Here is a 144179-nt window from a genome sequence, read left to right on the forward strand (position 1 = left end):
TATCTTTAAAAATCTGATTCTTTTTAAATCAATTCACTTTCAAAATTTCTAAGCATAATCAATTTTATTCTATCGTAATGATGTTTTATAAAAATATTCTGTTAAAATGTTATTGGAGAATAATAAAAGTCTTTAACCCCCGGTTGAATAATAATAACATTTATATATATTTATAGACATCTGAAATTAAATGCAAATATAATTATACATATTCTAACAAACTATCATAAAAAATAAATGAAATTTTAAAAAAAAATAACATTCTTAAATATACAATACTTGAACAAATACACTTGATTTTCTTGGATTGTCAAAATAATCAACTTGATTCCAACTATTCTTATAAAAATCTGATCTATTATCGTAAAAATAAAATTCTTAGTATAATACATTTTGTAACGTCCGCAGATCCGGGCCAGTCAATTTAAAGGCAATAAGGGTCGAAAACGACTTTTCAACAAAAGATTATTTATAATAAATAATCTTAACCAAGTTGTACAATATGTAACAAGGTTTCCGTACATATAAAGACACCGAAATCCGAGTTATAACGAAGAAGTTATGGCCCGTCGAAGTTTTACGGCAAAACTGGCACGACGCCGGGAGACGTAAATAGTGAATCTAAGATAGAGGACTTTTTAGCCTTAGTGATCTAAACCAAACTTGTAGTATACGTTAAACCGAGAACATCCATAAAAAGAATGCCCAAATCTGACTTTGTATGAGGAAGTTATGATTTTTCTAAGATTCGGCTTAGCAGTCCACGGCCCGAAACTCGAATTTTAGTTCGAGCGGTTTTTGGCTTACGCGACCTAAATGAGAGTTGAAGATCTCATTAATAGGAAGTCAACGGTAAAAAGATAGACGAAAACGGAGTCCGTATGAAGAAGTTACGAATTCTCCGCGGTCATTTAACAGTCTAAACGCCTCCTTCTGTTAAATTTAAGATCGGTCGAGAATTAGACGACGGAGTCTAAATGAAAATTGTATATCTTGTTTTTACCTACGCGTGGATATAAAGAACGTCAAAAACGGAGCTCGTATGCGAGAGTTATGATTTTTCTAAGTTTGAAGGCTGATACGCGATAGGGGTGACGTGACACCACTAGAATTGGAAACGTGGCACCACCAGAAGGCTGCCACATGCCCCAACTCGGCGAGTAGGTCCTCCTACTCAATGAGTCCATCAGTCAGCACCCCTATAAATAGAGGTGTCGAGTCTTGCCATTTCTTCACACCTCCTAAACTCACTTTCTTTCTCTCTAATTTCTCTCTCGAGCCTCCCAAACCCCCCCCCCCCCCTAAAGCCTAGGTAAACCCCCTAGCACCCGAAGGAATCCCCGAGTATCCCGGAGTCCCGAGAAAAAAAGGCTTTTTGGCTCGGGAACGCTGCTCCAGCGAAGCCTGGTTTTTGAGAAAACCCGCTGTAAATGAGCTAAGCCTAACCTTTCTTTAATATAGCTTATGTTTTAATATAGTAATGTTATTAGGACCTTACAATAAGTATTTGGGCTATTATTATGAGTTATATTGAGTGTTATTTAACGCTTATATAATAATAATAATAGTTGGACTATTAATTAGTCGCGGTTAACGTCAGACTAAACCCTAGTCATATTGATACTAGGTTTTGTCGAGGAAATTGTTTTAAGAGTAACGAAGTGCTGTCCGAGTGACGAGTCACCGCCTAATCAGGTGAGTGCATAGTTACTTTCAGCTTACACATAGATATGAAGTATTTTATATAAATTACGTGCTATGTGTTCATATTATCTGTATACTTGCTATCTATGCTGGATGGACGATTTTGATACACGTTTTAAATGATTTAAACTGTATATGTATTTTATATCTACAAAATGTGTTGGGTAAAACATGGGTAGATGAAATAGTTTCTGTGTGACAAAAATAAAACGATGAAGATGTGATATAGACCATGAGGTAAGGGTGAGAGGAGAACCATGAGAGAATCCTTTTACCCAAGTGATGGCCCCGTCATCCAGCAGAGTATGGATGACAACCACAGACTATTCTAGACAGTCCAGTGGACATTAGCAGGTTCGCAACTTGTAGATGTTTTGAACTGTGTATTCACCAGGTGTACTCTAAAAACCCATCGACATGTATTGCGACTGGATTATTGGAAACGATACTGTTGATAAACGAGATAAAAACCCATTGATATATATATATTGCGAGTGGACTCTTGAAAACGATACTGTCAATAAAACCCTGACAGATGCGCCTAAAGGACTCTACCGGCAGGAGCGCCTAATAGAGAACCTCATAACCCCGACAGATGCGCCTAAAAGGACTATTCCGGCAGATGCACCCCATAGAGAATGTCACAGTTTTGGCAGCTGCGCCTAAGTGACAAAACTAGCAGTTGTGCTTGACAGATGTGTCATTTACAACGATTGAATTCGTACCTATTCCTTAGGATACTCCTTAGGAATGAATGAACAAGAAATAGATGATTCTTAGGGTAGATCCTTAAGAATAAAGAAGATAATGGGGATGGGTAATTGGGTTAACTGTTTTATGATTAAACATAATAACTATATTATTGTGGGTTGAAAACCCTATGTACTCACCAAGTTTCCCAACCTGACCCACTCAGTTTATTTATATCACAGGTGTCGATATGAAGTGACATTACACTGAGAGATTAAAGAGATGTAGATCACTCGTGTAAATAAATGTAAGTTCCGTTTATGCTTATGTTCCTGTATTGACGATGACATCCCAAATGTTTTAAAAGTGAATAAAAATATATTTCTTTAGAAATGCTTTGATAACGTGATTATCATGTTTTTCTGGGAACAAATTCCACAACACTTTTATTTAAAATGTTACTCTGATTTTTAAACAAAGCATAAACAAAATCGGTCTTTTCTGGCCGTGATTTTGGGGATGTCATAGTTGGTATCAGAGCATTAATTTAAGCGAACTAGGAATTTGTAGGAAATTTCTAGACTTAAACATAGAATGCTAAGCAATGATTGTGAGGTGTGAGCATTAGTTTATCTTAGGAAAGATGCCTAAAATGTTTTATGTGTTAAATGTTTTATGTTATAGCTATAAGTATGCCTTACATGCTATTATTTGTTCGGGTCTATGGTCTATTGCCGACCGGATCTGGAAATTTTATGTGTTCAGATTTCCAAACGTTTGATTACAGTATTAGAATTGACATATAACTTTTCGGTGTGACAAGGAGATCTATACGTCTATCGTAAATAAAATCTTTCCTATCTTAAAAATTCTCGCCTCGGTGCACCGAACGTCTGTTTGGGTGTACAAAACATCGTGGTGAAGACAGACTAGGAAATATCTGAGGAAGATGACAACTTGAGCCTAAGAATGTGATGGGTCATGCATCGGTCGTTGTGCTTGCACCCGAACCTATCACAATGGCAGAAGTTCAGGAATTGATGCAAACCATGATAGACTGAGAAAATAGAGGAAATTAGATGGCTTACGATAATGAATGATACCTATCGGAAGATATCATAAGAGGTATCTTTCCTTTAGAATACGTCTGATAAAATAGCAGTACGTCTAGAGAAGTACGGTACATCTGAATGTACACATTTGATTGGCGGGATGATAGAACGATTGGTGTAATTCCTAAAGTTTTCCTATCATCTGGAATTTCCACCACCAACCGAGTTGAAGCAGAATTGATGATTGAAGATATGCATGGAAGAAGTCCTAGTAGAGTCTAGGGAATTTTTTTTATGACTATTTGGACACACTCGTATGTGTTAAATTGTTTAGTGATTTTAGGACTTGGGGACTGTGAGACAATACTTGGCACGAGTAAGAGTAGGTGTGAAAGCTAGTAGATGCATATACTACCGGAAGCACATGAGTCATGCTTGGATCAGGGAAAGTCACAAGGTTACCAAGAAGCTAGTAAATGATTTCGTTTTATTCAAGCATGTCGTTACCATCGTTTCGGTAATGACTAAGAAGATTGTTGTTATTCCGACCCTAGTGGTCATATCAAATTGTGTCCGACTACGATGAGTATGATACGTGGTTCAGAGAACCAAGTTCGATGTAGCATCTAACTTAAACCAAAAGATTGAAATGAAATCTAACCCAGGGCGATCAGTAGAAGTATCGCGATGATTTTTAAAGAAGTTGGTAGCTAGAAATGCTACATATTGAAATGTGATTGTATCACATTAGAACATGAAGGAAGGTATACTCTGTTTTGGAATTTTACTCTAAGAGACCTAAGTCTAAAGCGTTGCAACATACAATGATAGGTCATTATAATATGACACATCGATCCATAGTAGTAATAAAAGAACTTATCACAAGTTCGTATCCAGTGAGGATCGATATTGTGACTTGAAGGTCATAATTTGGAGTCTAGCCTGAGGTAGAGAGCAGGTGCACGATCGAGTACTGCTTACAGTCAATAAGTCAAGAGATAGACTTGAAGGAATATAGAAGTTATAATTGTTACCTAGGATGAAGAGATGACGTATGGAGTCATTATACGAGCCCTGTTTCGTTGATGATTCTGGGACGTAATCATCCTAAGGGGGAGATAATTGTAACGTCCGCAGATCCGGGCTAGTCAATTTAGAGGCAATAGGGGTCGAAAACGAATTTTCGACAAAATATTATTTAGAATAAATAATCTTAACCAAGTTTTAGAATATGTCACAAGGTTTCCGTACATATAAAGAACGCCGAAATCCGAGTTATAACGAAGAAGTTATGGCTCGTCGAAGTTTTACGGCAAAACCGACACGACACCGGGAGACGTAAATAGTAAATTTAAGATAGAGAACTTTTTAGCCTTATTAATCTAAACCAAAGTTGTAGTATACGTTAAACCGAGAACATCCATAAAAAGAACGCCCAAATCTGACTTTGTATGAGGAAGTTATGATTTTTCTAAGATTCGGCTTAACAGTGCACGGCCCGAAACTCGAATTTTAGTTCGAGCGGTTTTTGGCTTACGCGACCTAAATGAGAGTTGAATATTTCATTAATATGAACTCAACGGTAAAAAGATAGAAGAAAACGGAGTCTGTATGAAGAAGTTATGAATTCTTCGCGGTCATTTAACACTCTAAATGCCTCCTACTGTTAAATTTGAGATCGGTGAAGAATTAGCCAATGGAGTCTAAATTAAAGTTGTAGATCTTGATTATACCTACGCGTTGAAAAAAAGAACGTCGAAAACGGAGCTTGTATGCGAGAGTTATGATTTTTCTAAGTTTGAAGGCCGATACGCGATAGGGGTGACGTGGCACCACCAGAATTGGAAACGTGGCACCACCAGAAGGCTGCCACATGCCCCAACACGAGGAGTATGTGCTCCTACTCGGCGAGTCCATCAGTCATCACCCCTATAAATAGAGGTGTCGGGTCTTGCCATTTCTTCACACCTCCCAAACTCACTTTCTCTCTCTAGTTTCTCTTTCTAGCCTCCCAAACCCCCCTAAAGCCTAGGTAAACCCCCTAGCACCCGAAGGAAGCCCCGAGGCTCCTGGAGTCCCGAGAAAAAGGGCTTTTCAGCTCGGGAACGCTGCTCAAGCGCAACCCGTTTTTTGAGAAAACCCGTTGTAAGTGAGCTACGCCTAACCTATCTTTAGTATAGCTTATGTTTTAATATAGTAATGTTATTGGGATCTTACAATAAGTATTTGGGCTATTATTATGAGGTATATTGAGTGTTATTTAACGCTTATATAATAATAATAATAGTTGGACTATCAATTAGTCGCGGTTAACGTCAGACTAAACCCTAGTCATATTGATACTAGGTTTTGTCGAGGAAATTGTTTTAAGAGTAACGAAGTGTTGTCCGAGTGACGAGTCACCGCGCTAATCAGGTGAGTGCATAGTTACTTTCAGCTTACACATAGATATGAAGTATTTTATATAAATTACGTGTTGTGTGTGCATATTATCTGTATACTTGCTATCTATGCTGGATTGACGATTTCATACATGTTTTAAATAATTTAAACTGTATATGTATTTTATATCTACAAAATGTGTTGGGTAAAACATGGGTAGATGAAATAGTTTCTGTGTGACAAAAATAAAATGATAAAGAAGTGATATAGACCATGAGGTAAAGGTGAGAGGAGAACCATGAGAGAATCCTTTTACCCAAGTGATGGCCCCGTCATCCAGCAGAGTATGGATGACAACCACGGACTATTCTAGACATTCCAGTCACGGTTCTAAATGGTGTGAGGCGTGGCGTGGCGGCAAGGCCAAGCCTCAAGGTTAACGAGCCATGGCGAGTTATGACGTTTTTCAAGGCGTGATGTAAGGCGGCGATTTTGTATTGATTTAAAATTATATTACCCCATAAATATAAATTTATATCAAAATATAACTACTTTTTAGAAGTGTTAGATCAATAACTAATAACAAAAAGTTAACAAAAACCACAATACTTATATATCCGATTTGAAAAGACATAACAAAGAGCAAAAACCTGTGTCTCAAACGAAAAAACACGCGCCATAACACGCCATAACGCGCCATATCACGCCTTGTCACGCGCCACGCCTAACAGCAACGTTATGAAGCTTTTCGTAACGACGAAGCCACGCCTCACGCCATGGCGCGCCTTGGCACGTGCCATGGCGCGCCTTTTAGAACACTGATTCCAGTGGACACTAGCAGACTCGCAACCTGTAGGTGTTTTGAACTGTGTATTCACCAGGTGTACTCTAAAAACCCATCGACATGTATTGCGACTGGATTCTCGGACACGATATTGTGGATAAACGAGATAAAAACCCATTGATATGTATTGCGAGTGGACTCTCGAAAACGATATTGTCAATAAAACCCTGGCAGATGCGCCTAAAGGACTCTACCGGCAGGAGCGCCTAATAGAGAACCTCATAACCCCGGCAGATGCACCTAAAAGGACTATTCCGGCAGATGCGCCCCATAGAGAATGTCACAATTTTGGCAGCCGCGCCTAAGTGACAGAACTAGCAGTCGTGCTTGACAGATGTGTCATTTACAACGATTGAATTCGTACTTATTCCTTAGGATACTCCTTAGGAATGAATGAACAAGAAATAGATGATTCTTAGGGTAGATCCTTAAGAATAAAGAAGATAAAGGGGATGGGTAATTGGGTTAACTGTTTGATGATTAAACATAATAATTATATTATTGTGGGCTGAAAACTCTATGTACTCACCAGGTTTCCCAACCTGACCCACTCAGTTTATTTATATCACAGGTGTCGATATGAAGTGACATTACACTGAGATATTAAAGAGATGTAGATCACTAGTATAAATAAATGTTTGTTCCGTTTATGCTTATGTTCCTGTATTGACGATGACATCCCAAATGTTTTAAAAGTGAATAAAAATATATTTCTTTAGAAATGCTTTGATAACGCGGTTATCATATTTTTCTGGGAACAAATTCTGCAACACTTTTATTTAAAATGTTACTCTGATTTTTAAATAAAGCATAAACAAAATCGGTCTTTTCTGACCATGATTTTGGAGATGTCATACATTTATTCTTGAATTCGATTCCAAGTCTCTCTCTTGTATGCATTTGTATGTTTTTGAACTCGATGCCACATCAATGACAATCTCTATAAAACTTAAACCCATAAAAAACTATGTAAGTAGAATACTACCATTAAAAATTTATCATCAACTTTAATTCTTTCAAAATTTTATAAATCTAACAAACAATACAGATAGCTCTATCTATAAGAATAATTATAATAGAACCAAAAAAAATTTAAATATCAACATACTTTTTAAGATTGATTTTATATATATTATAACATCAACTAAAATATTTATTAAAAACATAAACAAATATATCACAAAGAATGCATCAAAAAGCTCAATACGATCAACTTCTATCACCCATAGTGATGATTTTTGAGAATACCCTCCTAAAATGTGATGATTTTTAAGAATACCCCTATTTTCAACTTTCAATTATTGAAGGCGATATATAAGATTGAACATTTGTGACTAACAAACCAACCTCTATCACCCATCGCCTTTTTCCATAACTTTTGTTATGTTATCTTCGGGTAAAGTATTTACACATTATTTAAATATTATTTTCTTTTGTCTATGTCAAAACCCTAGTTTTTATTTTTATTTTTATTTTTTATAAATGTTGCTAAAACGTATATAACAAAAAATTTCTAAGAGGTATTTTAAATTCTGATGTATAAAAATGCATGTCACGAGTTTATATTTAAATAACGACTAGCACAAGTTAAATTGATATATTTAACTTTTTTTTTTGAACGGCAAATAAGTATAAATCTCCTCCGCTTGAGATTGAGAGTATATTTTGACTAATATAACGAATTGAGAGTGATTTTTTTTAGAGAAAGAAACAAAACGTGTTAATCTCATTTCTATTTTCTACAAAATAGTTAAAGATTAACCAAATCCCCAAAATAGTCACGGTTTTTGTGGAGGATATATACAAAATCAGTAAGTGGGCTGATAAATCTTCAAACTAAGTTATTTTTAAGTATAAAAAAAAAAAATAAAAAAAAAATAATAATAAAAAAAAAAAACATTCCACAGCGCAAGCTGCGAAATACAGGTTTTATTTGTAAAAATAATTTTTTTGAACTTTTTATGGTGACTAAAACCTTCAATGTCCATTTTCAATAACGAAAAAGGCTCTATATTATAGTTTTTACTTGTAAAAAAAACTTATATTTAACTCAAAGAATTCGGCATATTTGTCTACGATTTTTTTTAAAATTTCAACCTTTATAGTAAAATCTTAAAAAAAATATATATTTTCACAACAAAAGAGCTTTAAATAGTGTAAAATGACATTGTTTAGATAGTTTTCACCCAAAAAATTAATGTAAAAATGTAGAAAAAAACAATAATAAGAAAATAGGTATTATATACGTATGCCATTTTGCAGTCCATTTTGAAACCCAATAAGCTTTTTTTCATAACAAAGCGATTATTCTTTAGACCAGAGGTGAATAAAATTTGATTTTTGTTATGAATTATTATTTAGAGAATGAAATATTGCATTCACTTTATTTTCATATCACTCTTCATAATTAATGAGCATTATAAAAAATATTATTATGAGTTTTATAAGTATATAGTTATACACCACTATAATGAATATTCATAATATACCTTCTCTTTTATTTTCTTTGTCTAGTATAAATAATGAGTATAATGTATTTTAAAGTTTTGGTTGTTTTTACCATTAGTATTGAAATAAAGATATTTACAATATTATTTCCTAATTTGTTCTTTAACTTAACTTCATATTTTATAACAATTTTAATTGTTTGATCGGACATTTTCATGATTGGGCTCTATCCTTTTTGAAAAAAAAAATTATTTCAAATATGGATTCTTGAGACTTTTCCGGTGAAATTTTTATTATTTATTTGTATTTGCTAACATTCTAACTATTTTTCATTTATTTGTTTGCTAACATTTAGATATGGATTCTTGAGACTTTTCCGGCGAGCACTTTATTTGGTACCCGACAACAAAATATGATCCCTCGGGCTGTTGCATGGTTAAAACTTAGGTCGTTATAAAAGACTCACTGCAACCAGTTTTTACTAATAGACGTCGTATGGTTACTTTATTATTTAAATATTAATTTATTTTATAATTTATGTTTATTTATAATTTTATAATTTTGTTAGCAGGGTGACTCGTACGGAAGTTGGAGCCGACGAAAAATGATGTGTGCTGAATGGTGGGTTGTTAGCTCAGTGTGGATTTATTGCCTTGATTTTCCCGACCCTGAAGTTCACAGGGCACCTTCCCTAACATTGTCACCTAAAAACTCTCTTACCCATGAGCATCGAGAAAAGAAGGCACAAATAGATGATCCATCTCACCCGCCACCAGCGTCGTCGCCGCCTGTTGACCCATCAATTGACAATGACCAAATTATTAGTGACTTGCAGAACGAGGTCGGTCAATTGAAAAAAGAGGTATGTCAATGTCGCGAGCAGTTGTGTTCTTAGGAGAAGCGTTTAGCATAGCATGAGGCTACTTTAGCCATGGTTCTAAAATTATCAATAAGACTCCCTGAGACAATATCGGGGCTTCAAATGGGATGGAGGTACATTTTTAATTATTTTATCGTTTATGGTCGTTATGTTTTTGCATCGTTTACAAGTATACATTTTTAAACCGTAGAGGGATACTACAATGACAATGAGTTATGGGAGCATGATTATGTCTTAAGCAGCCCCAAAAATCCGCCGAATGTTGGCCCGGAACAACCGTTGAATGTGGCTAGGGTTGCAAACGAGTACGGGAATCCCACTACCCGTGGGGACCTGACTCGAACGAGTCGAGGATTCCTCGCCTTAGCGGGTAACGGGTCGGGGATGGGGATTAGATATCTTACCCGAAATAGGGACGGGGTGGGGATGGGTATAGTAGTATCCGCCCCGTTTAAAACCCGATATATATATATATATATATATATATATATATATATATATATATATATATATATATATATATATATTCGATTAATAACTTTAAATTTACAACAGATACAACACCATTTTCATCTCTTCGAGACTTTAGAGTCGTAGTCGACTCTTCGTTCTTCGTGTTTCATAGAATTATGATTCAAGGCTTTAATATACTCACTTTTCAAGAATCAAACTCGATATTTAGACAAAACTGTAAAATCGGTCCTTGTGGTTTGCGAAAAACTTTGGATAAAGTCCAAAAAGTTTTCAGCTTGCATGGAAGGTCTAAAATAAAAAACTTCGTGTGATTTTTGTCCAAAAAAACTTGAAAAGACAGTTATACCCTTTTGTTTTCTTTTTGTATTTTCTTTAATTGTTCTGATACTATTATAATACTTTTTTGTATTTTTTTACTTTAAAAATAAAAAGAAAAGAAAAAATTATCCCCCTACTCCCACCCACCCCACCGTTACCCCCTCCATCTCTCTCTCTCTCACACACACACACACATTCTTCTAACCCACCTTCGACATCATGGGGAGCTCGAACTCCACAATCCAAAACTACAGATCATGTGATAATTTTTATCTAAATTTGAAAACTTGTTATGGGTACCCATTGGGGATCAAATTTGGTGGTAATTTCGAGTTTAATTTTGGTTTCAGAATGAGGAATGGAGTTAGGGCATTGAAGAACGGTGATGATGGGAATTGGTGGAATTTTCCGACGGTGAATGTTGTGAATATTTCACCACCGGTGGCGACAACAATACTGGCTCTGAGAAAGGTAAAGAAAGCTCCGGTGGAAAAGAAGTAGAGGAAAATGGAGGAATTGATGAAGAGGTCGGAATCGGAATTAGAGCAGGGGAATTCGAATCAAGGAGAGGAGAATTAAAGTCTTGAAAATGGGTCCAGATTGCTATTGAAATTGAATTATGAAGAGATAATGAAACCTACAAATCATACCTGCAGATCGGTCCAGATTTCAAATCCATCTCCTCTAAAATCGGACAATGAAATTCCTAATATTGTTCTCCTCTAAGCGTGGACAAGGAGGAGGCGGAGAGGCTGCCACCGTTGACTGTGGTGGTTCTCTTCGCCGGTGGAGTGAGAAACGGTGGAGAGTGACGAGGGGAAAAAAGGAAGAACCAAGGTGGTTCCTGGTGGCTACACAGCAGCAACACCACCCTTGGCTTTGTCATTCCGGCAGCAGCACAAGCGAGTGAAGGACAGGGAAGTGCCAGGAGCAATAATGACACACTCGTGGGTGCTTGACTTGCTCCGATTATCAACAAAAGAGGGAGGAACATACGGTGGAGCAATGGTGGGTTTTATTTTTGGGTTTGTTGTGTTGTTTGAGAGAGAGAGAGAGAGAGTACAGTGGGGGTATGGGTAGGGGTGAAAAATTCTTTTTTTTCTTTTTGTTTAAATCAAAATAACATTAAAATACTTATAGAAAAAGGCAAAAAGAAATCAAAAGTGCATAACCGTATTTTTAAGTTTTTTTGGACCAAAAACCCAGAAAATTTTTGATTTTGGACCTTCTACGCAAGTTAAAAACTTTTTGGATCCTATCCAAAGGTTTTTGAATACCACAGGGACCAAATTTGTAGTTTTGTCCAATATTTAATCCACCATTGCCCATTTCTCCTTAACCGCTAGATATCGACACAACAATATCAAGATTCCTGAGAAAATATTAAGTCTTTAAGAACAATTTCAGGATTTCCATGGATGATATTCCTTTTCCATTACAAAATCTCAACCTCAGGTAAATGTTTTTGATCGATTGTCTTGCACCCGCACCTACTTATTGTCTTCTATCTATAACCAATTTCTCAAATCATGTCCAATTATTATTAATTGACTTCTCTCTATGAAAAATTTTGTAATTGATTTCTCAAGAATGCATGTGTAACTCGGATGGATTTATTCAGTTGTCTTTATGTCTTCTCTCTATAACCGATTTCTCAAATCATGTCGAATTAGTATTAATTGATTTCTCTCTATGACCAATTTTGTAATCGATTTTTCAAGAATGCATGTGTAACCTGAATGGATTTATTAAATTGTCTTTATGTATTTTGGTTGAAATCAGATTTCTTAGGTATGAGTTTTTATGCTTTTAATATGTCTGGTTTTCGTTAAAATTTCCATGTAATTTAGTTGAGACATGATTACGTGTCTTAAGGAACAATATGGCTATATTCAAGATTGATTGTCGAAGCCTGGATCGGTAGAAACTGGAATAGTATAACCTAATTGGCTTAATTTCTTAAAGTATGTATAATCAATAATCATTTGAATTCCAAAATTTAAACTTCTATGTAATCGATAATCATCTTATTTATTGTGTTCTTTACGAATGTCTGTAGAAACAGGTATATATGAATGGCTTAATGTGAATAGCATGAATTTTGGCTATATGTTGTACAATTGAATATCATATGAAATTTTAACTGTATAACTGGTTTTTTTCTCTTTATAATTCTTATTATGTGTAATTGTAGTTCTCTAATTTTAATAACTCTATGTAGTGACACTGAAGATTAACAACCCGGATAGCCAAAAAGAAGATATGCTTATGCGGTTTGGAGTCATTTTAAAAGGCAAAAGATTGATGAAGTTGATATGGTTGTATGAAACTATTGTAGGAAAATATTAGGAGGAAAAATCAAGAATGGAACGACACACTTACATTACCATTACAAGAATTGTGCATCCAAGTGTTCTAGATTTTGATATTAGTTTATAATGATGTTTTGAATAAGAACTTAAGAGTTTTTGATGATTTTATGATGTTGAAAATATCGAGATATTTTGTACTTTATCATCTATTATACTAAAGTATGAAGATTGGAATGTTTTAGTTGTCATGATTGTTGTTTATGTTTTTAGATTTAAAAAAATGTTTCACTATCATCTATTATAGTGAAAATATGAAAATTGGAATGTTTTAGTTGACATGATTGTTGTTTATGTTTTCTAGATTTAAAAACACTACACCTTTTTGCTAAACGGGTATATGAAGATAGTTACTGCAGTCTCCAGTTATTCACTCGTCGGATGTAACAGAGATTCTAAGGGATGATTACAAAACACAGATGCAAGCACCTCTTGCGCGCTCTAAACACCAAAAAGTTATGTCCATATGGTATAAGTCGTCATGGATACAAATGAAGAGGAAAGGTGTTACACGGCAACAACCAACACTATTGGACAATCTTGTTGATCCTACTATACATATTGAATATAAAAACGAGATGGTTTGTTGTTGTGTGATCACTATTTTTTGACCGGTTTTGTTACGCTTGAGTTTTGGACACGGTTATATGAAGATAGTCATAGAGGATGGTTGTCATGTGATGTAAGTAATATAATTATTTGATTATTACATACTACACTTCTAATAATAATAATACTTACTTTACTACCAAAAAAAACTAATTAGCAACACATCATGATGTGGATCTCATTGCTGCTAGAGCGTAGAACAGATGATTGTCGGTGAACGGTGGTGCAATCAGCTTATAACACCGATGCATATAACTGAAGTGACATGGTTGATGATCCGTTTACCCAGCTTGGACAGAGTGTAATACAATATAATTTTGTTTGGATTACATTATCTGAGTATTTATATACTAGTTAATTATTTCTAACCTTTTTGTAGTTTTACAAACATCCATTGTAATGTTTTTACTTGAAAATTACATAGACGTAGCGGGTAAACGAACAACAAGCTGTGCCGCAATCCCTTTTTGGATGACAAAACTAATTCTTTTAAAAACAACATCTATAGATATTGGAGTGATAACACTACAATGCATGACCCGTTGGACTCTATTGAGTAGCTCCACAGCTTCTGGCGCAAGGAAACCAAAAGTATCAAATGCAAAGGGTATAAACGTGTGTTGATTTTCCATGCACGCTTTCTCATGTTTTGTCACTTTGCTTGATGCAGCTTTTAAAGCAGTTTGCCCCACTGTGAAAACTCTACTCCCCAAGCCCACAAGAGGGGAGACCCATGTTAGATCCACGCATGCATGTTTTTCCTCCAGCCCATCCCAATCAACATACCACAAGCTCATTGGTATTCGGGTTCTTTGGATTTGAAGACATTCAAATTGCCTATATACAATAGTCGGTTGAAGGGCAGCTACTATTCAGAAAATGAGGATTGGTTTGTAGGTCTGAGAGCACGCATCCACAAACTTCTATTGGGAGCCAACTAGTGGGGTACCGTACCAACTGATTCAATCCCACTTGAGAGCTTCAAGATGACCCTGGAAAAGGACCCATACGTACCACAACAAATTGACAGCAGAGATGATTGTGGGGGTGTTTTTGTGTTGGTTCCTGGAGGCATTGTTCACCGGGAAATCGATTCTGTAGAGGGTAAAACCGGTCTATGGGCTTTGGGTTATCGAAAACGACTAGCGAAATTTTTTTAGGATACAATGACAAAGATAATTTAAACACATTATTTGTAATACCATCTACAAACACATCATTTATTTAGTTTATGTATTTATTAGTTGTTTATTAATTTTAATTGTATTTTATATTTGATAAAACCAAAACATATACATCTTATAAAAACAAAACTTACGCAAAATGAAAAACCACATGCTACAGCGATTTAACCCTTACTAACAAAAATATATTTTAAATAATTTGTTTAAAATGTAGATCTTGTTGGGCCGGGTGAGGTCGATATTTTATATAGAAAGTAGATTCTATTTTGTGTGAAATCCTTAGGGCTTATGGAATTATGGATATGCTCCAGGTGCGTGATGACTCAGCATCCTATATTTTCATGTTTTAATAATATCATTGTGGTCCCTGCCTTCTTATTTAAAAATAGGGACTTTTAATATTAGAAACTTATAGTGATCGTATATGCAATAAACTAATAACGAATGTTTACTAACATCTTATTAAAAAAAATATAGTAAAACAAATAAATCAATATGAAAACACAAATATTTTAGGGGTTAAATGTATATGAGATAGGGTAATAAACTATTATTTTTATACATATTTATTTATTTTATTATACACGATATATTATTAAATTCATATTTATTGTTTAAAAAAATAAAAAATACCATATGACATTTTATTGTAGGTTTAGTTCGGCAGTTCAAGAACATAATTCAACAAATCTTTTATGTTCAAAAACATCATTAAATTCATATTTTCGTACATAATTTATCATGAAACTAATTTTTATACACATTAACCATTTTTATCTTTTTTGGTTATCATTAATTTTTCAATCATCTATTCCAACCAACACAATCCAAAGAATAAAGATAACATCGTTTTATATGTACATATTGTAAAAACACTACAAAACGCATAGTCTTCTTATCTTCTTTGATGAAAACCCCTGTCCCCTCCCTTTATTATTGTTGACATCCCTCATGTCATTTTTAACGCTTTTATGTAAGATATATGTGGAATAAAAGATTATCTCTACAAAAGATCTTTTATGAAGAAATGGGAGACTCCATCATATATAGACATTTATATGATAGTGTCACACTAATGTTAGATACATTAACACTTTCCTTACCTACATCTCTTACTACTTTACAAAAACCACCTACACCTATAGTTATCTTTTGCCACTTTCTTTTTAAATCGCACTAGTACCCACCCCATTCAAGGATTTTAGATTAGTTGCATCGTGTTGGTGGTGAATGTTGGCGTTGGGTGGTTATGGTGACAAATAATGGTGATAGAAGGCGATTTTTGTTGTTGTAAGTGGATGATGTTAGTGGGAGTAGATGGTGTTGGTCATAGAAGATCATTGAGGCATTGTTTAATTGTAAATCATGTACAAAAAAACTTTTAATGGTAGATTGTGTTGGTAGAAAGAGATTGCAGTCTAGCGGTACCATATGTTGGTGGAAATATGCCCCTTCGCTGAAAGTTGAAGGTTTAAGTCTTGTTGTACACAAAAAAAAAAAAAAAGTAGTTTATGAGTAGTATAAGAGTGTTTGTGTTTATTGTTCAAAAAAATCCATGTAAAGAATGGTAAAAAATAGGGAATTGACTATATATATATATATATATATATATATATATATATATATATATATATATATATATATATATATATATATATATATAGGTTTAGGTTATTCTATTTACACTAATTATTGTGTTATTGTATGCATAAATGTGGGTCAATCATTTTACTTAATTTAAAAAAGTGATTAATATATATTATTAAATTAAAGATATTTGAAAAATACCATCTAATTTCATTCTAAGGGTATTTTAGACAATTGAGATAAATTTAAAAAAGGAAAATTCCATATTTTTGGGGATAATTAACTCTTGATTTTAAAATTTTAATTTTTTATAATTACTTTAATTTTAATTATAACGTAATTTTTATAATTAAACCCGATTTTATTCTGTTAGAATCAGATTCTCTAAAAATTTCAGGATACATGTTTCTATTAGAATTATATTGTGACAACCCAAAATTTATCCCGTCATTTTAACCTCTTCTTCCGTTAATAGAACCCGCTTTATTAAATTGTCCGTTAATCTTTTTGGATTAGGTTAATTAAATAGGGACTTTATTATGACTTCATAAGGGTTGGAGCAAATTAGAAACACCCTCAATAACCCCTTGAAAAGTTTTAGTTTCAACCAAGTCAAATTACGACCATTTAATCGGGTGCGACCAAAAGCCCCGTTTAACGATAATATCGGGTAGATTTCCTCCGAGCCACAAACTCAAACCCTATATAAGGGTGAGTGGACTCCATTTGGAACTTTTCCACCCTCTCTCTACTCTCTCTCTCTCTCTACAAGTTGCCTTCGATCCAAAAACACCCATTTCGAGCTCCAAAATCGTAGGTAATCTATCCTAACTTGTTGTTTAGCTCATTTAACATGCAAATTCGTGTTTAAGACATCCAATAGGGGTAAAATCATGTGTTTACGACCCAAGAACACTCTTGGACCGTAAACACCCATAAGTGGGGTTTTGAAGCCCCAAAACCCTTCTAAATCACTCCTAGGGCTTAGATATGACTTGTGGACTTACACATACGAGCTTAGAACACCAAAACCTTGCATTTTGAGGAGTAAACATGAGTTTACGGCCCAAGAACACTCTTGGACCATAAAACCCTCTTCATGGGCTGTGAACACCTTTTAAGGTGTTAAAATTTCCCTTAAACACCTCCTATGGCCTGGGAAAATGTCTAGAATCAACCACAATTGAAGTAGGGGCTTTAAACTTCAAAGAAACCAAGGACCTAGGAGTTTACGGTCGTAAACCACCCAAGGATTGGTCCATGGGTCGTAAACTCCTATAATGAGGCCAAATGATGCCCTAACTTCCCCATTTGACTTGGAAAAATGCATAGAACTTTATACCCTTTCATTTAAGACCTTAATTCATGAAGGAATTGACCAAGTGAGAGTTTACGGCCGTAAACTCTAGGTTTACAGCCGTGAACTCCCTTAAGTGGTCCATTTGGAGCCTTAAACCCTTCATATGCCCTAGATTTGAACGTAACCTAATTCTACGAGTGATATAAGACCTTAAAACATCCAAGAACACACCACCCATGAGTTTACGGCCGTAAACTCATGGGGATATGGTCTTAGGGCCGAAAACTCCATAAAGAGTTTACTCTTGAAGAGTAAACTCCCTAACTAGGCCATACACCCCCTTATTGCAACCCAATAGCCTCCTAGCACTTGACCAAAGTGTTTTCTGCGCATTAGGATGCTTATACGTGTCTAATTAGTATTATAATCATTAATTGTATGTAAACATATGTCATCATATGTTAATAGGTCACTAAGTGTGTTCAAGTCTTTACTTGGCATCGAGCACCCAACCGATACCTCCATCCGATCCACTTACAACAGGTGAGTTCATACTCCTGAATGAACCTTTTAATGATTATAACTGCTTTTATAGGGTGAATACAAGTTGATCTATACAGTTATTATATAAATCGCATGTGATTGATAACTGTATAGCAAAATGGATTTACGCATGTTATAATGTTTTATCCAGCTTAAGATTTTCCAATCTCGCTTTTAACTCTTGTTAAAGGTTTTCTTCACTTAATCTGTTTTATACAAATCATTTTCAAAGTTGTTATGAAAGGCTTTTCAAAGGATTCCAAAGATTTTCAAACTTGTTTTACCAACTGACATCAAGTCGTAAATTTTCTTATGTGTAAAGGTTTTCATCAGAGTTTTCTTCTCTGTTTTTATTTCGTTAAAATGCATGCATGTATTTGTATAATTATATAAATAATGTTTAAAAGACTTAGGAAGGCTAGTGCGCCCTATTTCCTTTTCCTCGTTGGGATGTGGTCTGGTGGGTATCGGTTATCCGTCCGAAGGTCGTTTAAACATTAGTTATATATCATGTATACATATATAGACATAAAGGTTTCCATCGACCAGTTCATTTCCCTTGGGCAACAAGGGCATCCTTCCATTCATCATTCATAGATCTTTCGTTAAATGCATGCCTGTATTTGTATAGTTATATAAATAATGTTTAAAAGATTTAGGAAGGCTAGTTCACCCTATTTCCTTTTCCTCTTGGGATGTGGTCTGGTGGGTATCGGCTATCCGTCCGAAGGTCGTTTAAACATTAGTTATATATTATGTATACATATATAGACATAAAGGTTTCCATCGACCAGTTCATTTCCCTTGGGTAGCAAGGGCATCCTTCCATTCGTCATTCATAGATCAGAGACACTAGTAACTATTATAGGAATAGTTAGGAGATTCTAACCACTCTTTCTAGTTCAGAGAATTCCAAAGGAGTCAGTTCATTCGTGAGTCTATATCTTTATTCCAGTACTTACAAAAGAATTCAAAATATGAGATGCATCTTCAAGACACGGATCTCCCCGTCGTCAAGTTGGTAACCAGAGTCTCCTGGAGGGAGAGCGGGCATTGTGTGTATAGATCTATACGGGATTGACACTCCCGCACCCTGATTGCTAGCTACAGTCCTTGGCCTACCAAGCCAAGGGGTGACAAATGTCACAATTATTCCGACGCTTGCAGGGCGTCAAGTACTCTAGTGTCAATCAGTATGGTTACGAGTATCTCCATGTTTACCTTATAATTCATGGCCTTGAGGTAACGAGAATTAACACGGTATTCTTGAAACAACCCACTTAGGATTACCATTTGTTTTAGACCTTGATAGCTGTATTGTTCATTTGATACTGCCAGGGCTCTGTGTTTCTTTGTTTTAGACCTTGCTAGCTGTATTGTTCATTTGATATTGTCTGGAGTCTGTGTTTCTTTGTTTTAGACCTTGCTAGTCGTATCGTTCATTTGATACTGTCTGGGGTCTGTGTTTCCTTTTGTTAGACTGAGCCAGGCGTATCATTCATTCGATACTCTCCTGGAGTCTATGATTTATTTTGCCTTAGTCAACAGTATTTCTGCTGAGGCATATGTTATTTTCCTCTAGTATTTTACTAGTGATATTCTTCTACTTTCTTTAAAGTCAAATACCGTATTTTGGTAATGGTAGTATTTAAGGGAAAATTACTCTTTAAAACATAACTCTGTCGAGTCTTGGTAGAAGATTACTTTTATTTAGAAAATATAGGATTTTCTGGAAAGGACGCTAATACACCGTAGATTCTAAACTACTATTTGTCATAAAGTTATTTTGAATAAAAATGCATATTTATACAAATGACACTAAATACTTATGGACTCACCAGCATCATAAAATGCTGATACCCGCTTTCAAAATAACTTGTATTCTCAGGTCAGCGATAGACAGGTACATCCCAGGAGCTTTTGTGTGAAGACAGTCTAGTACCGAGCTGCTTCTATGTTATGCTCTGTAATTACTTTCATATTACTATAACATGTAACCGATGTAAAATTATTACTATTAATGCAATGGTTGTTGTACTTTGATTACTATATCGCATACGTTGTGATACTTGACATGACGTCACCCACCCCATAACATTTCCGCCGTTTTCGGTTTTGGTGTGTGACAAATTGGTATCAGAGCATTGTTTATAGTGAGCTCAGTATATCAATTCATAAAAGATATACAGCCTATAAATACATAGGGATAAAACACTCTGAACAAGAATTATACTTTAAAATATAACCATATTTTACCAAAGTATAAGAACATCCAGAATCTAAACACTCGAACACAAGTATCACAAGAAGAACGAGAATAAAAGTCTTCGGATGTTGAGTGTTACCATCGAACCTGGGCAGTTATGTAATCGTAAGCTGGAATAAATGTAACCTGATCAACTACATTTATTCGATATGCGATGAACGTGTGCTTGGGAGTGATGGTGGTGTTGCAACAGGTCTGAAACTTACCAAATAGGAATGCTAGAGCCAAACATAAAGTTTAAAATACTATGGGAGTATTTTGGAATACTAAAAGACTCACATTAATCCCATAATCATATTCAGAAGTTAAGAATCAAACAAGAAATTAAAATACCATAGGGGTATTTTAGGATCCATAGATAACCTTGTGTGAAAAACTAAAAAGATCCTTATTGATATACCTACGATTATAGAGGGTGTACTCCCAAGGTTATATATAATAAGGATCTCATAGACTAAGAATGTGTGGTTTCGCTATACTTCCTTTTCCTCGTTGGGATGTGGATATAGAGTAGCATCACATATTCGTAGGCCTATCGGATCTAAGCTATATATAATTTATGTACCCTATGTAATTGTAGCAGGACTCGATATGGATCCCCCAGCGAAATGTTTTAATAATCTCTTGGGATTCTTTAGACATTTCCATTCTTGCACGAACCCTATAGAAAAGCCTATCCACTTCAGTGTTCGACAGAAGAGTTGATTCAGACCCAGAAGAAGTTCATTGAGAAGATTTCCAGTTTGGGAATAAATGAACTAGGACAAGACTATTGAAACCACCAAGTGCCTATACCTTTTTAGGGACATCGGTGGGAAATTCGCCTGAACTTCCGAGATTTCCAGTCATCCATCATGAAGTGATGACACCCAAAGTCAGAATCGGAAGTAAGACGGAGTAGAAATTCAATATGTCTATACGAGAAGAGAACCCTAGGTAACTACCCAAAGAAAACCAACGCCGGTCCCAGTCAAGGATATGAGGTAGACAGAGGGAGCCAGTACATGGAACCCGAGAAGTGTCTTTTCCTCGTTATTTTCGCGCTAATACACCTATAAAATAATACAATTTAGTGAGTTAGTGATTTCACTACTCACACTATGTGTTAGGTAAATCGCCTTTTCCCGTCGCAAGTAATACGATTAGATCGGATCCGAAAACCTCGATTGAGAATGTTTAGCCATAAACCTTCATGAGCCTTTTTCTTCTGTGATTTCATTCCAAATTTCCCTCAAATCTTTCCAAAGCCGGAGAGTGAACCTTTCCAGCATAAAGATAACTTAGTGGGAACGATTCCCATCTTATGGCTTTCCGATACTCTTACTCCTACCTTGAATACCCGGACTACATCATAGGGATGTAGGTCGACACTCAGACAACCAATATCCGAGGCGCGGGAAGAATTTATGCCTAATATAGTAAGGATAGATATGTCCAGGGTTAACCATCGTCTCTCATCAGCTTGTGTTCCTTTCCGTGTAGGAAAAACCATGCCTCCGAAGAAGCGTAACCAATCCACTGGCAAGAAACCGACTCTCCTATTCGATGAAGCTACGTTCCAAGCTACAGTCTCGGCAGCCGTAGCAGCTGTCATGGCTCATCTGAATGCTAACAACGCCAATGTTAGCAAGATCCCTATCAGGATTCCCGGTCCTAGCAATGGACGGCAGCAACCAACTTATGTGTACCCAGTCACCCAAGAACCTCAACCAAATCCACTGAAGAGAAAGTTCAAGAAATGAGGAGGGAAGTACCTCGGCTCAAGGACCTTCCGAAGGGAAACGAGTTGAGACAGTCAATACCCTTGTCAACCCTTACATCCTGACTTCAAGGAGACCATACCTAGGAAGCCTTCCCCACTGAAGCAAGTGTAGCTACCATCATCATGGTATCTGTCAGGAACTCTTTTGTGCAAGGTGCAACAGGGAGGGGCATACCTCTCGTACCTGCAGAACCCCGGTTGAGTTCATTACATCAACCACCAATGTAGCGACCAATCCAGTTTGCCATCTATGAGGTGAGATTGGACACCTCAAGTGGGACTGCCCAACTGAAAGGAACGACAAAGGTGTAGGAGGAGTCTAACTCTAAATGCCTAGGGAGAAGCATTAAGGAACCCGATAGATTTTGGTATGTCTCTCAATCTCAGATAACTAACCAAAAACATTAAAAGGCTAATTCTAAATGTAATTACTCCCCCGTTAAGGCGAAAGTCGCAGCACTGTTGTAAGAATTCAAAGTTTTCATCGGGTAAAGCTATAATGGCTCGGTATATACGTTAAAGCCATGTATAATTAAGATGGATAGACCTAGAGTGAGTGATGCTGCCTCATTTCCTGTTCCTCGTTTGGTTGTGGATTTAGGGCGGAGTCGCTCAGTCAACAGTCCTTCCCACCTTAATTATACATGACTAGTGTATACTAGGCGATTATAGAGAGGCCTCGTAAAAATCCATACAGGAAAAGTACCTCATTCCGAAACACTCAGGATCCTCTATAGTTCCGCATCGACTCTATCGGTCCAAGTATCTGCAGCAGTGATACACGGGACGAAACCCGAGACACCAAGAACTTGTGTGCCCGTTCAGCACATGGTCCTATCGACCCTCATTTTATATCATGTCGAGGTATGCCAACTTCGACGCCCCTATCAATCATGGTTCGACTTAGTGCAACCATGTGTACATCCCTAGTGCTGTGTAAAAAGAACTTTCACCATATCCATTTCGGCAAATAAAGGTTCTTCCGAACATAAAAATAATAAAACCTCATGCGATCCGTCAGTCGTCGCTCTTATCTAAAAACTTTCCGAAATACCCCTGAGTAGGGTATCGCACGTTGTTAACCAACCCCCCTTCTTAGACAGATAGGAACCGAAGCGAAAGACACTGCAGGCATTCCAGAAGACGATAACCACCCGAAAACCTACTCCGTGGATCCCCCAGAAAGACCCTTCACACCTCACAATCAGGTTCGTGAATCTAGAGGATATAACTCATGGGATTGACTATTATTAACTGAGTATATGCACAAGAGTGGTATATAATTGAGATCAAAAAGATTTCAGATGTGTGCTTCCTCCCTACTCCCTGTTCCTCGTTGGGTTGTGGGTCTGGGGTGGAGTCGCACAACTGAACATCCTGCCGACATCAATTATATACGGCTTGCATACACCAAGTATTAATGGTTAAGCCAAGTATGAGCTCTACCACAAACCTCATAGTAAAACCGTTCATCCTATCCCATGGAATGGGAACTAGAGTCAAGAGAACCACGGCGGGTTGAGCTACTATAATGATCACAAATCCGAAATTTGGTGTCATCCCGGTTAAGCCAACATAGTAGCTAACACCCTCAGTTGGTAAAGAAATATGAGTCGTAAGAGTTAAGTACATTGACTACGACCATCCATTCATGCTTAATCCCCCGAATTAAGCATCTCAGCGGATATCCCGGAAATCCGGAAGCTGCGATAAGTTAAACCTTGAGAAGAGTGGATGAGGAGATTAGACATTCCGAGTGACAGAACCCTTTACCTCTAGACTTAACCTAAATCAAGAAAACTTAGAACCCTCGGAATAGTAGTCGCAGGAAATGCTCGCACTACTCAGGCACTTCGTCCACCCCGTTACCGACGAGTAGTGCCCAGGACACTCCGCCCCCCTCACATGGAAGAAGTCACCGTCGCCCTGTAGACAATAGACTGCATTCTCCGAAGTGAATACTAGAATGCCAAGAACCACAGGATAACCTCCGCATCCAAGAATACTTGAATAAAGTGCGAAAGTAGGTTGCGTTAAGCCTTATAACCCAGATCTCGAAGAGATTATAGACTTGACGCCAGGCTAGGTGTTAGTCGATGGGTTATACAAGAGCACGCGCTTTCCACAACTAAAATAAATCGACGCCTTAGAGATAAGAGCATGTCTTAGAGATTCATTGGACTACTAGGTGTTCCAAGAATACTATCTCACGCAGAGATAGTAGAACCACCTCCCGAGGTAGTCCAACGCTTCAGAAAATTCTCTAAGGACTGTGTTAGCCCTAAGCAGGGAGTGTTATTCATGAAACAGCAAAGCGAGTAAAAGCATGATTCTTTCCCGTTAGGAATCATATTGTGAAAGCGTCTACTGGACGATGATGAAAAGTTTAAAAACTTTCTAAGCAATCGTCTGGTAAAACCCTATCTCACCGACTACGAGAGTTTTCGTTAGAAACATCTCAAGAATCAGAAGTGCAGGTTCATTTTGCACAGGATTGAGATAGTCACCCTGCAGCAAACAGATACCCGTAGACATCCAATTCATCCGATGACCCAGAAACCTCTGAAAGCCAATCGATAGGAAACATGAATCCAAGGACAACCCGAGCTTTCTAAGAACCAACCAGAAGGACTACACTTCCAGTATGAGAGAACGTTTGGAACTTCAGAATGGCGAACAGGCCAGTGATGATCTCATCATAGAAATACAATATGTTCTGAGAACGGAAAAGCTCTACCTTTCCGAGAGCTTAGGACCATCCGAGATTCTTTACAAAATTGGTCCAACCCTCGTCAGACCACGACTACTTTCGGAAATTCCATAAGTTTCACCCCAAATCAATCCACTTCTTAGACTTGAAAAGTGTTTTCCCGACGCCACTCTTTGTATCCCACTCATCTTGATAGAAACCATTGGGAACCCTAACTTCGTAGACGCACCTGTAGGAAACGCTAACTGAACGAAACAGAATCTGCATCCCGTGAGGGTTTGATTGAATGTCAAGCAAAGGCCAGAGTTCACTTAGAAGTGCCAGGACCAATCGAATAGGAAGTATCCTCATCTTTCTACTTGATTGTTCATGCCACTTCCTTGCCTAAATCCAAATTTCGGGACAAAATTCCCTCTAACGGGGGGATGATGTGACAACCCGAAATTTATCCCGTCATTTTAACCTCTTCTTCCGTTAATAGAACCCGCTTTATTAAATTGTCCGTTAACCTTTTTGGATTAGGTTAATTAAATAGGGACTTTATTATTACTTCATAAGGGTTGGAGCAAATTAGAAACACCCTCAATAACCCCTTGAAAAGTTTTAGTTTCAACCAAGTCAAATTACGACCATTTAATCGGGTGCGACCAAAAGCCCCGTTTAACGTCAGTATCGGGTAGATTTCCTCCGAGCCACAAACTCAAACCCTATATAAGGGTGAGTGGACTCCATTTGGAACTTTTCCACCCTCTCCCTACTCTCTCTCTCTCTCTCTACAAGTTGCCTTCGATCCAAAAACACCCATTTCGAGCTCCAAAATCGTAGGTAATCTATCATAACTTGTTGTTTAGCTCATTTAACATGCAAATTCGTGTTTAAGACATCCAATAGGGGTAAAATCATGTGTTTACGGCCCAAGAACACTCTTGGACCATAAACACCCATAAGTGGGGTTTTGAAGCCCCAAAACCCTTCTAAATCACTCTTAGGGCTTAGATATGACTTGTGGACTTACACATACGAGCTTAGAACACCAAAACCTTGCATTTTGAGGAGTAAACATGAGTTTACGGCCCAAGAACACTCTTGGACCGTAAAACCCTCTTCATGGGCTGTGAACACCTTTTAAGGTGTTAAAATTTCCCTTAAACACCTCCTATGGCCTGGGAAAATGTCTAGAATTAACCACAATTGAAGTAGGGGATTTAAACTTCAAAGAAACCAAGGACCTAGGAGTTTACGGCTGTAAACCCCCCAAGGATTGTTCCATGGGTCGTAAACTCCTATAATGAGGCCAAATGATGCCCTAACTTCCCCATTTGACTTGGAAAAATGCATAGAACTTTATACCCTTTCATTTAAGACCTTAATTCATGAAGGAATTGACCAAGTGAGAGTTTACGGCCGTAAACTCTAGGTTTACAGCCGTGAACTCCCTTAAGTGGTCCATTTGGAGCCTTAAACCCTTCATATGCCCTAGATTTGAACGTAACCTAATTCTACGAGTGATATAAGACCTTAAAACATCCAAGAACACACCACCCATGAGTTTACGGCCGTAAACTCATGGGGATATGGTCTTAGGGCCGAAAACTCCATAAAGAGTTTACTCTTGAAGAGTAAACTCCCTAACTAGGCCATACACCCCCTTATTGCAACCCAATAGCCTCCTAGCACTTGACCAAAGTGTTTTCTGCGCATTAGGATGCTTATACGTGTTTAATTAGTATTATAATCATTAATTGTATGTAAACATATGTCATCATATGTTAATAGGTCACTAAGTGTGTTCAAGTCTTTACTTGGCATCGAGCACCCAACCGACACCTCCATCCGATCCACTTACAACAGGTGAGTTCATACTCCTGAATGAACCTTTTAATGATTATAACTGCTTTTATAGGGTGAATACAAGTTGATCTATACAGTTATTATATAAATCGCATGTGATTGATAACTGTATAGCAAAATGGATTTACGCATGTTATAATGTTTTATCCAGCTTAAGATTTTCCAATCTCGCTTTTAACTCTTGTTAAAGGTTTTCTTCACTTAATCTGTTTTATACAAATCATTTTCAAAGTTGTTATGAAAGGCTTTTCAAAGGATTCCAAAGATTTTCAAACTTGTTTTACCAACTGACATCAAGTCGTAAATTTTCTTATGTGTAAAGGTTTTCATCAGAGTTTTCTTCTCTGTTTTTATTTCGTTAAAATGCATGCATGTATTTGTATAATTATATAAATAATGTTTAAAAGACTTAGGAAGGCTAGTGCGCCCTATTTTCTTTTCCTCGTTGGGATGTGGTCTGGTGGGTATCGGTTATCCGTCCGAAGGTCGTTTAAACATTAGTTATATATCATGTATACATATATAGACATAAAGGTTTCCATCGACCAGTTCATTTCCCTTGGGCAACAAGGGCATCCTTCCATTCATCATTCATAGATCTTTCGTTAAATGCATGCCTGTATTTGTATAGTTATATAAATAATGTTTAAAAGATTTAGGAAGGCTAGTTCACCCTATTTCCTTTTCCTCTTGGGATGTGGTCTGGTGGGTATCGGCTATCCGTCCGAAGGTCGTTTAAACATTAGTTATATATTATGTATACATATATAGACATAAAGGTTTCCATCGACCAGTTCATTTCCCTTGGGTAGCAAGGGCATCCTTCCATTCGTCATTCATAGATCAGAGACACTAGTAACTATTATAGGAATAGTTAGGAGATTCTAACCACTCTTTTTAGTTCAGAGAATTCCAAAGGATTCAGTTCATTCGTGAGTCTATATCGTTATTCCAGTACTTACAATAGAATTCAAAATACGAGATGCATCTTCAAGACACGGATCTCCCCGTCGTCAAGTTGGTAACCAGAGTCTCCTGGAGGGAGAGCGGGCATTGTGTGTATAGATCTATATGGGATTGACACTCCCGCACCCTGATTGCTAGCTACAGTCCTCGGCCTACCAAGCCAAGGGGTGACAAATGTCACAATTATTTCGACGCTTGCAGGGCGTCAAGTACTCTAGTGTCAATCAGTATGGTTACGAGTATCTCCATGTTTACCTTATAATTCATGGCCTTGAGGTAACGAGAATTAACACGGTATTCTTGAAACAACCCACTTAGGATTACCATTTGTTTTAGACCTTGCTAGCTGTATTGTTCATTTGATACTGTCTGGGCTCTGTGTTTCTTTGTTTTAGACCTTGCTAGCTGTATCGTTCATTTGATACTGTCTGGAGTCTGTGTTTCTTTGTTTTAGACCTTGCTAGTCGTATCGTTCATTTGATACTGTCTGGGGTCTGTGTTTCCTTTTGTTAGACTGAGTCAGGCGTATCATTCATTCGATACTCTCCTGGAGTCTATGATTTATTTTGCCTTAGTCAACAGTATTTCTGCTGAGGCATATGTTATTTTCCCCTAATATTTTACTAGTGATATTCTCCTACTTTCTTTAAAGTTAGATACCGTATTTTGGTAATGGTAGTATTTAAGGGAAAATTACTCTTTAAAACATAACTTTGTCGAGTCTTGGTAGAAGACTACTTTTATTTAGAAAATATAGGATTTTTTTGGAAAGGACGCTAATACACCGTAGATTCTAAACTACTATTTGTCATAAAGTTATTTTGAATAAAAATGCGTATTTATACAAATGACACTAAATACTTATGGACTCACCGGCATCATAAAATGCTGATACTCGCTTTCAAAATAACTTGTATTCTCAGGTCAGCGATAGACAGGTACATCCCAGGAGCTTTTGTGTGAAGACAGTCTAGTACCAAGCTGCTTCTATGTTATGCTCTGTAATTACTTTGATATTACTATAACATGTAACCGATGTAAAATTATTACTATTAATGCAATGGTTGTTGTACTTTGATTACTATACCGCATATGTTGTGATACTTGACATGACGTCATCCACCCCATAACGTTTCCGCCGTTTCGGTTTTGGGGTGTGACACATATTCTATGCGAATGCCAACACCGACTAATAAACATATTTTTGGATACAACTTCAAATTTTTCATTACATTCTTAAAAAAGCAAAAACTTTATATAATAGTCTATGACAATGAAATACTCACTAATAACAAATAAAATTATGTATATTATTCGACCTTAATATTCTAGCATAATATATTATTACATATACTTCTATCATTCTATTGTAGATTATTCAATCAGAAGAATAGCTCTTTCCTTGATCATCCATGAAATTATACATTTAACAAAAATAATTGTCATGAATCAAATCATGTAAGAATAATATTCTCTGAGAATGCTTAGAATCAGTTTCAAATTTGCGGTCTGTTCTTCAAGCATCAACTTCTGTAAAAAAAAACCAAATTGTAGTTTATATTCCAACAGAATTGGAATTCATGATTTCATTCCAACAGAATTGAAATTCATGATTCCATTTCAGAAACATTGACGAGCTCTTGAGAAAACAAAACAAAAATCTTTGCAACGCTTTTCATTTGTAGAAGAAAAATTGACACAACATTAACATGCAACATACAAAAAAATTATGAGTTTCTTACTATCTATACTTGGCTTGTGTTTCTGCTTTTGTGAGAAAGCCTTTTGAGCACTTTTCTGCCAATTCCATCTCTTTAGATCTCATATCAAAGTATAAAGATCCAATCTGATGTTTCCTCTTGTGCAACTTCGTTGGCTTCCCCTTCCCTGAAGAAGCCGACTGAAAATAATCTAGAATAGGAGACTATAAGTACAATTCTAGAACATCAAAAACATTTTCAATCTTACAAATTGAAACAGGGTTCTCACTTCTTACTATGAGACCAAGAAAATATAACTAACTACCTGATATGAGGGCCCAAAAGCTATTCCAGTTGATTTGACTTTGTCTTCTCGTGGTCGATTCTTCATCAGTTCATCCTGACTAACCTCAATTATCTCATGCGGAATCTCATTAGTACCTCTCTTGTTGGGAACCCACGTCATATTTTGTATAGTGGCTGCTTCTGAAATTTCTGGCTGCATATTTCTGTCAATCCAAATTTCTAAAAACCCTAATTCCCAAAATTCAATTGAATCCCCACCTGTCGTCGGTGTGACATCCCCAATTTCACGGCCAAAAAAGACCGATTTGTTTATGCTTTGTTTTATAACAAATACGAGATGCATCTCAAAGAGAATGTATTTTCATTAAATAACAAAATCTCGGGATGTCATGTTCAATACAGACCAAAAGCATAAACAGAACAAAATAGACCTTACAACAGTTATTCATAACTACTGGCCTATAATCCAAAATCTCTCGTTATGTCAGCCAAATTATGCTCTCGTTTAGATCACTAAGGATAGATATCTATCTACCTTAAATTCACTATTTACGTTCACACTGGGTCGTGTCGGTTCTGTCGCGAAACTTCAACAGGTCATAACTTCTTCGTTATAACTCGGATTTTGGCGTTCTTTATATGCACAAAAACCTTGTGACATATACTACAACTTGGTTAAGATTAATCCTTCTAAATAATCTTCCATCAAAAAGTCATTTTTGATGCTTATCGTCTCTAAATTAACTAGTCCGGATCTACGGGCGTTACAATTATCTCCCCCTTAGGATGATTACGTCCTGGAATCATCAACGAAATAGGGCTTGCATAATGATTCCACACGTTATCTCTTCATCCTAGGTAATAACCGTAACTTCTATGTTTCCTCGAAAGAGTATTTAACTCTATGGCTTTCTTGACCGCAGACGATGCCCAATCTTGCATCTGCTTATCGTACTATGCTGTACTTTCAATCATAACTTATGAGTTACAAAATAAATCCTTATTGAGGACTCCTTCTTCTTCTTAGGATAAGTACTTTCATTCATCTATTGCAATAGATCGATGGGTCGTGCTCTATTAACCTCTCATCGCATGATGTGACGCTTAGACTCGGTCGTTTAGAGTTAAATTCCAAAATGGAATATGCCTTCCTTCGTATTCTAATGTGATATAATCACATTTCAGCATGTAACACTTCTACCTGCAAACTCCTTTTAACAACGAGCACGATACTATCGATCACATTAATCTCAACCTTCTGACTTAAGTCGGATGTTACATCTAACTTGGTCCTCTAGACCACGTAACATACACATCGTAGTCGAACTCAAATTTATATGACCACTAGGGTCGGAATAACAACCATCTCACTAGTCATTACCGAAACAAGGGTAATGACATACTCAAATAAAACGAAATCAGTCACTAGCTTCTTGGTAACCTTGTGACTTTCCCTGATCAAAGTACGAGTCTTGTGCTTCCGGTAGTATATGCATCTACTACTTTTCACACCTACTCATACTCGTCCCAAGTATTGTCCTGCAGTCGACCAAGTCACCATACAAGAAAATCACACAAGAATTTAACACATACGAAAGTGTCCAAATAATCATAGAAATTTCCCTAGACTCTACTTGGATTTCTTCATTGCTCAATCTACAATCATCAATTCTACTTCAACTCGATTGGTGATGGAAATTCCAGACGATGGGACAACTTCAAGAATTACACCAACTGTTCCATCATCCTGCCAATCGAAGGTGTACTTCAGACGTGCCGTACTCCTCTAAACGTTCCGTTATTTTATCAGACATAAAATAAAGGCATGACACCACTCTTACGATATCTTCCGATAGGTGTCATTCACTATCATAATCCCATTTCATTTCCTTCATTTACTCAATTCTCTACAAGTCTTCACCATGACCTGTTGTACACCCAAGCAGACGTTCGGTGTACCGGCGAGAATTTAAGATAAGAAAACTTCATTTACGATAAACATATAAATCTCCTTATCCCTCCGAAACGTTTACATGCTAGTTCTAATATCGTAGTCATACGCTTAGAATCCTATACACATAAGGTTTCCAGATCCGGTCGGCAACAGACCATAGATCCGAACAAATAATAGCATCAATTTAGCTATCACACAAAACAATTAGCACATAAAAGCATTTTAGGTATCATTCCTAAAATAAACTAGTGCTTGTGTCAATTTAGGTGTACTACCTATCATATTTTAGACACACTCCTCACAATCATTACTTACCATTCTAAGTTTAAGTCTAGAAATTTCCTACAAATTCCTAGTTCGCTTAAACTAATGCTCTGATACCAACTGTGACATCCCCAATTTCACGGCCAAAAAAGACCGATTTGTTTATACTTTGTTTTATAAAATCAGAGTAATCCTTTGATTAAAAGAGTTGCAGAATTTGTTCCCAAAACAAAATATGATAATATTTATCAAAACATTTCTCAAAGAGAATGTATTTTCATTAAATAACAAAATCTCGGGATGTCATGTTCAATACAGACCAAAAGCATAAACAGAACAAAATAGACCTTACAACAGTTATTCATAACTACTGGCCTATAATCCAAAATCTCTCGTTATGTCAGCCAACTTATGCTCTTGTTTAGATCACTAACTATAGATATCTATCTACCTTAAATTCACTATTTACGTTGCACTGGGTCGTGCCGGTTCTGTCGCGAAACTTCGACAGGTCATAACTTCTTCGTTATAACTCGGATTTTGGCGTTATTTATATGCACGGAAACCTTGTGACATATACTACAACTTGGTTAAGATTAATCCTTCTAAATAATCTTCCTTCAAAAAGTCATTTTTTATGCTTATCATCTCTAAATTGACTAGCCCGGATCTACGGGCGTTACAGTCGGACCCTCTTCTAGTCTCACCCCTCGCTGTTAGAATTAGAAGAGAATAAGCGGAGAGTTGCTAATCAACCCTTGCTACCCTCGCTTCACCCTCCTCTCCATCAGATTATGTCGATTAAACCACCTAAAACACCCCCTTGGAGATTAGATCTTCTTTACCTTCCCCATTCGTGTGGCTGCTGATTGGGCCAGAAAGAAAAGAAAGAAAATGTCAATGATAGTCGGTTTTGTAGTCCATGATTTAAATTGGAGAGATTAGGTCAATACCATGATTATAGGAATTAATTTTGGAAGTTACTAAACAAATTACTAAACTATCCTTATTTATTTATTTAATTATTTAATTTTTTATTTAATTTTGATTGATCCACATTTATGCATACGATAACACAATACTTAGTTTAAACAAATGAACCTAGCTCTCTCTCTCTCTCTATATATATATATATATATATATATATATATATATATATATATATATAACCAGTGGGAACCACGTTTATAAAATTAATTAAACTTTTATAAAAAACATTTTTAATTATTAATCAATTATTTTAAATAAGTCATTTTAAATAAATTATTAGTTAAGAGATATATCAAAATTTTAAAGTTAGTATAACTTCAAATTTAATATATAATTAGAAAATGTAAATTTGAATTTTGAAATGAGTTGCCTAATATATCCACATGACACATCCTCTTTAATAAATGAAATTTTTTTTGCCACATGTCACACTTTCATTGATTTGGCCACATGTCATTTTATGGTTATTTTCAATTAAAATTTTTCCACTTGGCATTTTGTGGTTGTTTCATTTTTATTAAATTTCATATAATATTTAATTAAATTTATTTATTATAATAAATGTATATCAATTTCATTAATTGACTATCCTTCTAATTTCTAAATTTCTAAATTAAAACCCTATTAGTTCACTTTGTTTATTTATCTAAATTATTTATTTAAGTTTAAAAGAGAAAAAAAAACACTTTAATTTTAATAATTTAATATTTTTTAATTTTTCTTATAAATTCAAACTTCTTAAATGTTTAGAATTTTATATTTAATATCTTTTAAGTGAACCCATGTAATACATGAGTTTTACATCTTGTGACATAATATTAATGAGAAGTTGTATTAGTGTTACTTTGAGCTCATAATAACATAAAAACGAAATAATATGATTAAAGTGACGACATATATCGGTATAACTTTGAGCTCTTCAACTATATCAAATGATATTCTTGACAAAATTGTAATTTCGTAAGTACGAAATTTGTTATTATAGTCTGAAACATTTCGGACATTAAACAGTTCAAATAATAATATAAAAACGAAATAATATGATTAAAGTGACGACATATACCCACAAAACTTTGAGCTCTTCAACTCTATCAAGTGACATTCTTGACAAAATTGTAATTTCATAAGTACGAAATGTGTTATTATAGTCTGAAACGTTAAAAATAGAGACTTCAATGTGATTATGATGGACAGATTCTCCGAAATAGTATATAGAGACCATAATAAGAGTTTAATGAACCATATATGCCGATTTTGAATTATACTACGAAATACCTATAGAAATAATTGTTATTTAACAAAATAATAATAATAAGAATAAAATATATAATTATTTTTCAAAATTGTCATAAACATATAGTTAATTTAGTCGATTATCAAAAATAAAATTCTATCTAACATCATCTTCAATGGGGATTTAATAGGCAAAAAAGTGTAGAGATAACATTCGATGCATTAAACCGACTATTGTAGAGTTAATAAATGATAAACGGTGAATGTTTTTTTTCTTTACCCAATCTAAAATCTAAATAACCGATCTTGTATTTTTGTTATAAAGAAGACAACATCTAATTCTTTGTCATGGAGAAACTATATATCACTATTTTTTTAATTTATATTCTATTTAAAATACAATATGTAATAGAATTTATATTTTAGAGATCATATTTTTTTAGTTAATATATTATTCGTAATTTTTAATTTCTAAGACCATCTCCAACCCATCTCCATTTTCCCCCATAAATGGAGTAAAAAATGAAGTAATCAATGTTTCATCTCCAACCTTACTCCATTTTCTACCCCATTTTTTACCCAAAAAATATATTATTGGAATATTCCATTTTTATAACTTATATATATTGTCAAATACACCCCTCTACTAATTAAACTTTATATTTATGATTAATTAATATAAATTAGTATATAACATTATATTATAAATATTAAATATTGTATTTAAATTATTATTAGTAGATAAAATAAACTAGAAATATATAAAATAAAAATGAGAATGACTAAAATTGACAACCAAAATTCACCTTCATTTTTGGAGATATGAATAGTATTCCCCCATATATGTGGGAATACTATTGATATCTCCAAAAAAGGAGGTGAAAATGGGGTAGAGTTGGAGAAGAATAGGGAAATAAATGAAAGAAGAAATGGAGTTTGGGGGTGGGTTGGAGATGCCCTAACTGTAATTTTTAACTTGCAATTTTTTTAATTTTATTTCTAATTTCTAATTAAGGTAATAATCGAGTTTTATATATTAATATTATCTATAAAAAAATATTGATATAATAATTCATTAAATTTTTGATAGAGTTTAATGAAATTTAAAATTTAACGGATAAAATAATAGAGTTAATGAGATGATCTGTGGCTCTCCATTAATGAGATAAAATTCATTCTTTCGGAGATCGTCTAAATCTAAAATAATAAAGCGCTATCCTTTCATTTTAAGTGTATTTGAAGGTGAAGGTGCAGGTGCATGGAAATATATGTGCGGATAAGATGCAGGGTAACATAGCCTTGGCTTTTCTATAAAAACTACCAAATGGATAAACCTCAGGCTGCCTGAATAGATTCATTTAACTAAAACTCACCTTCTGCTTCTGCCCGTGAAAGTGTGGCCTCCACCTTCTTCTTTCACTACTCGAGTCTGTGTGCTACTGTGTGTCTCTGTGTGTGATCTTCTCCAATCAGGTATATCACTTCATCTTCTTCTGTAAATGCATACTACTTTACCGATCTTAATTTCTGCATCTCCTGATTCGCATATACGTAGTCCATTAATTTTAGGGTTGTATTTTAAGTATTTGTGAAACATAGATCTTCAAGAGCTGATGAATATCGATCTACCTTTCTCTGGCTTTATTTGATTGGATTAAATAAGATTAAGAAGATGTGTTTAGAAGAAGCTGAATCTAATTGGAAAATTTGAAAAGTAGTACAAAAAACGTATGGATGTATGATTAGCTAGCATCGTCAGAATGAGTAAATATAAATCCTTAGAAGTCGTACGATTTTTTCTTTCATTTCTTTGTTCTGAAAAGTATGCTTAATAAGCACTCTCTTTTTGTGCCATTAAAATCGCAACAAATTCCGTATGTATCTTAAAATAGTCAAATCTGAAGCGAAACTTGCTTCTCTGTTCATAATCATTATAGATTTGTTGATATAGCGTCAGTTTTGGTCAAACATATTCCTCTAATCCTCTTACTCTGTCGTGAAAGGTATTTGAGACATCACTTTGATAGTCAAAACTGTTTGGTCAAACATCGCAATACTCATGCGCATCTGGCATGGAATCATTTTAATTAGAAAGATTCAAAACAATTTGTTTATCGTTGAGGCTACTATCATCATACTGTTTGTTATTATTTAACTAGTGTTCAAATTGGGTGGAAGGACTATTGAAAGTGATTTGACCATCGGACTTTTCAAAACAAAATGACCATTCGAAGTGCACTTGAGCTCAGTTGTTTTAGTTTTCTTGGTCTATATATTAATGGGTATAGTGACACATCACAGATGTTGTAGCTAAAACATTTAATATCACATTTGACTTTTAGCTAAAAGATTTTTTTTTTAATCTTTTTGTGATGATAGTTAAAAAGAGGATATGCAAGGAGGAATCAGATCATTGGTGTCACATGGAAGCCTTGTGAAACAAGCAGTCCTCCAACATGTTCGTGTGATGAAGGTGAACCCCCTTCAATCACTTATGTTGTCACGCCATGAGTCAACTTCAGCTGCTCCTCGTATGGAAGAACATGGCTTTGAAAGCACCACCATTTCTGATATCTTGAAAGGAAAAGGAAAAGGTGCTGATGGCTCATGGCTCTGGTGCACCACTGATGATTCTGTTTATGATGCTGTCAAATCGGTATTCCACTCTTTCATTTCACACACACACACACACACAAAAATATCAATGGTTGAATTGAAAACATGTATATATTAATTGCAGATGACACAACACAATGTTGGTGCATTGGTTGTGGTCAAACCTGGGGAACAATCATCCATTGCTGGAATTATTACAGAAAGAGGTGACCCCAATTAATGTTATGATCACAACTTTACTACCTCTTTCTTGTTTTAGTTATAACAGTAACAGGTTTTATTTTCAGATTATCTGAGGAAAATCATTGTTCAGGGAAGATCTTCAAAGTCAACTAAGGTCGGAGATATCATGACTGAAGAGGTATATGTAGATATTAATTATTTTTCACACTACATATCCAATTAATCGGTTCATCCAGATTTATTAAAATATGTTTATGGTTGGCTGGTTGCAGAACAAACTTATCACAGTAACTCCAGATACCAAAGTTCTGAAAGCAATGCAGCTAATGACAGGTATATCTGTTATGTCTGTATGCATTAAGTCAAGAAAGATTAATGGATTTTTATTTTGGGTATTTGGCAGATAATCGTATCAGACACATTCCTGTGATTAGTGAGAAGGAGATGCTGGGGATGGTGTCGATTGGGGATGTGGTTCGTGCTGTGGTGAGTGAACACAGGGAGGAGCTCAACCGTCTGAATGCATTCATACAGGGTGGCTACTAAAGAAAGAAAATGCATATCATCATTTATTTATAAGAAGCTGCTGGAGTTGACCACATCAGATGGTTGCACCTTTTGTGTGTTTGTTTTTTAATAACATCTTAGGAGTCTGTAGATATTTTTAAAACGTTTTTTTTTATGGTTCTTGTACTGTTGTCGACGATGTTATGTTGCTCGATAGACTTGATAATAACAAAACTTTTGGATGCTTCAACCATTTTTATCTTTACTTTTATGTTTTATTTTGAAAAATAAAGGTTTTCTATTACTATTACGCTACTTTTTTATGACATAACTTACTATTAAACTTATATTTGTTAATAATTTTAATTGTTGTTATTGTAGGTCTAGCCGGTTTAGTTTAAGAAATACTATTAAGGGATAGAGACTTATGAGGGTAATTAGGTTTCCAGTTTGTCCGTATTAGGTCATTAAAGTTTTTTTTTGCGTATTAGACCAATATGGTTGTTATTACCGTTTAGAAATAATCAATTTTACCGGTTTCTTCCTGTTTAACCGGTAAAAAGGATTATTTTTATACGGTAATAACAATCATATTGGTCTAATACGTACAAAAAAAATTTTAATGACCTAATACGGACAAACTGAAAACCTAATTACCCTCCTAAGTCGTTAATCCTAATTTTAAAGACATTGAAAATATATGACCATCAAGTCATCAACAGTAAACTAGTTCGTTTAGAACTCGCGTCGTCCCATATCGACCAGAAGAAGAACCTGCTACTCCTCTATATGGCGAAGCTCTTCATCTATAGTCGTCCCTTCGGGGACATCTGATAAAATTGGAACGATACAAAGAAGATTAACATGGCCCCTGCACAAGGATGACACGCACAAATCGAGAAATGGTCCAATTTTTTTTAAACCCTTCGTCGTCTTCTCTGAAACCTTAATTCCCTTTTCAAATGCTAATAGAGTTCAATTGCAATTCTTACGTTTCACTAGATGAACTACTGAAGTCATGATCAGACAACATGTGGATTTCATGGTCAGATTGATCTTCTTGTTGATGTCTTCAACTATTTGTGGCAAGTAAGGGTGATATTTCTTTCTATAAAGTTTTCTTTAAGTTTTTTACTTTTCCTGTCATTAAGTTTCATGCTTTATAAACTTATGTTTATGTGTTGTATATAGTTTGTCTATGTTTGTTTATGTGCTGGTTTTTTATTCATTTTGCAACTTCAGTTTCTTAGTTCATGTTGTGGTTTTGCTGTTTATAAAATAATTGATAATAGGCATCTTTTGCAAGTCCCTGTCGGTTTTACATTTCCATTCGTTATCAAATGTAGACATTGATGAGAGGTATCAAAGTGAGATTGTTTTTGTACATATGGACGTGTTCATGTAAACATTTAAATGACAAAAAATAAGTTATTGATAAAATGTTACATATTTATGTAATGAAGATCATCAATCATATGAGTTTTTGGACTTGGAAATTCTGGAAGGGTTGTTTGGTAAGTTTAAATGGAAGCAACTATTTTCAGTCAAACAAGTCAGTCACATTGATTAGTAAACATGTTTTCTAAATAATTAGGGTTAATGACTTTGGAGGGTAATTAGGTTTCCAGTTTATCCATATTAGGTCACTAAGGTTTTTTTGTGCGTATTAGACAAATATTGTTGTTATTACCGTTTAGAAATAGTATTTTTTTTACCAGTTAAACAGGAAAAAACCGATAAAAAAGACTATTTTTAAACGGTAATAACAACCATATTATTTTAATACGCACAAAAAAAAACCCTTAGTGACCTAATACGGACAAAATGGAAACCTAATTACCCTCCTAGGTCATTATCCCATACTATTAAACTAACATTTGTTGTTCAAAAAACAACCATGACACCTCTAATCATTTTTCCAACCAATATCAAATTTTTGGTCATCTTTTCCAATCAATATAATTCCAGAGAAAGAAAGAAAACACCATTTCACTTGTTCATTTTTTTAAAAATAAAATAAAATATTACAAAACACATAGTCTCCTCTTTTTTTCCTTGGCAAAAATACTCGCCTCTGAACTTGAGATCCCTCCTACTGTAACTCACATATTTTCAGCTCTTTTGACGTATGTGTTTTGTAAAATGTAATATTTAATACTTATAATATTGTTTTATATATTAAATTATATTAATTAATTATAAATATAAAGTTTATTTTTTGTTTATCAAATTCATATTAAAATTTAAATACATATTGAAATTTTAAAACGCGATAACGTATTTTTTACAAAAGTTTATAGTTAAATGTTATAAATATAATCTTATTTATTTAATATTATTGTAATGAAAAATATAGATTATATATTTGTTAAAAGCAAATAAATAGAAGGGATGTGTTTGACAATTTATATAAGTTAGAAAAATTGAATATTTTTTTTGTGGATAAAATTGGGGTAAGAAATGAAGTATGGTTTGAGATGAAACACTATTTACCCTATTTCTTACTCAATTATTTTGGAAAAAAAATGGAAGTGGATTAAAGATGATCTTAAGGCATCTCCAACCCACCCCCAAACTCTATTTCTTCCCCCATTTCTTCTCCAACCCTACCTCATTTTCACCTCTATTTTTGAAGATATAAATAGTATGTCCCCATATATGGGGGCATACTACTTATATCTCCAAAAATGGAGGTGAAGTTTGGTTGTCAATTTTAGTCTCTCTCATTTTAATTTTATACATTTCTAGTTTATATTATCTACTAATTATAATTTAAATGTAATATTTGATATTTATAATATCATGTTATATACTAATTTATATTAATTAATCATAAATATATAGTTTAATTAGTAGAAGAGTGTATTTGACAATCTATATAAGTTATGAAATTGGAATATTCTAGGAATATATTTTTTAGGGTAAAAAATGGGGTAGAAAATGGAGTAGGGTTGGAGATGAAACACTATTTACTCTATTTTTTACTCCATTTATAGAGAAAAAAAATGGAGATGGGTTGGAGATGGTCTTATAACTCAAGAGGTTTTGTATTTATAATACTTAATTATATATTTATATAGTATTATAATATTTATATTGTTTTTAATAATATCATTTTAGACTTATATTACATTCAAACTTTTCTTAAATTAATAAACTAATAACATGATATGTGTATCTTTTCAATTTTTGCTTTATAGCTTCTTTTTGCATGCTTGTTTCAAAATAAAGCTTCGTGTTTTATGTAGGGATGTTCGTTTGAATGGATCAGTTTGATATGATCCACTTAAGTAAATCTAAATTGATTTTTGTTTTCAAAATATGAATCTGAATTGTCTAAACTAAATTCAAATCTTATCTGATCCGATCTAATCCAATTACAATTCGGTTGGATCGGTTTTTATAATTCGGTTTTCAAAAAGCATAACATTTTAAAACGACATATAGTTATAATATTATTTAATTTTTACAGGAGAAGCAAAAATAAATTGTTTAATTGTAATTTAAATTTTATAAACATCTACTAAGAAGGTATATTATAATTTAATATTTAATAGATAAAAATGTTTTGAGAGAAAATGCATATTGATTTTTTTTATTAGGCGAAATCTTTTGAATTTTTTTGAAAAAAATAAATTATAAAATTAATAAATAATTATAGATATATTAAAAAATAATAATAATAAATTGTTATTTGGTTTTTTTGGAATATTCGGTTCTTATTTTATAAACCAAAACCAATCCGAAATCCAAAATAATAATTTGGTTTTCGTGAAATCCAATCTAAAAGTCTTTATATTCAAACCAAATAGTCTAATCCAAATTGCCAATTGGACAATTCGGTTTTATATAAATAATGAACAACCCTAGTTTTATGTTTGTTCTAGAAAATGATTATTAGTGGATAATAAATTAATGACTATATAAAATTTGAGGGTGTTGGATCTTGGATATATTTTATTGTATAAAATAAGTATATATTTTATTAAATAGTATATAATAAATCAACTATTTAAAAAAATATTATATCATATAATTAAAATATCATGTTAAACCTGCAAATCTAATTTTAAAGATTTAATTATAAAGCGTCTATATTTTATGTGTATTATTGATTAAATTGAATTATATATGATTATAAGTTATTATAATTGTATATGACTATAAATCATTGCATAAATATGATTTTTTTAGTTTGTGTTGGTAAAAGGTGTGGTCCGACACATGAATTTTTGTTGTAGTTGCATCTTAGGTGTTGTTTGTTTTTCGTAAAAACCATTTTTCATGCATTTTATTGTTGCGCGGCACAGCACGCGCGCAACACTTTTTATTTTGTAACTGTTTGTTTTTTTGAAAGTCTTCAGAGTAAAAAACATATGCGCAGGTTCTATTTGGGGGCAACACTTGCATTGTCTCTTCCAACCTCTTTTTTTTTCTTGCTGAAATCTTGATAAACCTTGATTATATGTTGTTGAAATCTTATTGAATTCTTGTTTCACCTTCTTTTTTCCGTTTCTTTTTTTTTGTTTATTCTTGCTAAAAGATATTTTTCATTTTTTACTTGATAATTTCTTGCTGAAATATCATTATTTTTTTTGTTGAAATAACATTATTTTCTTAGTTGAAATATCATAATTTTTTACTGAAATATCATACATTATTAAATTTCGGTATTAAAAAACTATTTCGTTATATAAAATCAGTTTATTTTATTTTTTAAATATCTGCAGCAGCATGCAGATGTTAAAAAACAAATACACTTCTTATTACAGTGTGCAACCATTTAGTCCACCTCTTCTGCTACAGAGAATTATATAGATGGTCCACAGACTTCATGAATTTTTGTTCCGGAAAAACGAAAAACACTTTACATGTATATTTTCTTTAGTGGATACACCTTCATAGAAAAAAAATTATACTATGACAAAAAATCAAGTGGTGGCCCTGAAGACATCTAAACCCGCCGTTGGATAAAAAAAAAGTATTTAATATTTTATGATTTTTTTGATTTCTTTTCCATATTGTTTTCTTTATTTAGTTGTTATTAAATTGTTTAGTATTATTTAACGTTCACTTCAAATTATTGTAAATATGAATTTTGATTCAAAATAGTTTATGTGATTATAGAGTTTTATTTGGCATATCTTTTGATTTTTTTTTGTTTAATTCTAATTTTTACTTTTAGGAAAGAATATTATAACTTTTTAAAGATGCTCATGAATTGTTTTCTATAATGAAATTTAGTCATCGGTTCATTAACAACTTTTCTCCTAACTTGTTAACAATTAATTGTTAACAATTAATTCAGTTATTTTTAAAAGGAAAATTGAACTCGCAGTTATGTTGGTTATTCTCTAATCATTGCATCTATTCATGAAAAGTTGCAATTGTTTGGTATTTAATGCTAAAATACATGATGCTTGTCTTCATTTCACTTGAGAAAAAAGTTCTGTATTCTTCATATTGTCACATAAATGTTCAAAATCATATAAACGAGAAGAATGTGTAGGATCATCACCTACAATTTATAAGCACATCAACTAACTAGTGGGAGCTAATATTCTTTAAGGATAATGATTTTATCACGTCCTTTTTTATTTGGTTTCTGAATTTTCTTTTTAATATACTCTATTTCTAACATATAATTCAATACAAAATGCATCATATATTCATAACAACTTCACCTACTATTTTTAAAAGTTAAAAATATTTTAACAATATAAAATTAACTCATGATCTTTTGAAAGACACCTAATCTATAAAATATTCCTATACATGATCATTGAAGTGATAAAAAGAACAAAAAGGGAGATGAAATTAAACTAGTTGTCGGAGAATCTTCTTCTTTGCTTTTTATCTTTCAATCTCCAATCTTTCCAAAAACTTGTGTATAATGTAAATGCTTTCCTTGTTATCTTTACCCACTTGCTCCCCGATGCAAAAACTCCTTTCAAAATTTCCTTCTCTCCTTTTCTTTACCCTTTCGGCCTTTCAATACGGAGACCCATTACATAAATGATATCTCTTTAGTTTTTTCCTACAAAATATTTACAAGTTAAACATCAACCTTTCTAGCTTATTTTACAATAAATGCCAACGAATAATTCTAATAATAATAATAATAATAATAATAATAATAATAATAATAATCCTTAATAAATGAAAGCTTTTTTTGATACATGTAAATCTCTCATCAGTTTTGACACTTGTTATTTTATGGTATTTTTGAAATAAATATTATTTAATTGTAAATTTTTGGTTTGTTTCAATTTTTAAAATTAAAATCATATACTTATATATATAAAGTATTAAATATCATATATATGATATTAAATTGTAATAAATATGTTTCTTTCTTATTTTAAAGTTGTATATTAAAAATATTTTTTATTTACACTTTAATGTTTAATTCTTTTTTAAATCAACTCGTGTAATATACGGGTTTCACACCTAGTAATAATAATAATAATAGGACATAACACAGAAATATTTGAATTTTCAAATATTTGATCACTATATTTAGCATCAAAGTTCAACATTGAATTTTCTTTATGAGTATCTTATCAAGTAAATAACTTTATGCAACAATAATGGAGGAGTTTGATAACACGTGTTTAATAAGATGCCAAAACATAAAAATACATGATAGGTTGGGTTTTTATATGTATAGTCCCCCCTCCCCCACACACACACCAAATTCAAAACCGTATTAACTTAAAATACATTGTGGGTCACTATCAACTGATTTGGACCCAATTAAGATCACATATAATCCAAATTGACATTTTCATTAAAAAAAAAACATAAATTGCATCTACATATTCGTTTCGTAAGACAATGGAGACACAAACATACTAACAAACGTAATTACATTATTTTATTTTTGTTATTAGTAAGGTATTATAAGTTTTCAGTATAAGATCATAACATAAAGACAAAATTTCACGATTAGTACATGTTTGTGAACGATATCACTTTGAGGACAACTATTAAGTATGATATATCGTTGGTTCTCATGGTTTAATTTTATTGCGTGGATCTTTTGTTAAATTCATCGGAAATCTTGATGACCTTTGACCATTTATTGATCCAAAAACAAATCCGTACAAAAGCATTTTCGTGAAGACCGAGGCTAGGTGGGAGGATGGAAAAGGTTGTGCTTGCTAGAATATCTTCAATTTTGTTGTAGGTAATCCGAAGGGAACGAATAAAAACATCTTGTCAATCAAATGTCAAGTCATTTGTAAAACATGTCATCAAAAGCGTGATGATTGATGATGTGTGTAATAATGTGAGTAGGTTGTTAAAATGAGTATTTGTGATATAGTGTATGAATAGTAGTCTGTCAACCAATTATATATTCGTTCAATGTAGAATGTATATAGTCGTATAATGCAGAACGATAGTATGTAATTTATCCTATGTAAGTTTGTAATGTCTATATTTTCTATCCGAAGATATAAAGGATCTCAAGTTTATAAGTAAATACAAGTTTCTTTTCTATTGTATTTTTTGAAGTTTTTTAACTTTTCCAAATACCAAATAGCAGACCAAAAGCACCATACACACGTAACAATCATGCAACAAAAAATGAAACCAGGATGACCAGCGTGGTAAGGACAGTCGTTAAATTTTATCTAAAATAAACAACTTTGGCCCCCTAAAGAACAATAATATTAACAATTTGCACTCGTGGCCCCTTCCATACATTTTCTACTCGCGTTTCCACGTTTCACGTTTTAGATGATATGCAAACTAAACAAACATCCATTTATAGCAAAAACAAAATGAAACAAAAATTAAATAAACCACTAATAATTCAACATCATCCTCAAACTCCATACAATAATCCAAACAACACGTGTTCCCTAAAATTAAAACATCCTTTTTCAAACACAATTACCAAAACATTAAAAAACTTACCTGGGCCCACTGGTTTTCTGTTTGGCTTTTTCAATCAAAGGTCTCAACTGCTTCTTCTCCGCGAGAATCTTCAAAAAATTAAACAAAAACGGAATATAATTATGCTTCCTCCTTATATTCTCTGTCCTCCATTTCTTAAACTTCTCCTCCTCCACCAAAATCTTCTCAGTCGCACTTTCAATCCCAACATTCACTTCCAACAAAGACTTATTCAACGCCTCCACATTACCACCATCCACCACCCTCTCCGCCTGCAACGCCGCCAGCTGCTGCAACAACCGCTCCCTCCTCCTCTGCAACTCCTTCAACTCAACCGTATACATCTCCTTCCTGTTCTTTATAATCGCCATCAAATTAAACCGTATCTCACTCTGTGAATACCTCTCAATCCTTTCCTGGATCACGGGCTGCACCAGTTTCAGCCAGTCCATGTCACCTTGTCCACCCGAACACTGGCCCAAACTTATTGGGCCTTCTTTGAGCCCATCAAGCTCGTATAGAACCCCGTCCACGGGAATGTAGCTGATGAAATGGTACACGTCATCGTCTTTTCCCGCGGATTTTTGTTCGTCCGGGATGAACGGTTCGGGCCTCGCGAAACTGTTGTGCGCGGTTCGGATCGCGTCGCTGTTGTTGATCGCGAGCCCTTTGAGCTCCGGAGGAAAGTTTTTTGAAAAGTCTTTTAATGCGGATAATTCGGGCCCGATGTCGACATCTGGACAGTTCATCAGAATTGAAAGGATCGCTTGCGTGGCACATGCGTTGTTGATGACCTGGAAAATGTTGTTATTATATATATTTTTTTATCGATAATAGAAATTGTAAGTATGTTGATGTAGGTATGTTGCTATTGACCTGGCTGGCGAAAAACAAATTAGGGTTTGGATCTTTGATAACGAGACGTTCGTCTTTTTCACCAGCACGCCATTTAAATAGGAATATCAACCCGTAAACCGGCCTGTTGATTTAAGAAATATGATAGAAATATGAGATTTGAAGAAACGAATCAAAGAATATAACTAGGATGAATTTGAAAGATGTACCTAAGACTGTTTAGAGAATCAAGATCTAAAGAATATAACTCTTCAACCTGCATACACAATCCATTTAATTCGGTTTGTGTTTTTTTTGTTTATAGACATTTATAACTGCAAATATTACCTGCACGCCTTTTACTTGCATTTGTTGTATAAGTTCGGTAAAAACACCTATAAAAGAAGATGATGGTTTCGATTACAACCAACTAAATTTCAAAGCTTAAACTAATGGAACAGATACGTAATTTTGAGTATGAAACAAGTTCAGTCCATTATTTGCAAAATGTAAAGATTAATATGGTTCAAACATGTCTCTAGGTTTTCAAGGATTAGTGACAACAATTCTATTAAACAGCCTGCATTAATCTTGAAAGGCATATGCCTTGTTTATATGGAGAACAAGAATCCAGAAGAGCAACATACCAGGATCAGACTCAATGGTGCACCAAGACATGATGTCAAATAGAATCTGCAGCTACAGAAAAACACAAATCATCAATTAACTCGTTTAAGTAGTTAATATGGCATCAAAGTTTCTTATACTTCTACTTCTAATTGTTACGTGTATGCCCAATAAAAGTAACAAAGACTGTAAAACTCATGGAGCATATAAATAGAAGCAAACAAGGTTACCAGATGCAACTCTACGTTTAACTGCAAAAACAAGCTAAACGAAAAGTTGTTTACTATTTACCACTTCATAAATAAAGCCAAACCACTGATTACCCAATTTCCACGATACCTGACCTTACTCGCGTCAAAATTACATTGTTACATGAAGGACCAAACCCTAGAAACAAAATTATTGATTTCTATTTGAACATAATTGAATTAATCCAGCTTCAGTATGGCGTAGTAAGATTTAGATAATTAGAGCAAACTATTTATATATACAACGCAAATTAGATGCGATTACTGTCTTTGTGCTTACATACGGCAAATCTGTATAGAACTTTTTTTTAAAAATCAATCTTAACATATTATAAGTAAAAATAGAGAGATTATTAGTCAAAATATAGAGGCTTGTCGTGCATTAACGTATGAGAGTTTAGATACCTGTGTTTCTAATGGAGAACTGAGACGGCTATGGAGGATGCGTGTGGGGGAAGAATTAGCAGAAGATTAAAAGGGGGAAGAAAGAGTATGGATCCGAATATATCTTACGGGTTTTCTTGAAACGGGTCTATACTCTTCCCGATGGTTTAAACTTTAAAGGAGTATTCATTTTTTTTTCTTACCGTATAAGTATTTTGTACAGTTTAGCCACCAAAATTTGCAGAAAAAATTAAATATCCTAATACTTTTTACTTTTTTGTTCCTATAAATTTTTTTAACTAATTAAATAGTGACACGTTTAATATTTAATATTCATTTAATGGAATTTAATAATATTTTACTATATTAATATAATAAATGTCATCATTCAAATGGATAGAAACGATCTATAAAACAAAAAGTAAGATGATAATTAATTTCTCAAATTTTAATCATACTAATTAAGTTTTTAAACTATTAAATTTAAAGAAAAAATTAAAAATATAGGCTAATTCGTTACTTTATGGAAAATAACCGAAAAAACCCAAATAAATATAATCATGAAAATCGCAGATGGATTAAGCTAGGGGTGAGCATTTGGACCGGACCGGACCGGACCGGACCGTTTTTTTGGACCCCCGGGCCGGTTCTCGGTTCTAAGATTTCTTGCCGGTCCGGTCCGGTTTTTTTCCCGGTCCGGTCCGGTTTTTTTCCCGGTCCGGTCCGGTTTTTACCGGGTTTAGAACCGGTTGGACATGATTAAGATTTTTGTGACATTTTTTAAACGCACATAACTCATTCGTTTTAAGTCGGATTGACCTGCGGTTTTTTCCAACATTTAGTTTACAGTTTGTAGATGAATTTAGACTATAATTTTGTTTATTTTGGTATTATATTCACCGTGTTACAATCCTTCAAAGTAGAGCTATCAAAGCTGAAAAAATTCAGCTTTTCAGCAACATTTTGTAAGCTGTGACAGTTTTTAAACACCCATAACTCATTCGTTTTAAGTCGGATTGACCTCCGATTTTTTCCAACATTTAGTTTACAGTTTGTAGATGAATTTAGACTATAATTTTGTTTATTTTGGTATTATATTCACCGTGTTACAATCCTTCAAAGTAGAGCTATCAAAGCTGAAAAAATTCAGCTTTTCAGCAACATTTTGTAAGCTGTGACAGTTTTTAAACACCCATAACTCATTCGTTTTAAGTCGGATTGACCTCCGATTTTTTCCAACATTTAGTTTACAGTTTGTAGATGAGTTTAGACTATAATTTTGTTTATTTTGGTATTATATTCACTGAGCTACAATCCTTTAAAGTAGAGCTATCAAAGTTGAAAAAATTCAGCTTTTTAGCAAGATTTTATAATCTGTGACGTTTTTTAAACACCCATAACTCATTCGTTTTAAGTCGGATTGACCTACGGTTTTTTCCAACATTTAGTTTACAATTTGTAGATGAATTTAGACTATAATTTTGTTTATTTTGGTATTATATTCATTGAGTTACAATCCTTCAAAGTAGAGCTATCAAAGCTGAAATATTTCAGCTTTTTAGTATTATTTTATACTATAATTCCGAGTCCGCGTTTAGCACTTGTGGTAGAGTTGTAAGTGAGTATCAAACTAGTTTATCAACATTGATAGTTGAAGCTTTGTTATGCACCCATGATTGCGTGATAAAGTTTACAAATCCGATAGTTGACAACGTTGGTGACATCTTGAACGATGATGATATAGTTTTGGATAAAAAAAATTACAATATTTATTCTTTTTTTATACAATTATTACTTTTTATTAAATACTAACAACATTTTCATTTGTGTTTATTTAGAGATTGCACAAGCTTTAAATATGTTACATATTGATTTTAAAGTTTAAACTATGATTTTTGTTGTTACGGTAATACTTTTGTATGTTTGTCTTAAAATTGTTTAACTTTTGTTGGTGAACTTGATTTATATGTTAGTTGCTTTTATTTGGAAAATTAATTTTTGCAAATTGCAAGTTATAATATTATACATCAATGTAGATTAGTTAGGCATGAAACGGAAACATATTAATTTTGCAAGTTATAATATTATACATCAATGTAGATTACTTATTATACTCTATGCAATTAAAGTTGTACCGGTCCAAACGGGTCCAAAAACCGGAAAACCCGGACCTGGACCCGGACCCGGACACGGACACGGACACGACTCATCCGGTCCGGTCCATGGTCCACAAAATTCTCCATAACCGGTCCGGTCCAAAAGCTGGTCCGGTCCGGTCCAAATGCTCACCCCTAGATTAAGCCCATATGCGATTTTAGCATTCCGTCTGCGAATGTACAAGTCGCTATAATATAGTTGTGCTTTAGCGACTTGTACGTTCGCAGGTGGTTTTTTTTTTAGTTTTTTATTTTTTATGTATAAATACCTCCATCTCTGACTAAAATTGCAGATGATGTGCGTGGTCGTTATGTTAATGTTCCCCAACAAGAAATTAAAGTTATGAACAGGGGTGTAGTAGATAATAGTAAAAAGAAAAAAAAATATGATTAAGAAATATGAAAATGTACATGGTTACGAGGATTTTGCTGATGTTGTTGATGCAACTTTAGATATGACCGACTTAGAAAGCAATTCTGATGGAGATGAGTTGGGTGGTGAACGTAAAGCTAAGTTTCCCGATAATTTTTTTCACAATATGCCCCTCTACCAACATGTCCAATTGATGTTAATGAAGATATCACATCACAAATGATAGACATCAATCATCAAAAGATTGAATGTCTCTGTATATTTAAGAACAAAGACCTTATAAAACGGACAATTAGGAAAAAATGTTTTCAGGAATGTTTTCAAACGAGGACAAGTAGATTGACCAAATCAATATATGAGGTTGTGTGTGTTTAGGGGTGACAATTATGGACACGACACATCAAAAATACACGACACAAAAGGAAATTTGGACAAAACTGAAATTCGAATTTGTGTTCATGTCGTGTTCCTGTCAAGTGTAAAAAACACGATGTCGTGTCGTGTCGTGCTCGTGTTCAAAATTCGACACGATATTTACACGATTTATCATTTATTTGTTGTGTTTCTCGTGTTTGTCGTGTTATGTATTATTAAATATTAATTAAATACACTAATTGTTATATTGTGCTATTTTTTCATGTTGTGTCGTGTTTGTCGTTTTTTAATTGGTTCGTTTTCGTGTTAGTAAGAAAAAACACGACATCGTGTCGTGTCGTGTTCGTGTTACATAAAACATTGCTGTGTCGTGTCAGACAAAAACACGACACGATGGTCCGATTTGCCACCCCTATGTGTGTTGGGAAAAGTTGTTTTTGGTTACTAAGAGCAAAAGGAATTAAAAATTATGGCGGGCTTTTCCTAGTGAATAAATTTGTTGACGTACACACATGTTCTTTAACAAAGTTGCAACCTAATCGTCAATAGACAAACAAACATGTTTTGGGTGAATATATTGTTGATGTTTTGGCTGAAGATTATAGTAGAGTATATCAGGGACAATGTATTATTAATGATATGATGCTTAATTGAAAATCAATATATCATACCATTAGGTTTGACATGCGAAGCAATATGCATTGTTGTTGTTAAGGGGTACGAAAGAAGATTCTTTTACCAAACTTTCGGCTTATTTTCACAATTTGGTCAAACATAATTCGGCCACGGTGACACATATTCAAATAGATGGTGATGATCGGTTTGAGTCTTGTCTTTCGCACTTGGTTGCTCGGTTAGTATTACTATATTTTATTATTATTATTTTTTGTTTTGGTGTACCTAACTATAATCAGTGTATTTGAATAGATATACAATGTATTGTATGTACATGTTTTTGTCAATTGTTGTAAGCCGACCCTTGTAGCAAATGGAGCCCACCTAAAAGGCGAGTTCAAAGGTACCATGTTACTTGCAGTTACTAAGGACGGACAAAACCAAATATTACCGGTTGCATATGGTATATGCAAAAATGCGTGTACATATTCTTGGACACGGTTTTTTCAAAATTTACGTGAATGCATAGGCAATATGGAGGAGCCTACAATTATATTTGATAGGTCTCCGTCTATAGCGACATTTGTTGCCAAAATTTTCCTCATGCTCATCACGGAATATATTGCGTCCATTTGTATTTCAACATAGTAGCTAGATAAGGGAAGAGTAAGACGGTTAAAGGATTTTTTTTGGAGGCTTGTATGGCCTATATAGTTGATGGGTTTAATGTTGCCATGGACCTTATGAAAAAAGATAAAAGAACCACTATGAGAATACTTACGAAGTATAAATCCTGAAACTTGGTCTAGGGTACATTTTAGAGGCAAGCGATACAATATTATGTCGTCCAACGGTGCGGAGTCTATAAATGCATTATCTAGACATGCATATAAGGTGTTGATACTGATGTTGATCGACTTTTTCATGTAACAATGCAAAAGTGGTGGTTTCAAAGACATAACTTTGCAGGTAGTAAGTTGTAATATTAATGTTTGTGTTAAATGTTATTGATCTTAACTGTGTAATTTTCTTAAGTTTTTAGCGGAAGCAATAACAACACTCACCCATTGGGCCGATGATATTGTAAAACAAAATAAAAATACTTTTAATAAGTGGGATGTTCGCAAGATCTCAAGTAAGAAATGTGAGGTCAAAAGGGGACACAAAACGTCATTGTTGATTTCCATCAAATGACATGTACATGTAGGCATTGGTAACTTGACGACATACCTTGTGCTCATGTCATAAGAGCGCTAACACTCAACAATTACCAAGACTGCTTACCATAACGAAACATTAAGGAGAACATATAAGGAATCAATTTACTCTTTGCCAAAGTCATGGGAGATCCTCGATGATTTGATGATTTTTAGGCCATATATAATGGATAAACGCCAGGCAGGCAGGCCAAAAAACATAGAACGCATTTCATCCTAAGGCGAGGGTCTAATTAGAAAAGAATGTTCTACATGCGGTCAAGCAGGACACACGAGAAACAATTGTTCTGGAAGGGCGTCCGACAATGGAGCACATCGCACGAGATTTCTTACTATGGAGACGACATTTAATATTGGGGCTTCTGTGAGTTGTTCACAGACCTATAACGCCGATTATGATTTAAAACTACTTTAAACTGAAGAGTTGTTAATTTATTATGTATTGTAATGTTTTTATTAATTTTCTAAGATGTTGTTCTTATGCTTTTATATTTTAATTTAGTTTGAACATCATAAGAGAAAATGTAGTTTTTATACATGATTTTTAAAAATACTTGGAAATTAATGATAAACAAACATATTAATCTAAAAAAATCATATAGCAAACCCAAGACATGCTAATCTTACAACAAATTTTTAACTAATTATTAACCTCATGGAACTGCAATGAGTACTTCTCTTTCTCGATTGTTATATGGTTATCCCTAATTCTCATTTTATCTTCCAAACGATCATTTTGCACCCTAAGATGTATCATCTTTGTGTCCTTGTTAGCAAGCCATTTCTCAGTCATTTTAATAGTCTTCTTAGTCTTTTTTATCCATTTTTCATGCTCTTTGATTTTCTTTTTATTAAGGTTTATCCATTCTTAAGCTTGTTTGCATTCTGATGCAATAAGTTTACGACGTTGACTGAGAAGTCAAGACGACTCTTTATACTGTTTTTGTTGTTCGTTAGCCATTTTCAATTCTTGAAAACTTTCATCCGACATATATGAGCCTTCTGAAGAGGGTGCAACAAAGGGGTCGACTGGATCACAGTAGTAACAATCAACTTCGTCGTATGAGCAAATTTTGAACTTTGAGGATGAACTCATAATATAGTTGAGATTATATATAGTATTTTTAATAAGAAAACGATCGTATATGTCATATTTATACATCCTAGTAATCTGCAAATCATATTCCAAAAGCAACCATTTTGTAGTCAGAGTTGGAATTCATAGATGATAGTTTGACATGACAAGTCACTGTAGTAACCTGTAAATCGTAGTCAAACTTGGAAATGACTACACATAAATGATTATTTGACATTATAACTCACTATAGTACATAGAGATTCCACTACACTTGTAAAGTCCTTGTTAACTCTTTATTATTATTATTATTATTATTATTATAAATAGATGTTTAATCTATATGAAACGAACACCCATATCATCTATACGAAACGAACACCCATATTCATAAATGTCGTCCAATGTAGCAACTTCTTTGAATGCAGTATCTGGTTCCAATTCTCCACGACATGAATGAAAAGAGGGGTGTTGGTTGTAACACGGTGTTGGCTTATCATTAAGGAGGGTGTGACGCCACTGGCTCCCCCGCATTGCCTGGTAGGTGATGAATTGACCCGCATAACAACTGTGTTCAACCATGAGGGGGATGGAGTACACTTGGTGAACACGTAGTTCAAATAAACACCTATAGGTTGTGAGCATGCTAGCGTTCCACTGGACTGTCTAGAAAAGTCTGTGGTCATCATCCATACTCCGCTAGATAACTGGATCATCGGCAACATCGATGTCTCTCATCATTTTATCACACATCAACTATTTCATCTATCCATGTTTTACCCAGCATATTGGTAGATATAAAATACATATACAGTTTAGATTTGAAAAAAAATGTTTAAATCTTTCATCTAGCATAGATCTCAAGATATAAAATATATATACAGTTTAGATCTGAAAAAAATTTAAATCTTTCATCCAGCATAGATCTGAAGATATAAAATACATATACAATCTAGATTTGAAAAAAAAAAGTTTAAATCTTTCATCCAGCATAGATCTCAATATATAAAATACATATACAGTTTAGATCTGACAAAAAAAAGTTTAAATCTTGCATCCAACATAGATCTCAAGATATAAAATACATATACAGTTTAGATCTAAAAAAATTAATCTTTCATCCAACATAGATCTCAATATATAAAATACATATACAATTTAGATCTGAAAAAAAAAAGTTTAAATCTTTCATCCAGCATAGATCTCAAGATATAAAATACATATACAGTTTGGATCTGAAAAAAAAAAAAGTTTAAATCTTTAATCCAACATAGATCTCAAGATAAACAGATAATATGCACGCACGTCACGTAATTTATATAAACTACTTCATATCTATGTGTAGGATGAAAGTAACTATGCACTCACTTGATAAGGTGGTGATTCCAACTTGGATAGTGTTTCGCTTCGACGAAACCAGGAAGTTTGCTTGAAAATCGGGCTCTGCGGGGACAGATTTACGAGCCGTAAAACTCTTTTTCTCGGAGCCTTCGGGCGCTCCGAGGCTTTCTTCTAGTTCTAGGGAGGTTTCCTAGGCTTGGGGGGTGTTTGGGAACTTTAGAGAGAAAAATAATGGGTTTTTGGTGTGAAGAATGAAGCAAGCCTCACACCTCTATTTATAGCTCAACTTGACGAGTTTTGGGACTCCAACTCGTCGAGTAGCTACCAAGTGTCACCATTTTGGTGGAGGATAAGTAGTGGCCTATATTATGCCATGTCACCCCTTTTGCAGCAGCACTCTGCCGACTTCTAAACCCCATAACCTTCGCATACAGGCTCCGTTTTCGACGTTCTTTCTATTCACGTGCAAGTATTGACAAGATCTACAACTCTTCTTTTGACTCCATCGGCTAATTCTCGACCGATTTTAATTTAACAGTATGAGAAGATTACATTGTTAAACGACCGTGTAAAATTCATAACTTCTACATACGGACTATGTTTTCGTCTGTCTTTTTATTGTTGAGCTCCTATTGACGAGATCTTCGATTCTCGTTTAGGTTGTGTCGGCTAAAAATCGCTCGATCTAAAATACGAACTCCGGGCTGCACACTGCTATGCAAAATCTTAGAAAATCCATAACTTCCTCATTCAAAGTCATATTTGGACGTTCTTTTTATGCACACTCTCTGTTTTACGTATACTACAACTTTTGTTTAGATCGTGAAGGCTAAAAAGGTAATTTGTCAAAAATTCACTTTTTACGTTACGTGGTGTCGTGGCAGTTTAGTCGTAAAAATTCGACATGTCGTAACTTCTTCTTTGTAACTCGGATATTGATGTTCTTTATATCTCCAGAATCCTTATCACGACCACGACAATTTTATTCATAGGTATCGGGTCTATCTATATTTTTATTTTTGATGCTTATTTCATTCTTAATTTGTTATATCTTATAAATAAGTATAATGCATATAAAATCACATAATTCACATAATATTCAAGTAATTCCTCTTTATTACTTCAAAATAAGTTACATTTGTTGACCCTAACTATTAAATCGCCATACTAATGCTTAGCCTAGAAACGCGGGCGATACAATTCTCTCCCCCTTAGGATGATTCTGTCCCGGAATCATCAACAAAACAGGTATTGCAAAAATGACTCCATACGTTATCTCTTCATCCTAGGTAATAACTACAATTTATATGTTCCTTCGAATGAGTAACTAACTCTTGGACTTCTTGACTGCAGGCGGTGCTCGATCTTGCACCCGCTCTCTATCTCATGTTGGACTTTCAATCGTGACCTTTTTAGTCACAATCTCGATCCCTATTGGAGAATCCTTCTTCTTTTTAACAAACTTAAGATAAGTTATTTCCTTCAATTACCATAATAGACCGATGGGTCATATTCTAATGGCCTCTCATCATATGATGCAATGCTTAGACTCTGGGCCCTTAGAGTCAAATTCTAGAATAGAATATACCTTCCTTCATGTTCTAATGTGATATAATCACATTCTAGCATGCAACACTTCTAGCTACAAGCTTATTACTTTAACAATGATCGCGATACTTCTATTGATCGCTTTGATTATCTCTTACTTCAATCGTCCGGTTTAAGTCAGATGCCACATCGATCTTGGTTCCCTGAACCACGTAACATACTCATCTTAGTCGGACTCGATATGATATGACCTCTAGGGTCTAAATAACAATCATATTCTTAGTCATTACCGAAACGATGTTAATGATACGCTTGAACAAAACGGAATCAGTTACTAGCTTCTTGGTAACCTTGTGACTTTCCTTGATCCAAGTGCGAGTCATATGCTTCCAGTAGTATAAGCCTCTACTACCATTCACACCTACTCATACTCGTCCCAAGTATTGTCTCGCAGTTTTCCAAGTCATCATACAATAATTTCACATAGTTATTTAACACATTAGATAACATAACCAAGCTTTATATTATTTCTTGAAACGATTACATAGGTGTTTAAATTCACCTTACACTAGGCCTCTTATAATAGGCTATACCACGTGATACTATCTATATGGCTACTCCATATCCCGGTCTATGGATATACATAGAGCCTCACTCCCGATCTCTTGCATTGTCACCTGCTTCGTCGAGGATCATGTGGAATGCTCTTTCCTTTGGCTTTGGTGTAACGTTAGGCCTTGTTGCCTCCTTCTTATTCGGGTAGTCTTTCGAAATGTTCCCTTCTTCGTTACATCCATAGCACACCCTCTTGTTGGATGTGCACTCATTGGCCTAATGCCCAATCATTCGACACTTGTAGCAAGTTACTTCCTCGCTACATTTCCCAAAGTGTTTCTTTCTACACTTCTCACACCACTTAGATTTGCCTCCTTCTCCTTCAAATTTCCATGAACCAGACTTGCTATTCTTTTTGGACCTTGCAGATCCCTCAAACTTCCTCTTTTCACCAACCTCAACTTTCCCGACGGATCTTCCCTTGATCATCTCTTCAACAGACTTGGCAACCCAGATAGCTACCTCCAGAGTAGGTATCTGACGTGCTGGTACCGCATACTCCCATGGAAGTCCCTTGGCGTATTTGTCGATTTTTGTCAGCTCGTATGGGACAATGCGCAAAGCAAACTCCATTTTGTTTGTGAAGGTGTTGGTGTATTCATCAATAGGCATGCTTCCCTTCTTCAATGCCAGGAATTGGTTCTCCAACTCAAGCAGATTTTGGGTCGAGCAGTACTTGCGCTTAAAGTGCACCAAAACTCTGCCCATGTTAGCTTTATTGGCTCGTTGGGGCTTATGGTCTTCCCTAGAGTGTTCCACCAACAAACAACACCACATCTGAATTGACGTATTGCATATGTGTTTTGTAGCTAGCCCTTGCAACCACATGTTGTAACACCCCAATTCTGGTATGATATTTTTATATTTATTTCCTTCAAGCTTTAGGAGGAACTCGACGAGTCAGTAGCCAGACTCGTCGAGTAGAGTCGGGATTTTAAGCACGTTTAAGTTGGCGACTCGACGAGTCCATATTCCGGACTTGGCGAGTCCGCCAGTCTGGATGAAACCCTAATTTCAGGGGTTTACACCCTATTTAAACAACTTTTGGGGCCTCAAGTCAGCCCCCATCACCCCTCAGAGCATCATTCTCGAAACCCTAGATCCCTCTTAGCATTTTTGTGTGATTTGGTGTGTTTCTTTGAAGATCTTGAGAGAAAAAGGAAGATAGATCAAGAGGAGAAGAAGGGGATCCTAGATCCTTGTGGAATTTCAGAATATAGTAAGGTATATCTTGGCCCTTTTCTATTTCTATGCTTAAATCCCCTTTTGAAAGCAATTAAAGCTATTTTTGAACCATTTCTTGGCTTGGTAGTAGCATAGAGGACTGATTGAGATGATTAGCCTTCGGATCTAGCTAGGTTTGAGTTCTAGAAGCTTAGATCGAGTACCTTTATGGAGCCATTTTTCATGAAAGCTCTAGATCTACTCTTATAGTGTGCTTTGAACCCTAAAACCTTCATTTGATGTTAGTTACACGTAAAGTTGGAAACTTTACGTGTTAATCAAGCCCCAAGAACCCAGATCTATGAATGGAATGGACTGGTTCAAGCAGAATCGAGTATATAGTGTTTGCATGTATACGACTCGGCGAGTCGAGTCGCGAGTCCACTGTTTTCCCCTTTTCGAGTTATGCCGAGTGGAACCAGTGAGTGGGAGATGGACTCGGTGAGCTAGAGGGTTAGACTCATTCGTGGAAGAACTCAGCGAGTCAATGCCCTGACTCGGCGAGTCCAAGGCAATCTTCATACCTCAAGAACAGACTCGGCGAGTTGTTCATACAACTCCGACGAGTCACAGCTAAAGTGTTCATCTGATGAAGGAAAACTCGACGAGTTGTTCATACAACTCGGCGAGTCGGATGCAGATTGTCGGAGTGTTAGTAACAAAGAGGAACTCGCCGAGTTTGTGCCAAAACTTGACGAGTAGTAGCGAGTAGAAGCAAGAAAGTGAGAGTAAGGACTCGACGAGTTGGTGACCCAACTCGACGAGTCAGGTCAACTAAATGTTGACTTTGACCAGGGGTAAGAGAGTCATTTTACCCTCAATATTATTATCAGTATTTGATTGATGGTACTTATGGAAATTGTAGTCGGGGTGAAACCGGAGCTGCAGCAGACAGATTCCAGAGCAGTTCTTTCAGCAGCTAGGCTACGAGGTGAGTTTCCTTCCAGTAGGAACGGGTCTACGGCTACAATGTCGGCCCGGTTAGCTAGCAGTAGTTTCCGGACTTCGGTCCGATGCAGTAGTTAGGATGTTTGATGCCTTCGTGGCTCGGACATGATTTATGTGTTATGTGTTCCGGGCTACGGCCCGATGCAATATGCAATATATGTGTGTTCATGCTAGTTGATATGATTATGTTATGCTTTGTTTAGTTAGTTCCAGACTTAGGTCCGATGCAGGGGGCAAGGCCTCAGTTAGTTCGGACTTCGGTCCGATGCAGGGGACAAGGTCCCAGTCAGTTTCCGGACTTCGGTCCAATGCAGGGGCAAGGCCCAGTTAGTCCGGACTTCGGTCCGATGTAGGGGACAAGGTCCCAGTCAGTTTCCGGACTTCGGTCCGATACAGGGGGCAAGGCCCCAGTTAGTCCGGACCTCGGTCCGATGCAGTGGGCAAGGCCCAGTATGTGTTTTATATGTTATTGTATGGTATGTGGTAGATTTGAGGGGGGGGGATCACTAAGCTTTGTGCTTACAATTTTCAGTTTTGGTTTCAGGTACTTCCGCAAGTAAAGGGAGAGTTTGGGATGATGACATTGCACACACCACAACTTCAGTCTTATTCCTGGGAGTTTGTTTTGATTCATAGTTTGATTTGACACTAATGTTCATGACATTTTATTATGGGTTGAGATATTTGACACATGGTTTTATGATTTTTATTATTATTAAAACAAAAAATTTTGGGTCGTATTTTTGGATGTTACACATGTTATAAAGGTCAACTCCATCTCCGAGATCCAGACCATAACTCCAACTGGATCTTCTTTCTCAGTGAAATTCAATGTCTTGCAAGTTGTGAAGTCCTTATACTTGCATCCGTTCCTTTCAACACCTTCATCTTGGTTGTTCTTCCTAACCACTGGCGGTTCAACTTGACCAACGGTCCTACTGTAACCTCCTTCTTCTGACTGTCTATCATTCAGTTATGGTTGTTCAACAAGAATCGAAGGTTCATCCTGATTATTCAACAACATTTTCCTCATCTCTTCCACCTGTTCGACCATCATAGCCCGAATCATGGCTTGTACTCCAACCATCGTGACTGGCTCAGATGCAACTTCTACTATCGATACTTGCTCAATCCCTTGGGGTTGAAGTTGTTGATTCCTGTTTCCATTCACGTTTCCGACTCCACTTCAGGTTATTGCCATTTCGATCTATACACCAATGTAGGTGAATTTAGATCTTCATCTATGATAGATTTTTAAATTCTTCTGATCACTCTAAAACGTTACATGCTAGTTCTAATATCGTAGTCGAACGTTTAGAATCCTGAACACATAAGGTTTCTAGATCCAGTCGGCAATAGACCATAGATCCGATCAAATAATAGCATATAAGGCATCTTTATAGGTATAACACAAATCATTTAGCACATAAAAGCATTTTAGGCATCTTTCCTAAAGTAAGCTAGTGCTCGTGTCTAAAATATGGTAGACACTCATCTCACAATCATCGCTTAACATTCTAAGTTTAAGTCTAGAAATCCTACAAATTCTTAGTTCGCTTAAACTAATGCTCTGATACCAACTATGACATCCCTAAATTTCACGGCCAGAAAAGACCGATCTGTTTATGCTTTATTCGAAAATAAGAATGTACTTTTAAAGAAATATGTTGCAAAATTTGTTCCCAAAAATATGATAAAGAATTTATCAAACCATTTTCGAAGAAATGTATTTTCATTAAATTACAAATCTCGGGATGTCATTGTCAATACATATCAAAAGCGTAAACAAAAACAACATATGCATTATAAATATTCTATTTATTTCTACTGGCCTCTAATCCACAATCTCTCATCAGACCTTCGCATCTATACTTTTGTGTCAATACTTGTAATATAAGAAACTGAGTGGGTCAGGCTTAGGAGCTTGGTGAGCACATAGGGTTTTCAACCCACATTAAATAAGTTTATTATTTTCAACAATCATTCAACCCGATTATCCATTCCCATTATCCTCACTTTACGTCCATAAAGCATTTATTATAAGGGACTTAACCTAAGGATTTTTCATCGGGTGACAACACTGCTTAAGGGATTCCTCAGCAATACATGTCAAATAAGGCAACCATGAAGAGGATGAAGTACACCTGGTGAACACGTAGTTTAAATAAACATCTACAAGTTGCGAGCCTACTAGCGTTCCACTAGGCTGTCTAGAAAAGTCTATGGTCGTCATCCATACTCCTAGGCCTGGCAATGGAGCGGGTTTTGACCCTGATCCGATCCAAACCCTTAATAATTATATGGGTTTAGAGCATAGTTTTTAATCCGTTTACCCGTTAACGACCCGTACCCGCTAACCCTTTTATTAAAAGGGTCGGGTATGGATCATCACCGATCCGCTCCGTTTATAACCCGCCCCATATAAATTTTAGAAATATAAATTTATATTTTATATTGCCTAAAGTTTACATTAAATTTCAATCAGAAGTCCAAAGAGAAAAGGTCAAAGACTAAATTGTTTTTACATAGGTCTCCAGGACTCAACTTGTAGACTTCTAGCCTCCTCCCAAGAGTCATGATTTCATTTCATTTATATTTCATCATGTAATCACCAATTTCTTTTATAAATCAATAAGGTCATTTATCAACCGGAAAAAGTTTGTAATTGCTATTCTCTATCAATGCAATCAACGATCAAAAACCAATTGGGAGTAACTAAAATAATGATTTTAATTCCAATAGAAAGTCCTCGAGTACATAATGTGTTTTCTAAATCAAAATTTAGTTTTATTTAATAAATGTGATTTTATTATTTAAGTAAAATGTGTTTGATTATTCAAAAAACCTACGGGTTACGGGACGGGTTTGAATATTTGCTGATTCGGTGGATAGGGGTATGAGTTTGATTATTCAAAACCCTGCGGGTTACGAAGCGGGTTTGGATCGGATTTTGAAATTTGTTAAAAGGGTTTGGATCAAGGTCGATTCACTCCAAACCCGCCCCATTGCCAGGTCTACATACTCCGCTAGATGATTGGATCATCATCAACATCGAGGCCTCTCATCATTTTATCACAGATCAACCACTTCATCTATCCATGTCTTACCCAACATATTGGTAGATATAAAATACATATACAGTTTATATCTGAAAAAAAAAGTTTAAATATTTCATCCATCATATATCTCGAGATATAAAATACATATATTAGCTTAGATATGAAAATAAAAAGTTTAAATCTTTCATCCAGCATAGATCTCAAGATATAAAATACATATACAGTTTAGATCTGAAAAAAAAAGTTTAAATCTTTCATCCAACATAGATCTCAAGATATAAAATACATATACAATTTAGATCTGAAAAAAAATTTAAATCTTTCATCCAACATAGATCTCAACATATAGAATACATATACAGTTTAGATTTGAAAAAAAAAAAGTTTAAATCTTTCATCCAACACGAAGGGAGAGGAAGTTCTTGTTCGAGGTGAAGTTTAGAGGATGCTCAAGTCAAGGTGGAGATTGTTAAATGTGACTCGAGTATTTAGAGCATTTGGATCATGTTCTTGAAGCATTTGGAGCACTTGGACCTTAATGGACCTCAATGGAGCACTTGGGGTTCATGCAACATGTGACAAAGGAACAAATCTTCTAAGAGAGGAATGGATCATCAGACAAAGGAACTGATCAAGTTCCAAAGGAACGGATCGTGTACAAGGGGGGTTTGGAGCACTTGGAAGGGATATGGAGAAATAAGGGGTCCTTGTTGCGCCACATGATGAAGAGATGGGTCAAGAAGGATGCTCTTGCACCATCTTGTTCTCCTCTAGATCCATCTTGTTTCCTGTTGAGCCATGAATGGCCTTGTTGAGCCATGCATGTGCCTGTTGTTCATGGTGATGTTATTGCTCTAAGATTGATGTTATATGCCATACTTGATGCTCTTGCGCCATTTAGATCCCATGTTACGCCAACTAGGGTTGATGTTACGCCATGAAGAAGCTATTGCGCCATCATGGGGCATAGCGGTACATGATGCGCCATATTGATTCCTTTGTTGTGTCATGTTTATCCAAGTATGCCTAGAAGATGATAATGCTCAAGAATGTTTCAGAAGATGCTGCATAGCGGATTGTGATTGGTTGACACCCTTCATGGGCTTATGGGTCAATGGGCTTGGCCCATTAGGGTTTTAGGTCTGATCCCTCAAGTATAAATAAGAATGCATGCTAGGTTATCTAGTATCTTGAATTCTTGAGTGATAGGCGAATCTCTGTGTAATTGTACTTGTAACCTTTGTGTTGAGAGCTCTAAAATAAATAATATTCCCCTCTTGCCCGTGGATGTATGTCTCCTTGACTGAACCACGTAAATACTGTGTTTTGTGTGCTTTTGGTTTTGCTAGTTATCCGCTTTACTTCCTAACAAGCGCTATACGCTCACACACTAATACATGTGGTAGCATACTCAATCATAATCTTGACCTGATCCTAGTTGTGGACCCAAACTCGATTCAAGAAAATATATAAGAAATGTCCGCTTACAAGTTAAGTATGATAAGCAAAACTTGAGAATTTAATGATAATATTGATAGTCCATGACACAAAATCACTATTTATAAACAATTTGAAAAATAGAGAGCTTCTTTTAAGTTGTTAAGTGTTAATATTCAGAATTGAAAACAATAATAACAAATATGAAATGACCATATACAAAATGAGAATATACAAGCAAAAATTTATGATTTCAATGCTTAAAACATTATCATCCACTCCACATTCACCCTTAAATAATATCTTTAATATATATTTTTTTTATTTAAACGTGTTTATATGTATTATTAACAATATTAATAACAATGAATTTAAAAAATAGTATACTTATTTATATTTTTAATAATAATATATAATAAAGTTTTTGTTTACAGAAAAGTCATAATATTTTTGTTTGCAAAAAAGTCACAATATTTTGGGTCAGTTTACGAAATAGTCGGAAATTAATTTGTTACCGGTTCAGGGATCAAAATGCAAATTTTTGTCGGTTTTTAGGAATTTTTCATAAACAAAAATTAATGTAAGACTAAAATATAAAATAGATCAAAATTTTGGGACTTTATTTGAGATTTCTCACTTCACAATCAATAAAACATAATTAAATTTTCTTCCACATCACCACATATCACACGAAGAAACAACGACACACCACGAGTTAACAGATAAATTGTATATTGATTTCAAATTTAAATGTTCAAAAATAAGTGATTTGTTTAGAAAATAGAAGTTACAAAAAGTTAGGGAATATGACTTACGAAGGTAATTAACTTTTCGGTATGTTCACATCTGGGTAACTATCTTTTTTTTGTACAAATCTAGGTAACAAACTTGTTGGAAGTGTTCACATATAACCATTATGACCTGCTATAGCAGGTTAAATCCTAAATGTGAACAGTTTCAACAAGTTCGTTACCTAGATGTGTACAAAAAAAAATAGTTACTCAAATATGAACAAAACGAAAAGTAAAAATTAAATTACACGAATGGTCCCTGTGGTTTAGGGGAATTTGTGTTTTTGGTCCCTAACTTATTTTTTTTAACTTGGATAGTCCATACTGTTTATTTTTGTTGCGCGTTTGGTTCCTGTCTTACCTAATGAGACTATTGTGCCTTATTAATTTATTTTTTAATTAATTTTCTTATTTATGTATTTATTTTTTGTATATTTAAAAAAATTAATAGACCACCCTACTATTTATTTTTTAATTAATTTATTTTTTTTTAACTCGGATGGTCCCTACTGTTTATTTTTGTTACACGTTTGGTTCATGTCTTACCTAAAAAGACTATTTTGACCTTATTAATTGTTTTTAATTAATTTTCTTATTTATATATTTATTTTTTATATATTTACAAAAACTAATATACCCCATATATCTGTATCTCCTCACCGTAATCCTGAAACCACATTTGAGAAATTTAATTTGAGTCTTACCGGTCACCATCTCATCTCTCATCCTCCCAAACTTCTATTTCTTTTCCATCTTTAGTAACATCGACGTCTTCACCATCTTTCTTTTTTTGGTATTTCAACTCTAGCGAACCAACACCATAACCTACAGTCTCTTCATCTTTAGTGGGTTGCGGTATTGATTCGACAGAGTTGAAAGACCGAAAAAAGAAGTGATGATGAAGACGTCGATATCACTAAAAATGGAAAATAAATAGAAGTTGAGAATGATGAGAGACGGGATGGTGTGGAGATACATATATGCGGGGTCTACTAAATTTTCTTAAATACATAAAGCATAAGTACATAAACAAGAAAATTATTTAAAAAAATAAATTAATAAGGGCACAATAGTCTTTTTAGGTAAGACAGAGACCAAGCTCGTAACAAAATTAAACAGTAAGGACCATCCGAGTTAAAAAAATAAATTAATTAAAAAATAAATAGTAGGGATTATCCGAGGAGATACAAATATGTGTGGTCTATTAATTTTTTTAAATATGTAAAAAATAAATATGTAAATAAAAATAATTAATTAAAAAATAAATTAATAAGGGCACAATAGTCTTTTTAGGTAAGACAGGAACCAAACGCGCAACAAAAATAAACAGTAGGGACCATCCAAGTTAAAAAAAATAAGTTAGGGACCAAAAATACAAATTCCCCCAAACCACAGGGACCATTCGTGCAATTTAATTTTTACTTTTCGTTTTGTTCATATTTAGGTAACTATTTTTTTTTGTACACATCTAGGTAACGAACTTGTTGAAAGCGTTTACATCTAGGATTTAACCTGCTATAGCAGGTCATAATGGTTATATGTGAACACTTCCAACAAGTTTGTTACCTAAATGTGTAAAAAAAAATATAGTTACCCAGATGTGAACATTTCCAAAAAGTTAGTTACCTTCATAAGTCATATTCCCAAAAAGTTATAGATATAAACAAATATAAATATATAGATAATAGATAATAGATAATTATAATAATATTTTTTCAAACAACTATTTGAAAATATTGGGAAACAAAGTTGCGAGGATCATGTGAAGTGCTATCGAATTCGAAGGTCCGGTAATCACAACAGCACTTTCACTCCCGTATATATCTCCGGCTCCAAAACAATGGGCGACCCACCCTCACCCCTTCTCTCTGTCAACCCAGAGACCTTTATCCGCCATTGGTCATCGATCGCGGTATTAACACCATCGACGTTTCATCTTTTTTACAGCCCCCAATTCATCCATTTCAATACTCTTTCGTATATCATTCAATCATTCATAAAATTGACCAACATAAAACAATTCTGACAATCCCCTTTTCATAAATTCCTAAGACCCTCTCATCCAATCATTTTTATTATAAACAGAGGGATTCTTGCTCGATAGATTTTCTATTGGTTCACAAAACCCAGTAGGTTTATAGATTATTATCGCATGTTATGTTATAGCTCTTGACCTATGATACGTGCTTTATATCTCCACTTTTGGTTTTGTTTGTGTTGATTCGTATGTTATGTTTTCCTGACGTAGTTTATTGAGCTTTGAAACCGCATATACGGAAGAATCATGCTGGGTTCGAATCATACTTCCCAAGGTTTAAGCATTATCGCCGATTATCCTGGTTTAAGTACCGAAATTCGATGGTTGATATCGGCTTTTGGAGGCATCATCATGTGTAAAGTTGTAAGTATTTGTTGCTGATTTTGTCTTCTTTTACATATTTGAAGTGAATATGTGTTTTGATTGACTGATTTTATAAACAATAACTTGATTGTTGTATATAGCATTTAACTTCTAAGTTTGATTGTGAGTAAAGTAGTTCATACATGATACACACTAATGGGGTGTTTGGACTTGTGTCTTCAAAGCGATTATTAAAAGTCTAAATCAAATTAGATAATCATGATAATCAGTTGATAAAAGCTAGGATTAGTTTAGATAATCTGTATTTATGTCAACAATCGGTAAAATATCTGATACTAGATAATCAGAAAATCAAAACGATAATCAGTTTTTGTCAATTTAACAAAAAAAACATTATTGTGGGTTCAAGTGGCAATGGTATATAAAAAAGGAAATAACGAACAAGTTCCATCCATAATTGATACAGAACACCAAAGAAATATCAGTTTTATTTTCATCAATCAGTGTCATTACAATACATATTAATTCATAAAGAGCAGTTAAATTCTTTTTTTTATTCGTTTCTGCTTCATGTGCTTGTCTTTTCTTGAAGGTAGATGCCAATTCATTTGTCCTCTTCTTGTTATATTTGGAAAAGGACTAATACAATTACATTTCTTCTTTTGAAGGCTTATGAATTTACGGGAATATTTACACCCTTTGTCTTCGGAGGTTTTATCAAACTCAACAACGCACAAAAACTTGAATGGAAAAACCGGTTATTTACCTTTATCTTTGCATCTTGGGTCATATGCAATAAATAGCAATGTACACCCGTTCATTTGTTTATTATATTTGTTTCTTCCGTTATAGAATGTTATGATACACAAATACATGGAAGTACGCTGCTGTTTCTTGCATATAGCCTTATTTTTTTATTTTCAAATTTTATATTTTTATTACAATTCTGTTAGTTAATGTGGTATTAGCTTCTTTTTTCAGGGGTTTCTCAACCTTCCATGCACTTTTTGTGGCCATTGGTTCTGTTTACCTTTTACTTGTTTCAGATCTTTATGATGAAGAGTTGTTCATCAAGAGAAGGTCTACCTTATCAGACACCATACTCGGTGTACGTCCAATTTTCACATAATTTATTCATCTCAAAACAAATTGAATTCTTCCTCTGAAACCGATTAATTCATGTGCTTTTGCCAGATGTCTTGCGGTTATTTTTTGTCAGACGTGGCCATGATTATTTGGGCATATCCAACTTTAGGTGGTCTCGAATATGTAAGTAACTCTTGTTCACTTGATTACAGCTAGGGACAGTTTCGTAATTTTACATTTACCTCTCTTAGGTCTTGCACCATGGGCTCTCATTGTATTCAATCATGCAATCCGTTTTAACGGGTGAAGCCGAGTTTTACATCTTCATGGTTCTTTTCACAGAAATTACAACGCCCTTTGTGAACTTAAGATGGTAACCAAAGTGTATGGATATACTTACAATTTTCCTTTTTCTTTTTTGCTTTCATACTCCAGAAAAAAACTCATATTCACCACACAAATGCAGGCATCTTGATGTTGCAGGCATGAAGTCTTCAAAGCTTTACTTGTGGAACGGTATTGCAATGTTCGTAGGGTGGTTGGTACGTGTATAATACAACCAAAAAAAAAAAATCATCAATTTGTGTCGTTTTTACAGTAAAATGTTGATATGAAAAGCTTCCGATTCTTGCAGGTTGCAAGAATCGTGTTGTTTGTCTTCTTTTTCTACCACATCTACAACCACATTGATCAGGTAAATGATCTAATTGTGTGTAAAACTATGTTAATTTTACAAGAATCGTGTTGTGTTTGGCTTCTTTTGCCCTAAAAATTCGGGATCAGTTTTGGGAAATTGTTGTTGAGAAATGATATTTGCAGGTGAGGCAAATTAAAAACGCGGCGTTTTACAGCTTGCATACGATCCCACCAGTGTTGGCGGTGATGAATTTGTTCTGGTTCTTTAAAATTGCGAAAGGGATGATAAGAACTCTCAGGAAGAAGAAGGCGCAATAGTCCCATAGTTACACCAGCTAAAAGGAAAGGGTAATTATGTAATTATACATCTTGTGAATTCAAATCCTGTACAGTTCTATTTGTGTTATGCCTGCATTATAAATGTTGCAATGTTTATTTTAAAAAAAAAACATATTTAATTTTTTGTTTTGAATCAAAGGTATAAAAAAACATGTTTATGTGATGGTGGGTTTTATATTACGTTTGAAACATATATTCTTTAAATTATATAGAAAAAAACATGTCCATATGAGGGTAACTAGTGTTTCAAAACAGGAGCTGTATATAAACATCAAAATTCCGGGTTTCTTGGTTTAATCGGTTACGTCTGGACATCTTTGTAACTAAAATCCAAACTTGTAATTTGGATATTAGTTGATTTGGTTGAGATGTGTCCCTCATCCATAAGTTGAGTGTTCAAATATTGTTTGAGACAAAATAATTAGTTTATAAGTAGAAATAGAGTGTGTTTGTCATTTATATAAAAAAAAAAGTATTATAACAAGGTCTTTAAAATAAGAAGAAAAGAATAAATAAGTAATTTTGGTTGTTCCTAAGTAATTAAATTATTTTGTAACTTGTATGGTTTTGATTATCTAAAACAAACAATCTGAATCCATTATAACAATATAACCACCATCACTTTATTTATATACCAATTGAAATATCAATTGTTTAAGTGATTGACAAATTATAAATATCTTAAAATACTATTAGAAACGATAAAATTAAGTTCCTAGTATATATTTATTTATTAAAGCATTTAAAATGAGAATTGAAATAGATTCGTTTCATATTTATTTATTAACAAGCATGTTAAAGGATTTGTAGTTTAAAATCCTTATATTCCTTCTTTTAATAGAATCACTAACAATAAAGAATATGGATGGGAAATCTTTAAAATATGGGGGTCAATATTTGTCTTTTTTACATACTCGGTTTTCGGGTGCCTTACCAAAAAAAAATCTCGGTTTTATTATAATCAAATAAATCAAATATATTAGGATTATAAAATGATTAACTTAAGCATTAAATAGTGGAGTATTAAATAATAGTAACAATTTCCTTTTTAGGTCATAATATTTAGATAATCCAGCCGACTCAACTCGCAATATGATGCGGGAACCCGTGTAAACGGTCAAAACGGGAATTCTCACCCGTTCTTCTCTCGCACCCGCTGATACACACACGCTTTCTCTCTCTAAAATTGGCATGGATTCCAATGGCTTATCATTCTTCACTTCTTACCACTGCCATGGCTAAGCTCTTGTCGATTTAAAAGCCATTATAAGACGAGATCGGAATTGCCAGAAAAAATGTGGAGGTCGTCGTTTTCGCTATTGAAGCAGGGGGTGACGTCGGCGGTTGTTAGATCAAAGCCGGTGTCGTTCGGATGGAGAAAAACCGGTTTCGTTGAATCCAATAACAAGTTATGTTCTTGTTTGTTCTCAACTTCGGCCGCCGGCGGCTGCGGCGGGGTAGGGTTAGGGCAAGGGGAAAAGGGTAATGACAATAATGATAGTATAACGTTTGCAGAGGCGAAGAAGCTAATGCGATTGGTGAATGTTGAGTCCTTGAAGATGAAATTGACTACCGAAGGCAAGGAGACGATTTGTTATTCGGAGCTTTTGGAGGCGTGTGAGAGTATGGGCGTCACGAAATCCAACGAGGAAGCGAAGGCGTTCGTTAAAGTTCTTGATGAGGCTGGTGTTGTTCTTATTTTCAGAGATAAAGTTTATCTTCATCCAGACAAGGTATAATCTAACATCCATCCTTCTCTTCATATCTCTACATCTGTTTTGTCGGATTTTCTACCTGATTCTTTGCTTCAAGTAGACGATAAGTGTTGCATCCTTTTGGGGCATGAAAATTAGATCTATAATCTGTGAAGTGGTTATGGGATTGGTGATTAATGGCGTAGTTCTTTGTTTTCATTTGAGAAACAGTAGTTGTGCATGATTATTATTATATCACGATGGATCCTAATTAGATAATTAGATGCTTAAAGATAGAGACAGATAGCGAACCACTCTTGATAGCTATTTGGATAAAGGAGCTGTTCTAATAATGGATTTTAAGTATTGAGAGAAACATGATATTTTACTTTCATTACCAGTACAGAGAATGCACTTAATTTTTCACTCAAAATAGCACCATACTTGCATCTCATTATCGACAATAGCAATATGTAATCTGAAAATTGTGAAATGTTCTATATTTATTGCCCATAAGAGAAATGTACTTTGATTTCTTTATCCATAATGACAACATACTTACATTTTGTTACTTGTAAATTTGCAATAGGCTAATAGCAACGTACTTCAAATCCTTTATTATGGGTAAAGAAATGTAATGATTTTGCTCTTCTTGGCCTATATTTGATAGCAGGAGGAAAGTACATTGCCTACATTGCTATTTTTCTTGATTTTTGATTTAGGTTATTGTCTCTCATGGTATAACATATCTGCTTCAAGTGCTTAGAATATGAGTCAAATATAGAACCGGTGATTGCTTTTGCTTGGAGAGAGAAATTGTTTTATAGTGCAAGAAACACATGGTCTCTTTATGCATTATACTTGTACCATTTTTGAAGTAAAGTCTTATCTTTTGACCCTATTTGGAATTTATCTCAAAAGGGAATGATTACTTTTGTGTTTTGGGAAGTTGATACTTGATTCAAAGAGCAGAAAACACATGGGTCTCTTTAGACATTATGCTTGTACCATTTTTAAAGTGAAGCAACACCTTTAGTGTCAGTCTTGGATATACTGCTGCAACATCATTAACTGTTATCTCAGGTGGTGGATCTGGTAAGAAGGGCGGTGCCGCTAGCGCTGACACCAGAAGACGATCCAAGGAGGGAGGAGCTAAGAATCCTACAAGCAAAACAGGACGAAATCGACATGTTGGCTCATAAACAGGTGCGCCGGATCCTGTGGATGGGCCTTGGGCTTTCATTGGCCCAAATCAGCCTCTTTTTCCGTCTGACATTCTGGGACCTCTCATGGGACGTTATGGAACCAATCGCGTTTTTTACCACTGCATCTGGTCTAATCATCGGTTATGCCTACTTTCTGTTTACCTCGCGGGACCCGACTTACCAAGACCTGCTGAAAAGGCTCTTCCTTTCGCGTAGAAGAAAGCTCATGAAGAAGCATAACTTTGATATGGTCCGATTCATGGAATTACAGAAGAAATGCAAGTCGCCTTTAGATTCACATCCTGCAGCCAAACATGAGATAGCAGGGGTTGAACTTGAAACACAGGATCTCTTACATAGACATTAGAGTTTAGAGTTTAGACATTGACATAAAATAAAAACTTCTACATCATATGTTGCTTCTATGTTGGAAATTGGTGCCCCTTTTTGACATTAACATAGAAGCTTTGACTTTTTTTGGTTGACTCATGACTTGTTTTTCTTTGAGAATATAGGAGAAGAGAATCAAAACGGTATATTAATGGAAATTTCAGATATTAACTAGTAAATACTTGGTTGAATTGGCAATTTGCGTTTGTTTTTTTTTTTGGTCTGATATGAAGTTGAAGCAAAACAGTATAAAACTGTTTTGACTGTTTGTGCTTGTTCATCTCTTGTGCTGTGATTAAAATTTTAAGAGCCTGTTACAGAAATGGTCCCTAAGATTTGCTCAAAATTTCTTTTTTGGTGCACCTTTTGAATTTCTTATACAGACTACAGATGTACCATCCACATCTATTACAGTCTGTCTTGGGTTTCATCTGTGCAAATACGTTTTTTGGTTTAAAGATTTTGGTTGTGGATAAAATCGATTTAGATGCAAATGCAACTTTTCTATGAAATCCGTTTTGGATGCAACCAGAGAAGAAGATGACAGGTTAACCGTTAGTGTTGAGGAGGTAGTTGGGTTGATGGGCCTTGAGGAATACTAATAAAAAAAACATAAAAAAACAAAAATGAGAATAACTTGGTCATTTTATAAAGGCTTTGATGATTTATTTTTTACAGTGCTAGTCGCCAAAAGTGAGAAAATAACACCATGAGTATTGTCCATGCAAAAATTCAAAAGGTGGACCAAGAGTTACGTCCTCCTCTTGAGTTTAAAATTGAGAGGAAGAAAAGGGGAAAAAATATTTTCTTCTTATTTTCTTGCATTCATCTTTTCAAATAAATTTTGAGAACATACTTCATTGTCTTTCTTTGTCTTTTTATTTTTAAAAAACAACTCTAGAACACAACTTTCCTTCCCTTTCTTTTTCTTTCTCTTTAAAAAAAAGTCGAGAATAGTGTAAATGAAACTCAAGAACACACTTTATTGTGTTTTCTTTCATTTCCTTCTCCTTAAAAAAAATTCAAGAACAAGGTGTACAAGAGTGTTACTTTTTTAGATAAAGAATGGTTAAAATTTTATTAATAGAAAAATTAATACAATAATAGGGGCAACTTGTAAATGGTTCAAACTTTAATGTCTACCCGTTATATTAGGCTCTGAGGAGTGGTCATTACCAACCCATTAGAAAAATGGTGTCACATCTGCGCTACGTCATCTTCACCATCAACCCACTAGTAAGAAATGGTCACAACTCCATAATTACCTTTTTTTTTTAATTTTTTATGATTAAATTAGATAAAAACATAATTTAAAACATAATAAAATATTTTATATTAATTAAAACCACATTACATAATATAAAACATAAAAAATTAAACATAAAACATAAAAAAACATAAAAACACATAGAATCTAGTTGCGATATTGGTCGAGAACTTCTTGTTGAATTTTCAAAAACACCCTTAAAATTTTCGGATCGAGATTCGGTTGCGGCACCGTGTTTATAATTTGAAGATTGGTGAATGCCAATTGTCTCCGATTCTGTTTGTTACACCCCGAAACCGTGATGGCGGAATCATTCCGGGATGGAGGACGTCATGCGTAGTATCACAACAATCGTATAGCAAGCATGGTAAACACGACCAAACATTGAATACGATATGAAAAAGTGTTTACGTGTAACACCCAAAGTTTTGAAGGCCAAAAAAGGAAAGAAAACCCTAATTTTTAGGGGCGACTCGGCGAGTCCGAGCGGGATCCGGGTCGAGGTGTAAGTGACCAACTCGGCGAGTCGGCCAAGTGGACTCGGCGAGTCTGGTCTGTGCGAGGAAAACCCTAAATCCGGGACTTTGGGCGCTATTTAAGCTCCTTATTCTCTCCATTAGGGTTCCTTAGAGCCTCCCTCATTCAGAAAGCGAACCCTAAGCCTCCATTGTTGTGCATTCAAGCTTCCAAGCCATTTTTGGGTGGATTGAAGGAAGAAGAAAGAGGGGAATCAATGAAGCTTCAAGGATTGGCTTCGGATCTGGAGTTTGTGGAGCCTTTCTGAGATATTGAAGGTAATAAGTCGTTTCTCTCCTTTAGATCTTCCATGGTTGTGAGATTTGGGGCTTTTAAGCCATGGTTTGTCACCCATTTGAGTTAGAAGCCGGATCTGGAGTTGCTACTTCAGATCCAAGTGTGTTATGGTCTAGAGAAGCATAAAGTATCAGCTCTTGAGTCAATTTTTGAAGCCCCTTGGCCTTAAACCATAGTTTATGGTGTATTTTGCCTAGATCTCCATCTCTACATGTAAAGTTTGCAACTTTACGTGAGGAATAGGCATGGGAAGGGTGGATCTACAGTTTGGAGTCCATGCATGACTAAAAAGTCCTCTGCATGTTTGAAGATCTGAATGGACTCGGCGAGTCCTTTGAGTGGACTCGGCAAGTAGCATGAAGACGAGGAGGAACTCAACGAATGGGATGAACAACTCGTCGAGTCAGATGATGTTGGGCAGGAACTCGGCGAGTTGGATGAACAACTCGGCGAGTCTGTTGAAGGTTGTCCTGGACTCGGCGAGTCAGGTCGCGAAACCCCAAACCCTTCGAGTTGACACTCGAAACAGTGAGTCGAATGGAGACTCGGTGAGTTGGACAGGTCAGGACTCGGTAATCGGTAGACTCGGTGAGTCATGGACTAACTCGGTGAGTCGAGTCGCTAAGAGGAGGACTCTAAACATATGAACTCGGCGAGTCAATAGGGTGACTCGGCGAGTAGGGTTGACCTGGAAGGTTGAATTTGACCAGGACTTTGACCTTGACCAGAGTTGACTTAGTTGACTTTCGGGGGATAGTTAGACTAAGTGTTGCATTGATATTGGTAGCTCAGGGAGCTAGTGGAGCAGGAGTTCAGAGAGCTGTCGGTCAGCAGCCAGAGGATTATCAGCAGAGTTCAGCAGTGCGAGGTGAGTCTCCTCACTATTTGTATGGGTCTAAGGCACCAATGCCCGCCCATTTAGAATATGCATGAAAGACCAGGGGCGGCTCCTGGCACACAGTATGTTATTATGTATGGTAGGAAGACCCGGGGGTTAGCCCTAGGCAATATGCATGAAGACCAGGGGGCAGCTCCTGGTACACAGTATGTTATTATGGAAGATAGGAAGACCCGGGGATTAGCCCTAGGCAATATATATGAAAGACCAGGAGGTGGCTCCTGGCGCATTGTATGCTATTATATATGAAAGACCAGGAGGTGGCTTCTGGCACACTGTATGCTGTTTAGCTAAGTAGAGTAGTATGTACGGTTGTCTTTGTGATACTTGCATAAAAGACCAGGGGGTGGCCCTTGGCACATGTCTATAAGACCAGGGGGTGGCCCTTGGCACTTGTCTGTAAGACCCAGGGAGCGGACCAGGCTTGACCAGGAAGACCACACGCGGCCCATGACATAATGGCAAGGCTATGTTTGGCACATAGCACCTTACTTGATTATGGATAAGTCAGTTATGTATGGTTCTTGGCTATGAATGGTTTGTATGGTATGTGGTATCTGGGGAACTCACTAAGCTTCGTGCTAACGGTTTTCAGTTTTGGTTTCAGGTACTTCCGGTAGCGGAGGGGAGAGCTCGGGGTGATCGCATGGCACACACCATAGACTAGACAACCTGGGAATGTTTTACTCTGATAATGAACATGTGTTTTGGGAAGTAATACTCTGATTATGTTTTGGGATTTACGTTTTTGCTCTAAGTAATGTTTTATTAAAAGAAATTTTTTAGTCTTGAATTTTGGGTCGTTACATTACATCAGTTTAAAACCGGTTTTAAGTACATCAAAAGTATGTAGTCATATAAAAATATAACTCTTATTGCTCCGGCTCCTCAAAATCCAGCAGGTACCTGTCTACTGATTCCCTGAGAATAAAGAAGTTTTGAAAGAATATCAGCATAAAGCTGGTGAGTTCATATGCATTTAGTTTTTGTGGAAAATGTTTCTTCGAAATCCTTTTTGAAAAGTGTTGCTCAAGAAAATCCTATATTTTCTTACGAAAAGTAGTGTTAAAAGAGTATCAAGCGGTAGAATGCAAACCATCAGTTTTAGAAATGCTAGTGTTATCCTAGGAAAATCTTATATTTTCCCTAAAAACATGTTATTCGTCCTAGAGATAGAGATGACAGTTTAGAAATCCTTGATTGCTATCAGCATATATAAAAGTAGTTTCATTACTTAAAATAAAACAAATGAAGAATAGAGTCCGTAAACAAAGTTAGTTTATGCTTATTTTGTGAGTCATATAACCATACTTGATATGACCGAGAGACATTTATAACGTTCTTCAGGCGTTAAGCTAAATGACATTTGTTCACCCAGGTGTGGGATTGTCAGTCCCGAATAGATCTATTCACAAATCTCACGCTCTCCCTCTAGGAGACTCTGGTTATACTAAAATGATTTATCACTATATACCTAAGGGTATAGTATTGAAGTAGCGCCTCACAATTCTGTATAATCTAGTTTACTAGCGAGAAATCAGCATAAAACAATAATTATCCTTGAATAAATGTACTTTATACTTCTGAGAAAACATATAACATAAACTAAATCTGCCGTAGTTTATATATATTCATTTATGAAATCTGATTAAGTAGAGACTACCTTGAGGGTTATCCCAAACTATACCTATTATAGTTTATTAGAGTTGATATGGAAAATGCTTTGTAAAAACCTTTCTGAAAGCTATGAAGTTGTATTTCCCAAATAGAAGTTTCCCTTATGTTCAACATATTACAAAAAGAGATAAAATATCTGAATATGTTATTAAACGTGGAAATCGTTGGACTGCATTAATAAGTTTAAAACTTTAATAAAATACTTAGCGTTTGGCTTGTATTCCCCCCCCCCCCCCTGAAAACATTAAAAACACAGAAAATTTAGGGGTATGAACTCACTGTTTGACGGATAATTCGAGTGGATGATCGGTTACGAGTGTTGAGTGTCAATTGAGGTTTCGCACTCAAGTGGATCCTAGTAACATATAATAGCATATATATGTATTAGATTTAGGTATTCCATGAAAAAACATGACGGGAAACCACCCTAAAGACTTGGAAATGCTTTTCGGGACCTTATGTGATCAAACAAAGGAGGTGTATGGTCATTAGGGTGTGTGTGCGGCCAGGGTGTACGGCCAGGCTGTGTGTGCGGTTGCACACAGGAGTGTGCGGCTGTACAGAGGGTGTGTGCGGCCGTACACATGCTAATACCAAGTCCTATTAGTGAATGAAGGCCAAACTCTTCACTTTGGAGAGCTTTAAGGTGTGTACGGCCACCTTATGAAGGTGTGCGGCCGTACACCTTCATGTGATGAAGAACATGATGAACTTTGATGGTTAAGGGCTTAGATCAATGGGTCCTTCATGTATGATAAGCTAGGTGATGGAAAACTCACGTTTTTGAGGCTTTGAAAGCGTTCTTGGATGAAGTTTTTAGAGAGAGAAAGTAGAGTGCAGCCAAATGAAAGGAATGAATGAAGGGGTCACCCTATATAAATAGGGATGAGTGTGCGGATGGAGGATGGGTGTGCGGCCATACACTCGGGTGTGCGGCCACACACTCATGTGTGCGGTCACACACTCATGTGTGCGGCCACACACTCGTGTGTGTGGCCACACACTCCTTTTGATGGAGTGTTTGACCTATATGCAACCTTAAATCTTAAACCAACCCATCCCTAATTCAAACTTTGGTTGTACAAGGCTTTAGATCATCCAAACAGGCTCAAAACAATGCTAAAGATAGCTGAAACGAGTTTAACATTGATAGAATTTGACTAAGGTACAAGATAGAAGTTTCGGGTTGTCACACTGTTCCTCTGTTGAAACAATTTTTTTTCTAAAGAATTTAGAGTTTTGCTGATTTTCTCCACTAGTATGTCCTCGTTGGTTGATTTTCTACTAGAAGACGCCCCCTTTCTTGCTTTGTTCCTTCCCGATGGTCGACGAAGTTGGACGTCCGGTGGACCCTCCCCATCAGTGGCGTTGAACTCATCATTGAGATCAAGGTTCACACCGATGTCCGACTCGGATGTTCTCGGCCTTTTGTTGGAGCCGGTGGTAGATCCCGAATGCACCGTTTCCGGATAAAGGAACCATTTTGGACCATTACGACAATCTTCCCATGTTTTTTGGTTGGCAAACGATTTACCATTGTTGGTAATTTTGTATTGGTACAACGCGGTTGATAAAATGTTGAAATCGTTGCTACCACTTCGATGCATATTTTTAAGATTGTCAAATACGCCATTAAATTTGGTGCAAGCCGCTCGATGGTCACACCATTTTGCATTGACCGAGTCGTATGTCCGACTCGTTTGCCTTCCTAATAATGCGTGGAAGTGGTCTAAAACAAGATTTCAAAAGCTTTGACCCAATTGCGCGTTGCCGACATCCCCGTCTTGTGATATGAAAATCTAAGCTTTTAGCTAAAGTTGCCTCATCCTCCTCGGTCCATTGCGTATTTTTTCTTTTTTGTTGGATCTTTTGATTGTTTTTGCCTTCTACGACTTGGTTGTGTTTCTTGAACCCGTTCATCGTCGCCGTCATTGTCGAGGTTTACAGGTTGAAATTGAGATAATGGAACTTGAGATGGTTGTGAAGTTTGTTGATGTTAGGAAGTTTGGGGTTGAAATTGCGGAGAAGGTTGTTGTTGAAAGGCTTGAAATCCGAGTTGAACAAATTGTGGTGGTTATTGTTGTTGTTGGTGGTAGTGTGGGTGGTATGAAAGATCGGTGAATAGAGGTTGTTAAATGGGGGATGATAACAATTGCATGTAGCCAATATTTGCTAGCGGATTTGGAGTGTTTCGGGTGAGTGGGTTATTTTGGTTTGGATCCATGAGGAAAGAAATTTTTTTTGGGTGAAGTGTTTGTGTTGAAAATATGTTTGTGTGTTTGAAATGATAAAAAAGGTTGATATATATAGAGAAAGTGGGTATGGTAATTAATTAATTAATTAATTTTTTTACAAACGGTAACAATTCAACGGTCAAGAAAGGAATAACCAATCATCTCATGCGTCTTCTCTCGTATCCAGCTTCACGTCACGCCCAACCCACCGAAGGTTGGGACAGTGTTCACGTGTGAAGGGGGCTGACTCATCAGCTCCCACGCGTCTTTACCCCTACCACTCTGGGTAGCCTTAACCCTAGCAAAATAATGGGAGATTTTATTAGCATCCGAAATTTGTCATGATGATCTTATTTGAAATGACATGTATTTGAAATGATTCGAGACATTCAAATCGATTTTACCAATTTAAATTGTATCGTCTTATATTTTCATTTCCTTCCTTTTTACTTAATCTATTTTAATGATTCAGAGTGTAAGGTGTTATATTTTTACTTTTTACTTTTTTCCCTTTTATTTTATTGTAACTACGTATTATTATTATTTTTTCTGACAAATTATATTGTTTTCTAATATATGTGTTTAACAACACCCCAAATTAACATGTCAAAGCCAAACAATTGGATATGTCAAAACGGTTTAAGTTTTTAGTAGGGATGATGATCTATAAGCATTTTTTGTCCATTTTAAAATATTATATAAACAATTAATTTGTTAGATATTAGTTATGGTTACAAATATTTTAGAGACTATGGACTAGATGCAAAAATAATTATGAACGTGTTTGACAAAACTAATTGGTTGTTACAAGTTGTATGTTTTATTTGTTAAACAAGTGTTTTACAAAAATAAATTGTCAAACGAATGTTTTATAAAAATAACTGAAAGCTTTTAAAATGTATAAAATTACATAGAAAGATAATTGTTTAAAAAAATAAATATATAAATATACTTTTAAGGGCAATTTTGAAAATTGATTAAAATAGTTCAATAGTTTTTCTTAAACATTACATGAAGTATGCTTTAGATCTGGAGCTTTTAATTTACACTAAAAGCTAGATGTACTTTTTTTTGTTTAAACTTTAAATCGAGCTTTTTGTTAAAAGCTAAAAGGTGGAGGATGCCAAACACACATATATGTCTTTTTATTTAATACTGTACTTTAGCATAATACTTTCATTTATATATATTAGGTTATTGCCATTATAGCCCAACGATGTTTAGTATATTGGTTTAAAAGGTCCCTTGCGATTTTTTTTTTGCCTTTTAGGGGTACGAACTTGTGTTGTACCTACTAATAAAAGGATGGACCACATTTTAAGCCGGTTTTACTGGTTACAATAAGCTTATTTGACTTTTTTTTTTAAAAAAAACTAAAACTGAAAGAATAATCCATGTGAGTTTTTTTCTTCGATAAACCTCCTTCTTCTCTTATGAATCGATTTGTAGCTCACTAGCTCTGGGTTTTAACGATCGCAGGTTTCTTTTTTATCTCTTCCTCTCCAATCGATCTCACAACCTCCTCTCTCTTGTTCTCCTTCATGTCGTACTGCAGAAACATAGTTCACCCAACCTTCTTACCTTCGATCGAAATCGAGTTGCAGGTTTGATGGAGTGAGATGAAGATGAGTGTGTGGGTCCATCTCCACTCACTTCCTGCATCTGTTCAACTTCATCCACCATGTATACACAAAAATGGAAACCCTAACCCTAGCCCTAGCCCAAATCTTAAATCGCTAAACATATAAAATTGCAATTTAAGCCCTAGTTTCAATGTTCTCTAATGAGAAAAAAACGAAGAGAGTTGAACCTCAGGCACGAAAGAGGTGAACCTTCTAACTTTAGCTTTCTACAACAACGAAGTGAAGATATGAGCATAATAAATTGTATCTTTTTTACAAAGAGAATATGAATCGGAGGCCAAATCGGAAAACATCTCCGAAAAATCATCCAAATCTAACGCACCGAATCCACTTTTTTCTCTCTCCAGAACGTTCAACAACTCCTTGAAGAAAACGACGTCGCAGGGGAGGACGAATATGTCAGTGGTCTGGAATCCGAACTCCTCCTCCACTTTGTTGAGTAAGGAGACGAACACAAGTAGGTTGAGAAAGCGGGTGTAATGACGAAGCAGCGGTGTTCTTCACCAGCGTAAACGGCAAGAGATCCGACAAAGGGTATGCAGGGGATGCAACGACAGCCAACGTTGCACACTTGTTTGAGGTGGACGATCTGGCTAATTTTGTTGCCCCTCTTATTTGTTTGAACTTCAAATTGGTGATTATGTCAACGTCTACAACGTTTTCGGTTCTTCAATTTCATCACTGATATGTTCCATCCTCTAATTTCATTCGGAATTTCTTTGTACTTTTTAAATTTTGGTGAAAGATAAAGGAAAAATCATCGTGGATGACACATAGGCTCCATGTGGACCATTTAAGTTGAACAAATGTCATGTGGCATATCAAATTTGATGATTAGGAAGGGGTTCACCGGGTGACCCCTTCATATTTTTGATAATGGCTTTTTAAAACGGTAAAACACAAGTACGTACCCTAAAAGGCAAAAAAAAATCATGAGGGACTTTTTAAACCAATATACTAAACTTGGTTGGGCTACAATGACAATAACCCTATATATTACAACATTGTATTTTTTTTTTTCTTATTAAAATGTTGTATTTAAAAGTACGAACAAACTTCTTTGTTTGGACAAAAGAATATATCTCAAAATAGGGTTTAATTGCGAAAATTAACAACATACTTTACCAAACTTATCTTTCATTTGTTAGTTCCAGGAAATATAACTGTTTTGTTTGAAGGTGCAGCCAATGGCAGAATCAAATTTCCATATCCAATTTGTAAAATTTAAAATAAAAGATATTGAAAAAACCATTAGTTTAATCAGAAAATAAGCTTCCTGTATTCATCTGCCTCTTTAGCCATTTCCTCCATGCTTCTATCTTTTCTTTCCTTGTCCAAGTCAAGTGTCTTCTTCAGTTCCTTCTCCTTCTCATCAATCTACACATACACATAAATATTATAATAACAATCAGTAATTCAATTTCCAAACATAATCATATTCATATAAACCTTCTTCATTCTTGAAAATGAGCAAATAGAAAGTGGTTGCAGGTATGGACTTACAGCATCATAGATCTCATCATTGTTCTCAAAATCCCCACCTTTCCTAGGGACAATGTGGATGTGAACATGAGGAACTGTCTGTCCTGCTTGGGGCCCATCCTGAAATAACATGAAGCATGTCAACTTCAAGATCGCACACATATATAAAATGGAAGGAATCACATTCCATTCCATTCCTTCCCTGATTCCACCTATATATAATATAAGGCAGAAGCAAGAAATAACAAAATTGGGAATTGAAGCTTACTTGGATTGCAAATGTAAGTGAAGAAGCTTTGTGGTACTTCTCAAGCTGTCTCCCAATTTTTTGGGCCGAAATCCACAAGTCACTGGTCTCCTCTGTGGTGAGGTCAACAAATCGCTTTACTTCACGCTTTGGGCAAACAAGCACATGTGCTTTTATTGTTAAGTAAACCAAAGAGATCCAAATTTCAAAGAATAAATAGTGATGTGAATGGGCAACATGAAGAGCATATATATAACTCCATTTCTATAATGTATAAACTAACTAGCATGCTAAAAAAAATCGATCAAGTCTGCATCACCTTTTCTTGAATGCACAAACTGATCATGGGAGGCAACTACTAAGTGATTTATGCACCTAATCTGTATCTATGTTTGATTCAACTTCATTCGAGTGTACAAAATCAGTATCAGTTGACAAATAACAACATAGGGCAAAACTATAAGCAGGCATTCAAAGGGACTAAAAGATATATGAAGTACTACTACTACATATTCAAGCTGATTCCAGTGTAAACTTGTTCAAGGATATGACCTGTAAAAGAAAACGAGGAATAGTCAGAATTAACTATGGTGTAAAGCAACGGATTATGATTTTATGAGTAATAGATGATAATGGAAGTCACAGTTAACATTTCTGAATCCTATTGCGTGTTGGGACACAATCCTCTTACACCTAGGGTTTATACAACATTTTTTTTCTTTGAAATTAATCCACAACCATTAGGTCGAGGAGAATGAAAGGAACCTTCAATACCAGACGATGATTGGTAGTGTTTAAAGAACATCTAATCATGGATTAACAATTTAGCATCAATGCGGTAGCAGGTATAAAGATACTAGGGAGATCATACGAGATTCCGTCATCAAGTGCATGAAAACGAAAACAAAACCCTAAAACAACAAACCAAAATTAGCACTACAGGAACGAACAATTACCAGGAAGAAGAGGGCGGAGATTGACCAAAGCATATGAAAGATCAGTAGAATAAAATACTTCCTTTTGATCAATCTTGTAAGGTCCAAATTTATAATGTTCCGCCTCCATCTACACGCATCAATTTTCAATGATCGGTAAAAGAGCAAACTGGAATTTACAAAGAAAACAGAAAATGGAAAATTTTGATGTTACTAGCTGTGAATATATGTTGCCACTCACCTGAGTGGATGAAGCAAATGATGCTCTTGCGATATGGAAACGAGCAGCGGTGGCCGGTCGGAGTGCTACGGATGAACGGAAAGAGGAGAGTGGTGAAAGTAGCGATGGTAGCCTTTCCATTTGTACGTGAAAATGTCTAACGGAGAATTGATTTTTATTTTCCAATTTTACAAAAAATACATATTTTTGTTTAACTAAAAAGAAATCAGAACACATTTTCCAATTTATCAATTTTCTAATCCAATTACCCAAAATATCCAAAATACCATGTGATGAGCACAAAGCAACGGTGACTAACATTCTTATCAAATTCGTACGAGTAATGAGTCGAATCATTTTGAACCATAAAAGCGTCGACTCGGTAGTATGACTCGGCCAAAAATTGCGAGTCGTGCGTGACTCTGACCGAGTTGAGTCGATTCATGACTCGGTCGAGCCATATGTCAAGTGTGTAATCAAGCAGGTAATTTGGTTATTGAGTGGGTCCTAACATTTCTTTTAGACAAGCTATATATCCTAGGCAATGATAGACATTTTCTATTTAAAAATGAAAAACAAAAGAGAAACTTTCTTGGATGTAAGTTTTCTAAGCTTCCGACTGTGCGCAAATCATGAACATCATTCAACCCTTCTTCCAACCTAAGGGCTAAGGTTGAAGTAAGGAAGAAAGTGTTGGTTGTTCGGTGAGCAAAGTTGATGGTTAAATCTCAAGGAAATGTCCGGTAAATATTTTGGTAAATAAAAAGTCATGAGATTTTTTTAAAAAGTAAGAAAGGTCTTTACCTTAAGAAGTGAAAATACATCACACTTTATTTATTATTTTATAATGTTAGTAACGGTGAATAATTTTTGAAAAACATTATTCTTCTAATCCAATTTATCAATTTTCCAATCCACTTACCCAAAATACGATGTGATGAGCAACATGACAATGATGACTGACATAGTTGTCAAACTCATACAAGTCACAAGTTGATTCATTTTGAACCATAAAAGAGCTTACTTGATAGTGTAATTCTGTCAAAATCATGAGTTGATGCTTGACTCGTGACTCGGTCGAGAAATATGTCACATATGTAATCGATTTATCCAACATGTAATTTGGTTATTGAGTGGACTATAACCTATATTTTTTACAAGGAAGCACTGATAACATTTTCTATATAAAAATGAAAACAAAAGAGAAACATGTAAGCTTTCTAAGCCTCTATAAATCATGAATATCATTGACCTTTATTTCAACCCAAGGTTTGAAGTAAAGAATAGAGTGTTGGTTGTTAGGTAAGCAGAGTTGGTATCTTGATCTCGAGGAAATGGCTTGTAAATATAATATTAGTAACAGTGAATAATTTAAAAAAAACATTATTGTTATTTTAAGTTAACAAAAGATATATATATATATATATATATATATATATAATTTTTTTACTATCACGAAAATTACGAGTCAAGTCGTGAGTAAAAAAAATTGTATTTTCGAGTTAGGATTCGACAACTATAATGACTGATACCGTCAATCACATTACCAATACCAATACTTCTTGTATTTCAATTTCATTTTTTTTTTTTTGCCATTTCCATGAATCATGATGGACTTGTCGGGATGCATCGTGAAACCATCAGTCACATTACCAATACAAAATATTTCATGTACATAAGCATTTGATGTTACATACTTTGAACCAGAGAACCTTGATGTAGTATCAAAAAGTACCTTCAAAAAAGGCAACAAACTTTGCACATTCATCCAATCCATGTCTCCAATCAACCCCCCATCAATCTTTTTAGCTCCTTGACACAACTTGATGTTGGGAAAATTAGGTTTGCGGTGGAGATCTGGATACCAGCTTGGATCGTGATATCACTTTCCGAACTGATATTTCTACCCTATGTCTGGGTTACAAGAAATTCAGCCTAGGATAATCCAAGCGGACACCTACGTTTCTAGGCACAGAAAACGTAAGCTATTATGCTAAAAGGTTCTGTGAATGTGTGATGAAAAACGAGAGCTAAAACCGTCCGTCTTCTGGAAAGGAAGAGTTGTGTATATATACTAAACACGATAAGGGTTTCATTAGGGTTGGGCCGTCATTACTTGCTTAGGAAGCAAGTAATATTAATCCGGATTAGGGTTACCAAAAACTAACGAGTTTCATTAGTTTTACCATAATCACCCTCAAGAAATTGAATTTTCCATTATGTTCCCACATGCAAATCACCCCAGCCAGGGACTCTGCCCCTTGGACCCTGCTAGGGGCGCTGCCCCTAGACCCCGCCAAAGGGGCGCTGCCCCTTTGGAAACCCCGGACCCGGGGGTGCTGCCCCCGGACCCCCGACTAGTCGTCGAACCGGCTTCTGACTCGATCTTATACATGCGTGCACTCCACACAAACCCCATACATGTATTAGAGTACAAATCATGAAACCCCTTAGCTCACATGTTAGTTCTAGTTACTTAAAATGGCATGGTGACACTAAAATCACAAACACTTGAATCTTTCAAAATCAAGTTTGAGAACGCTTTCCTAAATTTAATTGCGCTCTCAAGCATCAGGTAAGTCGAATTCCACCGTGTTTCAACATCCATGGAAACCAAACTATTGCTTTCTATTTTTTCCTCTTGAATGCACTTTTTAAATCTTTGAAGCCTTGCAGGAGAAGCCCTCGTATATTTCACAAGTGCACATATTTTCTTTATAGATGAACGAATATCACTTAAAGCGTCCCTAACAACTAAATTTAATACATGAGCAACACATCTCATATGTAGAAAAGATCCTTTCAACACATCGCTTTCCCAATGGTTAAACACCTTTTTCAAATGGTTAATTGCTACATCATCTGAGCTAGCATTATCAACCGTTACAGTCAAGATGTTTTTCAATCCCCATTTAATCAATCATTGCTCAACAGATATGCCAATTAGTACCCTTGTATGACTAATGATTGGACAAAAATTGATAATTCTTTTATGTAAACTCTAATCGTTATCAATGAAATGTGTGGTCAAACACATATAACATAAGTTTTGTCCTGAAGTCCAAGTATCTGTGGTTAGGCAAACTCTGGAAGACAAAATTTTAAAAATTTATGTTAACTTTCTCCTTTCATCAATAAAAACAAGTGTAGCAATCATCAGTAGAGGTCGAACGTGAAGGAACAAGAAAATGAGGATTAACTACCTTCATAAATTCACGAAAACCCTCACGTTCCACAAAAGAAAATGGCAACTCATCAACGATTAACATTTTAGCTAAGGCTTTCCTAATTATGTTTTGGTTAAACTCCCACAACTTAAGTATTGTTACAGTTTCAACAGAACCATCATCGTTTGCATGTGTTTTGGACTCGAGATCGATAAGCTTTTGTTTCTTATCAATATTTGGTTGGTATTTTTTTCCAACTCAAGATATGATTTTTCAGAAGGGAAGTACCATATACAGTTGCACAACTGATCCTACGTTGACACTGTATACACTCTACAAGATCCGAAATGCTTGTATCTTAAAAGTGACCCCACCAAATAGATTTTCTTTGCTCACATGTATAGAAGGGGATTCACTTGTAGAAGGAGTACGAGGTGGTTTTTTAATCCTTTTTCGGGTTTGAGGTCTTTTTCTTTTGTTTCTTTTTCCCTTTGTCATTAGTCATCACCTCGTTTTCATATACAAATTCGTATTTTGAGCTAACTTCATCAACAATTCCCATTGTGAAAAAACTGAAATAATACATGTTATTGAAGTTGAAAACATAAACACTAAATATGGTCTAAAATGACAACTTTTGAAAAATGGAAACTGTTATGACTTTTTAGAATCTGTTGTTTAATAGTTGAAAGTAATACATGTGAAATTGTTGATATGTTGTGATGGCCTGATAGGTTATTAGAAAGTATCTATAAATAATATATTGTGGGAATTGAAAGTGGAGAATCACAATTTAAGTGTAATATTGTCTAGAATCACAAATTGAAAGTGGTAATTGAAAGTAATACATGTGATAAACAAATACGCATTCCATCCCACTTAAGTATAATATTATATAGCATTTCTTTCCAATACACATTCTATATTTCCCGACAAGGCTCAAATCCAAGAACCTAAGTGAAATCACAACATTTGATGATGTAATCGAGACCAATAGACAATAACATACTTACTAATTAGTGATTAGTAATTACCTTTAGGTTTTACCGGTCGGCACTCGGAGTCGACAGTAATTTGGAACGATGACGTGAAATCCTTAGGAACGATGACGTGAAATCTAGAGCGAGTGAATGGTGACCTTAATGGTGGCTGTTGGACTTGGGTGGACTTCGGTGAATGTCGTCAGTCGATGCTCGAGGCTTGAATCAATTGAGCAACTTAAGAGTTAAGAAGTGCAAGAACTTGATATTAGAATAGTGGAGACTGGAGAGTGCAGACTAAACCCTAAAACGTCGATAACTTTCTTTCATAACCCCATCGATCATCGTACCCCTTTTTAACTTTTGAGTTTTATTATTACTTTTTATGATGATATTTATCATTATTTATCCTATTTAAAACATAAAAATATCAAATTTGTATATATATACTTCGGATTATCCGAAAACCCAAAAATCCTCAATATCAATATTCGAATCCGTATCCGGAAAACCGGATATCCGAAAAATCAGGTATCCGGTTTTACGGATACTTTCAAATCGGGCTTTCGGTTTTCGGATCGGTTTTCCCGGATACGGATATTTTTTAGCACCCCTACTGATACGAGGAAGATTTACAATAAATTGTAGACAAAATTGCAAAAATGATAATTGTGGTTTCTCATTTTATATGGCTAAGATCCAAACTTTTAAAAAGTTGTATATTTGTTTTTTTAACATAGTTTAGTTTTGGATTTTGTCCCTATCCAAACTAAAAGACTATTTTACCATATTTATTTATTTTCTATGATTTTAAACATTTTTCTAAATATTTAATAATTACTAAAATAAAAAAAAATACCAACGCCCTCTCACTCTTTCTTCAAATCTCATTTCCCCCTCACCATTCTCTTTCCCTTAACCGGAGAATACCTCCCCATCATCACCTCCCGACCACACCGCCTTCACTAGCAGTCACCTTGCACCACCACCCTTGGGCCAACTCTGGTAAAACACCTTCCTTTTTTCCTCTCTCTATAATCACACAAATACATTGCGTGTATGGTTTTTTGCTTCCGCATCTCCTCCTCACCTTTCTATTTTCCTTCACCGGAGAGTACCTCCCCTTCATCAACAACCACTCTCGCCCTTCCCCCCAAATAACACAAAATCTACAGGCCCTAATTTCCAATATGCTTAATGTCTTTGGTGCTTTACAATTCCTTTTATCTAAATAAACAACACAAAATCCATCAACAGTCCAAAAGCCAACAAAAACGTTATCGGAAACCTACAAGTATTTTCCCCAAATTGATTTCTGAAACATGTAATTATCTCGAGACAAGGTTTTTTTTGTAGACATATCTGTGGTGGAGGAAGGCGTCGGTGATTGTAACATATGAAGCTTATATGGTTTTTCACAGCTTCGACGATGTCTGTCGCAACTCTATTAACATGTGAGCTTGTACAAGTCCGATGATGTCAAAGATTATGGGGTTGTTTGTTTTTTTAAGAAAAACCACTTCTAGCTACGCCGAGCAGCACTCACACAACACTTGACATTTCATAACTGTTTGTTTTTATAGAATATTTATGACTTAAAACTGTTGTGTGTGTTACGTGACGCAACACTGGACCCTCCTCTTCAAACCACTTCTCACCTTACTTTAAGTTATATTATTCAACATAAATTTGTTTTAATTTTTTTCAACAACATGATTATTATTTTAATAATGTTATGAAAGATATTATTAACAATTCGAGTATATTTTACATAATTTCAAAACCGTTGGGTAAATTTCATATCAATATTTCTTGTGTGTTACATTGTCTATAACCAAATATTAATAACTTATAAAGCTAATCATTAAAATTAAAAAATTTAATGAACTTAACCGGAAAAATAATTATTGTCTTCTAAAATTTATAAAATGAACATGTTGTTTGCTAAATTAACAATTTTATTTATTGTTATTAACAAATGTTATGTTTAATTATTTTATATAAACGTATTTAAAAGTCATATCATATCAATGGTCTTTATATTTGATTTGTATATGATTAAACTAAATATTCTTTTTTTCATTTAGAATTATTTTTAAATTGTTGTATGGTTATTTTCAGTTTATTGTAGTAGCATGCAGACATTAAAAAACAAACATATTTGTTATTATAAGTTGCAGTCGTTTGGTTCATATCTTCTGCTGCAGAGGGTTACAGATGTGGTTCGTAGATTTCATGCGTTTTCGGTTTAAAAAAACAAATACACATGTGTGGATTTGTGCGTCAAAGATTATGTGGGTGGTAGTGACCAATATGGGCATGGATTGTGATGAGGGAGAATGTCAACGATTTAGAGTGTGGGAGGGAAGGGAGATCGTGCCTCGTGGGACACGAAGAGGGTGGGGTGGGGTTTTTTTTGGTTTGTATTAATAAAATTTGGTAAAATGATAAAAATAATGGGAAAAAAATTAAAAAGGTAAAATAGATCTTTCAAGTTTTTTAAATATCAAAACCACAACTAAACTATGCCAAAAAACCATATCTATATATTTTTAAATGTTTGGACCCTAATCATGACATCATAAAGCGGTACCATTTTTTCAATTTTGTCTAATTTCTATATGTATTGAGAATTTGAGATAAGTGTTTGTAAACACCAAATGAAAGAATTTATTGATATCGGGGTCTATATAGAATATGTTTTAAGTTCGGGGGTTAGATTATAAAAATGGATGGGGAAAAGATATCCAGTTATCCATTACAAAACACCATCTTCACCATCACCAACAAATTCATAGCTACAATTGCAGAGTGAACGCCCCCTCCTCGGGCCATAATCGAAGCAAAAAGATGGCCAGCGCCACAACTACATGGAGCATGTCGTCTCTGAAATCTTCCCTCCCTTCGATTTCTTGTTCGATTTCTTCAAATCCCCATTCTTCAGTTCGCTGTTCATTTCGGCCACCAACGTTTACGCGGTCTAAACCTAATTCGAAGCCTGTTTTTGGATCTTTCCTTGGACTCGCCCCTCTTCATCCACTTCTGAATCTCACTTCTTCAGGTAAAGTGTATAATCTATTCGACTGTCTGTTCTTCTGTGCTATAATGTAGAATATGGTGTCGGTTTGATGTATTTTCTGCTGTGCATTTGGTTATTGCTGATAATTTTGTGCAAATTTAGGCTGGTTTTAACCTTGTTTGCTTGCATAAGTTTGATTAATTTGATGGATAGAATTCTGGTCTTAGAAGGATGTTACAGTAGGAAGAAATTCTAGGTTTTATCGAATAAAGGACATAGCGAGGGCTGATGATAGTCTTAAACAGTAATATGATTGTCGAACATTGGAAGCAAGTTTTAGGTTATCAGCTTGCTGATAAACCTTACCCTAAAAAGATTCCATATTTGCATCAAATTAGGCAAAATCAGAGTCTGGAGAATGTTTTCTTCTCAAACAATCATCTCCATACCATGAATGTAAATCTTTAGCATGAAACAGTGGTTTTGACCATAGCTTTGTTTAGCCTTGCTATAATCTTGTTCAATTTTGGTATAGGAAACAATGGTTTTGAGCATAACTTCACCATTATTGACAATGGTGGCCGTGTGTCTGCCATGAGACATGGAAGGCGGGTCCCGAAGCTGAATCGGCCACCTGACCAACGCAAAGCACTCCTTCGTGGCCTAACCACTCAACTTCTAAAGCACGGGCGGATCAAAACCACAAGGGCAAGGGCCAGTGCTGTGAGAAAGTATGTGGACAAGATGATCACTTTGGCTAAAGAAGGTTCACTTCATAAAAGAAGACAAGCTCTTGGCTTTATCTATGAAAAGCAAATCGTGCATGCGTTGTTTGCAGAGGTCCCTGAAAGGTATGGTGAAAGAAATGGAGGGTATACAAGAATTATAAGAACTTTGCCTAGGAGAGGGGATAATGCACCAATGGCATATATTGAGCTTGTTTAGGTTATGTGATTTTGTTATCTTTATTGTTATTGTTACTGTTACTGTTTAGACTCTTTTTGAACTTCTATCGGTGTATAATATGATTTTGAATGTGTTCTAAGGGTGGTTATGCTCAATGCACTTATCATTTTTGACTGTTGTTGACGTTCGGGTTTGGCCATTTGTTTTAAAAGATGCAAACTTGTGTCATTTTTGTTGTTGAATGTGATATGGAGTTTTGTTTAGGGCCTATGGATGCTCTTTTTAGAACCGGTTATGTTGTCATTCCGATGTGAAGTCAGCAATTATCATCTTTTAATGTTTGAATCAACTGATTGTTCTTATTATCTTATTATATAATTGATCAAATACTTTTTCTTTATGATAGGTCAAATTATTATCGAATGGTAATCTAAATTTATATATTTACGTATTCTTTTAGCCAATTTCCGAAGTTCTATACTTATATCTCAACAGAAGTCCCTTTTGGGTCATTTTATGTAATTATTATTATAACCATCCAAAAGCCCATAAAACTTGTTTTGTTACAACCATCAATTTGATTTTTAGATAGTTAATATTAATATCATATAATTTATTTCCAATGCATGTCCAAACACCCCTAAAACTTGTTTTATAACAACCATCAATTTGATTGTTTGATAATGGTTGTGATTATCATTCCATTACAAGATACAATGAGCGTATAAATACATATACAATGGTTATGATTATCATTCCATTACGAAGAATACAAGGAACATATAAATACATATACAGGAGAGGCCTTGGGTTGATAAACACAATGGACATGAGCCATACAAAGTACGTATACAAATGAGTCCGCAAACACCCCCCTGCAATTTGATCGGGAGGATGGTTATGGATGTTCAAACTGGTCTTGAGTTCATTGAAGAGATGTGAAGCATGCCTTTGGTGAAGATGCGGTGTACTGAGCGGAAGACAAAACATGGAAAACATAGACCAAACCTCGAGCCACCCGATCACAAACAAAGTGAATGTCAATCTCGATATGCTTGGTTCATTGATGTTGAACCGAGTTCAAGGACATGTTGACAGACCTGATGTTGTCACAATAGACAATAGTGGCTTTGGTTGGTGGGCACCGAAGCTCGTGAAGAAGGTTTCGAACTCAACATGTTTCGGTTAGTGTGTTGGCTACACCATGGTACTCAACCTCATCATTGGACTGAGAGATAACCCCCCTGACATTTAGACGACTTGGATATTATATTATCCCCAAGAAAAACACAGTAACTGGAGGTGCATCGAGGAAAGACTAGGCACCTACCCCAATCAACATCAGAATATGCAACTAGATATGAAGAAGAGGACACATGGAGTTGGAGTATATGGTCAAGGGTGCCTCTGATATAGCGCAAGATGCACTTGAGAGCATGCATGTGAGGCTCTCTAGGGTCATACATGAAGAGACATATTTGTTGAACCGCAAACACAATATCTAGACGAGTAAATGTAAAGCGCTTCAGTGAGACTGTGGTATGGAGATTGGTCGAAGACCGGAGGGCCCGTGACATCATCTTATTAATGGTCTTGGATGGAGTACGAGCAGGGTTGCACTAAAGTATGTGTGCTCGCTCTAGAATCTATGATGCATATTTTCTTTGAAAGAGTAAAATACCATGTGAAGTGCGAGTAGCATAGATACCCAAGAAGTAGTTAAGTGTCTCGATATCAGTCATCACGAACTCGTGGCTAAGTTAACCACTAATTGACTGGATAAGAGTTGTAGAGGAGGCAATGAACACAATGTCATCTACATATAGTAAGAGACATGTTATACATGTACCATGATGAAAGGTAACAAGAGATGAATTTGTCCGGTGTGCCAAAATCCCTATGAAGGGCATGCTGAGCAAATATCTGGTACTAGGCCCATGAGGCTTATTTAAGAGTGTAAAGAGATAGTTGTATATGACATACATGATTCGAGTGGCGTGGGTCGTGAAATCTAGGTAGATAATTCATGTATATTATCTCTTGAATGTGACCGTGAAGAAATATTTTCTTCACGTCTAGCTGATGAATAAGCCAATGTCTCGAAACAGTCAAACTGAGAACAATGTGTGTAGCATTTGGTTTAACAATCAGACTACAAGTCTCATCACATTCAATACCCTGCTGTTGATTGTGACCATCAGCCACTAGTCGCGCTGTAACACCCGGTCCTTGCATGTAAATTACTTTCTCTGTTTCTTAAGTGTAAGTGTTGAATTTTGATCTACGCATGGTGTAGATAGCCTTATATACGTTGTGTAGAAGGAAACTTGGAGACGAGACTTTAATGATTTACGCAGGGCGTACTCGGCCAGAGCCCAACCCCTAATTGCGGGGTTTTGATCCATATTTAATGACTTAAAATTTCATGATACCCTTCCATCCTCAACCTCTGTCCTCCCAACCGACCCCCTTTGCAATCCCTAAACTCCATTTGTGAGTTTTGAGCTGTTTGAGTGTTTGATGTTCATCTTTGAAGGAAGGATTGCATTGGAGAGCACTTGGGAAGCTTCAAGCCTTGTGGATCTGGAACTTGCATCTCATAAACATTCTCCAAGAGGTACAAAGTTTAGAACTTGATAATGTTTTGATTGGATCTTGTAAGTCCTTATATTTATGCCCTTTTGTCCCATATTCTTAGTCTAATTGGGCATGATCAACTCCAGGCCTTATTAGTGGCCTTTTCAGACGTTTTTGTTAGGGGTGAGCATGGGTCGGTTTGGGTCGGTTTTGACCTAAAACCGAACCCAACCCAATAAAATCGGTTTTCAAAAAAATAAAAACCGAACCATGAACCCAAACTGTCGGTTCGGTTTGTCGGTTTTCAGTTTCTTCATGGGTCGGTTCCGGGTTTAAACCCGAACCCAATGATAATCCCAATTAAACTGATTTGAGGCTTGATAGAGGTTAACGATTCCTTATATTAAGGGTGAAACATGCGCAACTTTGATACACCCATCGATGTGGGATAGATCAAATTGCAAATTAAAATAGAAAACTTAGGGAAAACTTTGGATGGCAGCAAGATTCGAACCCTTGACATCATGTTCAAGGGGAAGGCGCTCAACCGCTGGGCCAAGAGCGTGTTTGTATATCTAATTCGCGCCTCAGATATATATATATTCTTATGATTACATATAAAAAAACATGGCACTCAACCATTGAGTCGGTTTCTCGGGTTGGGTGGGTCAGTTTCTAAGCAAAAACCGAAACCGAACCCGATTTTTTGGTTTTTAAAAATTTGAAACCCTAACCATCGGTTTTGCTTCGGTTTCGGTTTTTTCGGTTTCGGTTTCGTCGGTTTTGATCGGTTTCCCGGTTTCTTGGTTCGGGTTTGCTCACCCCTAGTTTTTGTGTTCATGGAATCATAAAAATGCAATCTTGGTCCCTTCCATCCATACATGAGATATGGAGCTTGTAAATATGTAACAAGTTAGGGTTTTGGGTTTGAACTCTATTTAGCCATGAAAAGGCATAAAGTTGGAGACTTTATGATTTAGGATGCTCACTAGGGTTAGATCTGAGTATTTGGTGAAAGGTCTTAAGGAAATAAGTGCTTAATGTGAGTTTTAAAATCTGAGTAATTATGCAGCATGTAATCTAGGCTACGCCCAACATAGCCTGGTGGAGTCTCGTTTTCAGGATAAGGCTCTACGCCAAGTGTAGAGCTGGAGTACACAACACGTAGGTCAGCAGAGGTCCAGTCGTTGACTTTTTGACCTGTTGACTTTTAGTCAACTATTAGGGTAGGTCTTGGAAGGGCAAAATGGTCTTTTTCCTTTTGAGGAGTTATTCTTAGCCTAAGGACTTCTCGGTTTGAGGTTTTTGTCTCGGTTTTGATTTAAGGTTTTTTGGTGAATTGATAGTGTGAGGAGTTCGGGAGTCAACATCTCTAGTTCGTGTTTTATATGACAACTGATTAATGTGAGTTTTCCTCACTGTACTCGTGGGTCAAAGGCACGAATGTTGACCCACTAGGTTGTATGATGTATCCTGGTATATAAGATGTTGCTATGATGTAGTGTTCTGTTAGACTGGTAGATCTGCATGATTATCGGTTGTTGGTTTTGTCAAAGTGGTAGATCTGCATGATTATTGGTTGTTGGTTATATGTTTATCAGTTGCATATGTCGACATGGTATGGTTGGGTTGAAGCAATACTACTTTGTGCAGAACCCAACAAAGCTAGGAGCAATCCAGGCAATACTACTGAGCTCATGTCGTGAGATCAGTCTGACAGAAAAAATCGATTTGTTCGGGTTCAAGCAATGTATATTCAGTTTCCGTTTTGATATCAATCGTTGTATTGGACATTTTGTTATTTTGCTTATCTATTTTATAAAAAAAATGTTGTTTTGCTTATATGTTGTTGTTCGTTATGTTGTAGGTATGACAAGCCAAATTAGAAACTATAGGTCATGAACAAGTAATGAAGAACCGAAGCTAGTTGAGACAAGCATTGTAACAGCTTGAGTAAGCATTGAAACAATCAGTTACGAACTTAGGTCTTTTAGGTAAGCCACATATTGAATTTAAGATAAAAACCATGAAGAAAAATTGGCAATGTGTCTATGATATGGTAAACAATTCAAACACAAGAGGTTTTGGTGATGACCCTGAAAAGCATTGCGTTACTGCTGAGGATCAGGTATGGGAGGCGTACCTAGAGGTACATGAATAAGCGACTACATTGAAACACAAAACATTTCTTTATTATGAAGATCTCTGCATTGCTTTTGGAAAAGACAGAGCTTTTTAAGGAAATAGAGTTAGAGATTTCATTAAGATAGAACAAGATGTGAACATAGAAGAAGAAACGCAAGATTCAAATGATGATTTTCTAGATTTAGCGGAAGTTAGCCGTGCAACATGATGAAAATTAACCAAGTGTTCGTTCCAACTTCCAAGAAGAGGAAAAATCGGAGCGACGAGGGGTTTAACAATGCGGTTGATTTAATTATAGAAAGTCTTAGAGAAATATCAAAGGACTTGAGTCATGGTTTTAATTTTGAAATGAAGATCGACGAGTTGAGTGAGAACACCCCTCTCAAGATTTTAAAGATGAATTCAATAAGTCAACTTGAGAAATTCAAAACTTTGACCAAGATAAGAAGTGATCCCATTAATGTTTTTTTTTTTGGGAAATTGAAGAAGATGATAGAGAGGTTTTGGTAAAATATATTTTGGAAGGGTAATATTATCAATTAGGATGTTGATTTGATATTTTGGATTTGTAATTTTTTTGTTTTTGTGTCTTCGATTGGGATGTAACTAAAGATTTTACGTTATGCTTTTATTTTTTTTTCTTTTCTTTCTATAACAATATTATGATATGTAGTGAAGAAGGTGATATCTTTTAAGTTATTCTTTTTGGATAACATTATTAGGACTGAATTGAAATGATTTTAAGTTATGAAGGTTTTTGCATTATTTTCGCATTATATTGACAAGGATTCTCAATTAATTAGATAAAATATTATTATTTTTATAATTTATATAATGTATATTTATATATAAGTTAAAAAAGAAAATAAAATTAAGCAAAATAAACAAAAAAAAATAATTTTTTCATGGATTTTAATTCTAATTCTTAGAATCAAATAGAATATGAAATTAATTTCAATTTTATTTCATGCCAACCAAATAGGATATAAGACGAATTCTAATTTTTGAAAATTCATTTTTCAATTTCAATTGTAATTCAACATTTGCGAACCAAACAACAATTTAGTTTTCTTTTTTAATTATGCATAAGATCTGATAAATAAAATACCAAACATATTATTTAAATATATTATATATTTTCAAAATAACTGCTTTTAGTATTATTTGATCAAAATCAAAATGCTCGAAATTACGGTCTCCTTTCATTTTAATTTTACCTTTTAGCAATTTCAGTTTGTCCATTTCTTCAACGGATTGAATATTGCATACTTCAAACAAACCCTTTGAAGTCCCCGCCGGTGATCTCGCCGCCACGAATTCAATTTGCTGACAACTCTTTTCCTACACCCATTTAGGGTTCTACCCATTTTTTTAATCCAACGACGTGTTCACATCGTAGTCAACGACTTTTCAATCCAATGCCAGCTCCATTAAATTGAACATATATGCAATCAACGATGGCCACAAGGTGCATTAGGGCTCGTGAACTCATTCTTCGGACTACAACCAACAAGATGATGATGGGTTCGAGCCACAGCTGTAGTAGTAGTAGCATTTCTCGTTCACTCCTCCCACAAACTTTCATCAGTGGTTCACAGAGTTTCAGTAATCGTGTTTTAGTCAGACAGCTTGCCATCCAACCGCCAAGTTCATGGGGTGGTTCAAGGAACTCTACGCGCTTTTTCAGACAATTAACTGCGTTTGTCTCGGATTTCTCCTCTATTCCCCCGAAAAAACCTGTAAGTTTGTGCGTTTACGTTTGATATTGATTATCAAGAATTTCTTGGGCAGGAGGTTATTAAAATGTTGGTTGGTCATGGCGTTTGATGAAAATCGAATGTATCATAGCTTTTTTGTAGTTAAATTAGTTTTCTGATGATTAATATTGAGATAAAACACTTATTTATGCAAAAGAAAGTTGCACTTTTATGTTACAAAGTGAGTCATGTTTTAATTTGCTACTAATTTACATAATTGTAATTAGCAGGGTTCAGTGTCAAATGGGGTTGCTTCATTAACAACATCAAGCGGAGAACAAGGAACAAAGCAGAAAAAGGAAGATGATGAAAAGAATCTTGTTACAAAAGGGGATGAAATTAGTAACACCAAGATTCTTAGTACACTTGCAAAAATCTTGTGGATGAAAGATAACTTGGAGTTCAAGCTGCGAGTACTCACTGCGTTAGGTTTCTTGGTTGGTGCCAAGGTGAGTGTTCAGGGCCCTGCTGGCGGGTCAATCCATCCCCTATTGACCCGACCCAAAAGTTTACCTTTTTTTTGACCCATACCCATTTTGTTTCAGGTAATGAATGTTCAAGTTCCATTCTTGTTCAAGCTAGCTGTTGATTGGTTAACAACAGCAACAGGGAATCCTACTTCAATTGCAGAGTTTGCAGCTTCTAATCCAACAGCTTTAGCTGTTTTCGTGAGTCCTGCAGCTGTTTTGATTGGTTATGGTATAGCAAGAACAGGGGCTTCTGCTTTCAACGGTACTTCACTATGAAGTAATTGCTTATGCTTGTCTTCACATTTATATATATCTAAAAAATTATATCTAATAATAAAACAAACTATGAATGTATGTTGCTATGTTTTGCTCCAGAATTGAGAACTGCAGTGTTTTCAAAGGTGGCACTTCGGACCATTAGATCAGTTTCAAGGAAAGTATTTGCACATTTGCATGAACTTGATCTACGATATCATCTAAGGTATATTATAAAAACCATATATGTAACATTATTTTAAAATCCTATTAGTGGATTTGTTTCTTATTGATATTTTTGTTTGCAGTCGAGAAACTGGGGCATTAAATCGAATTATTGATCGTGGTAGTCGAGCTATTAATTTCATCCTTTCAGCCATGGTATTCAATGTTGTTCCAACAGTATTAGAGGTAACCTTTCTTTATCTATGTAATAATGATTTAATCACTATAGAAGATTGTTAAAATGGTGAAAATACTCTAACATGTGTTTTCAGATTGTGATGGTAGGAGGTATTCTCGCGTACAAATTTGGATCAGTGTTTGCATTGATTACATCTTTGTCTGTTGCTGCATACGTTGCCTTCACTTTGACTATAACACAAGTATGCCCTTTTTTTTTTAATATGAAATTGCCTTTTAAGTTTTAAAGAAAGTTGAGAGAAGAATATGTCACTTATGTGAACTTTTCTATATTTTAATTTTCTAGTGGAGGACTAAATTCAGGAAGATTATGAACAAAGCTGACAATGATGCAAGCACAAGGGCAATCGATTCTCTTATAAATTATGAGGTGAGGAGTACTTGTGCAAGTATAATATATTAATATGTAAGATCACATTTTAACTTTCGTTATTTGTCCTTTATCTTACAACTTTTTCTTTTTCTCGTTTAGACTGTGAAGTATTTCAACAATGAGCAGTTTGAAGCTGATGAGTATGATAAGTATTTAAAGAGTAAGTAGTTTTTCTTTCCTCACACAAATTTATTTATGTGAAAAGGGTAAAAAAATTAAGTTTTATAATGTTTACCTCAGGGTATGAAGATGCTGCCTTGAAGACACAACGTAGTCTTGCTATTTTAAACTTTGGTCAAAGTTTAGTATTCAGTACTGCTCTTTCAGCTGCTATGGTGTTGACTTCAAATGGCATATTGAATGGTCAAATGACTGTTGGTGATCTGGTATTATACATTTTTGAGTCTCATTTAATTCTGACAAATATAATTTATGCAAGTGGTGTTATAAACTATGGATTGAGATTATGCACAGGTTATGGTGAATGGGCTCTTATTCCAACTCTCTCTTCCTCTCAATTTCCTTGGAAGTGTGTATCGTGAAACCGTGCAGAGTCTTGTTGACATGAAATCCATGTTTCAGCTGCTTGAGGTACTTCCATTTCCATAGCTTTAAGTGTTTTATTGTTATTTTATATATGCAAGAAACAGCAATGTACTTTTCCTATATTTCATATAAATCGGAACCTATTTGATAAATATGTCAGTAAAGAAGATTTTTTGTTTTGAATGTACAGGAGAAGGCGGAAGTGGGAAATGCAGATGATGCAAAGCCTTTAAAGTTGGGAGGAGGTAGCATTGAATTTGAAGATGTTCATTTCAGGTAATAAGAATGATTGATAAAAGGTAATTATTTTTGGATTTAAGTTGCTGATATGTGGTCTGGTGTGGTTATTTTAGTTATCTACCAGAAAGAAAGATTCTTGATGGGATATCTTTTGTGGTTCCATCTGGGAAAAGTGTGGCTATTGTTGGAACTAGTGGCAGTGGTAAACTTTCTCATCTTATCCCATCTGCTCCTTTTTTTTTTTTTAAAGAATTACATGTATTTAGAGATCGTAGTACAATCAGGCTTCAAAATCATACATATTGATTTTTTTTGCATCAAGTCACGTTTCTTATATATATTTAATGTGCAGGTAAATCAACTGTCCTTAGGATGATATTCAGGTTCTTTGACACCAATTCTGGCACGGTAACTGATTATTTATTATTCTTCATGCAAATGTCAATCTTACAATCCACCCCAGTTTATGTTTATGTTATTTTATGGTTTTATGCTTTTATTGATTCATGGGATGATGGTAATGGGAATGAGTTGTTACATTCCATGATGATGTGATGTTTGGTTTGTCTGTAGGAACTGGAATATATTTCATATTTTGTGCCAAATACAATATGCAGTTTTTAACTCTACTATATACATTATTTATCTATTTTTTTTTTACTTACAAAAATACCAAATTAACATTAAAAAAAATGAAATTATAATAAAAAATATACTTTCTAATTATTTTTACAGAAAAGACTTGTTCTATTAAAAATTACTTGAATAAGAAATTGTGTATTGTTGCAGTTTTTTATTCCATTCCATAAAAAAAGAGTGAAAATTAACAAATAAGGGATCACATTTCTTCAAAGTGGTCTATTCCATTCCATCATGCATAGAGTTTTTTTTTCTTCATTCAATGGAATAAGTAATTCCAATCCTTTGTCAAAGGATTTAGTCACACCTAACTTACTACTTACTAGGTATATAATATCTGAAAGTATAAGACTTTCCTATATATATTATGACAGGTGAGAGTAGATGGTCAAGATGTACGAAAAGTTACGCTCGAAAGCCTTAGAAAATATATTGGTGTGGTCCCGCAGGATACGGTAAGTTCAAGAAAGATCACATCACACACCTTTTTTTTTTTTTTTTTTTTTGACTTATTTATTCAAGTTTTGAGTTGTTAAGTTATTTACATTTGTGTTTAAGTCTTTAAGTGAGCTTAGCATGATTGAATCACCCATGCCTTTGTTTCTTTGAGCACAGGTATTATTCAACGATACAATTTTTCACAACATCCATTATGGTCGTCTTTCAGCTACACCTGAAGAGGTGCTTAACTTATTGCCTTGCCTTCCTTTCTGACTTAATAGTATTAGTCATTTTGATTTTTGACTAACCAATTTAATTGACTTGATGGTTAATGCAGGTGTATGATGCTGCTCGAAAAGCAGCAATTCATGACACTATTATGAACTTCCCCCAAAAATACTCCACTCTAGTTGGTGAACGTGGTCTCAAGGTAACAACCATATTAAACTATGATGATGAGTGGATAACTTAAAATACACAACATGAACATAAATAATGTGTTTGTTTTCATATTCTTAATTGTTAACAGCTTAGTGGGGGTGAGAAACAAAGAGTGGCTCTGGCTCGTGCCTTCCTGAAAGCTCCTCCTATTTTGTAAGTCTCCATCCCTTTTCAACTGTAATTGCAAATGATTTTATTATTATTATTATTACTGTAACATTTGATTGACACAGGCTGTGTGATGAAGCAACAAGTGCTCTGGATAGCACAACAGAGGCAGAGATACTGACAGCATTGAGGTCACTTGCCAATAACCGAACAGCAGTCTTTGTTGCTCATAGGCTTACAACTGCAATGCAGTGCGACCAGGCAACCCCCCCTCCCCTTCTTCTTATTTTTTAATTCAAAAAGAAAAAAAAAACATTTTCTTATGTTATCAGTAAATAAATAAATTAATATTTATTTGATTCAGATTATTGTGCTGGAGAACGGGAGGGTGGTGGAGCAGGGTGCTCATGAAGCTCTGTTGTCAAATGGTGGTAGATATTCACAACTCTGGTCACAGCAAAACAACACAGTTGATGCTCTTGATGCAGCTATCCCATCAAATTAGATTACAAGCTTAAATTATTATTATTCTTCTTCATGTTGATGGATTTTTGTTTATTTAGAAAACAAAAAGCATACCTAGTCAAATCATTTTTCAGCTACTTGTATAGTTTTTCTTGTGTTAATGTTGATGGCTGTGTGGTACGTTGTGTAAATCTTCTTCAGTTTTACAATATATCCATCCAATTTGTTTCAACTAAGCCACATAACGAGTGTAAGTGTTTATAACTTTTAGTTAAGATTGCATTACAGTTGAAGGAAATGTTAGATAATACCTTTGTGTATTTAAAACTCTCAACATCAAAACGCAAGCACTTCTCTTAATTCCAAAAAAGAAAATAAAAATAAAAACTGATTATGCACAATGCTAAGTAGTAAAACATCATAAAACAAACATTTATAGATTCACATGACCTTTTGTTTTCAACTTCTTCCATCTTCATATAATTAATCTCTTCCCTAAGTTGTCTTCGAAACATCAAGCTCGATTGTGGATGGGGTCTGACCCTTTCCTAACTGTTCTTTTGCTTGATTGACAACGACTGAATTTCTTGTTTACAGCTTCCTCAGATGATGGATTTCTTTTAAGATCATCCATGTCGATTACTGCCTTAAGCATGCGATGATTCATCACTATTCCATGGTCTTGTTTCATGAATCTTAGTTCAATCCCTACACTTCTGATGCCAGAAACCGTATACGGTTCAACAGCTAATATCCCAATTAAGGTAAGAAATATGAATAGTTTATGACTACCAAGAATCATAGCTCATATGTAAACGAGATAAGTGGTAAGAGAGAGAGAGTGTGTTTCCTTTTAAAACAAGAAGGAAACAAGTAAGACTGATAGCTTAGTCTTACATGTGTACATCTAATACAAGGATTTATATATAGAATAAATGAGGTGTAGGACCCACGTGGCATAGAAGAAGTTCCAGATTTATTCCAATCATAAGCCTTCAATCTATAAGCAGAATAAAGAAAGTAAAAGAATCTGACTAGGATGAATAAAGGAAAATTGAACAGTACCCTTGAGAAGCTAGGCATCTTTTTCCTTCCTCTTTGCTTTTGTCTACTAATGAAAGACCAAACCATTAACCATTGTCTCCAACTCCATCATATATATCTTGCCACATCAGCATACCCATGTGGCAATATGAAGGGTATTTTGGTATTATTACTTTTGCTTAGTTAGTAAGAAAAGAGAGACATGAGCAGCAAAACACTAAATAGGCCTTGTGTTTGGCTAGTCGGAAAGAAGAATAGTGAAAAAGCATTAAAAAAATTAGACAAACTTATAAAAAACATATACTTTATGCGCTTTGAAGATCTCACTTTAGCATTCCAAGCTCTGTTTCCCATGCAACAAAAAGAGCAGTCTCGGTTTCTTGTGCTAAATGTGTTTCTTTGCTTTGCTTTATTTTGCTCTCATTCAAAACTAATCGTGCTCTCTCTCATCATCATCATCATCAAGGTGGAACATTCCAATTAAAGCTCATGTTTTTATGCTTTATCGATCGGATTTGATGGGTCTCAAGATCAAAGGGAAGATGATAATTGTTTATTGATCTGATCTCAATAAGGATAATAAAGATTTTGGCAAGGGTACATAAAAGTTAGATTCAAATGTGATGTACTTATTAGATACACTTGCTTCCTCACTTAAAGTAGAATATAATGTCATGATCTGAATCTTTAGAATTTTATACTAGTTATATAAATAGAAGCTTATAATTCAAAATAACTTGTGAGATATTGGCTTTGCAGCTTGTAGATTCTTTCAAGCCTGGTCTTAAAGGAATTGCTTTTGTCAACTTTAGTGCAAATTTTGGGTCCATTATCAAGTTATGCATCAAAATTCAAAATACTCTCCATCCACAATTATAAGCAAATAATTAAAAGAGAAATAGAAAATGAATATTCAGGGTCTATTATAAATTCATAGTACAACTATCAATGCAATGAGTACTCCCTATAATGGATTTATGGAGATGGGAGACAAGTTGTTGCAAGTTGAATGGTTTTATGTAAATTGGAATTTGATTCAAAATTTATGCTAAAAGCGGGGGTGAAGGTATTTTTGCAAGACGGCAATAGGAATGTCAGTTTTATGCTAAAGATGAATGCTTTATTGGTTACTTTAAATATTATTCCCCGATATTATAGTTATATACTACCACCATTTATTCTATATGTTTTATAAAAGCAAAGATAAGAAAAGTTAGATATGTGACATGAGACCGAGAAAGAGAGAGAGAGAGAGAGAGATTGTGACAAATATAGAATTGAGACTGGAATTCAAGATATTTGATAACTTTTTATTGCTTGAAAATCTGAACATTAAGTTTTTTAGACGCTTACTATTATCCAAAGGCCTCTGCAAAAACTTTATGCAAAACATGCAATCTATCACAAGCTCAACTTGCTATTATGGCAATATGGCCCCACCCTCCCCAACACCCGTTTCATTTGGTAAACAGCGGCTCAATTTTTATTTTGTCCACTAAAATAAACCCAACTTCTCTACCATTATAAAAGGCAAATTATGTGGAATAGCAACCTACTTTCCTCTCGCTACTAAGAAATTTAATGTATAAAAGCAAAAGCAATGTATTTTTATTTCTTTACCCATAATAATAACCTAATTGCTCAGCCTACTTTATTTATTACCTATAACATCAAAGTACTTGATATTTTTTTACCCATGATAACAACACACTTACATCCCTAAAAATACAATATGAGCAATGTACTTCATTTTTATGTATCACAGAAATGTGTAAATAAATGTTAAGTATATTGCTAATAAGGGTAAAAAATAAAGTACATTGCCTATATTGATAAAGAGAGTAAAACATGTGGCTTCCTACAATTTGCCTCATTATAAAAAACAAAATATAATAACTGTGTCATCTTTTTTCCATCACAAAGATGATCCAATCCAGCATATAATAAGTGTTGCAAAAAGAAATGTAATGATTGAAGTACAAATCAAACAGAAAATTTTACGCCCTCATCATCTGTTGAAGTTCCCTTGAAGATTGCAAGTTTTCCTTTGTTTTCCAGAAGTTTAAGTGCCCTCACTAGAACAGTTCGGTCCATTCCATGGATATCTGAGATACTTTCTAATTGTTTTAGAACCATTGATTCGATTCATTTTTTTTAATCCGAGTAAATTTACATTTTTTGTCCCTAGATGTAGCCGGTTTTTGCAATTTTGGTCCCAAAAAGTTTTATCATGCAATTTTCGTCCATATTTAAGGTCCTTGGTCGCTGTTCCAACTGAAATGACTATAGCTAGTTTTTTTTTGCCAATTTTGTCCCAATAATATAGTTACTCTACTTGGAAACAAGAACAAAAATGTTACAAGGATCTCAAATAAGGACCAAAATTGCAAGAGAAAGTTTTTTGGAACCAAAGTTGAAAAAATCAGCTATAATTAGGGACCAAAGATGTAAGATAGTCTTCAATTATTTTTTGCAAAAATAAATGGTCAGAGAAATTACCTGTTCCACGTGACTCGATCCCTGAACGTATTTCCTCAATTGTCATTACACTGTCCTCTAATCCATTCTCCTTAACCTAATAAATCGATAATCATTTAAAAAAAAACATCCACTTACTTTGATAAATGAAAAGAATAGCATAGTACATACAAAGCGTACGATGAGGTCAGCCCAGTCTTTTATACGATGCCACAAGATAAGACATTGCCTATGACTCTTGTCCATCCATTCTGCACGTCCTGTTATCATTTCAAACAGTCAGGACATGACATGACAGAACAGGTGGTACTGTGTTTAGCATGCCTCAAACTGTACAGGCTGAGACCGGTGTCAATGAGACAAAAATGGTGATAGTTTGTGTCACCCAAAAAAGGTGGGGCAAGGATTCACTCTCAATCTAACATATGTGCAAAAGACATAAATGCCCTTCTCATCCCCGTCATTGAAAATAGCCCTAGAAAGCTTGTCCAATCCATTGTTGTCCCGTGTAACAAACACAACCTAAATTCCTTACTAGTTTTACAGATTATATTTATAATTAAAAAATAAAAAATAAATAAGCCTATTGTTGAATATGTGTGACTAGGAATCCTAAAAAAAAGGGATAAAGAAAATCAAGAAAGTAAAATGGACACGAACCATCCAAGACTATGGCTGACAGGAAAGCTTCTCTTGCTTCATGATTCAGAGACCCTGCACTACCACATTCAAAACTTATCCACCACTACAGTTGAATAAATCAATCATAAATAATTTCATCTAATTTTAGTAATTTTGTGAAATCATTTCAAGAATCACGTTGATATCTTGTTTAAGACTACCACATTGAAGACAATGAAGCTTGGTTTTTCCTTGGTTTTAAGGAAGTCATCAATGACATTTTGACAACTTGTCATATATAAGAATCATCAATACTAATCACAAATAAGAGAACACATAATACCAAAAAAAAATACACACACAAACACTATAGTCCACAGTGTGCAAAAATGAGCCATGGAACAACAATTTATTTGGAACATAAAACAAAGTACAATTGTATGGAAAGTCAAATATGCCTCCAAGGACTATTTGAACAAGTAAAAGAAGGGAGTGCTTACTTTCAATTGCAGGGTTGGAGAACAGGGGAAAGTCTTCTTCCAATCCAATTATAAATATCTTTTGTGTTCGACAATAATCAAGAATAAGTTCCTTCCATAGTTGTATTTGCTTCTCTCTTGTTTCTCTCACAGGCTGCAACCTGATGAAAGATGCAATGTAAATACAAAACTGATCCCAAACAGTGACCAAACCATGTCAATAGGGATTCTCAAGAAAATGCTCAAACCTAGTTACTGGATACCATTAACTTCAAGAAGGCAATAAACACTTATAATTTTTTTACGATAAACAGTTATCTTATCATTTGTAGTGTAGCGTTTTCAATATCCAATTTGGGATTTCACGCATAATAGTTCTACTTGTCTTTGAAAGATCTTTGACTATTTCTACCTTCAAAATGCACATATTTTCTAAAATAACAATACAGGAACAGTAGGCGATTTATAATTCTCCATATAGATGGCTAGAGTGAATTTAACAATAAACGTAGCTTGGAAAAAAAGTAAGTCATTACGTAAAGTAGGGCGGATAATTAAAGAAGTGGGGCAACTTATGATCGCCAAGTGTCTGCATCGTCTTGCACTCAGAATTAACTTCGTAATCCTGCAGAAAAATCAAATATGATGCTTGCTGTTATTTAGAATTGAGAAAAACAAGTCCGATTTCTAAGTGGTACATAAGTCATATAATCCCTTAAACTCTAACTTCGCAATCGAAATCACAATCATGACTCATAGTGCCTTAAAGTACAAATCTCAATTTCACCACCAAAAGCAACAGAAGTCGTAAGGAGTGTAAGAGAGGAAATGTTAGGATCTTACGATAGCTTTAGGCGAGCAATCACAAATTGCGTTACTGTGAGCGTTCTGTTGCAACAGGATGATCAATTATATGTCTAGACGAATCGGTTTGACCTAATTTCCCAAGTAGAAAAGCTGTTTGTGTGTCGGAGATACTGGTTATATCAGGTGACCTATGTATAGTTTTGCGTAAAAGTAATGAACTTTCACAAATTAGTTTAAAGACAAAACTGCACAAATGTTTGTGGTTTACACAAAATTGTCGGGTTGGTCTAAAAAAGTTTTGGCTAGCGCCACAAGTCCAAAGTTTTCATTTTCTTGTATATTTGGTCCAATGGGTTAACTTCCGTCTATTTACCTCTGTTAAGTTATGTTTGACTAGTCAAATCAGGGGTATTTTGGCCATTCTCTATTTATGCCCCTTATTTTATATTAATAAAGGAGAGTTCGTATGTATGCATCGCCATACGGATAATATCGAGCCTAATTCACATTTATAGTCCTTAAAAACCGTGAGTCAATACAATTTCCCTCCTCATTGACTGAGGATCAAGAACCCTAAACTGATTACCAAGGTTGATAGCTTCGATCAGGCGAGTTTCGTAGTGAATACATATACAAATGTGGCACTTAAGGTTGTCAAGCACGTCATTCGACCCAAGGGCAGTTTATGGTACGTAATTTTGTTTTTGATAATTTTCTTGATTTGCTTACAAGAAATCATACCTTCTGAAGTTTTTTTTTTTTTGCTCTTGTTTTGAAGATGGACACCCTACATTGTTTACCATCAAGCTACATCATGGAGGTGAGCTCACAAAGTTTCCAAATGTCAACTACATTGAGGGTACTTTGACGTACGTAAATATGGTGGATATAGAAGAGTTTTCTATTCACGAGATGGATGCGATTATGAAAGGGTTAGGATACTCAGTTCCTCCAGTTATCTACTATCATTTTCGAGTGCCAAAGGGAGACATGCATTTTGGGCTACAGGCCCTAGGAAATGATGATGATGTCCTCAATCTTGCCCAGTATGTGAAGGAGCATAAACTGATAAGGGTTTACACCGAACATGGTATTACTAACTTGCTTACTTACTTTATGGCTCCTAAACCTATAAGAAAAGTTATTATTGAGCAATTAGAGGAGACCGATGAACATCAACCCCCCCCCCCCCCCCAACTAATAACCAACCCATTGACATGCCACAAACATGCATACCACCTATGATAGCAAATGAAGTTGCTTTAGCCTTGTCGATATCCCCTGAATATAATAAGAAAAGGGAATTTATCAAGGACAAACCATTGTCATCATGTATTAAGAAATTGGTGATGGATGATGTTGGTGTTGATAGGATTGGTGGGAATAAGGATGATGCAACTAATGAATTTGACCACGGATTTAATGAATTTGATGAGGCATGTAATGATATTAACCAGAATTTTAATGAATTTCATGAGGCATGTAATGATATTGACCAGGGATTTAATGAATTTGATGAGGAAGCTAATGACTTTGATATTGGGTTGTACCAACAGATTTTACAGTCTAATGAACAAAATGTAGATGATGAGGTTCATGAAGGTGAGGAAAATGCAGTTAATAAGGAAGTCACTGAAAAAGAGAATCATGACAGAAATGAAATGAATGATGAGAATGTAGAGATGAGAGATTTTGCAGTTGATGATGGAAGTGAAGATAACATAGAGACTGATGAAGAGAATCATGAAAGAAGTGATGAGAGTGAGGACAGTGATGATAGTGATTTCTGGGTGGATGAAGACAACATAATCCCTGATATAGAAGTAGATATGAGGGATTTTTACATGAATATAGATCTTGAAGCAGAATTTTTTGAAAAAAGATTATCAAAGTATAGAGAGAATGAGAGTGATGAGGTCAATGAAGAGTTGGATGTTATAGATAATGATCAATGGGATTCATTGGATGAGGGTTCTGATATAGATAGGAAAAGAAGAGTTGTAATAAAGGAATTGGGGAAGGAGACTAGGTGCTCTCAAGGGGAGATACACAAGGTAACTTTTAGGATAGGACAAAAATATAAACATAAGAAGGAGTTAAAGGATATGATACAATTGCATGCACTGGAAACAAGAAGGAATATATTCTTTGTGAAAAACGACAAAATGAGGTTAAGGGCAATCTGTAAAGGAACTGTAGCCATTAATGATGGTCATGTGGGTGAACCTACCCCTTGTCCTTTGGTGACACAAGGTTCTATGTGACATCCCCATTTTTCACGGCCAGAAAAGACCGATTTTGTTTATGCTTTAAAAAAATCAAAGTACTTCTTTTAATAAAAATGTTGCGGAATTTGTTCCCAGAAAAACTCGATAAATACGTTATCAAAACATTTTCGAAGAAACGTATTTTATTCATTTTAAAACGTTTGGGATGTCATTGTTAATACAGAAACATAAGCATAAACGAAACTTACATTTATTTACACTAGTGATCTGCATATCTTTAATCTCTCAGTGTAATGTGACTTCATATCAACACTTGTGATATAAATAAACTGAGTGGGTCAGGTTGAGAAACCTGGTGAGTACATAGGGTTTTCAACCCACAATAATATAATTATTATGTTTAAACAATCAAACAATCAACCCAATTACCCATCCCCATTATCTTCTTTAGTCTTAAGGATCTACCCTAAGAATCAGCTATTCCTCGTTCATTCGTTCCTAAGGATCATCCTAAGGAATCGGCACAAAGTCCATCGTTTCCATGGTTTACACAACGGGCACTAAGTCTGCATAGTCGCCAAGGTTTTGGCATCAAGTCTGCCTGATCACCAAGGTTTAGGTATCAAGTCTGCATGATCACCAGGGTTTAGGCATCAAGTATGCATGATCACCAGGGTTTAGGCATCAAGTCTGCATGATCACCAGGGTTTAGGCATCAAGTCTGCATGATCACCAGGGTTTAGACATCAAGTCTGCATGATCACCAGGGTTTAGGCATCAAGTTTGCATGATAACCAGGGTTTAGGCATCAAGTCTGCATGATCACCTAGGTTTAGAGTACACCGGGTGAAAAATATCGTTCACAACACCTACAGGTTGCGAGCCTGCTAGTGTTCCACTGGACTGTCTAGAATAGTCTGTGGTTGTCATCCATACTCTGTTGAATGATGGGGCCATCGTTTGGGAAAAGGCTTCTCACATCGTCCACCTCTCACCCTCACCTCATGGTCTATAACACCTCTCAACTCATCATCAACTCATATTTCATCTATTACATCTACCCATGTTTTACCCCAACATTATCGTAGATATAAAATACATATATAGTTTAAATCATTTAAAACATGTATAAAATCGTTCATCCAGCATAGACAGCAAGTATTCAGATAATATGCACACATAGCACGTAATTTATATAAAATACTTCATATCTATGTGTAAGATGAAAGGGACCATGCACTCACCTGATGACTCGGTACTCGGACAGCACTTCGTTACTGTTAAAACAATTTCCCTCAGACAAAACCTAGTATCATTACCACTAGAGTTTAGTCTAACATTTGACGAGACTAATTAATAGTCTAGCTATTATTCCTATTTTATAAGCGTTAAGAAACACTCTTATATAACTCATGATGATAGCCCAAATACTCATTATCAGTTCCTAATAATGTTACTATATTAAAACATAAGCTATACTAAAGATAGGGTAGGTATAACTCACTTACAACGGGTTTCGTTGGAAACCAGGCTCTGCCTGAGCAGAGTTTCTGAACCGAAGGCTCTTCCTTTTGGAGCCGTCAGGCGCTCCGGGGCTTCCGCCTCGTGCTAGGGGGTTCCCTAGGCTTTTTGGGGGGTTTTAGGGCTTAGAGAGAGAGAGTATAGATAGAGAAAAAGAAGTGGGGAAATGTGTGAGAAAAAGAGGCAGCCTCGAGCCTCTATTTATAGGTCTCCAGGGGCGTCACCACATCGTGGTGGCTCTCACCACGTCGTGGTGTTGCGTAGGCTCCAAGTTTTCACCTGGTGCTGACACGTGGCGACGCACACAGGGTAGAAATCAACCGATTTTCAAAAATTCATAACTTTCGCACGAACTTTGTTTTCGACGTTCTTTTTTTACACGCGTAGGTAAAAACAAGATCTACAACTTTCATTTAGAATCCGTCGGCTAGTTCTCGACCGATCTTAAGTTTAACAGTAGTAGGAGATTAGACTGTTAAATGACCGCGAAGAATTCGTAACTCCTTCATACGGACTCCGTTTTCGTCTATCTTTTTACCGTTGAGTTCCTATTAATGAGATCTTCAACTCTCATTAAGGTTGCATAAGCCAAAAACCGCTCGAACTAAAATTCGAGTTTTGGGTTGTGCACTGCTAAGTCAAATCTTAGAAAAATCATAACTTCCTCATACGAAGTCAGATTTGGGCGTTCTTTTTATGGATGTTCTCCTTTTAACTTATACTACAAATTTGGTTTATATTACTAAGGCCAAAAATTCTTCTATCGTAAATTCACTATTTACGTCTCACGGTGTCGTGCCGGTTTTGTCGAAAAACTTCGACGGGCCATAACTTCTTCGTTATAACTCGGATTTCGGCGTTCTTTATATGTACGGAAACCTTGATACATATTCTACAACTTGGTTAAGATTATTTATTCTAAATAATCTTTTGTCTAAATGTCGTTTTCGACCCCTATTATCTCTAAATTGACTAGCCCGGATCTACGGGCGTTACATTCTAGGTCAGATGTAAATAGTAATTGGTTCATAAAAACTTACAACCACGAACATAAATGCCTCCAGACAAGAAAAGTTAGATCTACAACAACAAAGGTTATATCTAAGCAGATAATGGACCAGATTGAATCCAACCCAACAATCCCAGTCAGAGCTCTTCAAGAATAACTTCAAAAGGATTATCAAGTTGGATTCTCTATTCACAAGGTATTCAGGGCCAAATCTACTGCAAAAAAACTTGTCCAGGGTGATTACAAAAAGCAATATGATGTTCTTAGAGATTACATCCTGGAGTTGCAGTCTACTAATCCAGAAACCACTGTGAAGTTAGAGTTTGATTCAGAACCCAACCTAAGTGCTACCTCAAAAAGGTTTAAAATGATGTATGTGTGTTTGGGTGGAATGAAGAAGGGCTTTAGAGCTTGTTTGAGGGATTTTCTAGGTTTTTATGGGGCATTTATGAAAGGCCCTTTCCCAGGACAAATTTTAACCACAGTTAGGGTAGACTCCAACAATGGAATATACCCCTAGCTTATGCCATTGTTGAGACTGAGAACACTGACAGTTGTAAGTGGTTTCTAGAGTGTATTATAGATGATCTGGACCTATATGCAAACTCAAACTTCACATTTATAAGTGACAGACAAAAGGTTTGTAATTTGTTGTTTATATTTGACATATTTGGATGTACTATATTAACTATGTGTTAATTCCTTTATAGGGATTGCAGGCTGTCATTTCTCAGTTGTTCCGATGTGCTGAGCACATGTTTTTTCTCAGGCATATACATGACAATATGAGAAAAACATGGAGAACTAATAAGTACAAAGAACACTTGTGGAATTGTGCTACAACTACAACAATACCAGAGTTCAATCATAGGATGCAACAATTCGGCTCATATGATATAGAAGCTTATAATTGGTTGAAGCGGATTCCCCCACAACACTGGGCAAGAAGCCACTTCACAGGTATATACTTCAGCTTCCAAATTTACCCTTTTGTGTTGGTATATGTTTGATCCTTTTGTGTTAGTATATGTTTGATCCTGACATTATTGTGGTGTTTTCAGGTAGAGCAGTTTCAGATATGCTTTTGAATAATCTTTGTGAAATTTTTAATAGCAAATTGATTGAGGGAAGGGACAAGCCACTGATAACCTGCTTGGAGTACATTAGGGAGTATATGATGAAAAGAATATGCAATGTCATAAAGGTGCAAAAGAAGTGTGTTGGTCCACTAACCCCATCTGCAACAAAGATCATGGAGAGGAATGTGAATTGGGAATCTCAGTACACAGTTAGGTGGAATGGGTCAGATAAATACCAAGTGCAAGGGCCATGGCAGGATCAACATGTTGTTGACATGGTTGAAAGAGTATGCAGTTGTAGGAAGTGGGAATTAACAGGACTCCCTTGTAAGCATGTCATTGCAGTCCTAAATGACAAAGCAGATAATGGTGAGGAAGTTGGAGAGCTGCACACCTATGCCCACAGGGTGCACTGCCTAGAAACATGGAAAGCAGCTTATGTGTATAAGGTAGAGCCTATTAAAGGTCCAACAATGTGGCCTATAAGTGAATTCCCAATTAAAATCACCCCTCCTCTACACAAAAATCAGCCTGGAAGGCCCAAGAAAAAGAGGAGGCAATCTGCTGAGGAGAAAAGCCAGAAGAAGGGAGACAATGTTGCTAGTGGTAGTGGGAGTCAAAGCCATATTGCTAGTGGGAGTGGAAAGCTTACAAGAAAGTTTATCCAAGTAACTTGCAGCAAGTGTAAAATTAAAGGGCACAATGCTAGAACTTGCAAAGGCCAAGGGGGTAAGTGATTGGATTTCAAGGGATTTTGATGTATGTAGGGGTATAAGTGACTTTTTTTGGATTTATGTGTATTGTATGTTTAGCACTTTATGTGTTTTGGGGTTTAAGCATTTTGGATGTTATTTTTGGTACTTGATAGTGTACCCCTGTGATGTATGGGAACAATTTACACTGGATTTGATGTAATGGCTTATGTTATCTTTAATGTCTTGATGTTATTCTCATGTATAATTTTTTGTTGTAGAACTTGACCAATATGCCATTTTAAACAAAACATACAATTGTCATTCATAATGTGTAAACCACAAACTAAATAAATTTACCAATATGCCCTTTTAAACAAAACATACATTTGTCATTGATAATTTGTAAACCACATACAAAATAAATTGACCAATATGCCCTTTTAAACAAAACCACAAACAAAATAAATTTGTCAAAATGTACATACCAAATATAATCACCATTGACAAATTCTTGCAAAACATGTCTTACATTGCGTACATTTTAACCACAAAAGACTACCACAAAGTATTGCCCAAAAGATTACATTGCTTAAACAAGATACTACCAAAAACATTAAAACACTACCCAAACCATTACACTTCAATATACTGCTTAGAAACCAGCCAAACCATTACACTTAGAAACCACCCAAACCATTACACTTCAATCTACTTCTTATAAACCAGAACAAACACGAACAACACCCAACTACATAACAGGTAACACTTGAGTCTTGTGTTTTGTGACTTCAATTTGTTGTTTGACCTCAACAGCCCAGGTATAATAGCTTTTGAACGTTCACAAATTGGACCATCAACCCACCCAATAAATCGACATTTGGATCCCTTCAAAATTTAAGAAACAAAAGAAGATTGTAACATGTAATGGGAGATTTATGCTGAAATCCAAAAAAAAAAAAAACATTTGCGTACCTTAGTAGGGCATCCCCAGAAGCGTCTACCTGGATTTTTATCAGTCCATGTTGTGCGAACTATGGCCATTTTACCACAAAAACGAAGCACCATTTTTTATTTTAATTTCTTGAAGAAATCGAAGACGATCCAAGAGTTGAAGATGACCAAAATGAGAACGACGACAAAGAGGGATTGAGATTCGTTCTTATAGGACTCCTTTATTAATATAAAATAAGGAGCATAAATAGGGAATGACCAAAATACCCCTTATTTGACTAGTCAAAAATAACTTAACAGAGGGAAATAGACGGAAGTTAACCCATTGGACCAAATATGCAAGAAAATGAAAACTTTGGACTTGTGGTGCTAGCCAAAACTTTTTTGGACCAAAGTGGCAATTTTGTGTAAGCCACAGGGACCATTTGTGCAGTTTTGTCTAGTTTAAATGGTCCTAATGTATTTTTCTTTCTTGTAAGTCCACATTGACCTCTTTAGCGGGTTTTTGGCATTGCTTTTAGAATCACTTTTAACTTTAAACTTTTTAAAAAGCCAAAAGATATTTGGGTAATAAAAAGGTTCTTTTGAAATGACATTTTGCATGGAGGAAAAGTATGGGTTTCAAAAAGTCACAAAAACCTAACTTTTTGTGACTTTACATGTAAAAGTTACACAAAAAATCATTTTGCTAATCCAAACACATTTTAAATAGCTCCTTCTACAAAAAGGACTTTTGACGTTCAAAAGCAATCCCAAACACCCCTTAATTGGTCCTTATTACCTTATTTAACCGGTTTGTAGAACGAGTCTAATTAAATCCATTATCTCCAACACACCTTTTCCAAATCAAGATCAAAGAAAAACACCATTTTTTGCGATTTTAAGAGCTTTGATCGGAACTCTCTTTTTTCTAGGTTTCGCTTTTGCTTATAGGAGATTCAAAAAACAATAAGATATTCAATAAAAAAAGGAAAGAAACTTAATTTCATATAGATTATGTAAGAATAGTAAAAGCTTGTGTTTTGCCCAACACCAATGCAAAATGGTTTCATATAGTCGAATTTTTGGGAAAGGGCAGAGTTTTCTATGAAATTAGGCGCACTCTCAATCACACCATATGGGATTGTGAACCGGTAGAATCGCACAACGAAGGGGTATCGTGCTCGATAAATCACATATGAAAGGGTTGTCATATACCTTAGTCTGTTGCAGGGATGAGTATTTGTATTCTTACATTAGGGGGCGTCAATAGAACCCTAGAATCACACTTGGGTTCGAAGTTGCAGAGTGCAGGGTTAATTCGAGATTCTCGAGTCACACCACAGGAAGTGTTGTACCAGGTAAGCGCCAATTCTTTGAGCCCTAGCAGTCGATGAGAAGGGTGTTGGTTAAAACGATAAGCCAAGGGAAGTGGTTGTTTGTTTTTTGACATTTGCGGGTTGTTAAAATAAACTAAAATCTAATTAAATTAAACTGATTAAAAAAACATAAAAAAAAAGTTTTTCATTAACTTTATAACTTTATTATAGATAAGTAACAAATGTATATTAACTTTTATCTATTATTATATAAAAAGTAAAAAATAAAATTGTACAAATTAACGTATATATTTGATAAAAACCAATAAACTATAGTCATAAAGTTATACATAAACATTGTAATTAGGGATAAAAAAACTTAACATATAAAATTGATGAAAATAAACTTTGAGTTTAAATGAAATTTTTTAAAATTATCATTTTACTTTTTCAATTAAATAAATGATGTTGTATTAAGTTGTGTTTTATAAAACTTGGGGTAAATTACACGGATGGTCCCTATGGTTTAGGGTAATCTGCATCTTTGGTCTCTAATAACTTTTTTTAACCCGGATCGTTCCTACTTTATATCTTTGTTGTACGCTTGAGTCCCTCATTAACATTAAATGACTATTTTACCCTTTTTTCTTTTTTTATTAGTAATAAATTAAATTTTATTATTATAAAATAAGTAGGTCCCATAACCAACCTCTCCCTACCCAACTTCGCCATGTCTCTTGTTGTATTTCTTTGTTCCTCGTCTCTCTCTAACTATTGAATCTATATGCTCAATAATCATTATGGAGTGATATTGCTAATAATATATGATCATATAGGGTCACACATTTATCAAATTGGCACATTTTGTATATTTATTATTAATGTGATTATTAATAAATAATATCGATTCTTGTATTTTAATTATAGAATAATTATTGCTTTCTGAAAATAATAATTGTAAGAGAGTATAACTAGTTATAATTTCATATGGTATGAATTAATAAGTCATGCACAACATTTTGGACTAGTTGGATTCTTTTGTCTTTTACCTAAAGACAAAGTTATATTTTATAAACTTAGAGTTTATAAAAATTAAATAATCTTCCTCTTTTTAAGAGGTATGGCCAAAAATATTAAAATATGGGGGTTGTTTGTCAACCTCTATGCTTTGCCTCCCATGCTTCCAAAGGTTAGAAATACTTTAGAGTATTTTAATCAAATGGCCTTACTTTGCACAGACTATATAAAAGATGCATGAGGCTTGCATTTTTGCTAACTGAAACACTCTTTTCTTCCTCCTTTTTCTTCACCAAAACCGTGAGTATGAAGAGCTCTCTTCTTTTGAAGTTTGGTGATTAGAAGCCCTCTTAAGTTATCTCCTTTATGCTTATTTGAGTTAAGCACTTAAAGGTTTAAGACACTCAAGAATACAAGAAGGAACTAGCATTCCAAGAGTCTTACTCTTGATGGTGGATACTTATAGAGAAGATCATGTTCTTTGATCTTTACATCTTCATCAACACCCCAAAACCAAGTGGATTCAAAGGCTTCAAAGGTTATCTCTAAAACATCATATGGTCATTTTTATTTCATTCTAACCTCTATAAATGGATCCATGATGGTTTTGTTTTGTTATGAACTAAAAATAAACTTGTTATTTTTAAAGTCTTCTATTGCCGTTTTTTATGAAAAACAAACTTATATTTTATATCAAAACCCAACACTAATATCGTCTTCTTCTCCATTAACATCATCTCTTTAACTTCATTTTATAAGCATTATGGGTGCACCTTATAAAAAGACTTTAGAGCCATTGCTTTTGCTATATTTGAGTATAGAAAACACCTCCAAAAAGAAAACAACCTAACAAAAAAATTATGAAGAGGTGAATCATAAATGGACTTAGTCTCTTGGATATACAATAAGAAAAACTTTGATTTAGAAAGTGCTTGTATTAACCGATTGCATAAACATAAAGCCTTAGACGGGAGGTATAGGTTTTACGATGGAGATGGGTAACTTGGAGAGATCTAGTTTTTCACACAAAGCTTCACATGGGAGATGGGTTGCAGGTCTGTCCATAGTATCTATTATGTTCAAATATTAATTTTTCTTTTAAGATCGAATCAAAGCATCTTAAGATCGAATCAAAGCTCCACACTACTGAACCCTCCTCCCCTCCCCTACCTCCTTGTGTTAAGTAGCCAGTAAATCTCAATCCTCTCCATGGAAAACGCCGAACTATACTAAAAAATAGTAGATTCCGTCATAAAACACAGTGCGTCATCGATCTGCAATCTAAAGCCAATGCTTTTCACTATCGACCATCTGTACCATCTCTATAAATCTTCAAACATCATCGATCCCCCTCCTATCCACCAACTCCCACCACCCCTCTCTTCACTTTCTTCTGGTCATACTCCTTTGGTGAACCAGTACCAGCGACAACATCAATCAACCATAAACCATATACTAGAACCCGAATGAAAAGCAGAATCAGTTGGCTAATCCATCTAAACCCACCAGAAAAGAAAAAATAATATCTAAATGAAACCCATATATGGAAACCAAAATATAAAACCCAACCATCGCAAATGATATATCCCTGTGACCCATCAGTCTATCACAAAAAATCGCATAAACACAAATATCTACAGAGAGATTGATTTTCTAAGGAGGCGTTTCTATTCGACGGAAACTATAACACCCATAAAAATCAAGCCAATTTAAAACTTTCTCAAACATTTAAAAGCCATTAGTTATTACAAAATGTTTTCAAAATAGTTTAATATCAGAGTCTCCCAGAAACATAGTCATAAAATATGAGGAGTTGTACGTTCATGCCTTTGCCTTCTCGCGATCCTCTGAGGTACCTGAAACCAAAACTGAAACTGTAAGCCCAAAGCTTAGTAAGTTCCCCCCCCCCCCCAATACCGATACACTACAAATAACTCATATACAAATAACAACATGTACCGGGTCCACAACTTTACATATTGGATTACCCCTGGGCCCACAATATGAGTCTGACTTGCCTTAAGGGCCCACAACTCACATCTGGATTTCCACCGAGCTTATAGAACGAGTCTGGTATGCTCTACCCGACCCTCAGCTCGTATCTGGAATACTCCCGGGTCCATACATGCTCCGCCCGGCCCTCAGCTCATATCTGGAATACTCTAAGGTTTGTTGGCTACCACACGGAGCAGTACAACCTCAACCATGCAAAACTAACTCATACTCGACATAATACCAACTGCTAGGATAACATATCCCATGGGCTGGCATTGGTGCCTTTGACCCCATAGTATAGTGAGGATAACTCACCTGGCACTACTGAAGTCCCGCGGATGAAACTATAGTTGCTGGTTGATAGATTCCCGAACTGCCAACATCAAACAATACCCAATTAATAATTGGGTTCCAAGCCCAAGGTCCAACTTATACCCAAAGGCCTAAAAGTCAAGTAATGGGTCGAAGCCAAACATATGGCCCAACTTTCTAAATTGGGCCCAGACCCCTTCATGGTCTTACCTTAAGGCCCATCAATATATTCTAGTCCAAACTCTTGGTATTCCAATGGCCCAATATCTCATAATCATCAAGGCCCAATTATGGCCCAATTTTCCAAATTGGGCCCGAACCTTTCTAATGGCCTTTTCCTCAAGACCAATAAATTTCCTTAGTCCAAAACCTTGTTTCCAAATGGCCCATGAAAGCCCACAACAACCTAGCCCAAGAAATGGCCCAATCCTAAAGCCTAAATAACGAAGTCCAACCTGACTGAGTACGCAGGGCGTACTCAGCAGTACGCTGCGGGTACTCGCTTAATGGCTTGTACGCCCAACATACTTCCCTCTTAATCCCATTTTGCCATTAAGCACTTAATACTTTAAGCCATAAGTCCAAGCCACAGATATGCGTCCCAAATGACGTCTAAACCCATAAAGTCAATAACTTGGTGACTTTGCATGCCCCAAAAAGACCAAATCTCAAAGTATAACATTCTACTTACATGGAAACGACTCAAACTTCAACATGGATGGTCTTAAACTCTAAAGGCACCAACTTTATAGACCTTGAACCTCAAAAACACTAAGAGGGGCAACTCAAAGCTCTTGGAATAAAATCAAGACCACTAGATCTCATCTTTGAACCAAATAAACTAACACTCACTAGTAAGAGATCTAAGATATCAATGATCATGTTCAAAGCTTTATACCTTCATCAAGCTGAACATGAGTCCCAAAAGCCAGATCCATAAGCTTCCCTTTGATCCCCATCTTTGCATCAAGCTCCACCTTCTTGAAAATGGACCAAACACTCCAAAAATGGACTCCATAAGCACAAAATGCCACCATGAGTGATTAAGGATGATTTCTAGGGTTTAGAGGGATGGAGGCTGAAGATATTAGGGTTAGGTTATGAGATAAGGAGATTAAATAGGGTCTGAGACCCTAAAATAGGGTTCTGATCTGACTGGAGTACGCCCAACGTACTCCTGGGAACCTTCACAACCATCCTGGTTTGTACGCCCCGCGTACTCGACTAAGCCTGAAAACCATGAAACTTCCGAAGGCCATAACTTCTTTGTTCTAAACCCGTTTCCGACGATCCTTATATCCACGGAAAGGTAAGGAGAAGCCCTACACTTCTATCAACTCATAACTTTCTTAATAACTTCCGAACAAAAATCCATGTTTCACAAAAGCCCAACTTACACTTTACCGAAATACCCCTAGGCTCAAAAACACGAATCGAACACCCGGATCACTTCCAATACATCACCCGTACCCAAATGGGCCTAGATCCTACCTTTCCAAAATCCCTAATCCTTATGATGATTGATATTTGGTCTACAGCCCCAGACTAGGAGTCTATTCGGAACAGGGTGTTACAACTATCCCCCACTTGAATTAGATTTCTTCCTCGAAATTCGTCCTTACCTTCCCAGCACATCCAACAATCTGGTCCATACCTCCACAATTCGGAATAAATATAACCTTCCCAAGGTATCTTGATACCAACCCTAAAAGAACTTACCTTCTTGAAAAGGAACGAACCTTAAACCTTCCTGCATAAAAACCTCTCTATTCTTCCGAACTCGAAACTTCAAATTGACCTAGCTTCCCGAAAACTGCCCACACTGAACCATCATCGAACTTATTTCATAATAAAACTAGCCTAAATAGAATACTTTCCACCCGTAATACCTTGAGGCTTCCAAATGAACAAGGTTACTGATCAAATGCGGCTGCATAATGCTCAACTTAACATGAGGCTCAAATAATCCTTCGAGTATGAGACTCATCCCTATAACGGTTAGAATCAGACGGGAGTTGCGCAACATGGTCAAGTCAGCCCCTGTGAGATCATTTAATCAAACTGCAAACAACTTAGCGTATACCTTGAATCCAAGCAACTCCACACACGAATCCCAAGTCATAACCCCACTTCAACTCTTCCTACTACCATATGCTGCTTCTCGGATGAAGCCGAGACCTCCTTGATCCCAACTTGTCTGCCCACTACCCGAAACACCGGAAACCTCACCGATTGCTGAACCAAAAGACACACACAAACAACAATGCCACTCGTCTCCCGAAAAGAAAAGCGACTGGCTGGAATTGCTTCCATGCCCTACCATCAAACTTCTGCTAACAAAATGAACTCTACATGACCCACTACAGACTCACCTCCTACTTGGTCTTCAACAACCCATCTTCTCCTCACTTCAGACACATTATGGCTCTTTCACAGATAAAACCAACCCAAGACACATCACAATAACTCAAACCACCATCAAATAAACCCATTCATTACCCTTGAACCTGGCAATTGGTGCCCTCAGCGTGTAAATATATTAATCCATGTTTTGTTGGAACGAAAAATCATGAACTAAACATGTGCGATACCCGACTTGTGATCTTACCCAAAACCGAAGAAGCAGAAACCCCGTGTTCGTTGGCGATAGAGACTCACAACAGACACTCTAGCTCTCCTACTTTACCGGGGTGCTAAAGTATCTCACAGTCGTAGTCTTTAAGTAATTCCAGCCAGCGTCGTTGCCTCATATTCAATTCTTTCTGACTAAAGAGATATTGGAGACTCTTATGATCAGTGAATAGTTTGCACTTCGTGCCATAGAGGTAATGCCTCCATATTTTCAGAGCGAAAACTACCGCTGCCAACTCCAAATCATGAGTCGGGTAGTTCTTTTCATGCTCTTTCAGCTGTCGAGACGCATATGCGATCACCTTATCCCTTTGGGTCAAAACACAACCCAATCCAACCCCAGACGCATCGCTATAAACAGCGAAGTCTTCAACTCCATCGGGTAGAGAAAGTATCGGTGTCTCGCATAGTTTCTTCTTTAGCTTCTCGAATGCTTCTTTATGCTTATCACTCCAAGCATAAATAGCTCCTTTGTGGGTCAAAGCTGTTAATGGACTAGCGATCGAAGAAAAGCCTTGGATAAATCTTCGGTAATATCCGACTAATCCTAAAAAGCTTCGGATCTCCGTGGGACTTTTTGGTTGTTCCCACTTCATCACAGCTTCGATCTTCGCTGGATCAACCATTATCCCTTCTTGGTTGACCACGTGACCCAAGAATTGGACTTCACGAATCCAGAAATCACATTTGGAGAACTTCGCATACAGCTTCTCCTTCTTCAAGACTTCCAACACTTTCTGCAAGTGTCTGCCATGCTCCTCTTGGCTTTTCGAATAAATCAGAATGTCATCAATGAACACTATCACAGATTTATCAAGGAATGGATTACAAACACTGTTCATTAAATCCATGAATGTTGCTGGAGCATTGGTTAGTCCAAACGACATAACCAAGAACTCATAGTGTCCATATCGCGTTCTGAATGCGGTCTTCTCTATATCCTGCTCCCTTACTTTCAGCTGATGATATCCTGACCTTAGGTCAATCTTTGAAAAATAACTTGAACCTTGTAGCTGATCGAATAGGTTATCAATCCTCGGCAACAGATATCTATTCTTTATTGTTGTCTTATTCAGCTCCCTATAATCGATGCACATCCTCATGCTTCCATCTTTCTTCTTTACGAATAACATCGGAGCTCCCCAGGGTGATGAACTAGGTCTTATGAAACCTTTGTCTAATAACTCCTGAAGTTGCATCATTAGCTCCTTCATCTCCGTCGGTGCTAATCGATAAGGTGCTTTTGCAATTGGCGTTGTTCCGGGCAACAAGTCAATACAAAATTCTACTTGTTGATCGGGCGGTAATCCAGGAAGATCTTCGGGAAATACTTCCGGATAATCACACACAACAAGAATATTTTGCATCACCTTCTTTTCCTTCTTAGCATTGATCACGAATGCTAAGTATGATGTACACCCCTTGGTCAAACATTTTCTGGCTTTCATTAGAGAAATGATCCCAGAATTTACTCTGCGTTTATCTCCATACACCATAAACGATTCCTTCCCAGGCGGGTTCACTTTCACTATTTTCTTCTTGCATAAAATTTCGGCATCATTGGCGCTAAGCCAATCCATTCCCAATACGATTTCGAAACCATTAAGTTCTATAGGTAATAATTCCTCGTGGAACTTATTCCCATTCAAGTCAATTAAAATGTTTTTCATACGATGGCTAACAGGTACAAACTTGCCACTAGCAACTTCGACTAATAAAGCATTATCTAGTCTATCAACAGGCAAAGCTAGTTTTCTACCAAATTCATGCGATATAAAGGAGTAGTTGGCTCCAAAATCAAATAAAATTTGGGCAGGCAATTTGTTAACGAGAAAGGTACCTGAAGCGACATCAGCTTCATCTTTAGCAGCTTCCAGTGTCATCTGGAATGCTCTCGCCTTTGGCTTTGGCAGAATGTTGGGTCTTGTTGCTTCCTTCTTTTTCGGACAATCCCTTGAGATGTGCCCCTCCTCACCACAACCATAACAAACATTCTTGGTGAAGGTGCAGTCGTTGGCATAATGCCTTAGCTTTCCACATTTGAAGCATGTGGTTTCCCCGCCACACTTCCCATGATGCTTCTTCTTGCACGTGTCGCACCATTTCTCCTCTACCTTTCCTCCACTTCCCTTCGAACTAGACTTCGGGAATTTACTTTTCTTGCTGGACCCTGAAAATCCATCGATTTTCCTCTTCTCACCAACCTTTAACCTTTCCAGACCTTTTTCCCTGATCTGGGTCTCAACATTTCTAGCAGCCCAGATGGCGACTTTCAATGTGGTTGCTTGTTTAACCATTGGACCATAGTCCGCTGGTAGTCCAAGGGCAAACTTGTTGACCTTAGAGAGTTCTGTAGGCACCAAATATGGGATAAACTTCATCTTTTCTGTGAAACGCTCAATTTCCCTTTCTTCAAATTCTGAAACTCATTACTGATTTCCAGAAGGTCCTGCTCGGAGCAGTATTGCAGTTTTAGTTGTTCCACAAAGTCTTCCCAAGACATTTTGCTTGCTTCTCCCTTGGGCATAGAGTCAGCTAATAGCTTCCACCAACTCAACACGCCGGATTTTAGCAGAGGGATCGCAAGAGCGGTCTTCTGCCTGTTGCTGCATTCGTAACTTTCAAACATAGTCTCCATTTCGGAGACCCAGTCCATAACTTGTACCGGCGTCGGGCTTCCGGATAGACATGGTGGTTTGGATGCCATGAAATCCTTATACTTGCACCCACGACCATCATTTCCTCCATACTGGTTATTGCGTCTAACCACTGGTTGTTCGTCTTGACCAATGATCCCATTAAAGTTTTCTCCTTCAGACTGCCCTCCATTCTCCTCGGGCTCTTCCACTTGAATTGATGGTTCTTCACGATTCTGCCTAAGCAGGCGTCTTGTTTCTTCCATCTGACGATCCAACATCATTTGAATCATCATTTGTACACCAGCCATTGTTATCGGCTCAGGTGCATCAGCTACAACATGTACTTGTTGATTTACAGGCGGTTGATTCCTGTTTTCATCAGCATTTCCAACTCCGCTTCTTGTTCTCACCATTTTTGATCTACACACCGAATAATTTCACCTTATTACTCCAAACGATTACATGCTAGTTCTAATATCGTATACATACGCTTAGAATCCTAAACACATAAACCTTCAGATCTGGTTGGCAACAAACCGTAGATCCGAACAAACAATATCATATATGGCAACATATAACATTTAGCACATAAAAGCATTTTAGGCAACTTTCCTAAAATAAACTAGTGCTCGTGTCTAAAATTTATCAGACACACATCTCACAATCTCCACTTAGCATACTAAGTTTAAGTCTAGAAATCCTACAATTTCCTAGTTCGCTTAAACTAATGCTCTGATACCAACTGTGACATCCCCAAAATCTCGGCCAGAAAAGACCGATTTCATTTATGCTTTTTAAACATTTTCAGAGTAAATCCGTTTGATTTTAAAAGAGATGCGGAATTTGTTCCCAAAAACAAAACATGATAAAATAGATATTTATCAAAACATTTCATATAGAAAATATGATTTCATTTCATAATCAAAAGTCGGGATGTCATGTTCCGATATAGATCATAAAGCATAAACGATAACATTACAAGTCGTTCAACAAATATATACATATACAGACTTGTAAACAAAAACAACTTGATGATTCGCCCATCTTAAGCTCTTGCGCCACTTCCTGTAATACAAATAAACTGAGTGGGTTAGGCTTGGGAGCCTGGTGAGCATATAGGGTTTTCAACCCATAATAATTATATTTAATTTCAACAATCCACAATAAAACCCGATTACCCATTCCCGTTATCCTCACTTTACGTCCCTAAAATAACTTCTATTATAAGGAACCTAATTCAGGATTTTCATCGGGACGGACATTACTGCAGAGGGGCTTCCTCAACAATAAGTATCCTAAAGGCAACCATGTGGGGGATAGAGTACACCGGTGAACACGTCGTTCACAACACCTACAGGTAATGAGCCTGCTAGTGTTCCACAGGACAGTCTAGAATAGTCTGTGGTCGTCATCCATACTCTACTGAATGATTAGAATAACACCAATAACATTGAGGCCTCTCATGTGTTTATTTCACACCAATTATCTACCCATGTTCTACCCAACATATTAGTAGATAAAAATATACATTTTTATACATTGTTTAAAAACCTGTATAACATGCTTTAATCAATACATATTCCACATAACAGACGAGGCATACACACATAACACGTATTTCATAGAGAATATATCAGATCTATGAGATAGAAGAGAGTGAATATACATTCACATATATAACAACAAAATATATACACATAGCACGTATTTTATATATAATACTTCATAATATTGCGTTGGAATGAAAATGACTACACATTCACATCCCGTATTCTTAAATACGTTTAAAAATTACTTGTATAATATCACGTATTGAAAAGAGACTATACACTCACCTGATCGGAAGACGATCGGGCAGCACTACGACTTGCAGAAGTAGTGTCTCTTCGTAGATCTGGAAGATCTTCACAAAAACCGGGCTCCTTGCGGGCAGAGCTTCGGCTCGGGAATAACGCTCTTCGGGATCTTCGGGGTTTCGGATCTCGCTTCGGGGCTCAGGAATATTACCGGGGCTTTGGGATATGATTGACATGCAAATCGAGGCAAAACTTAGAGAGAGGGGAGAGTTTGAACAAGAGAAAATGGCTGATTTCGAGTTCTATTTATAGGCTGAGGGTCTGGGATTACGCGGGGTGTAACTTGGTTACGCGGGGCGTACTTTGACGTCACTGCATGCGTCGATCTGTGGCACTCAAGTATTGGTCAGACAAGTTGCATCCGACTGAGTACGCTGGGCGTACTCAAATTACGCTGGGCGTAATTGACTCGTCGAACTTCTAAATTGCGTAACTTTCGCATACGAGCTCCGTTTTCGATGTTCTTTATATCCACGCGAAGGTCAGACCATACTCTACAACTTTCATTTAGACTCCGTCGGCTAATTTTGACTTTTATTTTTATTATTTATTTTTAGAAGGCCGGGACAGAAAAACTTTTTTATAAATTCATAACTTCTTCGTCTGACGTCCGTTCTCGCCTAACTTTTCATCGTTTCGCTACTAACAACGAGATCTTCGATTCTCATTTAGATTTTTTCGGCTAAAAACCGCTCGATCTCAAATCGAGTATTCGGGCTGCACACTGCTAAGTCAAAACTTAGAAAAATCATAACTTCCTCATACGAAGTCAGATTTGGGCGTTCCTTTTATGCACGCTCTCGGTTTAACGAAATCTACGACTTTCGTTTAGATCGCTAAGGCTAAATATCGCTCTATCTTAAATTCATATTTTACGTCACTCGCCGTCGTGCCGGTTTTGTCGCGAAACTTCGACAGGTCATAACTTCTTCGTTATAACTCGGATTTTGGAAGTCCTTATATCTCCGGAATCCTTGTTTCAACCACTACAAATTTATGCAAAGATATCGGGCTTATCTCACACTTTAATTTTGATGCTTATTTTATTCTTAATTCATTAAATTATAAAAATTAAGAAAATACACACATAAATCACATAATTCAAATAATTCACAAATAATACATTTTATTATTTCAAATTGGGGTTACAAAGGTTAACCTAGACTATTACATTGCTAAAAATGGAAAGCCCAGAAACACGGCGCGTTACAGACCTAGTCATCAAGCTCCACCAGTCCTTTGCCCCGGACCTCAGCAGGTTTAGGGCATATATGACCTTTTGGTCAGTAGGACATGAACATGTAAAGAAACAACCCTCTACGTCGGACACCCATCTCATGGATTTGATGTGGTCCTGAGTCCCATCAAAAGTAGGGGGCTTCGTGTTATTGAAGTCCCGGTACTAAAAAGCTCGGCCAGCTCCTCCCCATGCCGCTGTTACAGTCGTTGTAGCTGTTGTGGCAGCTGTCTCATCAAGGGTTGCATATCTGTCATCGGAATACTCCATCATAGCGGTCTTAATAGACCCAAACATCTTCGGGATCTGAACCCGGACAATCTTGACCACCTCCTCGCGGATGATCTCCCTAACATGATCCTCTGTCACTGCTGGCCTATCCTGGCCGATAATCTCGGGCTCTATCGGAGCACCCTGATCGCCCTGCCCTGATCCCGATCTGGATCGGGTCACAAAACGCCTCGTAACCACCATTATGAAAATATACCAGAAAGCTATCAGATAATCCACATAATAACATGGAACCAACTTTCAAGTAAACCCTAGGGGTTGTGACTTCCTTGCTACACGTATGGGTCCTGTACGTTCAGTAGTACGGGCCCATACTACCTTCCAAACCTACCCATATTTGTCTCAAGTATCATCACAACACCCTAACAATATACATATGCATGACAATTGTTCATTCCTCACTCCTAAAGGAAAGCTAACTATCTCATAACTGACCTACCAGCCTCGCACAACCTACCCGTGAAACTTCCACCAACCCTGCAACACTTGCGTATGCTAACCATACATAACGTTGGACCCTATAGACTTTCGAATACTTGATCCTACCCTAAGCCCTTCATCAGACAAGAACAAGAAATAAGGCCAAACCAAACATTCTCAGACTATAAGATCTTAATTATGTATAGTCGTGATGCATACACGACAACTACAGTAATGATGTCAATTTCATATAAGGAAACCCTAGGTTATTAGGCATCATGTAATCAGACAATTCTATCATGCAATTCCTGAAGATCCCTAGCCTAATACTAACATGTTCTACATATCACAATATTAAATAATCCGTATGGTATTTTGGGACTGCTTACTGGCTCCGGCTGATCGTACACCCTGCATCCCCCTTTGATATTTTGAAAACTTTTTGAAATTTATTTTGAAAATCTTTTCCTTAGTTTGAGACTGGATTCACACAAGTGTTCCTCCAATTCACTCAAACCAAGGCTCTGATACCAACTTGTAACATCCATAAAAATCATGCCAAATTTAAATTTTTTCAAAATATTTCTAAACCATTAATTATTACAAAACTTGTTTTTAAAATAGTATAATATCAGAGTATCCCAAAAACAAGTCATAAACATGAGGAGTAGTATGATCACGCCTTTGCCTTTCCGCGATCATCTGATGCACCTGAAACAAAAACCTGAAACTGTAAGCCCAAAGCTTAGTGAGTTCTTCCAAAATACCGATACATAACAACAATATACATAATAACAACATGTAATGGGTCCACAGCTCTACAGACTGGATTACCCCCTGGGCCCCCAGTGTGAGTCTGGCTTGCCTTTCGGGCCCACAGCTCACATCTGGCCTGCCACCGAGCCTACAACATAAGTCAGGTTTGCTTTCGTGCCCACAACTTATGATTGGCTTGCGCCCTGCAGTCCTAAGACTGAAACATAACTGATCTACCCTCAGTACGAGTCTGGCATACCACTTGGTCCTCAGCTCGTATCTGGCTTGCGAATGAGTCCTCAGTATGTGTCTGGTATGCCTTCCTGACCCTCAGCTGATATCTGGCATACTCCAGGGTTTGTTGGTCACTGCACGAGGCAGTGCAACCTCAACCCTACCCACACAACATGTCTACATATACAACTAATTACGCATACAAATAATCAAACGGTAACACATATAGTCGTACATATCTACCTAACTCGCATGGAAAACCAGCATGTATAACTATCTCATACTTAACACATCATTAAACAATCGGGATACCAAATCCAATGGGCCGACCTTGGTGCCTTAGACCCCTTAGTATAGTGAGGATAGCTCACCTCTCAACTGTCAAATCGAAGTGATAACTCAAACTCTCGAACCACGACCACGAACTCCACCACCTATATTTACCATAAGACCTTTTCCATAAATTTCCAATTTACCAAAATACCCCAGCAGTCAACTAGCCAACCCTTGGTCAAAGTCCAAGTCAATGGTCAAGGTCAACAGTCCATGTTGATCCGACTCGTCGAGTGCAGTTCATTGACTCGTCGAGTCCTTCCTGAACTCGAGAAATCGTGAAATCCCCAGTTGACTCGTCGAGTTTCCCTGAAACTCGCTGAGTTCATGCATGACCAAATGTTGGGGAAACCCTAACTGACTCTCCGAGTCACACTATTGACTCGCCGAGTCCATGCATAAGTCCTTGCACGAAAATCTTCATTGGACTCGTCGAGTTGGCCATGCAACTCGTCGAGTCCTTTCAGTCCTTTCTCAATTTAGATGCTTTTTAAGCCATTCCAAAGCTCTGTATTGCAGATCAAGCTTCCCAAGGCATGTTTATCACATAAAGTTGCAAACTTTACGTGCATGTAAGGCTCTAAAGGCTTAGAATGTCAAATCCAAGATTGAAATGGGGTTTAACTCACAAGAGAAGGTCCATACTTGCTAAAGTTGGAGACTTTATAGATATATAGACCAAGGTAAGTTCAGATAGGAAGTTGCAACTTCAGATCCTAGCCCATACCCAAAATGGCTAACATAAATATGCTAGAAAAGCCCTAATCTTCAACATAATGAGAACTATAAGGAAAGAAGGTCAAGGTAACAACTTATTACCTTCAAACTGATGCCAAGAAGCAGAAGAGTCAGATCCACTAGCTCCTCTTGTACTACTCCTCTTATACTTCAAGTCTTCTCCTTGCAAAACACCTTCCAAACTTGAAAATCACATAAGAATGGAGCACACACACAAATTATGGTTTTTGGATGCACATGGGGCTGTAAAGGAGGCTAATGACTCTTTAAATATGGTGCAAGACCCTGTAAATTAGGGTTTCATCCTCCAGCTCCAACTCGTTGAGTCATATCTCCGACTCGGCGAGTTGGTCATTTAAAACGTGGCCCCAAAAGTTCCTACTCGATGAGTTAGGGAATCAACTCGTCGAGTAGACCTTCCAATATTAAAAATGAAGCTGTAAAAAAATTAATACCTGAGAGTCGGGGTGTTACACAAACGTCCAGATCTAAAGTGATAGCCCCATGAAATGCTCAACCCCATGACAATCCAAAAATGAGTCAAATATGACAATAAACTTCCAAGGAAGAGATCTAAGAAATAGATGAACAAAATTTCGAATTTTTACCTCAAATGAGTAGTAAAACACAAGGAGATTTTGGATCTAAAACATTCCCTTCAAGCTAGGCACTACCAACTTCAAGCTCTTTCAAAATGGGACCAAAAGAAGCAACTTTTAAGCTCACACACTCAACTTGGGATAAGATGCACGATTTTAGGGTTTTTTCTGGACAAAGGTGGCTGGTAAGGAGGCCAGCCAAGGGGTTAAAGTTCTTTAAATAGGAGCAACACCCTAAACATTAGGGTTTCCTAAACAGCGTCCAACTCATCAAGTTAGCTCCTCAACTCACTGAGTTTTCTCAATAAACCTCGCGACCAAAACAACTTCTACTCGCCGAGATGAGGCTCCTCAACTCGTCAAGTAAACCCTTTAATCATCATGATTCTTCATTTTCGACACGTCGAGTTGGCTCCTCCAACTCGCCGAGTTTAACTCCAAATTGGCCTAAATTTAACAATTAACTTTCTAGATTCTAGGTGTTACAAACAAAATAATTAATAAATAATCACAAAAAAATATATCACAAAAATAACATTTAAACAACAAAATAAAGTCACTTCAAAAACAAAACAAAAAAGAAAATCATTCTTAAATAATCAAAGCATGTGAATATTTATTAAACACGAACAATAAACCATTAAAATTGCCCTAATGAAAACATTTAAACATAAGAAATTGAATTAGAATATCCATTCACAAACACTAAAACTAAGGCATAAACATATTGCCTGATGATTTTAGTAGCTAACAACACAACAAATTCTTGTGATTCGTCCATGACATATGTTCACCACCAAATTCTTATGGTACATCATCCAATTCGTTTCCTCTAATTCATTCACAATCAGAATACCCATTTTTTTAATTTGTTCGTCTTTATTATTTTATGTATTACATTTGTAATGGAAAAGTTCGCAAAGAAACACATTAAGTGATGCCTTTGATTTGTTTCTTGAATACTCTTCATCTTTGTCATCCAACTTATCATCGACCACAAAGGTTGGGTCTCCTTCATAGTTTTCTGCATCCAAATATCTATCTTCAAATTCTAAGTCATATACGTCTCGAGTCTAAGTCTTTGTAATTGTCATTGTCATTGTCACTCTAATTACTCGAAAGTTAATATAAATTCACTTTTGTTCAACAAACACACTTCAAACATTCAATACATTTCAGTTATGGTCTTCAATAGTGCAATTTCACGATCGAACAATCTTCGATGTGTGTTCCTCTCCAATTCATGATCTTACCCACTAGCCAAACTTTATATTGATTGAAGTGGATGTTTAGAATTGAACTAGGTGTATGCTTGCTTTGAAAGAGATGTTTTTTTTTTTTATCCAGGTAAGTAATGATTCAAAAGGATAGTACTATGATAAAGATTGACTGAGAAACAAGTGACTAAACAATTATTTAGTCCACACTTAACAAAATTGAAAAATAAGAATTTTAGTTTAGAAAAAAAAAGTAATTGTCAAAAAAAAACAAAAACTTATTGTCTTTTATATCATCTACCTCTAAAAATATATTTTATAGTATTAAAGGAAAGAAATTAATAGTTTGTTTTATTAAAGGATAATATGAAGTATGATGCATAAGTTTTTTGAAATAACCAAAATAAATTGTATATTTTTTATATTTAACCCCTAAAAAATCTTGTTTTAAATAAAAAGTGCCCGTTTTTAGATTTGTAACACTCAATATATGAGTGGAAGCGGAACTGAAACCTGTTAGGAAATCGAAACGTTGACCACTTGAGAGCGATTATACTGAGGGGCTGTCGGTGGCAGAGACTTGACGGGAAAGGGAGTCGCGGAAATTGCTTCTATATCGGAGTTGTTGACCAAATACGTGTATATGCACCGGCACCTACGTATCTGAAGCGGCGGTGACGGTGGTGGTCGTGGTGGCAGAATAACTGTGTCTGCAAGTCCATGGCGTATAGGAGACGTCAAGGATTCGCGAAGGATTCGACCTCTTCGGAAGAATTTAGAATTCCTAGCCCTGATTCTAGACGTCACAGTTCTCCGACTTCGCTAGAAGACGGTTCATTCTCATCTGCCGCCGCGTCGGCTACACCGTCTCTTGCAGCTAAAGCGATCAGAGCGTCATCCGCCAACCGTGACTCTGCGCTCTCTTCGGCTTACGGTCAACCCGCAATTTCACCAAGGACCGCCAAGTCGAATCCACTTCGATCTTCTCAGTCCTCTACTCCCAAGGTCCTCTCTTGTTCTGTACCTAATTGTATCATTTCTTGTGTGTTTTGATTTCTCTGTTTTATATGCTTTTGATAAAAAGCTTCAACTTTGATTGATATGATTTGTGCAAACAATCCTCCCATTCAAAAAGAAAGTCAAATGGGGTACTATTCAATTCCAAGATCTATGTGGATTAATAGACATGAAATTTAATTTTCACAAGTTAAATAAAACTTTATCTTCTGCTAACAAACAATAACAATCGATGAATAGAAAGAACAAATAATCATAATGGGAGTGCTAAATTAAATTGCAGCTAATTCACAAAAGCTTCTTTTTGGAGTTCCCATTTACGTGTAATAAGTTAAGTTGAACCCGAGAGTTAAAGCATTACAAACAAAGTTCCATAGTAATTACTAATTAGTCTGCTTGCTTAATATCATAATTAAGAAAAAAGAAAAAGAAAAGTGCAATTAAAAACATCAAAGCAAAGAATGATGTGAAAATGTTGTTATTGTTCAACTTGAGTGTATGCATATGGTGTTTGAAGTGAACATCTTGTGTGATTTGATGAACTAACAAATGTCGATGCTGTTATAGGATGATTCCATGAAATATGACTACACATCAATGAAGAATTTGGAAAAACCCAAGCCTGGATTTTGGGGTGGTTTGGCTAGAAAAGCTAGGTCTATCATCGAAGACGATGATGAACCTCAACAATACGAAACACCGGAAAGGAGGAGGCAGCAAATGTCAGATCCCAAGGTAATTATGATTAGATAATAGATATAGAAGAAATGCTTCTAATTTTTAATGCTAAGTTGTTTATCATGATTCATACCATTATTATTATTATTATTGTCTTTTCAGAATTCTATCCAGGACCAGTTCCCAGAAAGTCATGAAAAAACAGACAATCCCGGATTCCAGAAGGGGTTAGGAGCTATAGCATCATCTCTTAATTACATTGGTGGTACAATTGGTAATGCTCTTGAGGTAAGTTTCTACTATAAATAATAATAACCCCCCATTCGAAAAATATTTAGCATCTAGCTTGTTTTTGTCTTTTAGGAGGGAAGAACAATTGTGGAGAACAAAACTGCAGACATAATTCAAGAAACACGCAAACTACACGTAAAGAAAAAGAGTGGCATCATCCCTGATCAAACTCAAACTTCAAATAAGCAGTTTCAGCCTCCTCAACCCTTGCTACAGACTGATGTAGAAATTCAACTCAAGGCATCTCGCGACGTAAGGTGGCAACCTGGTGTACCTAATCAAACAATCATTAATATGGAAATTGGAACCTGTTTTTATATACATCAAATTCAAAATTGGTTTTGGTTGGTAATAATAATATAATGTGTACTAATTAAGATACATGATATGGATTTTGGTTTTCCTCACACAGGTTTCAATGGCAATGGCTGCAAAAGCAAAGCTTCTACTTCGGGAACTCAAAACTGTCAAGGCTGATCTTGCTTTTGCAAAGGAGCGTTGTGCTCATTTAGAAGAGGAAAATAAAATACTCAGGGAGACTCGTGGAGATGGAGACAACCAGGAAGACGATGATTTGGTATGTTATGTTATGTTATGTTATGTTATGTCTGTTTGTTTTAAAAACTATAATAGAAACAAAACTTTAAGTTTGTTATTTTGTCTTTGTAATATGTGAATCGACGCATGACAACTTTACTACTTTACACTTGAAGCCAAAGTTTAATCTCTTATAGATGCTATAAATAATGATTATAAAATTTCCCACCAGAGCTCTGCATCCCCATTTGGAATGAGATCAGGCTCAGTGCATGTGAGCATGTGACTGGAATATTATATTATTAGGCATCAAATTGTCTTTTTCCTGTCCCTTGAGGATTGCACCTTGCTAAAATAAGAATGTACTTTTGTTTATTTGTTTATTGTAGCATCTTACTTTCATTTCTTTCTATTACAACAAAATTGTACTTTTACAAATCTATCTAATTAGATGGATTTTTGAAAGTGGGATCCTATAATATGGTAGATTATTCAAGTACAATAATGCCTTATTAAAAATACAATGTTGTGATTGGTATTTATATATGTATTGTTGCAGATACGGCTACAACTGGAGTCACTTTTAGCAGAGAAAGCTCGGTTGGCACAGGAGAATTCAGTGTATGCAAGGGAAAACCGGTTTCTAAGAGAGATTGTTGAATACCACCAACTCACAATGCAAGATGTTGTTTACATTGATGAAAACAATGAAGAGGTCACCCAAGTATACCAACCTCCAATCAACAATCTATCATCAACACATGATTTACAACTGCAATCAATCATAATACCAACTTTACCCTCAACACCTCCCAACACAAACTCACAGCTACAATATCTTTCTCCCAAGACTCCCTTCGCCCCGAATACTCCTTTTATGTAAATAAACCATTTTGCACCTTTTTTTTTTTTTTTTTCACATTTAGCCTCTTTTTTACTTTTTTTTTTTTCCCCTTTTGAGAAAATTTTGCTGTTTGTGAAATGTTTTTTTTTGTAAAATCGTGACTTGTTGCTATCATATCTTATTGTACGTGTAAATGTAATTTTTAGTTTTGAATAGGTTTTTTGGTATGTTTGAATCATTTTATTTTGTATTTGCTAAGGGGTATTTTAGATGTTTGACTATTGTTAAAGATTTTTGTTCAACTGTATGCAGGTGTTCGAGTGTTATCTATTTCGGAGCCAAGGTTTATATATATTTGGTCAAATATTCTATTTTTTTTTATATAAAAACACGCATCATAAGGGTTACTAAATGAATGGAGGTGATAATTTGTAATTAGGTTAATTTGTTAAAGCTAAGGATGAAATAAGTAACATGAAATAGAAACGGGTAATAAGTTCCTAAATTATTAGTGCACGCACGCAGTATTCAAAATTGATTCATCCATAAAGTTAGATGTCATGTATTTTGTATCTTTTTACATTCACACTTTAACATATTTATTATTTATATGAAAACAGACAAACAAAAAAAGGTTGTTTGTAGGTCGATCCAACTTGACTCGACTAGTTATAACATGTTACCCATCTTATTCAACCAGTGCATTCTGTCAGCAACTGGATTTATTACTTGATGTGGTCGTGACATACAATCATTCAGCTACTGCATCTTATCACAAATTTTCATTCAGTAAGGTGGCATTATATGCGATGGTAAATCTAAATCTTGTAAACTTAGTTGATCAAAATATAGAATGCCACAATTATATAAAGATAAGTTTTAATTATTTTATAACAAAAATCAGTTAATTAGTGGTATTGAGAACGTCTTTGGATACTTTAGATGAGTGGCTTATAAAAGATGAAATAACTCAAAATGGTAAACATTTGTTTTTGTGGAGTAAATTGGGAGGTGGTGTTGGTGGTCTAAAATTGGAGGTTTGCTAGTGGTCATGATGGTGCTGGCTTTATTTCGCCAGTGTCAGAGAACAGTTCACTATGTCTAAATAAAGTGGGGGACCTTTATTCCTCATTTGATGAAGAGTGGATTACAGTTTTGGTCCCTGTTGTTTATACTTATCTGCAGTTTTAATCCAACTTTTTAGTTTTTTACATGGCTTGTCTTGTGGTTTCTAAAAGCTACACTCATGGTCCCTCCCACAACATAGTTAGAGTGCTCTGTCAAGTCCATTGTTAAAAGACTTTTTTGCATTGGGACAAAATTTGATAATTTTTATACTTCAATGATCATGTCTGAAAACTCTTTAAAAAATGAAATAAAACTCTAAATATCCCTAACCATTGTCCTCCTCTGTTTCCCCCGAAAATGCTTCCGACCAACCACTATCATTAGCGTAGCTTGGTGCTGTCGTCCACAACGGCGTTGTCGTCTATAATGGTCGAGCTGCCATAGCAACCTCCTTCCCGTTCCATTTTTATTTGTTGTTATTTGTGTCTTTCTCCCATTTTAACACATCTCCCATAGTTGGAGCAGGAGGATCTCGAATGTTCAAACTATTTCTAAAATCCAAAAACGATTGTGTAGGTCATTAGTAAAAATGGTTGCATGTTGATAAGCGGATGGAACATGTAAAACACACACATGACCAATTGCGACACGCTCCCTAACAAAATGTAAATCTATTTCCACATGTTTGGTTCTTTAGTGTTGTACTAGATTTTGTTGGTGTTAATCCAAACTTAGTCAATCACCTAATTATCCCCTTAGGGGTATTTTAGTCCTTCTTGTAGAGTTTGAATTAGTAAAGGCCAAGTAGGCCACGTTTATTTTACAGATTTTTTAGTATAGTTTAGATAGGTTTAGTTGGCTGCTGTTTTATTGCTTTGACTAGGTAGAAGTTGTTCCCTTTAAAAGTGGAGTAAGCAGCTAGATCGTGTATATATATTGTATGTTATGGTACTGAATAGCGAGAGTTTAGAAAGATGTAGCCTACGTATGTTTTGGGTTTGTTCACAGGGGCATGTTCCAACAATTGGTATCAGAGCCCTAAGATCGTGGGATCATGAAGAGGTTCTATGTGAACCGTAGTGTACAGAGAAAGTAGAAGCTCTGAGCCGAACAAAGCTCTGCGTGAGCTGAGTTCAAAACAAGAAATCTGTGTGGTTAAAACTGCATTTGTGTGATGTGTGATTGTGTTTTTTTTGAAGATCGAGTGTTGTGAGAGTTGAAGGAAAGCTGTCTACTGAATCCATGTTCTGAGTGAACCAAGAAGAAAAGGAACCTGTGTGGTGAAGCTTACCTATTTGGAGAAGCAAGTCAACGTGAGAAGGAAAAAAATATAGATCTGTGTGATCAGAAGACAAGAACTCTGCACACCTGCAAGTGTGTGGGTTGAAGAAAGAAAAAAGAGGATCAAACTAGTGTGCTGCTTGGCTGTGATGTGTTCCATTTCTACTGTGGCATTAAAGGCTTACAATGGTGTCAAACGATGAAGGTCCGGCTATGGTGGCTCGATCCCAGAGATGGCAGAAGACGGCTTTTGAGGAAGAAAACAAGCAGGCATGTTGAGAGGAACGAAAGCAGGCCGCAAGTTTGATCACTTTAATTTGGTGGAAGAATGAAAGAAAGAAGCACGACCGACTGGGAAGCTTCAAGATCGGGCGGCAACTAGACTGAAGACCACCGAAGTGTTGGAATAGTGTCTAAGGCTGTAACCATATTAGGCAAGTATTTGATCCGGTTGTGCATGGTCCTTTTGGGTTGCCTTCACCATAGCAACTTGATAGGATGATTTATTAAGAGAGAGTAAATATTATTAATATATTATGAGAATAATATAATGAATAATATATTGTTATTTGATTAATATAAGTCATAGAATTAATTTGGTGACTTAAAGAGATTAATTAAATAAAGGGGTATAAACTGTCAATTGTTTGATAGTTAAGCTTTAGACTGTAAATCCATTGGGATATGCTTTGGACGAATTCTAAGAGTGTTAGGATAGCTCAAATCGTCCAAAGGGTTATATAGGAATGGATTTGGATAGCCTTAAGAGAAGATTATCCGATTAGGGTTTAGGTTGTAACCCTTAAGGAGTCTACAAGTATAAATAGACCCTATGGCTGATGGAATTCGACACTTGACCTTAAGTAAGGAACCTCTGGTCGAAATTCCTCCCCTCTCCTCTCTCCTAAATCATTCTTCTTGCTTTGGTGTTTGTAAGCCATTAGAGGAGTGACATTTGTGACTCTAGAAGCTCCAAGACCTCAAGATCAACAAGGAACTCAAAGGTATGATTCTAGATCTGTTTCAATGTTGTTATTTAACCTAATTAGTCATTAGAAGACTTGGATTCAAAGCATGTTTATTAGAAAGCCTAGATCCGAGCATTAGGGTTTTGCATGCGCACGTAGGAAAGTTCTTATGGCTAAAACCCATCACGAAGGAGGTAAATGAGACAAATGGTTTACCTTAGAAAGAGAGACCGAGAGAAAGAGAGAAGTTTGACAGGAATAGTTTGGATTATAGGGGGAGAATGTTGTTGTTAATCCAAACTTAGTCAATCACCTAATTATCCCCTTAGGGGTATTTTAGTCCTTCTTGTAGAGTTTGAATTAGTAAAGGCCATGTAGGCCACGTTTATTTTACAGATTTTTTAGTATAGTTTAGATAGGTTTAGTTGGCCCCTGTTTTATTGCTTTGACTAGGTAGAAGCTGTTCCCTTTAAAAGTGGAGTAGGTAGCTAGATCGTGTATATATATTGTATGTTATGGTACTGAATAACGAGAGTTTAGAAAGATGTAGCCTACGAGATAACAGACAATATAACTCGAGAAGGAGATTTCTAAGCCATGCAATTTCAACAACTACCTTAGCTACCCCCAATACTCGGCTTTAGTGCTAGACCGAGAAACAACATGTTGGCGCTTGGACGGCTAGGAGACGAGATGATCGCCAAGATATACACAAAATCTAGATGTCGACCGATGAGTAGTATAGGACAACCAACCCAATCAACATCGGAATAAGAGACCAAACAATCAACGACTGAACAAATAATATGAAGACCATGCGTTAAGGTACCTTTAAGATACCTTAAGATGCGCTTACGATCCTGAAAGTGTGGGACACGCGGGTTATGCATGAATAGACAGACCTGCTGAACAACATAGGCAATATCAGGACAAGTGAAGGTAGGATATTGCAAGGCTCATGAAAGGCTTTGATATAGAGTCGGATTAGAAACCGACTCACCAGCAGACGAGAGCTTGGATTTCGTGTCATTCGATGTGCTACATGGATTACACGTGACCATATCAGAATGAGTAAGGATTTCCTGAGCGAACGCAGTTGCGAGAGAAAAAGAGAGGAGTCGGTGTGAGTAGCAGCAATGCCTAAAAATAAGGAGAGAGGACCAAGATCACTCATTGGAAACTCTAAGGAGATACAAGTGATAGCCTTGGTGATGAGAGTCGAAGAATAAGCAATAAGGATAATATCATTTACATATAGAATGAGATAAATAATATCTTTACCGCGATTAAAAGTGAATGGAGAACTGTCAGACTTGCTACTATGAAACCCAAGAGATGAGAGAAAAATGGAAAAACTTTGGTACCAAGCACGATGAGCCTGCTTGAGGCCATAAAGGTCCGTACGAAGGAGACGAACATGATCGGGAAACTGAGAGCTAATGTAGCTAGGAGGTTGGCGCACGTACATAGTTTCAGCAAGATCCCCATGAAGAAAGACAATTTTAACATCAAGTTGACGAATAACACAATTCTTAGAAAAGGAAATACTCAGGACGGTTCGAATTGTGGCATGTTTGACGACAGGACTAAATGTGTCATCAAAGTCAAGACCAGGTTGTTGGAAAAAACCTTGAGCAACAAGGCAACCTTTGTAATGATATAAGCGACCATTACTGTCAAGTTTATGACGATACAACCAACCACGTTGGCGTGCATGGATTTAGGAACAAGAACCTATGTGTGATTGGAGAAAAGAATGGACATTTCAGAGTCCATCGCATCTCGCCAATTGGGATCTCACTTATCCTGAGTAGTGGAGAGAGGAATCAGAGAGACATCAGAATTAATATAAACATTGAAGATCTGTTGAGGTCTTAGAGAACCAGTGTGAGATCTGGTGACCATCGGGTGGCTAGAGGGAGGAGGGGTCGGGGAGGAAGTGGTGGTATCCGATGTCAAAGAGTCGTTAGTAGGAGAAGGGGGAGAGGGCGAAGGCGAGTCCTCGGTGGAAGTTGAGGAGGGAGGGTTTGAGGTGACAGTTGGAGGGGAGAACGTGGGCATAGTAAGAGGATCATCATCCAGAAGAAAGAAGTCATAATCGTTAGATGTAGGGGAATGATGAAATTCAGGATAAGGGAAGTGAGTTTCATCGAAGGTAACATGACGAGAGAGAATGACCTTTTGAGTGATAAGCTTAGTACATCGATACCCTCGATGATCAACGGAAGGTCCAAGGTAGACGCAAGCAGATGAACGGGGAGAGAGTTTGTAAGTGGCAGTGGATGAGAGATTTGGGTAACAGAGGCACCCAAAAACACGAAGGTGTTCATAGGTCAGAGAAATCCCGAAAAGAATTTCAAAAGGGGTTTTGAGATGAAGGGTAGTAGTAGGTAAGTGATTAAAAGTATGAGCAATGGAAAGAATGGCTTCAACCCAAAACGTAGGAGGAAGAGAGGCTTGAGTTAAGGACGTGCACATAATATTTTTAATGGTACGAATGGTGCGCTCAAATTTCCCGATTTATTGAGAGATATCAGGACATGAAAATCATATTTTTATGCCATGATCATTAAAAAAAAGGAAAAGTGGCTTGTGGTTTAATTCACAACCATTGTCACATTGAAAAAGTTGAATGTCAGTTTTAAATTGATTAATGACATAGGCACTGAATGTTTTAAAAATAGAGAATACTTCAGATTTGGTGCGCAATGGAAATATCCATAAAAATGAGAATAATAATCTAAGAACATAATGTAATATTTGAAGCCCCTAAGACTTGAAACAGGTGATGTCCACAAATCATAATGAATTAATTCAAACACACGACTAGTTTTAGTTTGCGATAATGAAAAAGGTAAACGACAATGTTTTCCTAGTTCACACGCATGACAAAAAGTTGTGTAATTATTTGGACATGAAATAAAATTACACGGATGAAGAAAATTAAAAATTGAGGCGCTTGGGTGACTGAGTCTTCGATGCCAAATGTCATGAGAAACAACAACAAGCGCAGTAGATGAGTTACAACTAGCAACGGAAGGAAGAACATGATAGGGATCTGAATGAATATTGTCGCAAAGTTGAAGAGGAGTACCTATGCTAAGATCCTTGACAGTAAAACCAAGCGAGTCAAACTCAACGGAAACATAGTTGTCAATAGTAAATCTATGAACATAAATAAGATTTTTTACCATCTTGTCAGATATGAGAATATTTTTTAAAGGGGAATGATTATTTGAAAAAGGAAAAAAAAGATTGCGCTATGGAATTGACAGGAAGTACAACCCCGTTACCAACCATTATAAATTTAGAGTTACATGGGGTTGGAGAGTGCATTGTACCTTGTTTGAAGGACATGTCAGAGCTTGCTCTAGAATCCATGTAGTAGTAGTTGTCACCAGGAGGCTGAACGGACATAACTTGGAAGACAGAAGCGAGATCGGTGAATTGTTGATGTGAAGCTTGACCTCAAAAGGCTGAAGTGAGAGGTCGCTGCGAAGGAGGTGTAGGTGCATAAAGCTATGAATGAGGGCCTGCGTAGGGTTACTGAGAAGGCGACTTCTGTTGTTGATGATGACTGAAGGTGGGAAGCAGGTAGGGATGTTGCTGGAGTATCGGTGTGACATCCCCATTTTCACGGCCAGAAAAGACCGATTTTTATATGCTTTGTTTTATAAAATCAGAGTAATCTTTTAAAGAAAACGGTTGCGGAATTTGTTCCCAAAACAAAATATGATATAAACTTATCAAAACATTTCTCAAAGAGAATGTATTTTCATTTAATAATAAAACCTCGGGATGTCATGTTCCGATACAGACATATAAGCATAAACAAAACTTACATTCAATTACACTAATGATTTATATCTCCTTTAAATCTCTCTGTGAAATATGTCTTCGTATCGATACCTGTGATACAAAGAAAACTAAGTGGGTCAGGCTTGGGAGCCTGGTGAGCATATAAGGTTTTCATCCCACAATGTTATATCATATATTTATAAATATAGAACATTCAAACTTGTACAATTTCACCATATAAAGGCAACTCTTATCCCACCCCATCGATCCTCACAACGACACGATCTAAACTCTCGTATCTAAAATTTTCCTCTTTACCTGATCCCTACTCACGGATCTAAAACTATCCTCTTCACCCGATCTATACTCACGGATCTAAAACTAACCTTTTTCACCTGATCCATACTCACGGATCTAGAACTAACCTTTTCCCCTGATCCATACTCACGGATCTAAAACTACCTGATCCATACTCACGGATCTAAAACTAACCTCCTGATCTGATCCATACTCCCGGATCAATAATTTTACCCAATCCATACTCTCGGAATAGGGATAATTAACTATACCTTAATCCTGAACTGATCCATACTCCCGGATCAATAATTGTGCCCAATCCATACTCCCGGACTAGGGACAATTAACTTAGTCTTAATCCATATCTGATCCAT

General features: G+C 35.8%; 9 protein-coding genes and 1 non-coding gene across 14 annotated transcripts; 7 read left to right on the top strand and 3 right to left on the bottom strand.

Moving 5' to 3' along the window:
• The first annotated feature begins 35720 nt into the window (after nucleotides 1–35720).
• Nucleotides 35721–37945, top strand: CBSX3 (Cystathionine beta-synthase (CBS) family protein). The gene is made up of 6 exons (XM_079018894.1): nucleotides 35721–35859; nucleotides 36766–37042; nucleotides 37127–37208; nucleotides 37290–37363; nucleotides 37458–37518; nucleotides 37589–37945. Exons 2-6 carry the CDS (start codon nucleotides 36779–36781, stop codon nucleotides 37729–37731), a joined length of 624 nt encoding a protein of 207 aa, XP_078875020.1. The 5' UTR covers nucleotides 35721–35859; nucleotides 36766–36778; the 3' UTR covers nucleotides 37732–37945.
• A 561-nt stretch (nucleotides 37946–38506) lies between these two features.
• Nucleotides 38507–38609, top strand: LOC145077413 (U6 spliceosomal RNA). Its single transcript, XR_013693158.1, has one exon. It is a non-coding gene; the product is annotated as a U6 spliceosomal RNA (small nuclear RNA).
• Nucleotides 38610–45477: 6868 nt separating this feature from the next.
• UCH2 (Peptidase C12, ubiquitin carboxyl-terminal hydrolase 1) lies at nucleotides 45478–47848 on the bottom strand. Of its 2 annotated transcripts, none has more exons than XM_079020608.1 (6): nucleotides 47709–47848; nucleotides 47076–47127; nucleotides 46777–46823; nucleotides 46659–46705; nucleotides 46471–46573; nucleotides 45478–46388 (listed from the first exon to the last, which is right to left on the bottom strand). In XM_079020608.1, exons 2-6 carry the CDS (start codon nucleotides 47104–47106, stop codon nucleotides 45612–45614), a joined length of 1005 nt encoding a protein of 334 aa, XP_078876734.1. In that variant the 5' UTR covers nucleotides 47107–47127; nucleotides 47709–47848; the 3' UTR covers nucleotides 45478–45611. The 2 variants fall into 2 exon arrangements, with proteins under 2 accessions (XP_078876734.1, XP_078876735.1); XM_079020609.1 differs by having other exon boundaries at nucleotides 47076–47121; nucleotides 47709–47808.
• An 18349-nt stretch (nucleotides 47849–66197) lies between these two features.
• LOC145077097 (uncharacterized) lies at nucleotides 66198–69047 on the top strand. 2 transcript variants are annotated; one of them, XM_079022878.1, is made up of 9 exons: nucleotides 66198–66590; nucleotides 66710–66862; nucleotides 67492–67580; nucleotides 67805–67931; nucleotides 68018–68092; nucleotides 68161–68282; nucleotides 68376–68451; nucleotides 68544–68603; nucleotides 68729–69047. In XM_079022878.1, the coding sequence occupies exons 2-9, from the start codon at nucleotides 66746–66748 to the stop codon at nucleotides 68861–68863; spliced, it is 801 nt and encodes a 266-aa protein (XP_078879004.1). In that variant the 5' UTR covers nucleotides 66198–66590; nucleotides 66710–66745; the 3' UTR covers nucleotides 68864–69047. The 2 variants fall into 2 exon arrangements, with proteins under 2 accessions (XP_078879004.1, XP_078879005.1); XM_079022879.1 differs by having other exon boundaries at nucleotides 66198–66373.
• A 925-nt stretch (nucleotides 69048–69972) lies between these two features.
• Nucleotides 69973–72371, top strand: LOC145073316 (calcium uniporter protein 1, mitochondrial-like). The gene is made up of 2 exons (XM_079019865.1): nucleotides 69973–70617; nucleotides 71662–72371. Exons 1-2 carry the CDS (start codon nucleotides 70180–70182, stop codon nucleotides 72148–72150), a joined length of 927 nt encoding a protein of 308 aa, XP_078875991.1. The 5' UTR covers nucleotides 69973–70179; the 3' UTR covers nucleotides 72151–72371.
• Nucleotides 72372–81825: 9454 nt separating this feature from the next.
• LOC145075739 (bifunctional bis(5'-adenosyl)-triphosphatase/adenylylsulfatase FHIT-like) lies at nucleotides 81826–83779 on the bottom strand. Its single transcript, XM_079021869.1, has 5 exons — nucleotides 83611–83779; nucleotides 83391–83499; nucleotides 82456–82604; nucleotides 82209–82307; nucleotides 81826–82082 (listed from the first exon to the last, which is right to left on the bottom strand). Exons 1-5 carry the CDS (start codon nucleotides 83728–83730, stop codon nucleotides 81966–81968), a joined length of 594 nt encoding a protein of 197 aa, XP_078877995.1. The 5' UTR covers nucleotides 83731–83779; the 3' UTR covers nucleotides 81826–81965.
• A 6729-nt stretch (nucleotides 83780–90508) lies between these two features.
• Nucleotides 90509–91835, top strand: LOC145073837 (Ribosomal protein L17 family protein). Its single transcript, XM_079020321.1, has 2 exons — nucleotides 90509–90797; nucleotides 91291–91835. The coding sequence occupies exons 1-2, from the start codon at nucleotides 90587–90589 to the stop codon at nucleotides 91698–91700; spliced, it is 621 nt and encodes a 206-aa protein (XP_078876447.1). The 5' UTR covers nucleotides 90509–90586; the 3' UTR covers nucleotides 91701–91835.
• Nucleotides 91836–97626: 5791 nt separating this feature from the next.
• Nucleotides 97627–102777, top strand: LOC145072467 (ABC transporter B family member 25, mitochondrial-like). Of its 2 annotated transcripts, none has more exons than XM_079018890.1 (19): nucleotides 97627–98122; nucleotides 98368–98589; nucleotides 98686–98872; nucleotides 98986–99091; nucleotides 99174–99276; nucleotides 99363–99470; nucleotides 99575–99658; nucleotides 99761–99821; nucleotides 99902–100047; nucleotides 100136–100252; nucleotides 100398–100483; nucleotides 100561–100649; nucleotides 100800–100855; nucleotides 101461–101541; nucleotides 101702–101767; nucleotides 101865–101957; nucleotides 102057–102121; nucleotides 102202–102337; nucleotides 102441–102777. In XM_079018890.1, exons 1-19 carry the CDS (start codon nucleotides 97829–97831, stop codon nucleotides 102579–102581), a joined length of 2241 nt encoding a protein of 746 aa, XP_078875016.1. In that variant the 5' UTR covers nucleotides 97627–97828; the 3' UTR covers nucleotides 102582–102777. The 2 variants fall into 2 exon arrangements, with proteins under 2 accessions (XP_078875016.1, XP_078875017.1); XM_079018891.1 differs by having other exon boundaries at nucleotides 97628–98122; nucleotides 98371–98589.
• Nucleotides 102778–105389: 2612 nt separating this feature from the next.
• Nucleotides 105390–108163, bottom strand: VPS25 (E2F/DP family winged-helix DNA-binding domain-containing protein). Of its 2 annotated transcripts, XM_079021323.1 has the most exons (7): nucleotides 108007–108163; nucleotides 107700–107788; nucleotides 107185–107324; nucleotides 106724–106777; nucleotides 106235–106323; nucleotides 106085–106160; nucleotides 105390–105690 (listed from the first exon to the last, which is right to left on the bottom strand). In XM_079021323.1, the coding sequence occupies exons 2-7, from the start codon at nucleotides 107756–107758 to the stop codon at nucleotides 105569–105571; spliced, it is 540 nt and encodes a 179-aa protein (XP_078877449.1). In that variant the 5' UTR covers nucleotides 107759–107788; nucleotides 108007–108163; the 3' UTR covers nucleotides 105390–105568. The 2 variants fall into 2 exon arrangements, with proteins under 2 accessions (XP_078877449.1, XP_078877450.1); XM_079021324.1 differs by lacking the exon at nucleotides 106724–106777.
• Nucleotides 108164–133522: 25359 nt separating this feature from the next.
• LOC145074401 (uncharacterized) lies at nucleotides 133523–136631 on the top strand. The gene is made up of 6 exons (XM_079020782.1): nucleotides 133523–134031; nucleotides 134611–134778; nucleotides 134884–135009; nucleotides 135085–135264; nucleotides 135425–135589; nucleotides 136109–136631. Exons 1-6 carry the CDS (start codon nucleotides 133747–133749, stop codon nucleotides 136430–136432), a joined length of 1248 nt encoding a protein of 415 aa, XP_078876908.1. The 5' UTR covers nucleotides 133523–133746; the 3' UTR covers nucleotides 136433–136631.
• The last annotated feature ends 7548 nt before the right edge of the window (nucleotides 136632–144179 follow it).

Source organism: Lactuca serriola, chromosome 9 (assembly GCF_051521515.1).
Source record: "Lactuca serriola cultivar US96UC23 chromosome 9, Lser_US96UC23_V15, whole genome shotgun sequence".
Classification (NCBI taxonomy): domain Eukaryota; kingdom Viridiplantae; phylum Streptophyta; class Magnoliopsida; order Asterales; family Asteraceae; genus Lactuca; species Lactuca serriola.

Coding starts and splice junctions, on each gene's coding strand:
- CBSX3 (XM_079018894.1), top strand. CDS start 36,779: ATGCAAGGAGGAATCAGATCATTGGTGTCACATGGAAGCCTTGTGAAA. Junction 37,043..37,126: donor TTTATGATGCTGTCAAATCG/GTATTCCACTCT, acceptor TATTAATTGCAG/ATGACACAACACAATGTTGG. Junction 37,364..37,457: donor GAGATATCATGACTGAAGAG/GTATATGTAGAT, acceptor GGCTGGTTGCAG/AACAAACTTATCACAGTAAC.
- UCH2 (XM_079020608.1), bottom strand. CDS start 47,106: ATGTCTTGGTGCACCATTGAGTCTGATCCTG. Junction 46,824..47,075: donor CACCATTGAGTCTGATCCTG/GTATGTTGCTCT, acceptor CTTCTTTTATAG/GTGTTTTTACCGAACTTATA. Junction 46,389..46,470: donor ATTTGTTTTTCGCCAGCCAG/GTCAATAGCAAC, acceptor AACATTTTCCAG/GTCATCAACAACGCATGTGC.
- LOC145077097 (XM_079022878.1), top strand. CDS start 66,746: ATGCTGGGTTCGAATCATACTTCCCAAGGTTTAAGCATTATCGCCGAT. Junction 68,283..68,375: donor CCCTTTGTGAACTTAAGATG/GTAACCAAAGTG, acceptor ACACAAATGCAG/GCATCTTGATGTTGCAGGCA. Junction 68,604..68,728: donor TCTACAACCACATTGATCAG/GTAAATGATCTA, acceptor TGATATTTGCAG/GTGAGGCAAATTAAAAACGC.
- LOC145073316 (XM_079019865.1), top strand. CDS start 70,180: ATGTGGAGGTCGTCGTTTTCGCTATTGAAGCAGGGGGTGACGTCGGCG. Junction 70,618..71,661: donor TTTATCTTCATCCAGACAAG/GTATAATCTAAC, acceptor CTGTTATCTCAG/GTGGTGGATCTGGTAAGAAG.
- LOC145075739 (XM_079021869.1), bottom strand. CDS start 83,730: ATGGAAAGGCTACCATCGCTACTTTCACCACTCTCCTCTTTCCGTTCA. Junction 83,500..83,610: donor CATTTGCTTCATCCACTCAG/GTGAGTGGCAAC, acceptor TGATGCGTGTAG/ATGGAGGCGGAACATTATAA. Junction 82,083..82,208: donor ATGATGAGATCTATGATGCT/GTAAGTCCATAC, acceptor GTGTATGTGTAG/ATTGATGAGAAGGAGAAGGA.
- LOC145073837 (XM_079020321.1), top strand. CDS start 90,587: ATGGCCAGCGCCACAACTACATGGAGCATGTCGTCTCTGAAATCTTCC. Junction 90,798..91,290: donor TCTGAATCTCACTTCTTCAG/GTAAAGTGTATA, acceptor ATTTTGGTATAG/GAAACAATGGTTTTGAGCAT.
- LOC145072467 (XM_079018890.1), top strand. CDS start 97,829: ATGCAATCAACGATGGCCACAAGGTGCATTAGGGCTCGTGAACTCATT. Junction 99,092..99,173: donor GATCTACGATATCATCTAAG/GTATATTATAAA, acceptor TTTTGTTTGCAG/TCGAGAAACTGGGGCATTAA. Junction 99,822..99,901: donor GTATGATAAGTATTTAAAGA/GTAAGTAGTTTT, acceptor TGTTTACCTCAG/GGTATGAAGATGCTGCCTTG.
- VPS25 (XM_079021323.1), bottom strand. CDS start 107,758: ATGCAGACACTTGGCGATCATAAGTTGCCCCACTTCTTTAATTATCCG. Junction 106,778..107,184: donor CTCCAACCCTGCAATTGAAA/GTAAGCACTCCC, acceptor GTGGTAGTGCAG/GGTCTCTGAATCATGAAGCA. Junction 105,691..106,084: donor GATCGAGTCACGTGGAACAG/GTAATTTCTCTG, acceptor AAAGTATCTCAG/ATATCCATGGAATGGACCGA.
- LOC145074401 (XM_079020782.1), top strand. CDS start 133,747: ATGGCGTATAGGAGACGTCAAGGATTCGCGAAGGATTCGACCTCTTCG. Junction 134,032..134,610: donor CTCAGTCCTCTACTCCCAAG/GTCCTCTCTTGT, acceptor ATGCTGTTATAG/GATGATTCCATGAAATATGA. Junction 135,010..135,084: donor CAATTGGTAATGCTCTTGAG/GTAAGTTTCTAC, acceptor TTTGTCTTTTAG/GAGGGAAGAACAATTGTGGA.